Genomic DNA, 144,179 nt, shown 5'->3' on the forward strand with positions numbered 1-144,179 from the left:
ACTTAGTACACATTTAACATACTTCTCCTAACTAGCTTCTGTATCAAATTTTAGTGACCTCGACGTATCTGACATGGACATGGATATTGACGACAAAGACTGGGCGGCCGAAATGGACGTCAAGCCCAAACTCAGGGGGCGCCCTGCCGGCAGGATTTTGAAGAAGCCGATTCACATCAAACCTCACGACGACGTCAAGCCGTCCAGCCAGGAGCTGCAGAAGAAGCTCGCCTCATCGAGTTTGACAATCAAGAAGGTCAACAATCATCTGAGCAAGCCCATCAAGATTGGCGGCAAGAAGGGCAAGGCGTTGGGGTCGGGGTCAGATCCTATACTGAGCAGGTTCCAGACTGTTAGCATTAAGATTACGGGCACCGTGGAGAATAAAAAAGGACCCAAGAAAAAAAAAGAGATGCTTCCTTGCACCGAATGCACTGCCTCCTTCAGTTCTAAAGGTAAATACTATTTATGTATATTTTTAAATGATTATTAGTTGCCTAAAGTTGTCCGCTTACGTAGTGTAATGGTTAGTGTGTTTAGCTATGGTGCTGGAGGTCCTGAGTTCGATTCCCAGGGGAGGGTCAAATAAATATAAGGGATTTTTTCACTCTAATGTTAATAATTCAATATAACCCTGGATTGGTACCTGAAGTGGAGGGCTGATCACCTGAACAGAAGATTCTAGCTTAGCACATTATGTAGATAAGTATTCATGTTTTCATTTTGTTTTAGCCCGCCTGGATTATCATATGTTGAAGCACGCAGGGTCTAATTCTCCCTTCATCTGTGAGATTTGCGGAGCCTCATATAAACACAAGAAAGCTTGCGACATACATGTCGGCATGCATAAAGGTAACAACTCTAATAGATGTGTAATATTTATACAAACCGATATCCAAAATACCATTAAATAGATATTTAATTTTTCTTTAATATTTGTATGTTTTTTTATGTAGGTATTAGTCCGTGGAAATGTTCCATTTGCGATAAAATATTCCCTTCCAAAGGAGCCCTCTCCAGGCATGAGGCGATACACACTGGCACTCCCAATTACCAGGTAATATGCTTTCTATAATATTTAAATATTTATTTAATTTAGCGGCCTCTATCACACTATCTTAGAAAAATTCACTAATCATTGACAGGAAATTCTGTTGACATCTCATCATATATGTATGAAGAAGATGTTCTCCTCGACAGGTGAAAATACAAACTGTTATTTATTGTTTTTAGTACTGTATTTTCACGCTTAAAAGCGTCTTTAACATACTGTTGGTAGAGAGCGGGAGACACTTATAAGCATTTTATTTTCTTACTTTTGGTAGAGTGCGAGAGACGCCTGCAAACATTGTACAGATGGGAATTGGGTGTGCGGTTACTTGTGAATAGTATACTGAGGGTCAGGTGACAGACTGTCTGAGTATAATAAGGGTCGGGGTTGATGAAAAAACCGCCCGACAACAATTTGTCAAGCAATGTTTAATCAATGGCTGTTGATAATATTATCAGGCGAAATTTCGCCCATCGGTCTTTGGACATTAATCCAACAGTTTTTTTTCAATTTTCATCAAATTATGTTTTGTTCAAATCCATGATTCAAATCATCAATCAAAATATTTAAATGATCATGTTATTCCACAAAGTTAATGGCCGAATCAATAAATAATTTAATAATCGTTATTCTTGATCTGACCTTGAATAGGGACCCTAATTAGTCAGAGAGTGTAATTTTTCTTTTTATTAAAAAAAAATTACTTAGTAAATACCACTATTTCTTTAAATCTATTGACACATGTTTTGATGCATTCCGCATCATTTCAAGTAAAACTTGAATTAAAAATGGATAGATTTTACCACAAAGTTACTGCCAACCTAACGAAATTTAAAAAAAATTACTATACCTTTACTATATAATGTATGGTTGTATGTTTGCAGTGTGACCTGTGCGGCAAGTCGTTCATCCACACGTCCTCGTTCAAGATGCACAAGCTCAGCCACTCGGGGGTGAAGCCGCACTCGTGCAGCAAGTGCGGGCTGGCGCTCATGACGCGCTCGCACCTCAAGCGCCACCAGCGCGTGCACAGTGGCGAGAAGCGGCACGAGTGCTCCACGTGCGGCAAGAAGTTCTCTGAGAGGTAACTACCCACTCGGAGGGATATCATTCTATACCACAAGGCAACTTTCTCCTTTTAAGGCCCAATATACTACAGTCGCAACATGTATAACATTCACCATTCTAGCCACTCTTGCCAAACACACTACCCAAATTTCAAAAGTTATCCTTTTAATTGACATCTTTCACATATCGCTCACTCCTTTCAAGAACGTCATAAATCAAAATACTTGATTTTTCAGGAGAACGTTTTTAAAGTTTAAGAATATAATACAATGTATTAAAAATAAATATCAAGCCACTTACTGAACTTTTTACTGTGCAACAGATCTTTTTAGGTAAAATCTGAAGTTTTTTTCTCCATTTGAAAAATATTTAGTTTTTTGAAAAAAATAATTAAACAATGCCTTTTCTTCAAAATGCAAAAACAACACTTTCTGCCCTGTAGCGGTTAAATATTAAGTTAAAAATATGCCGCTTTTGCTGGGATATAGTACATTTTCTGGACATTCCGAAAATACGCACAACTGAAAACTTACAAATTTTGATTTATGACGTTCTTGAAAGGAGTGAGCGATATATGTCCATATATTTTATAAATTCTTCTTTGGTCGAGTTAAGTAAATATTTTTTTTATTTAAAGACTTTCATGAAATACATGTAAGTTTCTTCCTGAATTATTATACACACTAGAAGATGCCTGAAAATGTGGTGTTTATAAATACATGTATGATATCAGTAATCACTTAACCCTTACCAGTCCAATGTTGAATCTCATTTGGCATAAAAAAAAAATTCTCGTAGGTCCCACGTCGTTAATATAATTTTTTTATTTTCATTTGACATTTTTTAAAAATTTTATCATTTGACATTTTTTCATCACTAGTATTGTTAAGTTAAAATTCAAGTTCACTTTTTTCACTCGTATCTTTCAACAGTATGTGAAGCAAAGGACAATTTTTGCCCATTGCATTGCGTAACTGTCTACCTGGATTTTTATTTTATTTTTGAGAATAGAATGGGTTAAACCAGCCTATTACAGGTTTTAAGGCCATTAACCTCTAAGCTGCTCGATTTCTAGTGTTAAACTTTCCGTCCCGTGCTGGATTGTTTTACATTACAATATTTTTGACAAAAAAAGCATATTTATGCCTATTTTTTGTAGTGAGACTTTCAGAAATCATTCAGAAATCCACCATAGATGTTCACAGTACACAATTCACTTTACTTATTATGTTTTTATAGTGTATTTACACAAAATTATTAACATTTACGGACTCGCGGCCGAAAATTTGGTGGCTGTATAGAAGACGCGGCTGTCGTATTGTCCATTCGTTGCGTGTGCGCAGTTTTTTTTAAATGCGTTATATTAAAAAATAAATGTAAATTAAAATAAAATTTAGAAAAATATTTTAAATTCAATTTTATATAAAAAAACAGACATGATCAATATTTCGAAATTGTGTGAAAATCTTCAAAGCAGGGATAAGAACAAAAATGCATTTTGCATGTGGGACATATAAATTATATGACTTTATTCCTTTTCTCCCGTATTGGTTATGGTCGCTTTCACCATTTTTGTTTGCAGAATCGTTGTTTCTTATAAAAAAATATTATTTTCTTCATTGTCGTATAAATTTTAACCAGGAAGAGATATATTTATGACGATAAAAGTTACAACAAATAAAAATGCTTCCAGTATTCAAAGCATCGCACGATAATAAACAACAAAAAAATAGTACAAAATTATCACAAAACACCGTGTTACACAATCTCTTGTTAATTAATTATAATACCCTTCTCTTTCCACACAGTTAATAAATATAATAATTATGAAAATAATTAATGATAATTTAGATCGCCGAAACCGATTGAACAGACTATACGATACTGAGAGCACGCGCCGAGCACGAGCTGACCGGAAGTATTCACGATAAAGTTGACACTAAATTGAAATAATTTTGATATTTTATGACACTAAATCAAAGAGAACTAATTCATCCATGCCTCAAACCAAATTTAAGTGCAAAAAATTATCCATAGGTGCTGACATAAGTATGGAAAGTTGAAAAACGACTATGCATGCGATCCGCAGTCAATGGTACTTTTATAAAAAACGACAATAGATGCGATCCGCAGCTTACGGGTTAAATATCCAGATTTCCGTATTCTTCTATTGTGTTGAGATGTCACCATAGATAGAACCATCCCTACTCCAACTTGCGTCCGCTTAGCACCCTCTAAGAGTGTGGTTTTCAACTCTTCGTCTGTCCAGGTACAACCTGTACGCCCACCAGAAGTCGCATGACCCTGCGGGCGGCGCGGTGCCGCGGCAGGCCAAGAGCCACGACTGCACGGTGTGCGACGCCACCTTCAACCGGCGCTACATCCTGGAGAAGCACATGGAAACGGCGCACCAGCGCATCGCCGACGCGGGCCCCAAGCGCCCGCGCAACACCATGACCAAGCTGCTCAAGCAGCAGGCCCTGCAGCAGCCCACGCACTCCAGCCAGAGCCAGGACTCGCAGAGTGAGTACTACTACCCTATGCAGCGAGAGCGGGATTCACTAATTAATTCAATCAACTCAAATTCACAACAGCCAGGATATACCTTTATAGGTTGTATATCATAGTTGTACAGGAGAATGTGACCAACTAACAAAACGTAAAATGTTCAGGAGGGTCATTTAAGTCACTTTTGCTTGGCAAGAAAAAAAATATTAATGCAGTTAGTCATTTTTAACAAATCAATATATCATACTTCCAAGTTTAGAATCGCTTCGGGATTTTTTTCAGGACAATATTAAACTAGTAAGATATCAAATAGTCAATGATCACGTTTTTGTAAAAAATGCACTTGGTCACTTACTCCTGTACGACTACGATATATATTATAAGAATTATATATATTATAAGAACAGTTATCTGTAGTAAACTGTTCTTTTATGTGATAGTTAATATCTGAAAACAGTTGCTGTGGCGTAGTCGGGTAGACTTTCGTTAGTTAACTTAGTTATCATTAACAATTTTTAACCACTTAACTGACAAATTTTGGCTAGAAAATTTGTGGTGTAAGAAATTTTCAACAAGAAGTCAAAACAAGACTGGCCAATAAAATTCTTCTAACCCTTATCCGCACCCAATGGTGCATAGGGCACTGCATCGTATTGAAACAGTGTTATCTTGATCGTTAAATACACGAAGGAAAGGTGATCAACTGCTCCTGCTTCAGGCACCACTCCAGGGTAATAATAAATAAATATTATACTGAAAAAATCGCAAATATTTATTTTGACCCTCGAACCTAGGACCTCCAGCATGGTAGCCTAGCGCGCCTACCACTACACTATGGAAGCGGCCAATAAAATTATTCTTCTTTTTGTAGATAGGGATCTGTTTCTGCCTCCGCATTTCTCTCTTAGGATGTTGACTCCCAGCTGTCTTTCCATCTTTTCGTAGATCTGCCCGGGGGTCTGCGTCCTTCAGGGTTGCCTTGGAGGGCGATACGTGGAAATTTGTCTTCTGACATTCTGTTTATATGTTCCTTCCAGTATCGCCTTCGTTGTCGTCCCCACCTCACGATATCCTCCGTCTCACACATGGTCCAGATGTCGGTATTTCTTACTCGGTCTCGCAATGTGTTTCCGGTTATGGATCGGAGAGTCTTCATCTCGGAGGTTCGAAGTCGAGATTTTGCTCTGGAAGTATCTGCTCTTGCCTCAATCCCATAAGTGGCTATTGGTCGAACACATGTTTTATATATTTTCATTTTACTTTCTGTTCTCATGTGTTCCTCCACACCGAGTTTCTGAGGCATCCTGATATAACTGAATAAAATTCATCAATAATGTCAAATGGGTCAATATTTGAGTCGGGTAAAGCAGGACTGACGAGTCGGAATATGATTTACCCGACCAGTGCTTAGACTCATCAAGTAGAATACAAACTCTTTGCCTAGTCAGGGAACTGGTTAATGTATTCGGGTTTTCATTAATAATTGTATTTTTTTGTTTTCAGCAAGCGTGATGGACATGATTGATGTTAAAATCATAGTTCCTCCCACCGTCACCCCTCCCATTAACCACAACACCGACAGCACCACCAGTACACTAATAGGTATTTAATAAAACAATACATTAATTGAAATAAAATATACTTAAAACTTATTTATTTTTTGAATTTTTTTTTTAATTAAAAAAGATAAATATTTGTGTTTTTTTTATTATTAAAAAAAACACAAATTTTATCATGGACTCTTAAGTCCGCGATACTAACCACAGGACCACAACCCGACACCGATAAATCCGATTCGAATCTTGAATACATCCAAAAAAAGGGTCTGCTGAATAAAAGCTTTCCCAATCCAACCATAGATGGCTCTAGTGAACTGACATGTACAGACAGTGTCATGAGATTAGTGATATATGTAGGAGTTCCAAATTCTTCTTTATCTATGTTGAGATGTCAAAAATGTAATGAAATGCATTATCTATACTTTTTAAAATTTTATTTCAAAGTAAATCTATTTTAATAAAAATGTTGATGTTCATTTGTACAACGTGATTGCCTTGAAGTTTTGACACAATGTTGCATTTACATGCGTTCGCAAAGGCAAATGAATTTACAGTAAGCAAATGATGGATTCAAAAAGAATTTTTAATTGCGAGTTAAAATAAGGCAATGGTATGGCATGTGTGGAGAATGGAACCATCCAGACTCCCCTCATCGTACTGCATGGCCAACCCCAAGATAGAAGACTCCCGGACAGACCACCAAAGAGTTGAATTGACAGCTGGGAATCAACATCGCAGGAGGCTAATCCCTCTTAAAAACAGGCCACAGGCCTACATCAAGAAGAAGAAGAAGAGCTAAAATCTAGTGGTCAAAATTAATTTCAGTTTGTACAGTATCTTCTCAATACTCCGCTGATAACAGATATTTTTTTCAGGAGAATCTTTTCAACCCTCCGCCGAGGGTTCCAGCACTCCATCGATGCCGCAGCCCCTAATCGCTAAGGAGGAGGCCGTGGAGCCCCCAGTACCTTCCCTTGCCTGGCAGGGGCTGTACCAGCTCGCCAACGACTACCCCCTGCGCATGCACGGGGTGGACTACATGGGCTACCTGGGCCGACAGTGAATACGGCGTCTGTGAATATTCCCAGCTCCCGTCTGTGAATATGCCCAACTCTCGCCTGTGAATATTCCCAACTCTTGTCTGTGTCAGGACCTTTATCCAAATGCCGAAAATTTACCCTCTCTTCAGATAATCTGTAGGTTATTTTTTTATCAATTAAAACAAATATGTATTGTGGTATTTATTCAACTTTTTTAAAGAAATTGAATATTTTAGTGGATCGAGATTTATTTAATGAAAAGTAAAAAGCTTTGTCTCGGAATTTACGTAAAAGCATCTTCTCTGGCACAAGAATATCCACTCGGCCAGCCCATTCTAGGCGTGTGTTTAAGGCAGACACCGCGCTCGAATGGGGGATATTTGCTAATGCTTCAGCATCAAACATTTTTTCACTTTTGCTGTCACATTCTTGTGTTGCTCACCTTATTGTTTCATCGTCATTTTTAAGAAGCGCGGGAGACATTAGTGGGCATTCGGATTACAGAGATGTTCGGATTAGAGGGGGTTCGGATTATAGAGGTCCTGCTGTATTCCCAACTTCCATCTGAAAACAAAGTGAATGTCTTTAGTTCCATCAATAGGGTATTTTTACAAAGTGGGAACCAACTTTTAAATGTACAGAAAATAAAAATGAACTTTTTTAGTGATTGTGATAAGTTTTGAAAAGAGTTTCATTCAAGTTGTCCCTCAGTATTTGAAGAGAAAGCTTTCCTCGTTAAGTCATGAATTGAGAAATTGCAAATATTGAGACTACTCTCGGCTGGTGAATCATCATTCTTTCAAAAAAATTATCTGTTAAGTGAAAAATGGAACTGGTAGAATAGTGGTACAGTTTTGTAAATTTTTGCATTGTCAAAATCAATCTTGTATGATAGATAACTAGCGACAGGAGCGCTCTCAAGAATTCTAAAGAACTTATAGAGATAAACAAACATGCAATACATGATTTTTGGAAATATTTGTACATTACAGTACAAAGCAGTGATAATACCATTCAATGGCACCATGAATCAAATAAATTTGAAATATTGAAATTCAAAGAAATACACCCCAAATTATATCTTAATAAATTAAGTTCTTAATTTTTTTTTGTTGGAAATATTCCATTGTATTTTTTTTTAATTAATTGAAATTACTAATTTCATACACCGCTTTTGTTATTTTGCTAAGAAAAAAATCAATTTAGATTGAAACACCCGTGCATCAATTTTTAGATGGAAAATGAGTGATTTTTTTATTCTTTTATTTCAAAATTTATCTTTTTTTTTGATCCCTTCAATTTTAGTTTAGTGACCTTCTACCATGTAATACTAAAAGCTTGTTAGTTGAAAACTAAAGAGAAATTCACATTTTAAAATAGCTTATTATTTAAAAAAAAAAAAAAAATTCACTAATTTTTCATATTTTTTTATATACTCTTTTAAAATTGCCGTGTATCATATAACATAACATATCATACGAAGCAACGTTTCCAAAATAACTCATATTTTTTGTTATCAAAATAATTAAATGCAATCGAAAATCACTTTTTTCAATATATTTTCCTTTTTTTTCTTGTAGTTTTTATCTAAATTTTGGCAAAGTATTTTTTGAAATTTGAATTAGCGAAAGTTTTGTATGAAAAATCATCGGAAGAACCAGACTTTCGAATTATGGCACCTAATAAACCTTACGGCTTTTCATAAAACTCTTCTCTATAAAAATTACGACGGCCATAAAAACTTATTACTTGGAAAATGTATATCACAATAGCAAGCACCGCAGTTAGTATTGTAGATACCCAACTGTAAAATTGCTGTCATGGGTTCAATTCCTGCCAATTGTAAAATGAATGAAAACAAGAAAAATTTATTTTTAGTTGATCTGGCTTTTGGTCACGTATTTTGTATATACATTATATACTTTATATATTCTTGGATTCATTGAGATTTTTCATACCATTCATCCTTGTGAACCGCCCGAGAGTCTACTACGGCAGCGATAAATCTTTAAGATTAGTGAATGACTTAAGAAAGGGTTTATTTTCCCCCAATGATTGTAAATAAAAACCAATAAAAATACTTATTTCTTTTACAAATTTAAGTATTAGTAAAATCTGTTAGAAGTGCAATAATTACTGAATATATTCTTATCACTTGATTTAGTGTATGAAATAATTTAAAAAGCAATGTCTATAACAATTGATAATAGTATTTTACCAATGTGTGATTGTGTTTACGTAATATGCACATATTGTATTTAGATTATTGAGTTTTGTGGCAGTTCTGTATATGCATATACATATTACGGTTAATTTTTTGGGTTGGGACATTACTTGCATTATTTCTTTTTTGGTTGAAAAAAAAACTTAAATCATTTTAATAATTTTAAAAGGAATCTGTATTTAAAATTATTTCTTCCTGTACCTTGTTAAATTGAGTGTTCACATTACATGTGTAAAGCAGAATTACAGGCGATTTTTAAATGTTTGAAAATTTTATGGTACACACATTTAACCTTTCCGGGAGTATGGACGTAAATGAACGTCGGTGCGAGTTTTCCTCAAAGGAGTATCGATGTTAATGAACGTCAAAGTCTATCTGTCAGTTGGTATGATGTTATTTGTATAGTAATGACATCTGTGGATATTTGTATTTAACTTTGTCATAAAATAAAACCTAGAGATGGTGAGCTTTATTTGTTATTTAAAATATTTTTGCATAATTTCTATCTTCATAATACAATGATGTTATTTTTTTTTTTAAACATATTTGGTGTTTAAAAAAAACCCACTCCCGAGAGAAAGTCGGACATCAATTATTTTACTCCTGGAAAGGTTAACTGTTCAATTATTCCTAAATTTACTGACACCGTTTATATTTTGTACTCACATTTCTTGGTGAAACTACATTTTATATAATTAAAATATTTTATTTGACCAATGACCAGGTTCCGTCGTAACCGACATCTTCAGACCAGTCTGATGATGTTGGTTATGATGAAATCCTGTCACTATTCAAACAAACTATGTGTGGAAAAAACTATTAAGTTGTTATTTGAATATTATTAACACCACATTTAAGTATTAAAAAAAAAACATTCAAGTAAAGTAAGTTTAGTAAATAAAATGATTATTTGAACAGTAGAGCTTGTTAGGTGGAACTACCGAGTATAATCGGGGCCCTCAAACGACAAATTTGAAAGAAAGTTGTCCCACAAGTGTCCAAATAAAAGTAAATTCGAATTTTAAAATGCTGGGTAATGTCAAAACAAAGTAAATTAAAAATAATTCTTATAATTTGTCCGCCTCCGTAGTGTAATGGTCAGCACGCTCGGCTACCGTTCTGGAGGTCCCGGGTTCGATTCCCAAGGGGGGTAAAATAAATAAAAGTGATTTTTTCACTGTAATATTTATTCAATATTACCATGGACTGGTACCTGAAGCGGAGGGCTGATCACCTTTCCTTCATGTGTAAAAATGATCATGATAACACTGCGTTTATATGACACAGTGCCCTATGCACCATTTGGGTGCGGAAAAGGGTTTTATTATTATTATTTATTCCAAGCCTACGAGACCCTTGACTTCCAACTTCATCTCAATACTAAGCACTGAATTTATATCAAAACACTTAAGTAAAAAGGGTAAACCAATAAAACAAAGGTTCTCTGTGATTCTTGATAAAAGAATAACATTTTTCCTCAGAGTTTAATTTGAGAGATTTGTTTGTAAATCTGTAATTTTATTATCGTAACGCAACCATTTATACTATTTTTTTTGCTTAAGATTTTGTTTTGTTGTAAAAATATATTTCTTATATTTTAAATATAATCTGCGTAGATATAGGTTATATAAATTTGGCCTTTCAAATGTAATTTTTAATTATTTATTTACAACAAGATTCCTAAAAAAAAATAATGTATTCTTTAATACGGTATTAATAAATTTGGAATATATCGAGAGAGAAAAATTATCACTACATAATCACGGATTATTCTACTCCAGTCTGTATCTTTTATAGAACCAATGTAAATAATTTCAGCATCATGTAGTACTAAGAGAAAATAATAATTAAACTTATACATACGTAGTTGATTTTTTGCTTATGTTTAGGTAAGATTTTTGACTTCCCTATGAATCAAAAAGTATTTTTGTAGTGAAGAATTATCATAATATGTACGTATTCTTAAATGTAAGTTATTTCTTCCCGAGATTTTTTACACTGTTTCTTTTTTTACCGAAATTGTATTTAACTGAACATTGTATTTATCTGAATTTCCACAATTTTATCTTTCTGTTGTATCATAAATATTTTGTAATGTAGAACCCAATAGTTTTATGATTTGTTGATTAAAAAATATATTATTTTGAAATGAAAATAAGATTTTTAAAAAAGAAATATGGTTTTATTCTTATTTTATGATACCTTCTGTATTTGCAACCTTTAGACACAAACACATTCCCGGTGAAAGAATAAGATATGTACAAGAAAGGTGAATTATCAATTTTAACTATTTGTTTTTTTTATACAAAAGGATAAAATTCAGAAAGGTGTGTTGAGATGGCTTGGGCTTATGAATCAAATGAAGGAAGAAAGAAAAGTAAACCAAATTTGAGGCGAATGTGGATCTTAATAGAAGCGGAGGAAGACCAAGGAAAGCTTGGCATGATTCATTATTTCAAATACTTGAAAGTGGTCAGGTACGGTGTTGGAATAATAGGCTGGTATATATGAGGAGATGCATGAATGTGGAAAGAGCGAAGATTGTTTGCATAGACAGGTTGGTATGGCATTCTATTCTCTTTACCTACACCTGCGGGGAAGCGGCGTGATAGTTGTGCCTGAATTGATGCATAATACGACTCTAGAGTATCTAAAATAGCTGTGTATTCCAGACGAATTGGCTTAAAGTCGATATTAAAAAACCTTCATTCCATACTTTCACCACCTATAAAAACTGCCACATGGATACAGTGATCTTACCAGCTCACAATGCTGTCACTTTGGTTAGTGTGCCGTTGTTATTGCAGGTTTGATGGCATGGAAAGCTTATCCACCAGCAATTCGGAATGGTAAGGTGAGATGACTTTTTTTACAAAAAAACTCATTTGTTCACAAGATTATTTACTTAATTTGTGCCTTAATTGAATCACAGATTTTTTTCATGCATATTAATTAAAAAGCCCTTGAAGTAGCTTTTAAAAGGTTATCAATTTCTATTATTATTACTTCAGTTTAAAAAAAAAACGCAATAACCCTAATCATTCAAATATAGTTATTTTAGCGATGTAGGAGCCCTCTTTCCAAACTTTTTACAGTAATCTACTTTTCGTTCGTCTACTAGCCCATAGAGTCTGCTATTGTAGCGATAAGGAGATAATTATTTGTATATAATCCTATCAGATTATTATTTTTTGCAATTCCGATAACAAAATATTTATTAAGCCAAGTTTATAAAGAATAACGCATTGAAAAAATTACACCTTTGATCTTGTTACATCAATCAAAGTAAGAAAAATGGAATCTCAAATAAAAATACGACCAGCTCACCCCGACGACATGGAAGATGTCATGACAATGATCCAGGTTAGTTTTGGCAAACAATGTTTATTTATAACATAACCAAAGATGTAAAATTGTAAACATTTCTCTTAATATATGTTCAGGAGCTTGCAGACTACGAACAAATGTCAGATGGCCCGAAAATCACAGCTGATGGTACGTTATCACAAAAAACATGTTTTTATTATTTTTTATATTTTTAAATATGTCTTTATTATCATATTTTTATTTTAGTCTTGATTCGTGATGCTTTTCAAACTAAACCGCCATTGTTTCAATGCTATGTTGCCGAAGCTAGCGATGAAACGAATACATGTCTGATAGGGTATGCGATATTTTTCAATACATATTCGACGTGGGAAGGAAAATCTTTGATGTTGGAAGATATTTACATCAAACCGGAGTGTCGTTTGACAGGCGCTGGGAAGAAAATGATTAAAGCGTTGGCCAAGGTAAAATCAACTTAATTCATTACATTTAAAGCATATTTAATGAACAAATATAAATTTTGGATACCACTCTACCCCTCTTTGCTTTTTGCAAGTTGTAAAGATGCCTCTTTTTGAGTTACCTCATTATACGATACCTCGCCTTTCCGTTACGTAACATAACGTAATAGCTTCATTGCATTATTTTTAAATTTTAATTATTGTTTTATTCATGTAGTAATTTATTGAACATTTAGCCAAAAAAAAGCATTTTAATGTACTTTAATATATTTTTTTATTATTCTCGTTTAATACACGCCTCCATCCCTCACTCAATACTTCAAACCTCACTTTATTACCCACTCCTTTACCCCACCTACTCACCTAACTTTGAATATATCTCTGTTTTAAATTTAGTACATATCCATCCCTGAATATGACAAGATGCTCGTCGAAATCACCAACAACAACAAAAATCACTAAAAACAAAAGTGGTTTAAAATAATATACTTAGTAGTTTTTATTTTAAACCACTTAAATATTTTATAACGTTTATAAAATATGCCAAAGCATCAGCAAAGTATCATAAAAAACACTTATATAACTTCATTCATTCTTTTATACTACTACTACTACTACTACTACTTCTCCCGTTCGCATTCGCCAAATATACTTTTTTAGTCATTCTCTCGTTTTTCTTTTATCATTTTGCAAAAGCTTAAGGTTTCAAGTTGTCAGGATATCATTTTTTACTTTTATTTGAGTAGTCCACCTCCGTAGTGTAATGGCCAGCAGGTTCGGCTACCGTACTGGTAGTCCCGGGTTCGATTCCCAGGGGGGGGGCGTCAAATAAATATAAATAATTCTTCACTCTAATATTTATTGAATATTAGAGCGAAAAATTATTTATTTAATATTAACCTGTACTGGTACCTGAAGCGGAGGCCTGATCACATTTCATTCGTTGTTGTGTCAACGATCAAAATAACACTGCGTTTATATGATGCAGTGCCCTATGCACCATAGGGTGCGGATAAGAGTTTGAAGAAGCAATGAACCTTTCCCCTCGTGAGTTATTGTTACCTCCACTAACGACACTTCTGTTGACGTCGCGCGGCTGGGAGACGCATCTCGAGGTAACCGCTAGCGCCGGTTTTGTTAATATTTGTTTGCAACTTTGACAGGTCGCCGTGGAGACAAATTGCTGCCGGCTCGACTTCCACGTGTTGAGGTGGAACAACGCGCGGAAATTCTACGAACTAATCGGCGCCACCAACCTTACCGACACGGAGGAATGGCTGTTTTATCGACTGAGCAAGGACACGCTTTTAAAACTGGCAGAGAAATAATATTTTTGGGTCAATATTAATTTCTATGTTTCTAATTTCAATCCAATACGATAATATAGTAAAACTTTTATAAAATAGAATCCAGTCAGGGATTCAAATGAATGAATGATTGAACTGAAAAATAAATCTTATGGAAAGATATTTGTGTTAGCGATTAGTTATTTTTTCTCTTTTTTTTCATTTAAACATGCTACTTACCTTTTGTTTTTTTTTTATATGCCTATTTACTGTACCTTTTATTGCTTTAAAGTTTACATTTTGCAGTGTTTTTATATTTATAACCTTCTTATTTATTTTTCAGTCTTGTAAACCTTAATCCAAAATTAGTAATGGAAACTATTAATTGGAAATATTTTATGTGTGACTTATGTATAAACTTTGTTTTAAAAAATAAATATGAATAATTATAAATGAACAAAAAATACATATGTATTTTATCCGCCTCAGTAGTGTAATGGTCAGCCTGCTCGGCTACCGTTCTGGAGGTCCCGGGTTCGATTCCCAGGGGGGGTCAAATAAATATAAGTAATTTTTTCACTGTAATATTTATTCAATACTACCCTGGACCGGTACCTGAAGTGGAGGGCTGATCACCTTTCCTTCATGTGTAAACGATCGAGATAACACTGCGTTTATATGAAGCAGTGCCCTCTGCACCATTGGGGTGCGGATAAGGGTTTTATTATTATTATAAATGAACAAAAAAAGTAATACAAATACAAAAATATTTAATAAATAGAATTATGGATACATGTTTTTTACTTTTCCGAGTCTGGAATACAAATACCGGATTGAGCCTTAAATCTTTGAACATGAATACCGGTTTAAATCCTGAATCTTTGAAGATGAATGCCGGATTAAACCCTAAATCTTTGCGCATGAATACCGGAGTTATGGGTTATCATCCGATATTCATGAGAGTTATCTCAGTATATTTTTTTAATGACATTTTACCTTCAGACATAAAAATATTATAAATAATGACAAATTACATTAAAATTTTTAAAAAAAGTCATACAATTGATAATAAACTCACATTTATTATTATCAAGGTACAAAGATACATATCTCAATAGAGACGAAGATCTCTGTGCTAAGTAAATATCTTAACATTTAGGGGGCTTACGAGCTGTCATTTATTAATGATAGGCGTCGTGAGAAAGTTCCTCGTCCATGTTGAGATATTTTTTAACCTTAAGATGGATATCAACACATAATCTTTGCATTCTGTAATTATTGCTTTTTCGCGTGGAAAAGGTTATTTTCTTCCTCTTTTAATGGTGCATGAGCAACCAAAGAAGAATGGTGGACAGTTAAGTGATAAGAACGAAGTGATAGACCATGATCTGGAGGATACATAAAGTTTAAAACAAGATACTCGTATGTGGGCATCTCCCTTATTCTTTTTCTTTCTTCAAACCCTTAAGGAATAAGCTATTAGCCTCGAAACCAATCGATATTATTATAGAGTTATAATCAGATATTAAGTGTTTAAACCTATCAGCGGAAGCTAAACTGGCAGTGCACAACGGAGTCCTGGTTCCAACTCTAATGTATGGAAGTGAAACACGGAGTTGGCAAAAGAAGGATGAAAGTAAACTGAATGCAGTCGAAATGCGATCTCTCAGAAGAATGTGCGACAAAACGATGTATGATAGATGTGCGAATAGTGAAATAAGGAAGGAATGCAAAGCTGAGATAAGCATTATCGATAAAATTAAGAAAGGTGTGTTGAGATGGTTTGGACATGTAGAACGAATGAGTGAGGAAAGAACGGTAAAACAAATTTATTAATTTATTTCAGTCAAAATCAATTATACTTATTTGACTTCCCCCTGGGAATTGAACCCGGGACTTCCAGAACGGTAGCTGAGCGTGCTGACCATTACACTACTGAGGCAGACAACTTATTAACACATTTCAATGAAAATATCATCGATCCACAAAAGTGCGAAGAGCTTATTTTCATCCTTAAATTCAATAACTCTGAAACCAATAAGAATATCGACAAAAAATTGGTGGAAATATTACTAAATAATTAAAAATTAATAATAGATACAAAAAAATGTTTCCATTATTTTATTCGTACTATGAATTGATTGTACAAAAATACACTTTTTTGGTGAAAATTTATTGAATTATTTATTTATTGAATCATGAAAAAAACACTGTGCTTGTGAAAAATTGTTTTTCATTAGTAGAAAACTTATCTAATTTAATATTTTTCCATTAAAAAAAATGCATTTTCGGGATGTAGTCCTTTTTCAAAAAAAAAAGTTTTTGTTTGGAATTGAAATTTCATATAAAATTACTTAAAAAACAATCAAATAAAAATGTCCTACATTAATGTGTAATGATTGACTATTGGACAATATGTCCTAATTCAGTACTCATTTTTTTTTATAAAAATTGATTACTGATTTATGAAGTTACAAAATTCTGAATCAGTGTTGATTTAAATTCTACCATTTATTTGAGAAAATTAAATTTTAGGTCGATTTTGGTCCCATTATCGTATGATTTTTTGTGCTATTTTTATCTTTTTTTTTAATACATAAATGGATGTGTCTATGAACCCTAGCTCTCTGTTTTCTCCGCATGAGTTACAGTCACGATCAAAGTGCGTCAACCTATAACATATATGCGACACATATGTATGATGTATACACACATATGTATATATAATTTAATTTAAACGCTTACAAACTGACGACCAATAGCCGATAGCCATCCACCGTCCTCATGTCGACCAACGGACTCTTTCAGTTCAAAACATATGTGTACAAATATCATAATATAATATAAATAATGTCATCACCGTACAGGCAAAAGTGACTAAGTCCAAAAATAGCAGTTTTAACCTTTTCCACTCTGACCATTTTTTCTCATAACTGATCAGCTACTCTGATCAAAAAATGTTTTTCTACCGTTATTCTAAAAAGACGTTTTTCTACCATTAAAATAAATATTTTGATTCCCTAATTTTGGGACACTCTGTCTGGCAATTCATATGACCATGTTAATTAAGATCTAAATTTTTTTTTGGTAGAATATACTTGGGTGATAGAGAAATCAGTGATGAAAGTTATACCTACGCCGGGCCAGACATTGTGGCCCACGGAGCTGCCTACTAGAATCATACGGGCCAGAATGTCTGGCCTACAGAAAGGTAAGATTTAAGGAAATGGAAGCGGTACAAGAGGAGCAATGGCTAAAATACTTGGAGAATAAATATTATTTATATTTTTAATATTCTCAATACTATTAATATTTCAAGTTGTAGTGATTAATTATCCTGACGAAGAGACGGGTACGTCTCGAAACCGGGAGACATAAAAATAGTTATATACTGATATAACTAACATTTTTGTAAAAAAATATAAAAGTACACACGTGTTCAAGCTTTAATCCCTCGTTCAGTATTAAATTTTATTTAACATTTAATTTTACAAATCACGGAGATATGCAATTTATTTTCTACATTAAAAGCATTGTTTACTTTGTGGTATGGTAATAAAACACTCTCCTTATCATTCTTATCATTAAAAAATAAAACTGGTCTTTGTTTAGAAAAACTATAAAAATTAGAAACAAGTAAAGCAATCAATAAATAATTACCCATTATTAGTAACCAACTACGAGTACATTTAACTTCGTTTCCACTTTTATAAATATTCCCATTGTGATTAATTTGTCTTCTTTCTCTCTTTCAAAATTTTATTTTTATACAATTGTCAATATTTATTTTAATGACCTGATGATGGAATGATTTTCCGAAATCGGCAGTCACGAATAAGTGTTTATAAAAGTGGTATTACACAAAGTGAATAATGAATGATAAGGAGAGATATGCAATAAGCAATATCACTATTTTACTTATAACAAAAGTATAAGTCAGAAAGCCTCGGTAAAAATCAAGTTTTTTGCACTTATTGTACTTTTCCTGAACGGATACAGTATTTACATGATTATAAACCCTGGTATTAGTAGCACAAGTCAATGTGTGGGTGTTGTTGACTCTACCAACTGTACGTTAAGTTATAGTTAAATTTATAGTTCGGTCAGAGAGTCAGTAAGTTCAAGGGCGGCTCGTGTTATGACGAAATTCACACACTCACCCTAAATGGCGCACACGTCACTGAATTTGATTTTGGCAACCTTATATATTTAATCGATATTTATATTGTCCGCCTGCGTAGTGTAATGGTTGGCGTGTTTAGCTACCACGCTGGAGATACCGGATTCGATTCCCAGAGTGGGGTGGTCAAATAAATACATCGCTCACTCCTTTCAAGAACGTCATAAATCAAAAATCGGTAATTTTCAGTTGTGCAAGTTTTCGGAATGCTCAGAAAATGTACTATATCCCAGCAAAAGAGGCATATTTTTTACTTAATATTTACCCGCTACAGGGCAGAAAGTGTTGTTTTTGCATTTTGAAGAAAAAGTATTGTTTAATTATTGTTTAAATAAACTAAATATTTTTTGAATGGAGAAAAAACCTTCAGGTTTTACCTAAAAAGATCTGTTGCACAGTAAAAAGTTCTTGATATTTATTTTTAATACATTGTATTACATTTTTAAACTTTAAAAACGTTCTCCTGAGAAATCAAAATTTTTTGATTTATGACGTTCTTGAAAGGAGTGAGCGACATGTGATCTTTTCAATCAAAATTTAAAAATTGAAAATTTCCCAGTATGCAAAATAATTCAATAAGGATCTTTCATACTAATGTATGAAATAAAAGGGTCTTAGCCAAATAAAAACTTTCTCAAATCACCCATAGATACTGCCGTAAACGCATACTAAAAAGATTTATATGATATTAGCATGAGTTCCAATAAAAGTAGTGCCTAAGTATGGTTGTCAATCATGGATAGAATGGTGAATATTACACGTGAGCGAATGATCACTTAACCAACCTATGACAGGTCATAAGCTCTGCAAATACCCAGACTTCAATATTCATCTTATCTTTTGTATGTTGAGATTTCAAAGTGAAAATCTTAGTAAAAATTTTATAATTAAATATAAAAAATAAAATTAAATAACTTGTATAAGACCTGTTTTTTGTTAATTAATGTAAACACGATTAGTTTCGAGAACTACAGATGTTCTCATCAACAAGTGGAAACATAAACCGTTTTTTTTAAATATTTTATTTAAATCATCATCGTATTCCACCAAGGTAATAATATTAAAGGAAATAAATTGGAATTATTTATAAAGCGCCATTTTCGTAAAATATGACTTCAAGTTAATGCCAAACCAATAAATAATTTATATGATTTTGAGTGTGTCCAAATTCATTCTCACAAATCTAGATAATCTTCAATTAAAAGATTTGAAAAAAAAACTTTTTTCACTCACCATATGTTTCAAATTTGAACAATGTACATAGAAGTTCCAAGAATTTGAGTAGTGTGGTTGTCAATAATGGGTAGAAATGGTAAATGCTTAAACCAGCCTATGACGGTCGCATGCCCCGTAAATGCCCAGACTTCCATTTTCTTCTTCATATATGTTGAGATGTCAAAAAGGAACACACAATTTTTTTTTACCACTTGATTTTATTTTATTATAACGACTTGTTTCGGAAGCTATGCTTCCATCTTCAGGTCTAAATATACACTTATATTTATACCTAAAGATGGAAGCACAGTTTCCGAAACTTCAAACCCTCAACTGCACTTAATGGTGCATATGGCACTGCATCATATAAACGCAGTCTTATCTTGATCATGACCACATGAAGGAAAGCTAATCAGCCCTCCGCTTCAGGTTAGAGTGAAAAAATTACTTATATTTATTTAACCCCCCCCTGGCAATCGAACCTAGGACCTCCAGTACGGTAGCCGAGCATGCCGACCATTATACTACGGAGGCTGACTAGTCCGAAACTAGTCGTTATAATAAAATAAACTCAAGTGGTAAAAAAAAGTGTTTTTCTTTTTCAATATCATCATGTCTTACCACAAAGTGAATGCCGAAACAGTAAATAATTTGTTTATACCAATAAACCTATCTATGTAGGTACTTATTGACTAAATAAAAATTTTGATTCAAATAAATAAGTATATAAACCCGCGTTAGACGCACCGCCTCTGTCGGCTTCCGCGATAAGAGCGCTCGACCGGGCTGTTTTCAGTGTTGATAAGACCGTTGTTTCGTAGGCAGTACGATCCATAGACTAGGAAAACTCAGGCTCCGCCATTTTGTATTCACTTTTGACATTCACCCCTCCGAATTCAAAATCCAATCACTCGCCCGCGCGCCTTGTCACCCACCACTCCCGACCAATCGAAATCGAAATTCGTAAAATAAAAACGTTATTTTGATTTTCCCGCTTTCCGCCATCTTGTTTTCCGCGAGCGACGAGCGTCCCCCGTGAGAGTCTCCACCAGTATACGCGTTTGTTCGTATCGGCGTTGTGCAGTAGATAAAATTGATAAGCATTATCATAAAGTTCATTGTGTTTTAAAAAATTAGCCGTACGTTATTCTGAAACTGCCACGCTGAAGATGGCGGCTTGATAAGAAACATTTTGTAAATAACTACCGGATATTGTGTATGAAACAGATCAAATGGCGCGAATCGCCTTGTCAAACATCGATTCACGTAACAGCTTCTAGAAATTAAACTAAAAACTTTTACACTTTTTTTTAAATTGCGCAATTTATTTCTTGTTTTGTTTTATATCTATATACATCGTTTTAACAGCAACTTCGCATAATAAATATATAAACATCGGCATAATAATAAAACGGATCCCGATTTAATACAAATTAACTTATCCACACATATTAATAATTAATTTAAGTGATTCTCAAAAGCTCGTTCAAGAATATGGCGACTGTGAAACATGACTACCACTATGGTAAGTTTTTTTTCTTCAAAATATTGTTTGTTTAATTATTTATTAAAATTACTTTATTCACTGAACTTTAGGAAAAGCACTGTTCATAATGATATCATATATGTATTTGTACAACTTTATATCAAATCGTCGCTTTCCTGAGAAATTATCGTAACTGGCGTGTGTATAGATTTATGTAACGTGGGTATACTGGTAAAAAACGTTAACCCTAAAATCCCTGTTATTTAAAGCCTTTAGCCTGAATAAAATCCCCGGTAATAAATACTGCATCATTGAGTCGATATTGCATTTTTGGAATTTACGTTTTTTGCCTGTACACCCACGATATATTATATGATATTATACCTGCCGTACTTTACTATTGTTTACGCAAAAATAGTCATTATCTACAGTTACCTCCGTACTAACTGCAGAACATGAACATATTGGTTTAACTACTGCAGTTAAAAGGTCAATAGAACAATACATAAAACCCGACTCGAATCTTTGCATTTGCTACTGTATTATAAAAATATGTTATCTATGTAACGAATTGTTGTTCAGGGCTGAGTTGCTGGCGCTAGGTCATGTGGTCGCTCCCTAATGCGCTGTATGGACCAAATGAAGAAGATTAAATTCAATTCAATTTTATTATTTGTTTGACATCTCAACACAGATAAAGAAGAATATGGAAGTGTGGACATTACGGGGGTTACGACCGTCATAGGCTGGTTTGAGTGAACACTTTACACACGTGTAACATTCACCAATTCTACCTATGATTGACAACCACACTTCTCAATTTGGAACTTCTATATATACATATATTTCAAATTCGAAACATTGTGCCTGAATCACTAGAATTTCACTAGAGACATCTATTGTGATTAATTGATATTATAATCAAAATATGTATATATGACAAACTTACATTTAAGGCGTATATAGATACGAGTGTGAATAACACAAACCACAACGTAAGTAAAAAGACGCCTATTAAAGTTGTAGACAGATTTACCCTAAATTAGTGCATAGGACTTCGCAGTATGATAAATGATGCGAGATAGTTAGACGTTCTGCGAGCCTTAGTTGTTGATCAAGTTCACTCTGGCAAATGTGAAATATGAAAAAGGTATCAAAATACCCAAAGAAACACCTATAACCTCCAAAAAAGAGTCTATACATTCTCATTAAAAGCTTTCCGTCGCATTCCCGTGTCCGATAAGCTCTAGGCTTGCTGTCAGACTCACACATGTAAGCAAAATTTTAGGAGCTTTGTTATATTTCTAAGCCAAGATAGTCGCTTCCATCTCAGACAGATTTAACACTCCATCCTCCCTTGCATCATGGTCTAGAGATGGAGAGAATAATGTTCTTTGTTTTTTTTAAATATATCCCTGGTACAGATTTATGGCATTTTATGGTTCGTTGGATTTTCAATCCTTGTAGAGTATTTTTACCATAGCTTCATTTGTGTTAAATCCTTCCATGATATTTTGAGAATTGTCCATACATCCACGTTTCAAACCACCAGAGTGTTTTTGCCTAGAATTTTTACTCATGAAATTTTAGTAACTAATTTTAAATCCACTCATGAGTAGGTATATGCTATAAAACTTATAAATTTGAAACCTAAGTAGGGCCATGATAAGGGGTGTTGCATAAGATTTACCTAGATTTCAGAGTTACCTGGACGTTAGGTAATTTTAAAAAAAAGTCGCAGAAGCGTACCACACTTAGGATTAAAGATTCCAAAAGCATTGAAGTAATAATAAATGAGAATGCAATAATTTTCATGTTTAATGTCATACATTCTTAAAATTTAATATAAAACACTGGTTTTGTACCACTTGAGTTATATTTATTTTATTTTAACGACTAGTTTCGGAAGCTACAGATGCTTCCATCTTCTGATCTAAATATAAACTAAAGCATAAATAATTATCTCTACTTTAAGTGAAAACAATTGTTTTCTTTACAATTTCATCATGTCTTACCACAAAGTGAATGCCAAAACAATAAATAAAATATTATTCCGTCTTTATGATTTTTCCAATGTATTCATGTTTTACATATACTTAAGTATGTATATGTATTTTTAACCTTTCGTGCAAAAATAATTACGCTCATTTATGAACGTACGTATGTAGGCCAAACAAAGGCTGTTAAATTTCCTTTCGTATGCAACTAATGGTATGTTGCAAACGTTTCTTATTACCGATTTTTATTTACGACTTTTTAACGCATCGTGAAGCATTCGATGTCTCGCGAAATAACAATTAACTTAACTAGCTATACCCGGCTACGCATTGCTGTGTCTCAGTCAGGATAAAGTAAAAGAAATAAAATGAAAAGCACATATTTCTCTCATATGTTTAATTTCACAATCTTGAGAAGCATCAAAAATCATAAGGTTCTCCAATATGAAACAACATTGCGATCAAAAAGATTGAAGGTGCTACGTTACAGCAGCTGTCAAGAAACACGCTGTATGCCATAAATGTTTATTATTGTGTGTGCTGTTGTTACGTTCGACAGATCATAATAATAAAGAATAAAAATATTTTTTAATTTAAGTTTTACTTAGTTTCGATTTGCACGTGTTTCGATGCATTCCGCAGGTTTTCAGAATAAATGGGATTTACTTAGGATAAAATTAAATTAAAAATGGATAGATTTTACTACAAAGTGACTGCCGAATCAATTAATGAAGTTATTTTTAAAAGGAAAAAAACACATGGAAACGATTTTTCATAATTATTATTTATTCTATTAAACAGAGAATTTTCACATTATTAATTAAAATTATTTTATTTATTGTTTCGGCATTAACTTTGTGGTAAGACATATTACAATGATTAAAGCAAACACTTAGTTTTTTACCACTTGAGTTTTATTATAGACTACACGTTTCAGAAGTTAAAGGCCAAATTATGAATTATCTTGAAAATTTAGAAATACAAAAAAACCTGAATTCTATGTAATAATAATTTATAAACTTGAGAAATATGCGTATGGATATATATACGTATATATATATATATATATATATATATATATATATATATATATATATATATATATATATATATATAATATATATATATATATATATATATATATATATATATATATATATATATATATATATATATATATTATATATATATATATATATATATATATATATATATATATATATATATATATATATATATATATATATATATATATATATATATATATATATATATATATATATATATATATATATATATATATATATATATATATATATATATATATATATATATATATATATATATATATATATATATATATATATATATATATATATATATATATATATATATATATATATATATATATATATATATATATTTACATATATTGTTTAGCATGGCAATAAAGGCAGGCATGCAGTGTACGGGTAATAACTCTATGCTTCACATACGAGTTATAATTTATTATTAATACGTGCTCAAGATTATAGTGCAATTGCCACGAATGGCAAATAGTGGAAAACTATATTTAAAAACTAAAGGCACTAGGAAAACTATTATGTTTGTTAAAACAAGCTCATTTAATAACATGAATGTCGAAGGTAATCACACCCAGTGGCGTGCACGGAGTTTTTAATCAGGGTAGACAGTAGGGTTGGGTAAGGATAAGGGATAGTAGGCACTGGTCGGGCAGGCACTGCTTTACTGCCTATATAGAATGCACGCCTCTGCCAATACCTAAGCAAGTATAGCCAGCTGATGACATTATACATAGTTGTACAGATGTTATTTTTTATCAGTGTTTTGTAATGCTTGTCAATGTTCCTAGTATTGAGATGATGTTTTTTCACAACATTTTGAGTGTGTCCAAATGCCTGTTCACAAATCTGGATTACCTCAAATCAGTAGGTATATTTTACGTTATTTTTTTGACATCTCGACATACTATAGAAGGAGAAGAATGTGGAAGTCTGGGCAGCTATATGGTTTCATAGGCCATGTAACTGACCAGACTTAAGAAAAATACGAAGAAGAAGTGTTATTGAAGACGCACCTTGCATCTTGCGCCAACAAACATTCCCCACGTGTGACGAAACTCTCGTTGGAGGCATTTCGCTTATCACAGCCGACGCGGGCGATACCGGCTAAGGTATGATAGTGGATATATCAGCTGAGCAGCGATTAGCGACTCTATATAGCCAAGATAACAATACCGTGCCATACAATCAGCGGACCGATAGTGGAATCGACGATTTCCGCACCAGTTTTGAAGGAGACGTCAACTTAGCTGGTCGACGGCTGTGCCAGCAATTTGAAGACGGTCCTGGAAGACCACGATTCGTTTTGGTTCTTCCTGTGAACAGATCGCTCCAAACGCGATAAAGTGACGTCAGTTTAGTGGGAAATGGTGGCGAGTGTAAGAGATGACCCTGAGTCATTTAACTACAGTGCTAAGTATTGGTGAGATGTAAAGAAGCTTTTTACTAAGCAGAAACTCTTATATTAGTATTTGAGGTCCGAATCCTAATATAAGAGTTTTTGCTTAGTAAAAAGCTTCTTTACATCTCACCAATAGATGTCTCTAGTGAAGTTCTAGTGATTCAAGAACAAGGTTTCTACAGTGCTAAGTCCCTACAACTCAGTTCCGGTGACCCAATACTTCGTAGATCTTTCTGTATTTTACGAGAAAAACCCCTATCGTGTTTGTTACGACGCTACACGCAGGCGCCGTATTGTAGTTGAGTAGACGCTCGACCGCGACGCCAGCGTCGCGGTTCGATTGCCGCCAATACAAAGTATCAAGAAAGATTTATATTAAATTGTTCTGGGTGTTTGCGATGTATTTTTCACATATAGCTTCCCTATCCTTACAATCCTGCAGGCAAGCTTCTAAAAATTAAGGTTATTCTTAACAAAAAACAGTAAATATGAAACCAACTTCGGATTTTCATACTCTTCTTACAAAGATCCTAGTATTTTGTGCAATGTTAATGCTACCTACCCACAAAACCACTGCTAATCAGTTTTGCGATCAACATTACTTGTTTATACCAATGAAAAACTTAAAGAATGATTTTTTAAAGTAAATACAAGCTGAAAATGTGTTACTAACCTCAGGACGATGAAGAATATCTGATATCTTGGGCACGTGCTAAGGAAGCAAATAGTACCGCTTTTTCAATATATTATTTTGAGGACGATTGAAGAAAGAATGAAAAAACCAAGGAGGGAGATGAATCGTGGCTTAGAAATATCAAATGAGGACAGGGACAGTAAGAATAAAAGATTTGCTCGCTCATGATAAGAGATTGGAATTGTATAGAGAGCTGACGACAAACTCCATCACTGGAATAAGAATAAAAAAATAAGGTGGATAAAAAATATTGTCAATCAGCCCTTCTGTTATCAATAACAAATTGATTGAACGCCTATAATTAAGTAATATACTCCAAATAGAGGTCTTCAGCAATAACGAAAATAATTAGATCATGAAATATTTATTTTATTTATTGTTTCGGCATTAACTTTGTGGTAAGACATGTTACAATGATTAAAGAAAACACTTGTTTTTTACCACTTGAGTTTTATTATAGACTACATGTTTCAGAAGTTAAACTTCCATCATTCAGGTCTGTATAATAACATGTATATTAGCCAAATGTGTCAACCACAACATAATGAAAACGGACAAAATTTGTATATTATTATACAGACCTGAATGATGGAAGTTTAACTTCTGAAACATGTAGTCCATAATAAAACTCAAGTGGTAAAAAACAAGTGTTTTCTTTAATCAATGAAATATTTACAAAATTATTGTGAATCTGATTTTAAAATATCCCTTTAGACTGATTTAATGAAACAATTAAACGCACATTCAAGAATTGTATGAAAAAATTAAGCCAAAATGTATTGATTGTTGCGTTGTATTCAGAGGCAATCAAAAAAATCACCGAAGAACTAAAATGATGGCGTTTCTCATGTATGTGATTATAATCCAGGATTCGGACCTCATATACTGATATGAGAGTTTTTGCTCAATAAAAAGCTTATTTTCAACCCACCAATATATGTCTCTAATGAAGTTTTAATGATTCAAGAATAATGTTTCAAAAATTGGTTCATATATATAGAACTTCCAAGAATTTGAGTAGTGTGGTTGTCAACAATGGGTAGAATTGGTGAATGTTACACGTGTGTAAAGTGATCACTTAAACCAGCCTATGACGGTCGTCAGCCCCGTAAATGCCCAGACTTCCATATTCTTCTTCACCTTTGAAGAGATGTCAAAAAATAATATGAAAATGATGAAAATATTATTGTGAAACATCATGTGTTTAGCATCAAATCGATATGTGTCAAAGTTAATTGAGCGTGTTTGTAAAGGAATACAAAGTTTATCATAACATCCACACAAACTATGTACCAGTAAATAATTGTGGTTTAGTGTCACAAGTCACAAGTCAGCTGATAAGGAAAAAGAGAATCATCCGATTTCGGTTTCTATGGCAGAAACCAATAACTCTTATTTTTTCGATGCTTTTAAAGTGTAAGTATTATATTTCAATTATTAATCTGATGACATATCGCTCACTCCTTTCAAGAACGTCATAAATGAAAAAACTTGGTTTTTCAGGAGAACGTTTTTAAAGTTTAAAAATATAATACAATGTATTAAAAATAAATATCAAGCCACTTATTGAACTTTTCACCGTGCAACAGATGTTTTTAGGTAAAACCTGAAGGTTTTTTCTCCATTTGAAAAATATTTAGTATGTTAAAAAAATTTATTAAACAATACCTTTTCTTCAAAATGCAAAATGAATACTTTCTGCCCTGTAGCGGGTAAATATTAAGTTAAAAATATGCCTCTTTTGCTGGGATAAAGTACATTTTCTGGACATTCCGAAAACATGCACTACTCAAAATTGACGATTTTTGATTTATGACGTTCTTGAAAGGAGTGAGCGATATGTCGTTTTATATATTTTTATTTATCATGTTATTTTGTATATAAATATATAAACTAAGACGGGTAGGAATACCTTTCCCGTCTAAAGTGTGTTAATATATTCATGAAACAGATATTTTGGTCAGGCTGTGTGGTGAACCCTATACAGATGATTTCCTGTTTGAAATTGTTGTTTAATTTGAAATATAGCTATTGTAGCTATGAAACTTCAATGAAATATCTACTAACTAACCATCTTCACTTCTTCGGGGGTAGGCTAAGTGAATAGAAAACCACACAACTCTATCTTTGCAAATAATACTTCGCCTCTTCCACGTTCATACATCTTCACATACATACATAGTCCTTCAAACCCTTATCGGCACCCCAATGGTGCAAAGGGCACTGCATCATATAAACGCAGTGTTATCTTGACCGTTTACACATGAAGGAAAGGTGATCAGCCGCCCGCTTCAGGTACCAGTCCAGGGTAATATTGAATAAATATTAGAGTGAAAAAATCACATATATTTATGATACCCCCCCCCCTAGGAATCGAACCCGGGACCTCCAGAACTATAGCCGAGTGTACTGACCATTACTCTACGGAGGCGGACCCATACATACCCGCCGATTATTCCGACTCCTGACCTGACCGCTTTAAGTATAGGTAATATTTAATCAGCCCTGCTCCTCTTTCTAACTATATTAGAAATAAGGAAAGAATGCTAGTCTAAAATAAGTATTATCGAAAAAATTAAGAAATTGAACTGGCTTTGGCACGTGGAACGAATGAGTGTGGAAAGGACGGTAAAAAATATTTATATAGCGTACGTAGTTGGAAATTTAAAGGTGGAGACTGACCTCCAAATTTCGTCGTAACGTAACACGTTACGATGCGAGCATTCGTATAGTCAGTACAGCGAGCCGAGCGCTCCATCCATAGTTTCGGATGCTCGCTGATGCTCGCCGCGAGCGATGTTACGACGTTATGTTACGACGAAATGCTCCAGTCAGTCTCCACCTTAAAATATATAAATTTATGAATATGAAAAAGAAGTACATTCTTAGACTATGTTTTGTGATTTTCATAGCACGTTTCGCGATTTAAATAGCTTTTGTGGTTTTATTTCAAACGCATTATATTCAAATATTTTCCTTAGTTTTGCGGTCGGCAGCAAAAGCGAACAAATAATACTGTGAGTTATTTATTTAAATAAATAAATTTATTCTTACATAAAGAGTAATGGTGTTTTCGGCATTTTGTGGTTATAAAGTATATGCACATGTTTTATGCCTCAAAACTACAAAGATTGATTATAATCGTACTACAGAAGTATATAAAAAAATAAAAACTGCCAAAAAAAATTACCGATTGTTAAAGATATTTCAATATACAGAAAACCCCCCTGTAACGCTGAGATAGGTACCGCGTTATCGGAGGGGACGTTATAGGGAAGGTAATGTTTTTAAATTGTATTTTAAGTTTAAATGACTCATTAGACATTTCCACCAGCTAGAATACAATTTAAAACAATTTAAAACATTAACCCCTTATAAAAAATCCCTATCTATCTCAACGTTGTAGGGGATTTACTGTAGGTACACTAGCTGTACATGACCACGCGTTGATATGGCTTAGTCTATCAAATGTAAAAAATGGAAGGCACACATTTTCATTATGCTTAATTTGTGATTCAATGAAATTATTTAAAAACATGAATGCTGTCCGCCACGAGTGATGTCTAGTATTATTTGATTCAAATAAAACAAAATGTTTTTTAATAAAAAATCTGCGAATCGAAATTTATGCTTAGTGCTTAAAATTTCTTAACAATTGTAGAATTCTACGTCATATTGATATCTCAACATAGATGATGAAGAATGTGGAAGTCTGGGATTTACAGGGCTTACGACCTGTCATAGGCGTCGTGATTGACAACCACAATACTTAATTTTCCCAAGTTCTATTTATCCTTAAATTGACATCTACTTCCACGTGCATCTCGGCACCATCTATTGTTGACATGAGAAAAACGTTTTATTTAGCAGAGACCTTCATGAAATATGTGTGCCTGCCTATTTTAGATACAAGGAGACTTCATTAGTTCTGAGATATCAATATAAATAACTTTTAACTGAACAAATCCAGATTAGTGAACAAAGATTGGAACACACTCAAAATAATGTGAATTCTACGTCAGCTTAGGATGAAAACTCCCTTTTCTCTTCTAGTAAATTAGTATGAAACTATATGCACAACGATAATATTCACAAAGGCGTTTTTTAATCGATGAAATCATCACATATGTGCACGACCTCAATATATATATAGTAATTATCGATGTGTTTTATAATAAAACCAGTGTGCTGTTTGTACAGGGTGACGCAAAATTAACCACCCTACCGGAAGATGTTATAATTTGCAATTGGCGAAGTACGTCAAATCGTATTTGACATTTGTAAACTAGACAGCTGCAGTATACAAACAAATTCAGAGTGCCACAAAATTAATCATTAAGTTTTGTTTTTAAATATCTTTATTAATGAATTAAAAAAAATGTATGATAGATGTTCGAATAGTGAAATAAGGAAAGAATGCAAAGCTGAGATAAGCATTATCGATAAAATTAAGAAAGGTGTGTTGGGATGGTTTGGACATGTAGAACGAATGAGTGAGGAAAGAACGGTAAAAATGAGGCGAATGTAACTGGAAAAAGGAGCAGAGTGAGACCGAGAAAAACTTGGCATGATCAGGTATGCCAAATACTTGAAGTGGTCGGGTTAGGAGAATAAATAACTGTCGGATATGTATGAGGAGATGCATGAACGTGGAAGAGGCGAAGAATGTTTGCAAAGACAGAGTGGTGTGGCGTTCTATTCTCGTGATGGTTAGTCAGTTAGTAAGTTTAAAAATGATTTTGAGTGATGGTAATCTTTATTTGGACCTTTACAACTTTGTTTGTTAAGTAAAAAAGATGGTATCCGTCAAGTGGCTGCCGCCAGTGTCAATATACATTTATGCCCGTTTTACCAATAAATTCGTATACTACAGCTGTCTAGTTTATAAATGTCGAATATGATTGACGTATGACGTCATTTGCTAAAATTATAACATCTTCCTATAGGGTGATTATTTTTGCGCCACCCTGTAAATTGGTGCATTATTAACAAAGCGTTCGTTTTAATGGATGCAGTTCTAAGTATTTCGACCCGAGATAAGAATTATTATGGATCAGTTTGTTGATCTAAAATCAAAGACTTTATGATTGAAGAAGAAAGGATCTCTGAGCAAAAATAAACACGTAGGTTTATTAAATTTATCACCATGAGTCATGTCATCTCTGTGGACTACAGATTCATACGTCAATTATGTACTTACTAAATTACTTTAACCTAAAATAATTTTGCACACTAACTGCAACAGACCTCCATTTGTATGGCTCATGGAAAAGAAGAAAAAAATGAAAGGCACACATTTCTAAAATGTTACAAATCTATGAAACAGCAATGCAATCTAGAACATTGAAAATTGTGTGATTGTCAATCATAGGTGGAATTGATGAATGTTACACGTGTCTAAAGTAATCACTTGACCTAGCCTATGACAGTCGTAAGCCCTGTAAAAGCCCAGACTTCCATATTTATCTTCATCTATGTTGAGATGTCAAAAGTTCATTTAGTTGTGCGAGTAATTATCATTTTCCTTCCTTTGCTTTCAGATGTTTCTAATAAGTTTGTTATGCGAGTGTTTTTGCCTAGAATTTTCACTCATGAATTACATGAAATTATAGTAACTTCAAACATAAAGAGTAAATCCACTTACGATTAGGCAAAGGCTATGAAACTTATAAAGGTGAAGCCTGAGTAGGGACATGATAAGCGGTGTTACATAAGCCGTAGCTAGATTTCAGAGCCATTTGGACGTTAGGTAATTAAAAAAAAAGTTTGTTATACCATTCACTCTTTTTTAAAACCTCTTAATTTGTCATTTTTTTCATTATTTCCTTCTTGCTACCATAGAGAACTAAACTGCATACATAGGTTCTAATCAATTTCTTTTTGACTTTTTTTGTTATTTGGACAGTGAAAAGTGATATTGTATTTTCCCATGAAATGCCTGTTTGGCCTTACCACTTATAAGGAAGATACTTAAATACTGTACTTGTTTAGGTACTTAGTTATGTGAGAGAGCGAAATGTGAGCTCTTCGAGTCCTCGCATGACAACGATGATGTCACCGTTAGATGTATATATAGGTATATATAAAGGGTGATTTTTTAGTAGCTATCGGTTTTTTTTTCAAAAATACACATAAAATTCAGAAAAATGCATGAAATCTTTATTTGAATCGATAGTACGGTCCATATAATTAAATGTTTGAAGATTATTTCATTCAAATGTTGACCGCGGCTGCGCCTTAAATGGTCCACCCGCTTATTCCAATTTTGGTATACACTTTCCAACATTTCGGCCGGTATGTGACGAATAAATCTTCAATGTTGTCTTCCAATGCCTACCCCTGCGGGGAAGCGGCGTGATGGTTAGTTAGTTAGTTATTCGGAGGAATAACTAACTAATGTTTGTTACACCCACGCATTCGGAGGAAGCGTGGGTGTAACAGACATTAATAGTAACGTAGAGAAAAGGCAATTGGGATGGTATGGGCACCATAAGACGCAGGAAATCTGAACAAATTACCATGGATCTTCTATGAACATCTAGAGGAATACCAAAAAAAATATGGATGCTGCAGAAAGATAACATGGTTCGAGAGCATGGCCTAGGTGACGTTGTCCATGACAAAATGACCTACAACCTGAGGATGAGGAGAGCTTACAAAACGGTCTATAAAAACGATGAGTTGGGATGGAGTCAAGAAGAAGATACAAAAAGATATTACATTATGTTATATGCTCGTCACAATTCCCAGACTGGACGGAGTTTATGGATATGAATTGTACTCTGTCTGCCTCGTGGACTGTGAAATATGAACGTACATAATTATTTAGTAGGATCATGTGACTTCTTCGTTTGTTTATACAACGCCTGAACAATGACGAGTGCTTTATTTTCCTTTTAGATGTGGGACCGCAAAAGTTGGCTGAGAACTGTTTTTAAAAAAACCATCAACCATTTGTTCTTATTGCTCTAGTTATTGCCCTATTAGCTGGTAAAAAATGCTGACGCAGGTGTTCCGAATAAAATCTCACCAACATAAAAATAATACGCTTAATATTTCGTAGACATTATGACGCGCCAAGTCTTCAAGGACTCGGGGTCAGTTATGACATATGACTCACGTGTGAAGGAATTTACACGCGTGAACTTACGAGAGTAGGTACGGTATTTTCACATTTTTATCCTTGCAAATAAATAAATCGCAGAAATCGGCAGTAGATGTTGTTATGAAAATCTGTTAAAAATTAGTTTTTGAGTTTAATAATGTAAACACGACTAGTTTTGAGAACTAGAGATGTTCTCAAAAACAACTGTAGTTTTCCAACCGACAAGAGTTTGCGAAACAAATTAATAACAATTAAATCGGTATTAATGTTATTGAAACCGGTAAATAAACTATGGATTTAAATATAAAAATTAAACACTTGTATAAGACCACTTTATTGAGTTAATTAATGTTAACACAGCTAATTTCGAGAACTAGAGATGTTCTCATCAACAACTGTAGTTTTCAAAAGTTTAGCAAACGAATTCACCACAAGAATATCGGTATATTTTATAAACATCGGTAAATAAATTAGGGATTTATATATTTTTAAATATGTATATACATTTGTGTAAGACCATTTTTTTTAAATATATGAATGTTAACACGTCTAGTATCAATTTCCAGCCATATGGGAAGAAAAGGGGCGGATTATCAGAAAATACAGAAAAATACGATTCACAATAAAATAAACAATTTCTTTACTCAAAAATTACTCTATATATTGTTTTATTAAAATTAAACACTTGAATATTTCATTATTATCCATGTTTCCTTTTACAAAAAATCTTGTTCCTTAACCCCCCTAATATTTATTAACCTATATATGCACCTAAATATATATTTGTTCGTTAGTTTTAATTTGTACCAGAAGATGAAAACATCTGTCGTTTTCGAAACTAGTCGTAAATATAAATAAAACTCATTAAAGTGGTATATTCAAGTGTTTAATTTTAATTAAATAATCATGTCATTCCACAAAGTTAATGCCGAATCAATAAATAAACTATATATTGTCCACTACACTAAAAAACACTCCTAAAAACCTCACAAAAGCTATTGAAAAAATAAAATAAAATAATATATTTAGTTAAAAATTTATGGTAGACCATATTTAAAAAAAAAATACTTGATAAAAGCAGACTGTATAGATGCATGGGTAGTTTTGCTATTTCTTTATCAAAATAAAATATATTTTTAACGCCTTTAAATAGGAATTTGTTCTTGATTTCTCGAACTGGGTGTATTCTGATGATTTTTCTTCACCTGCTAGTTACCTATTCCTTCTTTCTTTGTTTATGCACGATTAGCTCCGTAGCTAGGTCACCTGAACAATGCCAGAGTGGCAGGTTCAGTTCCTATGGTAAGTCGAGATGTTTATTAGAAGTAGGTTGTTTGTTTTACAATCATTTGCTCGAGTTCCGTATTGTTGAGAACTTTATGGCTGTTTCTACGCAACTGTTCAATAGTGACCTGTTATAATAAAGTGCTGTGACTTGAGCACAATAAAGAGCTAGAAGTTGGTAACAGTAATAACTATTATAATCGTTTTTCCTTCGAGTCGTAAATAATAATCGTAACATTATTCAAAATTTAATAAACATGAAATATAATCATTCAATTTAATTTAAAAAAATATAAATATGGAGAAATAAATACATGCTGAAAGAGAGCACACCGCGAGAACCAAAAACCTTCTTAGGACATCCAAAATGAAGACTCTACGACCCATTGCATGCCTAACACTTCGCGACAGAGTTAGAAACTCTGAAATAAAAAAATGTAGATTGAAGAAATGAAGATATTCTTATTTATTGTTTCGGCATTAACTTTGTGGTAAGACATATTACAATGATTAAAGAAAACACTTCGTTTTTTACCACTTGAGTTTTATTATAGACTACATGTTTCAGAAGTTAAACTTCCATCATTCAGGTCTGTACAATAACTAAAATATAAAATATAAAATTGTTCTATAAATAAGGAGAGGGGAAAGTAAGGGGAAGGGGTTAGTCAAGGGACGGAGTTTGAAAACAAATATCCCTCCCATATCCAACTTGCATATTATACAAATAATAATTTACATAAAATCCTCGATAACTCAAAATCTAAAATTGATTTATTACAAAAAAGTGGTGTTTATGAAATTTCGTGTCGAGATTGTGATAAAAAATATATTGGCCAAACTGCGAGAAATTTAAAGATTAGAATTAAAGAACATCATAGCGGTCTTGTTAGTAATTATTTTTCGGAATTTGCAAATCACATAATAGATACTAATCACTCATTTCACTCTCATAAATTAAAATTATTACACCTTGTTCCATATAAAGGCCAAATTATGAATTATTTTGAAAATTTAGAAATCCAAAAATACCTGAATTCTAATAATAATTTATTAAATAATATATTGTTTCAAAATTCTTCACCATTGCTTTCCATTTTTCCTTTGTTTTCAAACTCCGTCCCTTGACTAACCCCTTCCCCTTACTTTCCCCTCTCCTTATTTATAGAACAATTTTATATTTTACATTTTAGTTATTATACAGACCTGAATGATGGTTTAACTGTTTAACTTCTGAAACATGTAGTCTATAATAAAACTCAAGTGGTAAAAAACGAAGTGTTTTCTTAGATCATTGAAGATATTCTTCATTTAAAACTATGTTTTAATTTTTAGTTATTGATTTTTCTTGTATTTGGTGAGACGCTTACAATGTTACAATATAAACCAAGGTCAGGTGCAGTTTCAAAAACGCATTTGTTTGCTTAATAATTTCCACTACCTACATTTATCTTTTTTTCCGAAACTCTATCACAGTGAAGCGCCATTGAGGGTATTTGTTTTACGAAAATGGCGCTGTAAAAGTATGTTTTTCCAAAAGAGTTATTTGCGGTTGTAACATCGACCTTCGAATTGAACAATAACATGCGACCGAAGAATTTCTCGTTACCGTAAGGACGCGCTCCAGTTTATAATGCCTACCCATTACCCATGGACGAGTACGCATGCCGACTCAAGTGATGTAAGTCCGGTAATGCATCCTATTATCGTTCCTCACAGTATATTTACTATGTGTACTCTCACGTTGGTGCTAGAGATGCGACTAATGGGTAATTTTTCTCGGTTTCGATTATATTTTTCCATTAATTGATTCGGCAGTCATTTTGTGGTGAAATCTATCCATTTTTAATTAATGTTTTACTTAGTAAAGGACCCAACTCTAAAATTTAGAATTAGCTTCACATACGGTGTTTGCAAATGATGCGTATTCCATCGAAACACGTGTCATAGTATATTTTAAGAAATAGTGGTATTTACTAAGTAAAGCATTAATAAAAAATACATTTTTCCTGTTTAAGTTTTTGCTATGAAATTCTCAAATACATAAGGAAATTTTGAGTTTGTCAAAATACTTGTTCACATATCTGGATTATCTCCAATTATAGCAGTTATATATTAGGAGTTAGAAATATGTAATACTTGAGTAATCAAGTGGTAAAAATTAAGTGTTTTTCTTTTACAATTTCATCATGTCTTACCACAAAGTGAATGCCGAAACCAATTATAATAATGAGTTTGGATAATTTATGTAACGCCATTTTCATAAATTAAAATAAATTCCCAAACAAATATGAATAATAAATAAACTATATAAGAAAAAAATCCTCAATGGGGCTTTACTGTAGTTCTCCAATTCAATCATAGTGAAGAGACTTTGAGATAGTATTTAACGACAATGACGATATCTAAATTATCCAAACCTATTATTATTATATGATATAATTTATCCGTCATGTTTCCATTTCGATTCTTACATGATTCTGATAATATAGGCTAATTAGCTCCATTATTAAAAAAATGAACACTTGTGTAATACAACTTAATGAGTTTTATTTCATTACACACGTATACTAGACTATTTAACTCATTATTTTTATGAGGCTCGATACTAATAATACCACGATAATAGGATCGATCACTCTACTTAAATATATAGTGCATTATATTGGTTTCGTACATGTGTGCTGGATTCTGTGATTGGTCACACACACATACACATTCGAAGTGTATAAACAATAATATGTATTAAGCTGATAAGAAAACCACGGCGAAATTTACTGAGGTTAACAACGTTTTACTAAAACCACGTTAAGTTATTTCTAGTCAATAGTGTTATAAACCTTTATTCATTTATATCAATGTTTTTACGATTAATAAATACATATTGAAGAATATTTAAAAAAAAAAATAATATACAACATTTTGACCCAGTCCAAATAGTTTTTCATAATCTGGATTATCTCCAATCAGGAGTTATTTTTTATATCATATTTTGACATCTCAACAAAGATGAAGATAGATATAGAAGTCTAGGCATTTACGAGGCTTACGACAGTCATAGGTTGGTTTAAGTGATTACACGTATGCAAAGTGATCACTTAAACCATCCTATGACGGTTGTGTAACCCCCGTAAATACTCACACTCCCATATTTTTCTTCATCTATGTCGAGATGTCAAAAAATGATCTAAAATTTATTAATAAAGTAATTTATGTAATAAACCGAATTTTTCAAATGTTTTTTTTTTCAATTACATTTTTGTTTCCTTATCCGCAATCAATGCTGCATAGAGCACTTGTTGTCATGATCGTTAAATTCACGAAAGAAAGGTGTTCAGCCCTGCGTTTCTGTTACCAGTCCAGGGTAATATCAAATTAAATGTATTAATGACAATATTTATTTTAAACCCTCTGAGAATTGAACATGTGTAAATAGGGAATATTCTCATTTTTTTGTCATTTTAATGCTTTTCAATGTTTTTTTCTTGCCAAATAGATAGATCCATTTGATACAAGCCCCACCATTAAAACAAATTCTTCATCGCTGATTTCAATACATGCATTATTTTCAGTAAAGTATTCTTGTTCCATGTCCAAAACATTTTTATACAAAAAAAAGTCCACGATAAGAGTGTGAGTAGGTGCTTTACATTCCTGTAGCCCAGATAATGTGGACTTTGGTACTTTGTAAACGGTTCTTATCAACCTAGGGGTTGTCAGTTCGCTTCCTGTCGACTGTTTCGTTGTCCAATGTTACCATTGTATAATTTGTTGGACTGTAAAATTAAAGCATTGTCACAGGCGAAGAGCCGCAATCGTAAAACTACTTATAATTATGCTAACACAACCAATTATAGTCAGAGTTTAAAAGTTGTTATATTTATAAGTTTATAAATTTATACCTACATATACATATATTTACACCCAAATTATATATTTATAAATATGTTTTTATATAAATATGCTTATATAATATATATATATATATATATATATATATATATATATATATATATATATATATATATATATATATATATATATATATATATATATATATATATATATGTATATGAATATATATTTATATATAAATATATATATATACACACACAAATTTTGATTTGTTTTAATCACTTTTGAGTATTTCAAATTTATTTAATTTCAAATCGCTTTTTTTTCAAATAGTTAAAGTTATTTACGATCAAGGTTTACATTTGCAATAAATATATACATATTTTGGTACTGAATATAAATATATGTATTAAATGTAGGTAAAAAAAGGGAAAATCACAAAATTAATTATTAAAATGTCTACATTGATTGATTCGGCAGTCACAGTGGTAATATCTGTCAATTTTAACTTTACTTGGGTTTCAATGCATTCCGCATTATTTTCGAACAGTGTTTGAGAATGATGCGGAATTCATTGAAGTACATATCAAAATAGATTTAAATAAATATCGGTATTTACCAAGTATTTTTTTTAATGACTTGAAATATTGATGACATATCGCTCACTCCTTTCAACAACGTCATAAATCAAAAATCGTCAATTTTCAGTTGTGCATGTTTTCGGAATGCTCTGAAAATGTACTTTATCCTAGCAAAAGCGGCATATTTTTAACTTAATATTTACCCGCTACAGGGCAGAAAGTGTTGTTTTTGCATTTTGAAGAAAACGTATTGTTTAATTATTTTTTTTAACTATACTTAATATTTTTTAAATGGAGAAAAAACCTTCAGGTTTAACCTAAAAAGATCTGTTGCACAGTAAAAAGTTCAATAAGTGGCTTGATATTTATTTTTAATAAATTTCATTATATTCATAAACTTTAAAAACGATCTCCTGAAAAATCAAGTTTTTTGAAATATGACGTTGTTGAAAGGAGTGAGCGATATATAATATTGTTTTATATCTCAAGGGTCATAAATTCTGGATGCTGTCTTCCATATTATCTTCCTATAAAAAATAGATACTTTGCCTTTGTTGAAACAAATATACTATATACCTAGATATGCCTTCCTTAAAGTGTAAATCCAGTGTTTGATAGAATAAATAAAAATTGTGAAAAGTAATATTCAATGTTTTTTTATACCTATAAATAATGTATTGAAAAAAGTTTCACTCTAAAATGACTACTTAAGTCGTTAAAATGGGTCGGCAAAAAATTGTACACGTAACAAAACACTTATAACGGCGCCTAAATCCCATAAAATATGTTAAATGCGCTTTAAAATCTAAAAATCCACACCGAAACGGCACTTTTACATGATAAAAATAATATAATAAATCAAATCCTGAAGGTGTTGATGAATTTAGTGGGATGATATCTGGAGTATTGAAAATCATCCCTTGTTTATGGTCCCGTGTTAATGGCTTATTTATGGTCTAGTTTTTATTGTTGAGAAGATAAAATGTGATTTTAAAGGGTCCTTAGGTTGTCATAATAATCGATAAACACCCTATAACTCATTGGGAATCTTTGATAAAGTAATAGATTGCACATAAAATCGCTGTAAGCGTTCTTATCCGTCAATGGATAAGTACTAAAATTTATTCAAGTTTTAAATATACAAAATAATGGATTTTTATTCAGATTTGGACGTAGCTTTCCATATCGCTCACTCCTTTCAAGAACGTCATAAATCAAAAATCGTCAGTTTTCAGTTACGCATGTTTTCGGAATATCTAGAAAATGTACTATATCCCAGCAAAAGCGGCATATTTTTGGATTAATATTGTATTTACCCGCTACAGGGCACTAAGTGTTGTTTTTGCATTTTGAAGAAAAGATTTTAGAAGATAAGGTATAAGAAGAAGTATTGTTTAATTGTTTTTTTAAAATATAATAAAAAAAAAATCAAATGGAGAAAAAACCTTCAGGTTTTACCCAAAAAGATCTGTTTCACAGTAGAAAGTTCAATAAGTGGTTTGATATTTATTTTTAATACATTGTTTTATATTTTTAAACTTAAAAACGTTCTCCTGAAAAATCAAGTTTTTTTTATTTATGACGTCCTTGAAAGAAGTGAGCGATATATGTTTACTCGTATATATTTGTAAGGTAGGTCTTTAATTATACATTTGCCTTTTTATTTGTAGAATTCCATTTTAATTTATTTATTAAATATTAAAATCAAACACTTAGTAGACTGTAAAAACTGGACTTTTGTCCATGTTCCCACTGTTAAGAAATAATAATAAAAATTAAATAAACAAATAAAAATAAGAAACAGCCTCTTCAACCTTCATCGTCCCAAGGACCCAGCTCTAAAATTTGGAATAAGCTTCACATACAAATGATTCGGAATGCATCTAAACACGTGTCACAGTAGATTTTAAGAAATAGTGGTATTTAATAAGTAAAACTTAAATAAAAATTTAAATATCATGCCAAATCTAGTTCTTGATAGTGAAATATACTGCTATACACTATTATTGATAATAATTTCTATTTTCTTTCTTAATCTTTCTCTCGTTATCCATTCGCTCCACATATGTGCACATGTATAAACCACCTTAATGAACTTTTCTCTATCTCTTCAATTATCCCTAGTTCAGCTATCCCTAGTTTAATTCCTTTCTAATATTATTTTTTTTATTCCGTCTTACAAAGTTTTTCCACACATTCATCTGGGGGTACGTATAATAATACACGCATGACATATGTTTCTATATACACTTACATTCTTTCAAATTTCAAAAGATGCTCAAAATATTAAAATAATTCATATACTTTTGTTTTTAGGTAAAGAGCTCATTTACTGGTATAAAATTTATATTCTGTTTATTAAAAAAAAACATACTTAATTTGTACTCATTGACTTCATAGGATGACTGCTGGTGTGTATGTCTATGTAAGAGTGTGTGTATTCAATTATGTATTGCATAGATTCGATACTGAAAAAAATAAGAAAATATCTCATAATATTTTTTTAAACAATAGCGGTTTATTACATTACCACGCCAAATACGCGTGAATATTATCTGCAAAATGTATTTTTCTAAATGTGAACAATATTTAATAATAAAAAAATATGATAAAAAGTTTTGAGATTGACTCGAAACTGACCCCCACAATAATTCATAATGATAAAACATAATGATAGTGAAAATATACCTTAAAACATTCTGGACAATCATTCATTTAATATGCGAGATAATTGCTTGGAAACAGTCTCTTGCAATAACAAAAAATATAATTTAATAGTAGGCATGTAATATGATAAGCATTATCAATAAATTTAAGAAAGGTGTGTTGGGATGGTTGGGGTATCTGATTTGAATGAGTTAAGAAAGCACAGTAAAAAAAAGATGAGAAAAATTTAGTTTTTATTTCAATAATATTTATAAGTTGCCTGTCCGCCTCCGTAGTGTAATGGTCAGCACGCTCGGCTACCGTACTGGGAGGTCCTGAGCTCGATTCCCAGGGGGGATCAAATAAATATAAGTAATTTTTTCACTCTTATATTTATTCAATATTACCTTGGACTGGTACCGGAGGGCTGATCACCTTTCCTTCATGTGTTAACGATCAAGATAACACTGCGTTTATATGATGCAGTGCCCTATGCACCATTGGGGTGCGGATAAGGGTTTGAATAAAATGAATGCCTGAGAAAATTCTCATTGCGTATTATGTACAAGGATTTATAGCATATTTAGTTTATATCTTTAAAATGATAAATATGTACCATATAGTAAATAATAAATTAATATGTATGGTTGATCCTTAAAAACAATACAATACAATAGATACCATGGATTCAATATCTTATATCAATCAAGATTTATTACATAGTTCATTTACTTGTTTAGGACAATGTTATTAGAAATATGAGCAGAGGAAGATTTAGGACAATTTGGCATGATCAAGTTTGTCATATCCTTGAAAGTGGTCAAATTAGGTGTGTATGACGAGATGCATAAATGTTGAAGAGGCGAACATTGTTCGTCAAGACAGATTGGAGTGACATTCTAATCTCTCTGCCTACCCCTACGGATAAGCGGCGTACCGTTAGTTGGATAGATAGTAATGTAATATTGTTTATCAATTTTAGTGATTTTTCAGTCTAATATTAATTTATTTTTTAATTTATTTTTAAAAAAACATTTTCAAAATTTAATAAACCATGATAATGACAAGGTTTTTGTCGAAACCGGTAGGTTAAAAAGTGTACAAATAATAAAAAAGTGGTTACAACAAAGATGTTTAATTTTATAAAGTTTATAAAATGTGCCACAAAGTATCTACGAAAACGTTCAAGAAACTATTGGTAAAGTTTATTTTAGAGTACTTAACGTAAGCTTCTTACTTAATGTAATTTTTTCTCCTCAATACTTAAAAAAGCACTCTCTTTTTATGTCAAAGTTTTGATTTTACTGAAAGACTAAGCACCATACGTAAAAGTGACATTCGCACATACGTTATCTCGAAAATAATATTATTCTAATATGAAAGAAACCAAATATCTGCGCATATATAGTAAGTGGTTTTGTTAAAATAATGATTTTTCCATTGGTTTAATATGTCGACCACAATACGCGCGGTATTTGAACAATGAGTTTAATATTTAGAAGTCTACATTGTGGTACCTATCGGCTATCAGTATTGCTGTACTCCTGATAGTGTTATCTTTCGTTTTTGTGCGTTATCTAACGAAGAGCACATGGCTCTTATGATTAAATTATACTTTCGCCTCCTGCGCTCCTAATACCATATGACAGAAATACTTTTAAAAAATGAAAATTAATAATATTTAAAAAAAAAACGAAATTCATATTCAATTCGTTAAAAAACACTTTACTGCCAAATGGTGCATAGGGCACTATATAAAAAATATAGAATGTTAATTTGTTTATTTATTATATGAAGCCAAGGGAAAATAACTTACCATATCATTTATCGTTGACTTTAAGTAATACCACTTTAAAATACACTTACCTATGACCAATTAAATTTAACTACAAGTAACTTCTTATTTTAAGGGAGTTGATTTAAAATCTTTATTTTAGATCAACTCCCTTAAAAAATCAATTAGCATAGAATTTTGGCGACAATTTGAACGTCTAGATCTAAAATAAACTCCATTTTAAAAATCTAATCACCATAGTATTTTGGCGACACTTTGAACGTCCAAACCTGAAACAAACTCTTTATTTAATATTCCAATTAGCTTAGTATTTTGGCGAAAATTTTAACGTCTTGAATCTAGACTCCATTTCAAAAAATAACTCAAATTGTATCTCTTGTTTCGGCATTTACTTTGTGGTAAGACATGTTGAAATTATTAAGGAAAACACTTGTTTTTTTACCACTTGAAGCTAAGCTTCCATCTTCAGGTGTAAATGTTTACATTTAGACCTGAATATGGAAGCTTAGCTTTCGAAACTAGTCGTCATAAAATAAATTCAAGTGGTAAAAAAAAACAAGTGTTTTCTTTAATAATTTAAACTCAAATTCTTTTAAATATTTTAAGTATCATGGTGTTTTGGTGATAATTTAAAAGTCTACATGTAAAATTAACACATTTTAAAAAAATATTTTAGTCAGCATTAAACATTTTTTTCTATTTTTTATTGCTGATTTCATTATACCATACTGCTGTGCAAATATGTATTGAATTATTATTTTTATTAATAATATTAATGTTTCTTTTGTTTTATATTTATTTTGTTATCAGCTTCCAGCACTGTTGTCCCAAGTCCAACAATGAGCTTACTTTGTTGACAGAACAAAATAAAATACTTAAATATAAAATTGAGTTGACATTTTGTCCTTCGTATCACCCATTAGAGCCGAAGATGTATAAATAATAATATAATCAGTCTTATAAACATTTACGCAAGACAACCAATAGAATATAAATATAATATTTGAAATATTACACATATTTACTGGAACGTACCTACCTAATAACTAATAATTTGAAGTTATTACGAAAATTGGTTTTCTGAGACGAATCTTAGATATAAGAAAGTAAAACTTCGTCAGGAACAAGGACGCGAGAAGAAATCTACAGCCCATTATGTTAGAGGTCCTAAAATCTAAATAGGATAAGATGGACATTGCTTGGAGACATCCTGAGAATGCAGTCTGAGAGAATTCATACCTCATGTTTCTTCGTTGAAGAAGTTTGAAGATGTTGGGTTTGAACCCAGCCGATTTTGGCACTTCAGAAAACCATTGTCAACCTTCAATCGAATTTTTAATTTAAATTAGACTTATCAAATACCACTTTCTCTTAAAATCTATAGTGCCCGCCTCCACAATGTAATGGTCAGCTCGCTCGGCTACCGTTCTGGAGGCCCCGGGTTCGATTCCCAGGGAAAAGTCAAATAAATATAAGACGTTTTCTCACTCTAATATTTATTTAATATTACCCTGGATTGGTACCTGAAGCGGAGGGCTGAACACCTTTTTCTTCATGTGTTAACGATCAATATAACACTTCGTTTATATGATGCACTGCCCTATGAACCATTGGGGTGCGGATAATGCTTTGAATGAATGAATTTCTTAAAATTTATTGCGACACATCATTTTCAAGCACTGAAACAAGTGTCATAATAGGTTTTGGAAAACAGTGATATTTTTTGACACATATTACCGCAAAGTGACTGCCAAATCCATTAATGAAATCATTCATCAACTTTACTCTGTGGAACATCAGAACTGACCTGGAAAAAAGAAGAAAAAAAAGAAGAGGAGATGGCACGATACAGGGCGCGCTAGATACGACTTGTGATGTGACGCCGACATAGAAAGAAGAAGAAGATGATATCAAATAAACGAAGGAAATTATTTTGTTTTAAGCACATAGCTACATAAATACGTTCAGTCATAAATGTCGTTAGTTACATGTCTGACCTCCAATACTGACCTCAGTAGCTGATCTTGGGGTCACCACTTTTTTCAAAATCCTTATCAGTCAAACTCTCTGTTCGACTAATATATAATGTTTTCAAACGGACAAGACGTTATATGTATTGTTTTGAATCAATGGTAAATATGTTTGGGAAATATTATTATTTCCTAAAATATATAAGATGTGTCATTCGCGGCAGTAGCTATGGTTGATTTTAGTAAGCTTTTTATTAAGTATATAAAAACCCTTATTTTATGTATGAGAATAGGAGTTATTTTTGTATTATTTTTTGACATCTCAAAACAGATGAAGAAAAATATAGAAGTCTGAGCATTTACGGGTTTTACGACCATCATTGTCCTGGTTCAAGTGATCACTTGTAACATTCACCAATTCTACCCGTGATTGACAACCACACTACTTAAATTCTTGGAATTTATATGCAAGTCTGGGTATTTATGGACCTCACATAAAAATGAAAGAGTTTCTGCTCAATAAAAAGCTTCTATCATCACACCATAGATATCTCGAGTGAAATTCTTGAGAATTCAAGCACTATGTTTCGTATTTGAACAATATACACTAAGACCTCACTTTGCGTCGTAAATACGTTCCAAAATATCGACACGCAAATTGAAATTTTCAAAACGGGAAATTACCTTTTAGAAAATTTATAAATGATTCTCTGAATAATAATAACAATAAACAACGCAATTCGAAAAAACAACGACGCATAGCAGAAATGAGTGTTAATTCAGTAACGACGCAACTTTGAAAAAAAGCGAAGTGAAACGACGCAAAGCGAGGTCTGAGTGTATGTTGTTCAAATACGAAACATAGTACTTGAATTCTCTAGAATTTTACTAGAGATCTAGATGGTATGATGATAGAAGCTTTTTATTGATCTGAAACTCTTTCATTTTTATGTGAGGTCCAAAAATGCCTAGACTTCTATATTTTTCTTCATCTACATATGTTGATTTGTTAAAAAATAAAATAAGTACTTTGAACCTAAATTCCAGTCGCAATAACTAAACCATGAAAAATATGCAAGTACATATCGCTCACTCTTTTCAAGAACGTCATAAATCAAAAACCGTAAATTTTCAGTTGTGCATGTTTTCGGAATGCCCAGAAAATGTACAATATCCCAGCAAATGAGGCATATTTTAAACTTAATATTTACCCGCTACAGTGCAGAAAGTATTGTTTTTGCATTCTGAAGAAAGGGTATTATTTAATTATTTTTTGATTTATGCTAAATATTTTTCAAATGGAGAAAAAACCTTCAGGTTATACCCAAAAAGATCTGTTGCACAGTAAAAAGTTCAATAAGTGGCTTGATATTTATTTTTAAAACATTGTATTATATTTTTAAACTTTAAAAACGTTCTCCTGGAAAATCAAGTTTTTTTTATTTATGACGTTCTTGAAAGGAGTGAGCGATATGTGTTATGTATTTTGATGTATAAATTCTGAGAATAAGGATCAGCGAGGACCACACATGAGACCCATTGAAATGGATTGAATGGGCGTAATTCAATATTGTTTTATACAACAAAGTATCAAAATGGAGTCTACAACGTAACACGCATTTGAAAAACTCCGGCCAGATCAACATATGTCATTTGATAACACATTGTGTTCATTTAAAAAAAATGGTAACATCAATCACTCAATAAAATTACGGAGAATTGTAATTTATACCTACTAATTAATTCATTAACAAGGAGTTGACGGTAGAAAAAAATTATATATAAGTACTTCGTTGAAATGTCCCTAAGATGGACATCTCTGCAGTCTACCTTTCTCAATAAATCTGGATGACTAAAATGATAAGTGCATATTAGTATCATAATTTTAAATAAACGTTTGAGTGAGCTGAAAAATCTGAAAACTGAAATATTTTCTTGGAACCGTCTTTGAAAATATTTACACCTACACATGTCGCTCACTCCTTTCAAGAACGTCATAAATCATAAAACTTGATTTTTCAGGAGAACGTTTTTTATTAAAAATAAATATGAAGTCCCTTATTGAACTTTTTATTTGGTAACAGATCTTTTTAGGTTAAACCTGAAGGTTTTTTCTCCATTTGAAAAATAAGTAGTTTATTTCAAAAAAATAATTAAACAATACAGTTTCTTCAAAATGCAAAAACAACACTTGCTGCCCTGTAGCGGGTAAATATTTAGTTAAAAATATGCCTCTTTTGCTGGGATATAGTTCATTTTCTGGGCATCCCGAAAACATGCCCAACTGAAAATTGTCAATTTTTGATTTATGACGTTCTTTTGATTTATGAAAGAAGTGAGCGATGTATGTTTATTATATAAAGGTTGTCTCAGATTGTTTTTCGTTTTTGATACTTAAAATCAATTACTATTAAATTAAAGAGTAGGTCTTTAATTTTATTTTTTTATTTATTTACAATAACCTTAGTTAGATTGTTTGTTAGTAAATACTATATTAATGGGGCTTTTCTGGTTATTCCTTAAAAAAAATGGATTATGAATATTTACAACATTTTAAGTGTGTCCAAATACTTAACATATCTGGATTATCTCCGATTAGTAGTATTTTATTTTTTTTATTATTTTTTGACATTTGAACACGAGTATAAAGTGAACACTTAAATCAACCTATGACGGTCGTAAGCCCCGTAAAAGCCCAGTCTTCCATATTCTTCATCTATGTTGTGTTACATAGTCGATTCCGACACTACCATATTTGAACACATTCAAGCGATCTGGCATATATTTTGAATGACGTGTTGAAAAATAAATATATTTGTATATTATTACAATATTTTCGGAGGTCAAAAAAATCATTTGGCCGGAATGATTTATGTTGACAATACATCCAAACCAACCCTTAGCTGTCGTCAAACAATGGAAAGTAACTACCGTTAATTTTATCATATGCCAAAATAAACAGATTTTGAGTACACTCAGCGGGTGGCAGGGCTAAGAGTCATATCTCAACTAGAATGCGTTTGTCTACACCCATTTCAAGTTAAAACAAACAATTAATAGTCAGATATGAGTACATACACAATATATAAATACGTGTTTGTCATAGCTTAAATGTTTTGTAATAATAACTATTGTATTCATAGCTGTCAAAATCCCGACTCGACCATGAGAAACCTTGTATTTTTCAAATGCTTTCAAATCAATGTATTTTTTCACTAATTGGCAGTCACTTTGTGATCGTATCTATCAATTTTGAATGCAAGTTTTACTCGGAAAATACCACTATTTCTTAAAATCTATTTTGGCACGTGTTTCGAAACTAACGTTTTCAATGTTAGTTTTGTGGGAACATAGACAATAATTGTGAGGAATTTGGGAGAAAATTATTAATAATTTATGTTTTGTCAGTATACAAATTTTTATGTATTTCTAAACTACCTTTTGCATGTGACTGAGAATAATAATTTGAGTATGTGTGGTTAGTTTCTTATAATCTGAAAAATAATTACTAGTAAGTCCACGCCGATGTTCTTTGATTTGTCGCATTTCAGTCAATAGCTAATTTTTTTTACGCAAACTTCACTTCTGCTAATACCTGAATATTTTTTCTCGTTAGTTTTTGTAATCACTACCTGGAACATAAAAACATCTGGAGTTTTCGAAACTAGTCGTGTGAAATGAAATAAAACTCAATTAGTTTTCTAATACAAGTGTTTATTTCTTTAATAATTAACATGTATATTATTTATTGATTCGGCATTAACTTTGTGGAATGACATGATTATTTTAATTAAATTAAACACTTGAATAATCCACTGAATTGAGTTTTATTTTTATTTACGACTAGTTTTGAAAACGACAATTGTTTTCATCTTCTGGTACAAATCAAAACTGTTTTAATTTGTACCAGAAAATGAAAACAAGTGTCGTTTTCGAAACTAGTCGTAAATAAAAATAAAACTCAATTCAGTGGATTATTCAAGTGTTTAATTTAATTAAAATTAACATGTAATCCCAAAGTAAATGTCAAGTTAATAAATAATAAATATTGGCGTAATATGCTCTTCGACGTTGTTAAGATTCACCCCAGTATTTTTCCTAGGTCCCTACTTAAGTTGAACAAGCAACGTTTATATTAGGTGAGCACTTTGGTTAGCGGCAATCTTTTACGCCTTTAATTTCCAGTAAGGGTTATAACGACTAACCGATACTTAAGGATTAGAGGGGGTGCTTGAGATTAGTTAAACCCAATAAACAATGTTTATCGTGAGAAAACGAATAATAATATATATTTTACCATCGAGGATCATCGTAAACAACTCTACGAAATTAGTTTCGGGAGCTGAACGCAATTATATTTATGAATATAGGCATTTTATTTATTGTTTCGGCATTAACTTTGTGGTAAGAAATGTTACAATGATTAAAGAAAACACTTATTTTTTACCACTTGAGTTTTATTAAAGACTACATGTTTCAGAAGTTAAACTTCCATCATTCAGATCTATCTAATAACTGAGTTATTATACAGACCTGAATGATGGAAGTTTAACTTCTGAAACATGTAGCCTTTAATAAAACTCAAGTGGTAAAAAACAAGTGTTTTCTTTAATCATGAATATTGACCATTTAAAAAAGTTAAAATGTATTAAAATATCTAAAAATCAATCTTTGTCTACCTTCATAGTATAGTGGTTATAACATATGGCTACCATACTCGAGGTCTCAGGTTCAATTTGCATGAAAATTGAAATACATTCATACTTGGCATGATCAAGTATTTGAAATACTTAAGTGTCGATAGGTCACGAGTTATAATAATTGGCAGATATGTGTGAACGAAGAGATACATGAATGTGGAAGAGATTTAATTTGAAAGATAATCGCAGTCTACACTATCTGAGTGCTATCTAAAATATCTTCTTCTTCTTCCGTGCTTCATACCAACATATCATCATTGTAGACTGCTGGGGTCAGCTCTCCTCGTTCTCAGGTTGTAGGTCCTTCTGTCATGGACACCGTCACCTAGGCCATATCATCGCATCATGTTATATTTCTGCAGCATCCATGAATTCTTAAGTCTTTTTTTAGATGTCTTTTGAGGAAGATCCATGGTGAATGCATGGTTGACAGTTTGTGGCCTAAAACATCTGTAGTTAAGGTATTTAAAAATCTATTTTATACTCCTTGTTGGTGAATATCTGATAACTTTTAAGAAACATCTGAGATATCACTATCTATCACTAGAATCCTTACTGTCCATAAAACCTCATCCCTTAGCTTTTCCCTCTACCTCTTTCTCTAAACTACCTTCATCCTTTGCCTTCCTTATTATTATTAATTTGAATCTTAATAAATATTCAATAAAATATAAAGTAACTCAATTAACACATCGATATTTGTTTTTTTAAATGTTCAAGCGGTTTGATTGCAAACAGCTATACAGGGTATCAAACGTTTTGACCAATATCACTAGTCTGTTTTTGGTTGGAAGGAAGATATGCTTTTTAGCAATAAGCCCGCCAATGTACAATTTTTTTTCTGTACATGAAATTTAAATTAAATATCAAACGTACTCATTCATGTACAGTCGTTGTGCCGATGATATAAATAACGTGAATGAACGGTAATGTCATATAATCGCGGTTGCTACGTCACGAAAAGGGCGTACCCTTATCACCGTAACTGTTAAGCTTTTACGAATAGTTTATCACTTTATTATCTAGAGGGTATAAAGATAATTTTATCTGCATTTCAGGAGACTGCCTGTCTCTGGATCTCGTGCGATAAAGTGTTATCTTGGCTTGCTACAGAGTGCGCAGTCGGCAGGATATCTACAGTCAAAATAATGACTAGTGGTTGTGATTGCTGACTTATCACCGTTTTGTTTTATCACCAACGACTCTTTGCACAAGTAATCTGCCTACAAATGACCTAGAGAGATTAACAGCCGTATTCACAGATGTGTCTCGTGGCTTGAACTTAGCATTGGGTAGTCGGATAATCCGGAGATCGAAAACCGAGATTTTTTTTCAGAAAACCATTTTTTATACACCTTTCGAAATGAACCCATACATCCTAACAATGTGTGACAAATAATACCAACTCTGTTTCTTGTATTTTTTCCGCGTAAAAGATTTATCTTTATTCTAACCAACCGACTTATTCATCGTCACTCTGCTTCCCGTAGGGGTATGCAGACAAAATAGAATGCCACACCAATCATATGCACTCTTTAATAATACTAAGAAATTTATTTTTATCACAATTTACATTTACAACAAAGCTTTGAATAATCTGGATTGTTAATTTGGAATCCAATGGTCCCGCGGTTAATGTCGCGAACTCTGAAGCCAGAGTTTCAGGGTTCTAACCCACTCTGCCACAATTTGATACCTATTTCTAATAATGAGCCGCTTAGGCTCACAGAAATAGTATGAAATAGAAATATTTGTGTAAATAGTAAAAAGGCAAATATTTTTCTTTTTCAATTAATTAAATATTACGCCCAAATATTTCATTTCACCCACTTTTTCCAGTTTCACCATATAAATGATAAATTCTTTTTGAAAACATTTGGAATATTTTCAGTTTCTCTCTCGATTATAAAAAAAAAACATGTATTTTTAAATACACATTTTGATCCATCCAGACTAATTATTTGAATAAGTGCTTATAATGTTAATTAATTTTAGAACATGTTTCATGCATTGTCATGTTAGTAACTGGGACCTTTGACTTCTTATCAATTCTTATCTCCAGTATACATATACACGCTTGTATAGAATTGAAATTAATAATATATATTCACACATACATATAAACGTGTGTATTAATTGTCAGGAGTGGATTTGTAAAAGCCAGCAAAAGAAATTAATTAATTAATAACCCTATGAAGTTATACTTTATAATATGTCGAATTGACTTTTAAGAACTCCTTTTTTTAATGAATTATTTTGTCAGCTGTTTCGCCTTGCAAATACATTGTCAAATAGTATTGAAAAAGCCTTTTTTATTAGTTACAATTTTGTAAAATGACATTTAAATCTTGTTTTTTTTTAACATCTCATAATATTTATAAAAAAATATGTGCAGCATTATTTTTTTTTAATTACTCTATATAAATACCTATTAATTTTATAATCAAAAAATATAAATAATATCTGATAATTTACGCAACACCATTTTTTTAAATAAAAATCAAAGGCTGTGATAAAATTGAGGTAAAGAAAAAACACCCACCGCTTATATACGTAATATTCTCAACTTACAAAGTCCTGACATTTAGGCCTATTTGTATATTATGAATACCTTTGTAAAATATCCAACCTAAATTTTATATAATGGTCTTGCTTTTTTCTTGACTCGCACTTTTTATTTCGAGAAATAAAAAGACTTTGTGTTTTGATTCACTCACATTTTTATTAACCAACTAGTTTCGGCAACAACCTGTTGCCCTCTTCAGAGTTCAATTTATGACTAAACAAATATATAAAAAAGAAACAGTGTACAAGTTGTTGGGTTTCAAAACCCAACAACTTATACACTGTTTCTTTTATATATATATATATATATATATATATATATATATATATATATATATATATATATATATATATATATATATATATATATATATATATATATATATATATATATATATATATATATAAATATACATATATATATGTTTAGTCATAAATTAAACCCTGAAGAGGGCAACAGGTTGTTGCCGAATCTAGTTGGTTAGTAAAAATGTGAGTGGATCAAAGCACAATTTTTTTTTATTTCTCGAAATAATATATCAATATGATCCACAAAGTTAATGCTTTTAATATTCAAAACATAATAAAAACACTTTCAAAGGATTAGGCTCCTAAATCACTTAAAGGTAAACTAGTATACTCGTTTAATAGAATCTTAATGTTGTTATTGTAAAAGGGAAAATCCCCTATCCAAATTCCTAGAAGTTTTCAAGAGCGAATTTTGTCTCCTTGATAGGGATTCAGTATGACGCATAGAAAAACAAACATTTTTCTGCATCATGGTCCTTATTATTAAAGGTCATGACCATCCTCTCTCCTTGTCCTTAAAACAGTTTTTGTAGTTAGTTATCCTCTTCTCTCGCCAGCCTTGATTTGATCAATCCATCTCGTAGTCGATCCCATTCTTCTACTACCTTCGACCCCTCCATGACCATAAGCTTTTCAAAGCTTTCACCGTTTCTTCTAGCGATGTGTCCAAAAAACTGAAGCACTCGTTTCAAACAGATGAAGGAAATCTGTCATCTACATTTTGCTCTTTCAAAATGAATATGTTTGTCTTTTTCAACACCATATTTCGAAGACATCGATTCATTGGCTTTCATAATCTCCATTGTCCGAGTTCAAGTGACTTCCATTTAAAAAAAAACAATATTTTCCCCTTAAAAGTAACTTAACGAATAATTTCAATGAAGTCATTATACGTTTTGATATTTTTTCCAAGATGTTAATTGATTTATTAAAATTACTTAGTGTATGGACTATTCAAATTATTTACAACTTTTTTAAAAAATTTTTTTTTTCAAATTATTGGCGGATGTGATATCGTTATCGCCAGTACGCCCCTGTCACGTACTAAATTAGTACATGTTATTAGTTTGTTCAGAGTTAATTATGTTCGTACACTCGTACTAGTAAATGTTCTTGATTGTGTTATTATTAATGTATATACCTACGTACCAACTATCATATACATATATGTAAATACTACTACTACTACTACTACTACCATCACGCAGTTTCTCCGCAGGGGTAGGCAGACAGGATGGAACGCCACATTCTTCTGTCCTGACATATACTCCTCGCCTCCTTCACAACCATACATAGTTCTAGTCATACATACCCTCCGATTACTCAGACTTTTGACACCACCAGATTTTAGGTTTTGATTGATCTGTTCGTGGCAGGTCTTTTTCGGCCGTCCTCGTTCTGTTTTCCCGCTCACATATCATATATTTTGTTAGTCATTCTCATGTTATCCATTCGCTCCACATAATTGTCGTTTTATTATATAAAATGCAGTTCCACCAACAAATGTTAGTACAAAACATAACCACTGTTTTTTTTGTAAAATTTTCTTGTGAAATGTATTCCCCGACAGGACAGAGGTCAAAAACAAACATGTCAATATACGACTTTGATTTATTGTTGTCTATGTGTGTTTAGAAACATTCTATGGTCTATTTCCCTAACAACATACCACACCATGAAATATAAATTATGATTTATGGTTTTACGTGACACGTTTCTGTTTTGATATGTCGTTACCGACATCATCAGACTGGTAGGAGGCTAGATAAAATTCTATGGTTGGTGTACCTTAAAATACACAAATTCTACTACTAAAATTCTAAGGGTATACCTTAAAATACACAAAGTCAATACGCGACCGGCTGCGCGAGAAGCGACACGTGTTGTCCGGGCACAATATTTGTATAGAATAGACATTAGAATTTGGCAAATATTTTTTTAAATTACTCATATCCATGTATTTATGTAACAAAATATTTTTTCAGTACAAAAACGGTGTTTCAAGCAAAAAATGCAATTACGTTTAGTATTCTTCTAACCTTTATCCGCACTCAACGGTGCATAGGGAACTGCATCGTATTGACGCAGTCTTTATCTTGATCGTTATTTACATTAAGGCAAGGTGATCACTCCTGCGCTCCAGGGACCATACCTTAAATGTTAACTAACTAACTAACCATCACGCTGCTTCACTGCAGGGGTAGGCAGAGAGAATAGAACGTCAAACCACCCTGTCTTTGCAAATATACGTTCATGCATCTCTTCATACATACCCGCCGATTATTTCGACCGCCTTAGGAATTTTACCTGGGTGTAAAGAATCTCGCCCTAATATGGTTTAAAATATTTTTTATTATAAAAAGTCTATTTCTGGCACGTGTGTACAATAAATAATATCTATATATTCTAGCTTTAATCCCTTGTGCAGTATTAAGGCAATAAATTTAACAAATTAGGGAGATATGCAATGTGCTTTGATGCAATAAATATCGCAGAAACATCTCGTGATATGGATATTGTGACAGAGGTGTCTAACATAAATACCGACTGATTATTTGGGGGCGTTTTGAAACTTAGCACCGTTAGAAAAAAACGGTGAAGATACAACGAGGATTAAGTTTCACAGTTAGGTTAAGAGAAATATGCAAATTTATGTATTAAATTCTAAATTAAACACTGATTTTTTGAGTCTACAAAGATAGTAGACTCAAAAATATGAGTTATGTATTGGACTCCATTGTGTACTGCCAGATTAGCTATCGCTGATAAGTTTTTATGGCCAAATTGAAACTAGATATTTTTATTTAATTTTTAATTCAAGTTTTACTTGGTAAAAACCACTATTTCTTAAAATCTATTGTGACACGTGTTTAGATGCATTTTGCATCACTTTCAAAAACCGTATGTGAAGCTAATTAAAAATTTTACAGTTGTGTTCTTGGGAGGTTGAAAGTTGAAGAGGGGGTAGGAGCTGCTCCTTATTTTAGGACGAAGTGCGAAGATTATTTGCAATGACAGAGTGTTGTTACATTCTATTCTCTCTGCCTACCTCTGTAAGAAGCGCCGTGGTGGATAGTTAGTTATTTTTTATTAAAATATAAATATGATTAAAAACTTTTTAAGTTAAGGTTCAATGAAAAACTAAATAATTATTTGGTATGAATAAAAAATCCTAAAACATTGGTATTTGATAATAATATCTTTTCTGGCGTATCTCATGTGTGTGATTGTAATCCAGGATTCGGACCTCACATACTAATAAAAGAGTTTCTGCTCAATAAAAAGCTTCTTTTCATCTCACCAATAGATTTCTCTAGTGAAGTTCTAGTGATTCAAGAATAATGTTTCAAAATTGGTTCAAATATATATAGCACTTCCAAGAATTTGAGTAGTGTGGTTATCAATAATGGGTTGAATTGGTGCATGTTAAATGTGTGTAAAGTGATCACTTTACACACAGCCAATGACGGTCGTCAGCCCCGTAAATGCCCAGAAATCCATATTCTTCTTCATCTTTGATGAGATGTCAAAAAATAATATAATGTCTTTATCTACTTTCGATAAAGGTTGAATTTTATTATTCTATTTATTACTATTTTATTGTAATGAATTTCATTAATTATATTAAAATTAAATTGTTAAAATCAGAATATTAAATTCAAATATAATATTTTATTATCGATGGGAAACTATTATGAATAAAGTATCAGTGACATTAGTTCTGCCTCGATTCGTACATTTCACATTTCTTGTCAGATTCTATGGGGCGTATCCACAAGGGATGATAATTTCACGCTACCAAGAAGCGGGGGGTTGAACACAACTGAGCAGATAAATAAAAACAGGTTGACAATTTAATCTTTGGTATTGCAAACATATTTATATTTTCGTATCTACCCTTTCAGTCGTATTGGTTAAAGAGATGTCTATTATACTTATTATGGTTTGTTCAATAATGGAGTGTCATTTAAAAGCATCAAAATAAAACACTAAAAAAACTTTTTAATAACTACAATAATGTTATTTATATATTAGATATATATTATGTATAGATTTGGTATTTAATTTGTAGAACTTCATTTTAATTTAAATATGAAATGTTAAATCAATCAAGTTAAGGCAGCAGCAGGCACTCGATGGTTGGAGCTACGAAGAAGAATATTATTTAAAACTTTTCCATATTCCCTTTATACTGCCTATAATTAAAATAAGCTTTCTCTCATGGTTTTTAAGGCATGTATTTATATAAGTTTATATTGTGAAATGTGTGTTTTCAATTTTATATCTTTTCCATTCGACCAGACGACCCACAGCGACGCGTGGCCGGATACAGATAGTCATCAAAAAAATAAAATGCAACATTATCTAATTTAATTCATATGTCAACAGGTCTGGGACCTCGTTTATCACCCAAAAAAAAATATTATGTCTTATTATCTCAATAGACCGGTGCAAAAATAACAAATAAAATGAATATATATATTACAGTTATAAGAATAACAGTCTTGTTATCACAGCAAGTGAGTCGACAAGTATGCCATATGTGTAGGGAGTTCATATTAACAGAGGTATTTGTGATAGCCCTAGTATTATACATTATCGCTAGAGTACCTATAGTAAAATTAAATAATACTAGAATTGTAACGCTTCCACGTGGTGTAAAGATAAACCTATCAGAACTTCCATTCATAATACCACCTTATCCTAACCACCTTATTGCACTACTTTATCACGTCTTGCTGTGACCACGAATTGAGCGATTAAAATATTTATTTATCGTGTGATAAAACTGAATACAGTAACGTTTGTTTTTATTGTTTCTGTATCTTAAGAAATGATTTATATACATATACAACTGATACAAGGGGGCAAACTTAAATATGGACAAAAGGCGAAATAAAGGAATGAGTAAATGATCAAGATTATATACAGTGGAACCTCTCATAACGAGCATAATTCGTTCTATCATCTTACTCGTTGTGCGAAACATTTTTCCCATAGAAATCTAAGTAAAGCACGATTTTTTTAAATTAATGTTTTACTTAGTAAAACCACTACTAGGATTAGTACCACTATTTCTTAAAAATCTACTGTGATACGTGTTTCGATGCATTCCGCATAGTTTTCAAACATCGTATGTGAATTTATTTATTGATTTGGCGTTTAATTTGTAGAACTCCATTTTAATTTATGTATTAATTATAAATCAAACACAGATTTTTTGAGTCTACTAAGTCCATTTTATCTTCATATTCTTTAGACAATGCCCTAACAAGGCGAAACAATTGTCACAATTAATTTTTATGTGTTTTTGTTAATAAAATACAACTTGGTAGACTCAAAAAATCTGTGTTTGATTTATAATTATGTAATACATAAATCGTATGTGAAGCTAATTCTAAATTTTAGAGTTGGGTCCTTGCGACGTTGAAGGTTGAAGAGGGGGTAGTAGCTGTTTCTTATTTTTATAATTTTTTTTTCTTCTTATCAGTGGGAACATAGATAAAAGAGGGTATTTACTAAGTAAAACATTAATAAAAAATGGATAGAGTTTACCACAAAGTGACGGCCGAATCAATTAATCAAATAAAATACGATCGTCTAGCTGTCCGTGGGATTCGGAGCAAGCGCCTCAAACACCACATTTTGAATGTGTCAATTTTTCTCCTCTCTGCTACTTTTACTGTCCATGTTTCAGCGGCATAGAGGAGTGGACCAAACTCTTGACAAGCTTTATCTTGGTGTAACACCCTGGTCTTAACAGATTTTGTCTAGCTTAGATATGGCAGTTTTGGCAATGGCGATACGATGTCTGCTATCTTTTTGCATGTTCCTTCATTGCTAATTTGAGATCCATGGAACAGAAATTCATTTAAAAATATTATTTTTTCATAATACTTTAGTAAAAGCTAAAATTTCACAGGATTTTTTAATGCAGATATTGCACAAACAGACGGATTCGGACTATCATGGTTTTTTCATTAAAATATCCATCAATATTTTTTTTAAATCATAACGATTTTTTATTGTTTAATACAATATATTAAAACTTTGATAGTGGATTCTTTACATAAATATAATTATGTTTAATATATATTTTTTTAAATGCCTAACAACCGTTATCGGCGCTCGGCGTCGCAATACTTGTATTTAAACTTTTCATCGACAGATGCCATTGGAATGAAATTTATTTATATGTTTTCTGCGATAAAGTGTGTATTACTCACTCTCTAATTATTGTTTTTATCTCACGAGAGTAAAAGTCATACGAACTGATGATTTTTTATTTAAATTATAAAAAAATATGACACTAAAAGTTATGTTATCAATGTTGCGCCGGCTGGATAGGTACTAATTAAATATTTTTTCAAACTAATTAAAAATTTACTAAATTTTGAGTGTGTCCAAATACTTGTTCATAAATTATTTTTTGACAAAAAAAACATTTTCTCATCCCACCATAAATGGCTGTTGTGAACTCACGCATACTGTGTTACGAGTTCGATCAATATATTAAGTATTGCGGTTGTAAATCATGGGTACATTTGGTAAATGTTACGCGCGTGTAAAGTGATCACTCAACCAAGCCTATGACGTACATTAACCCTGTAAATGCGCAGACATCCATATTTTTCTTCATCCATGTATGTTGAAATGTTTATAAAGAAATAAATCGATTGGTCCTATGCGGTACCCTGTGCACCATCGGGTGCCGATAGGGATCAAAATAATAAAATAAAATAAAAAAATAAAAATCGTGATTTGTGGATTCAAGACTATTCACAGAATGACGACTTGAAAACTAAAAAATTATCTCGGGGATCGTTCTGAGAATTTACCCGCTCGACAACTTCTTAAGAAGCCACGTGGTAAAACTTTTCAAGTGTTTACCACCCCTAATAACTTCTTGCGAAAATCTTCCTTGAGCAAGGAACAAGGGATGAAACACTGTCACTTCACAGATGTTTTATAAAAACATTAATATTTTTAGATAATTGAAATATATACTAGTACCACTAACTTTGATAGGCTCCTACTTGAGACTTGAGACTTCAACATATAAAATATCGGATACTAAAGATAAAGAAAATAAATCATTCTGGTGTTAATAAATTAAATTGTTTTAATTGTCCATCCTTTTACATAGGAAAAAAATCGCGTAAATTCAATATGAGAGTAAAAGAACAACATCGAAGGCGCCTTAATGATAATAATTTTTCGGAATTTGTTAATCACCTATTTGTGATGACCATCATTTTAATAAATCAATGGTTATAGAAATTTTACATGTAAATACAACTGGTCTTACTACTACTACTACTATTATCACGCCATTTCCCCCCAGGGATAGCCAGAGAGGATGGAACGCCACACTCTTTTATCCTGACATACACTCCTAGCTTCCTTCACATCCATACATCTAGCCATACATGCCTTCTGATTACGCAGGCTATTGACACCACCAGATTTTAGGATCTGATTGATCTGATTGTGCCAAGTCTTTTCGGCTGTCCTCGTTATGTTCACATTCGTCATATATTCCCGATGAGTAATTTCCATTGAATATTTTATTTATTATTTTTATTATTAAAAAGGAATAACCCGCAAAGCGTCTATTTTAGATGCTTACATATATGTAACTTATGTATGTAATATTTTGAAAATAAATAAATAAATATACTTTCTTAGTCATTCTCTCGTTATCAATTCGCTCCACATGTCCATACCACCTTAAAGACCTATTCTTAATAAAATATTTTCAATTATCCAAATTCAATATACATATCGCTCACTCCTTTCAAGAACGTCATAAATCAAAAATCGTCAATTTTTAGTTGTACGTGTTTTCGGAATGCCCAGAAAATGTACTATATCCCAGCAAAAGAGGCATATTTTAAACTTAATATTTACCCGCTACAGGGCAGAAAATGTTGTTTTTGCATTTTGAAGAAAATGTATTGTTTAATTTTTTTTTTTAAATACACTAAATAATTTTCAAATGGAGAAAAAACCTTCAGGTTTTACCTTAAAAGATCTGTTGCACAGTAAAAAGTTCAGTAAGTGGCTTGATATTTATTTTTAATACATTGTATTATATTTTCAAACTTTAAAAACGTTCTCCTGAAAAATCAAGTATTTTGATTTATGACGATCTTGAAAGGAGTGGGCGATATATCGACAGTGTGCAAAGGGGTATATCTGTCTCAGACTAAAATTTACAGGAGAGCAAAAACAAACTTGAAATTAAATAACTCATTCGTTTTATGTATTTTTAAAAAATATACATATTTTATTTAAACTAAATATGTTTTGCCATTACAGCCATATCCTTTTCCCAGACTATGGAATACACTATTTTAGACATTTGATGGAACAAACTTAGAAAATGAATAATTTGACAGATATACCCCTTTGCCTTTATACTACCAATATATGTGTGACTTATTTTAATTTCTAGGCAATTCAACATTTAAAATATTTTACAAAAAAGAGACTTATTTCTAATTTCTCTCGTATAAAACAAATTATGTATACATCTATTAAACCATTATATGTACTTATTAATGCTTAACATTTTTGCAGAAGATGAGTACCACTACAGCGGGCGGTCCCCCGAGGGGGGCGCAGCGCCCGCCAGGCCCTGGTCCCCGTCTGAGTCCCCCACCCTCACCCCCCTGTACCCGCCGCACGCCCTGTCCCTCGCCGCTCTGGACTACCACCCAGCCGCGAACCAGTGTCCCTCGCCTGACGACAGGTACGTCTACCTCTTAACCAAATTTCAAAACACCCTTTCACGAATCTGAGCATTTTCTAACGTGAGCCGATGGAATGCTTTCGGTCTTAAAATGTTAAAAATGAGTAATTAAAATTATAATTTCGGATAATGTATTTATCGTTGGGTAATATATCCAATATTAAACAAGGTTCATTTGGTTAAATTCTACGTTTATTTATGTATATGTTAATACGTGACGCGTTTCGTCTTCTTAGGACATTATCAAACACTCTGAGAGTAACCGATGGAATGCTTTCGATCTCAAAATGTGAAAAAAGAATAGTTAAAATTATAATTTCGTATAGTGTATTTATCGTTGGGTAATATATCCAAAATTAAACAAGGTTTATTTGGTTGAATTCTACATTTATTTATGTATATGTTAATACGTGACGCGTTTCGTCTTTTTAGAACATTAGCGAACAAATGTGTTTAATTTTCACCCTCACCGTTTCTAACTACTGGTGGTAGAGCAATCCACGCCATCGGTCCTGCAACAGCAAAAGCACGTTCGCCAAATTTAGTGCTATGGTTGCGAGGTGGTAAAATCCCTTTGCCCATAGCAATTTTTGTAACCGATCGAAAGGATGCTTTTATTTATAAGTTTGCTCAACTTTAGGGTTAATCATTTTAAGAATTTTATTGACTTCTCAACACAGATGAAGAAGTTTACTTAAACAACAACCGAAAATTAAGCAGCCCTCAGACGATATTTTGTAAAAATGCGAGAGTAAAAATTCCAATTACTGTACAATTCGAGCATTCGTATAACAAAAATTGAGACACATTTTTTTTTAAATTGATTGCAGATTTCGTATGTATAATATTTTGAATCTTAGGTGTAAATTTCTGTATTATCTGAAATGTCAAAGAGAGAAGGAAAAAATAAATACGGCAAAGAATGAAGGTAAATAACACGTTCGTCTTATCAGAACGAAAGTATAAATTTAATAAAATATAAATCCAAGATTTTCGACATTATTTGAAGGTCAAACGTCTACATGTATTGTCGAGAGACATCACGAATGTGCACAGCATGTCGATTTTTAACATTTTTAATTAAAAATTGCTTATCTATTGTAAAACAAAAATAATAAATTAAAAATCACGCATGCAGCTTGAAGCTTTTATCACGTTCGCTAAGCGAAAAAAATAAACAACGAAATTATTTTTTTTATTACCTTTTTGACATTGAGGATTCCAGAGCACTTATCAGAAAATATTACAAATATTTTTTTTCTTCTGAATTAAAGATATAAAGATATATAATATTTTTAATTAGTCATTTCTTTATGTGGAGTTATCAAAGCTGCGTTAAAAATATATTTACTTTATTAGATAACAAGCTGTAACCGATCATTCGTTGCAGTGGCACAGTCTGGTTAAATGGAAAAGAAGGAAAATAGAAAACATACGTTTTTAAGATAAGTTCATATTTTTATTTTAGATTTTTCTTTAGTAAAAGAGTAATCTTTTTTTTAAATTTTTATTATTTAAATAAATATTTTAATTTCATACTATTTCTGTAAGCGTAAGCGATTCATTATTAGAAACAAGTCATCAAATTGTGGTAGAGTGGGCTCGAACCAAGAAGACTTCGAAATTGATATTCTTTAAAATAAAGCAATTAGAATAGTAGGTACTAACTAAGAAAAATAAATAAAAAAAATGGAGAAAAAACACATAAGAACTCAATTGGTTATCTACAAAAAAGAGACTATTAAATAATAAAGTAGTTTTAAATAATTTAAAAAAACATGAACATGCTTATACTTACTTATAACCCTTATCCACACCCAAAGGTGCATAGGGCACTGCATCGAATTGACGCAGTGTTATCTTGATCATTACTTACATGAAGGCAAGGTGATCAATCTTGCGCTTCAGGAACCAGTCCAGGGTAATATTAAATAAATATGACATAGTAAAATAAATAATATTTATTTTCACCTCCTCTGGGAATTGAACCCGGGACCTCCAGCACGGTAGCTAAACACGCTGACTATTACACCACGGAGGCGGACAAGAAACATGTTAGGTACTAGAAATAAAGAAAATAGCAACTGTCATTAAAAAAACAGTGGCAAAATTGTATTATGTATAACTTTTTAAGTTTTTTAATGACATTTTTGCTGAAACTGCATTTTATAGAATAAAATAACAACTAAGTATGTAATTTTTTCCACATGAATTTTATTTGACCAACAACCGGGCTTCGTCGTTACCGTCGTCATCAGACTGGTCTGATGACGACGGTTGCTGGTCAAATAAAACTTATGTGGAAAAATTACATAGTTGTTATTTTATTATATTATGTATAAAGGTTTAAAAAGGTATAATGAGATGCCTGAATGCTTGAAGAATGAAGAGTCTAAAAAAAAATAAAAAATAAATGTTTTTATGCTGAAAGATCTTCTTTCAGCTAAACATATTTGATGTAAATTAAGCGTAAATAATAGTTTGCGTTACATGTAATATAAGCTAACTAAAGAAATAAATAAAAACACCATGTGTGTCTAAACGGTTATGTTAGATCGGGCGTGGAACCCCATGGCGCCTGTCATCTGCCCAAAATTAAAAATGGTCAAATGTCACGCCAAAAGTGTCATTTCGACTCGAGCGCCATACTGTCTAATCCTGCCTCCAAACTTGACATTTTCCAAAGAAACGTCAGATCCAAGACGTAAACAATATCATATTGTTTTTCTTGCATCTTATTTTAATAGCTGAAAGGAGGACATTTGCCATTTTGACTGACAGTCGCTTTCATATTAAGGAAATATTTTTTTGTAATGTTTTTCGCTGTTGTGTGTGCAAATATTTTAAGACATTGATCGATTTTGTCGATTCTCGGATTACACCGCTACATGCCTGCCAATCTTCTTAAATTTTTTTTCTTCTTCTTTTTCTTCTTCTTCTGTCCTCCACTGCTGGATATATGCCATTTTTCGTACCTTTCCATTTCCCTCGAACGGTTATTGCTACTCAATAACTCCAAGCAGTTCCAATCGATAGACCTAACTAACTAAACATCACGCCGCTTCCCCGCAGGGGTAGCCAGAGAAGATAGAACCCCACACCAATGCGTCTTATCATACATATAATAATAATAATAAAACCCTTATCCGCACCCCAATTGGTACATAGGCCTGAAAGGCTTTTACATGTCGCTCACTCTTTTCAACAACGTCATATTTCAAAAATCGTCAATTTTCAGTTGTACATATTTTCGGAATATCCATAAAATGTACCTACTATATCTCAACAAAAGCGGCATATTTTAAACTTAATATTTACCCGCTACAGGGCAGAAAGCGTTGTTTTTGCATTTTGAAAAAAAGGTATTTTGTAATTATTTTTTTTAATATCATATCATTTTTTTAATATTAATTAAGAAAAAACATTCAGGTTTTATTTAAAAAGATCTGTTGCACAGTAAAAAGTTCAAAAAGTGGCTTGATATTTATTTCTAATACATTTTATTATATTTTTAAACTTTAAAAACGATCTCCTGAAAAATCCAATTTTTTGATATTCTTATGACGTTGTTGAAAGGAGCGATATGAAAAGCGCTTTTTACAATTTCATCATGTGCTACCACAAATAAATAAAATGTGTTTTTAAATTATGAAAACTATTTTTAAGATTGAATTTAAAAACAAGTTTTGTACGTAAGCTTGTATGTGACATACTGTGTGTGTCCTACATTAATTTTTCAAAATTCCAAGAAACTCTCCATCGTTTGTTATTATTTTTAATGTTTCAGACGATACTTATTCTTAAGATCAGAAAGTAATATCAATTCAAATCATTCTGATAGCCTCTTTAATACTGCATATTGTATGTGGTCACATTACCAATAAGAGAGCACCATATGTCCCTAAATACAACTTGCATCCTACGAATTTGAGAGTTTTTGCTCGCGTCAAATTTCAATTCAGACGCATGTTTGGATTGTTATTTTTCATTCAACAGTCTGGGTTTACATATGAGATTTAGCAAAATATAAACACATGCGACCACCTGGGAACGCTGTGTCGTCACCGACAAGGCGAAAGACGCGTATGTACCATATGAGCTACAAAAAATGCCATTGCAAATATAAAACTAAGCATTTAATGTGGGTACTCGAATGAAATGTGTCGGCATTGTATTTCAAGTGCTCATTTTTGACATAAAAAATATTCGAGTTATTTAACGCCTGTACGTCAAATGAAGATAATAACGACAAGATTTTTACACGTATTTTGAGATCTGTTATTGCTAACTAGCTAACTAACCATCCCGCCGCTTTCCGCAGGGGTAGGCATAGAGAATCGAACGCCACACCACTATATCTTTGCCAACATTCTTCGCCTCCTCCACATTCATGCATCTCCTCGTACATCCCCGATGATTATTACTCCTGACCCGGCCGCTATCAAGTATTCGACATACCTGATTGTGCCAAGTTTATTGCTCTCTGACTAAAACGGTTCATCTTCAGGACCAATAACCAAATAACTAAACAACTACATTTAAGGATACGTTTTTATCATCTTCAATTAAATATCTGCTTCTTCTTCTTCCTCTTGAGTTAGGACTATGTCCTGTCATTTTCTGGTCCGCTCCTGGGACGTGGAAGACCAGCTATCTCTCCATCGTTTAGGTGGTCTTCCTGGGGGTCTGCTGCCTCTTATGCTGCTGCCCGCTGTTATCCTCACCACTCGATCCGAACTCGCTCTTCCCACATGATTTAAATATGATTCAATTAATGCAGATTGAAAATTAATTTTTATATTTTCTATAATTTCAATTGACTATTGTAACTCCTTTCTCTCTCTCTCTCTCTCTCTCTCTCTCTCTCTATCTCCTCTCATTATTTTGTTATTATTACCTTGTATCTTGTTTTTAAGAACCAAAATCACTCAAACGAATGGAACCTATAAAATAAAATAAAAAAATACTTGCTATATTTATGGTTCAGTACGCTTTGAAGTCGCTTTTCACTCCCATTTTTGTTTGACTGTTACAATAAGCGCAGGACTATCAATCACCTTGCCTTCGTGCAATTAACGATCAAAATAACATTGCATCTAACTAACTAATTAACTAATTATCACGCCGCTTCCCCACGGGGGTAGGCAGAGAGAATAGAACGCCACACCACTCTATCTTTGCAGACATTCTTCGCCTCTTCCACGTTCATGCATATCCTCATACATACCCGCCGATTGTTGCGGATCCTAACCTGACCACTTTCAAGTATTTTTTTTTGCAACATTGCATCGATACGATTAAATGGCCTATGCACCATTGAAAGAAAAAGATTTATTTATTTCTTACAAAAATTTGCCTACACTAAATGCTAAGTTCATTTGATCAATAAATCAAATATCCAAATAAATTAGAGAAAAAACGCCGAATTAGGGACTCGTTGGTTCGCAAATATCGTATCCCAAATTTGTGACTTATTTTCCTAAACAAATATTTGTCAGAGGATATGATACGAGTGTATTGTCGAAAGTTTTAACACAAACTATCCTATCCAAACATCGAACTGTTGTTTCCGTATTAAAGAGGTTTGATGTTGAGAAATATATATGTAGAAATTCGAATGTCAAAATGAATAAATTGTTAGGTAAAATATCCAAAAAACACGATTATTGGATTGAGTTCTACTTTTATTTGCATATACGATATGTGACGCGTTTCGTCTTTTTGAGACATTATCAAACACATTATCAAACACACAAAATAAGTCACAAACCAGTGTTTGATAATGTCTTAATAAGACGAAACGCGTCACATATTAACACATATCACTCACTCTTTTCAAGAACGTCATAAATTAAAAAAAAAATGATTATTATTTTTCAGGAGAACGTTTTTATAGTTCAAAAATAAAATACAATGTATTAAAAATAAATATCAAGCCACTTATTGAACTTTTTACTGTGCAACAGATCTTTTTAGGTACAACCGGAAGGTTTTTTCTCCATTTGAAAAATATTTAATAAATTTAAAAAAATAATTAAACAATACCATTTCTTCAAAATGCAAAAACAACACTTTTTGCCCTGTAGCGGGTAAATATTAAGTTAAAAATATGCCTCTTTTGCTGGGATATAGTACATATTCTGGGCATTCCGAATACACGCACAACTGAAAATTGACAATTTTTGATTTATGACGTTCTTGAAAGGAGTGAGCGATATATGTAAATAAAAGTAGAATTCAATCCAATAACCGTGTATTTTGGACATTTTACTAAACAATTTAAAAATGAAATTCTACCAATTGTCTACAGTTACAATAAATAAAATGAATGAACCTCAATAGATTTTTTTGCTAAAATAATTCATTTTGAACTTTACAAAGACTGTATTGCAGTACTACAAAAAGTGTTCTTAACTGTACGTATAAACATATCTTCATCTGTCTGAGACTGCCTGGAGATAGGATTTGTACACAGTAAAGACTCAATGCTGCCTAATCAGATTATTTTACATACTGGGAGACACCTGAAAACATTATTGAAATTTTTCATTCAGCTTATAATTTGACCAGATTGTCTTATTCACAACATTTTCGTGTGTCCAAATCCTTGTTCACAAATCTGGGTTTCACTCCTTAGGAGTTATTTTTACATTTTGTCATCTAAACATGGATTGATACACGTCTCACGCTTTGATCGACTACAACAACTGCCATGAAGAAAGTAATATTACCAGGTCGCCACCAGTAGCTAATTTGGTGAGTGTGCCTTTGCTATTGCGAAGCCGATGGCGTGGAATACTCTTCAACCAGCAATTAGAAATATTGATAGTGAGATGAAATTTAAAAATAAACTAAAAACACATGTGTTTCAAAATCATTTCCATCTTCATTAATCTAATTCATTCACAGTGAAGCGCCTTTGAAGTAGTATTTTACGAAAATGGCACTTAATCAGTTATCCATTTTTTTATTAAATATTATTACAGGGCTTATGTCCTGTCATAAGTGAGTTCATTCTTACGTTACTCAAACGTTGTTTGAAAACGATGCGAAATGCATCGAAACACGTTTCACAGTAGATTTTAAGAAATATTGGTACATATTTACATAGTTAAACGTTAATTAAAAATAGTTAATTCTATATTTTTGTTTTGATTCCCAGAAGAACGAAGAAAAAAATGCTTCTTAGTTCCCCCTATGGTGACATTTTAAATTTATTCGTTAACCGCAAACAAATACACTTATTTATAAATAGGTACCCTAGTACCTACTTAGGTAATAATACTTGTTGACAACGGAAGAAGGTATGATGGCGGAAATGTTCGAACACAGTGCGCGTGCGCCAAGTCCGAAATTCTGGTTATTATTTTTTCTTTGTGTTTAGTTCAAACATTTGAATGTCGTATTGGGGACCACTTCGCGGAGGTGTTTGCCAAAGATTGTCAAACTTTTTTTTATGAAATGAATTTTGTAATTAAATTCTTTTAATTCCAAATTTAATTTCATTAAAATTGCCACTCAGCATGGATGAAGAAGAATGTGGAAGTCTGGGCGTTTACAGGGCCTACAGCCGTCATAGGCTGGTTAAAGTGATCACTTGAACCAGCCTATGACGGTTGTAATTGCCACATGTTTTTACATCTCAGCATAGATGAAGAAGAATATGAAAGCCTGGGCATTTACGGGGTTTACGACCGTCATAGGCTGGTTTAAGTGATTAATTTACACACGTGTAACATTCATCTTACCAATATATGTTTCTAGTGAAATTCTAGTGATTCGAGCACTATGTTTCAAGATTGAACCATATATAAATATAGAAGTTCCAAGAATTTGAGTAGTGTGGTAGAATCATGGGTAGAATTTGTAAATGTTACACGTGTGTAAAGTGATCACTTAAACCAGTCTATGACGGTCGTAAGCCTCGTAAATGCCCAGACTTCTATTTAAAAGTGGGCCGTTAAAGACAAATGGGTCTAAAAACTTGCATTTTGAATTGCGCATAACTTTACGGACAGCGCAACCAATTTCTTAGAGCGCCGCGCGCCGGCCGAATACTGATGTATATAATGACTTACTAAAACAACGCTACCTATTTATAACAACGTAAAGTGCAACTTTTGCCTTTATGTGCTTTTTAAGTAAAGTATCTTACATATCGCAACATTTAATTAGACTGCCTTTATTACTAAATTACGAAATGACAGCTGGTAAAGCGAAAAAAATGGCTTCTCCGAAAACTTTGAGCTCTGGTTGAGGGCCAAAAGAAGTATCGAATATTTTTTATATATATTTTTCGTAATGTGCAATCCAAAATGCAACTTTTTAGACGGCTTTCGTTGTTGAATTAGCAAAGAAAACGTCATCGGCCCACCCTATTCTATATTCTCCTACATATAGATGTACATAGGTTGAGAGGTTAAAAATAATAATTTATTACGTGATGTACATACAAACATCTAACGACACTACAATTGAGAATCACTTTGGTTTGGCAGAATTACGAGTCTATTCCGTATATTTCTCGGTCTCTTGATCAAATATCCTAAGCTGGCTCTAATAGCTCTACAAACACAATGCCTCCACATCCGATACACTATTTTTGTTCCCAACACTAGGGTCATGATTTACAGCATCCACTATTCACTATTGACACTACTTATTAACACTTTTTTCATCGTGAATCGTGCAAATAAAGTCCTTATTTAAACGAACATTTCACGGTGTAAAAAATTAACCCCTTAAATCTTTCCATTTCCATACGTTCTGACCATATCAAATAAAGCTTAGAGTGCGTCGAAGAGGTACTAGGCAAAAATCTGTATTCCCAGTATTTGCACATAATGCACATTTATATGTAAATATATATATATTTATATTTTTATATTAATATATATTTATAAATATATATATATATATATATATATATATATATATATATATATATATATATATATATATATATATATATATATATATATATATATATAATTATTTATTTATATATATATATATATATATATATATATATATATATATATATATATATATATATATATATATATATATATATATAAATATTGATATATATATATACATATAAATATAAAAAAATATATATATATATATATATATATATATATATATATATATATATATATAAATAAATATATATATATATATATATATATATATATATATATATATATAAATATATATATATAAATATATATATATATATATATATATATATATATATATATATATATATATATATACATATTTCAATATTAAGGTTATGATTTCGTCATAGCTATGTGTAATAAATGTGACGTCAGTAAATGTCTGACTGAGGTATTATTTAATTATAAAAAAGCATGGTTCGCAATTTGATACAGAGCGGCTGGTTGAAGTCAATACCCTTATTCATTCATACGCTACGATTCATACTAGGAAATGTTTATTATAAAACAATCCGTTGAGTTTATATGATATATTTTGATATTACGTCCGGCACGTTTGCTCTTGAATTTTGCTCATGTGCGGTCTTTCTCTTCTCTTATTTCTTACTAGGTACATTCTCCCCAATTTTTTTCACTATCCTTTCCTTACTCATTCGTTCACACGATCCTTCTTTCACTCAAACAACGATTTTACATTGTTTTGTTGCGCATTAGTATGAGAGATCGCGAGATTGTTATCATGTTATACTTATATCATTGTTAATCAAGGCTTGAATTGGTGAATGTTACACGTGTGTAAAGTGATCAATTTAACCAGTCTATGACGGTCGTTAATGCCCAGACTCAAAACTTAAATTCTTCAACATCTATGTTGAGATGTCAAAAATAATGTAAAAATATAATTTACCTATGATTAAAATGTAACCTCGCACGTGATAATATGACAGATGATATTATTTTAAGTTTTTTATTATTATTTTGAATCAGCACTTCGTGATTAATTTATGAATCAAACCAGTGACGTCCGTAAAATCATACCCATTCATCATTTTTTAACATAGATACGAGTACTTAAATTATTTCCAACCTGACTCAACTAACGCCAGGTTTAGAGATCCAAGGTCGCTCGATGGATCGTGCTTTTTGACGCAAACTATCGGCCAATTCGTGATCTAATCTCTGCCAACATGTGCTTTTGATCTGGGCCAAGTTCCAATCGCTTCGAACCACAGTGTCATTGTTTTCTGGTTGTAGCGTTCGCGTACAACGCAGACGTGATGTTTGGGAAAATATCGCACTGTAGTACCTACAAGATTTCAAGGTGAACGGTGATGAATGATTTAATTCCTGGTTTTTAATTTCAACCAAGTACTTTATGACATATATTACATACATTATGGATAGAAAACAATTTCTCGAAAGACATCTAGATGAAGGCCCAAAAATTCATGAATGCTACACAAAGATAACATATATTTAGTTATTCGGCATTAACTTTGTGGAATGACATGTTGATTATTAAAAAAGAATTAAACACTTGTTTAATACCACTTGATGAGTTTTATTTCATTACACAATACTAGTTTCGACTAGTTTCGAAAACCCCAGATGTTTTCATATACAGCTGAAAAGTAAAAATTGTCTAACTTTTCACCTGTAGATGAAAACATCGTTAGTTTTCGAAACTAGTCGTGTGTCATGAAATAAAATAAAGTACGTGGTTTATAAGGGTGTTTGATTTTTTTTAGAAAGATAACATGATTCTAAGGCATGACCAAGGTGAGGCGTTGTATATGTTAGAAAGACCTACAACCTAAGGATGAGGAAAGCTGACCCCAACAGTCTATAAAGATGATAAGGTGGGATAGAGCCAGGAAGAAGAAGAAGAATAGAAAACAATATATATTAATAAAAATGTAAATGTTAGTTTTTTTCAAAATTTTTAATCATCCAAAGGTATTTCAAAGATTGCTTTGAATTTTTGACATGACCTTGCATTCGAATTTTAACTTCTTCTGTTAATATTTTTCTTCTTCAGCCTTCTGTCCTCCACTGCTGAATATTGGCCTCTTCCATTTCTTTCAGTCGGTTGCTGCTTGCAGCCAATTTTTACCTCCCACGGCGGTTATGTCGTCGGACCATATTTTTTGAGGTCTTCCGACGCTTCTCTTACTGTCCAAAGGTCTCCATGTTAACATTTTAGGGGTCCATCTTGTGGGGTCTTATCTTGCAACATGTCCTGCCCATTGCCACTTGAGCCTTGCTACGCGATCCATGATATCCGCTATTTTGGTTCTGATCATATTTCCTCATTTCTTCAGCGTGTTTTTCTCTATCGGTACATAAATAAAAATATAAATTTACAACATTTTGAGTGTGTCCAAATAATTGTTCACGAAATCTGGAATATTTCCAATTACAGGAGTTATTTTGACATTATTTTTTGACATCTCATCAAAGATGAAGATACTCCTGTAATTGGAGATAATCCAGATTTTGTGAACAAGTATAAGTATTTGGACACATTAAAAATGTTGTAAATAAATTATCTGGTTAAATTATAAGCTTAAATAATAAAAATTAAAATGACATTTTCTAGCGTTTCTCATGTGTGTGATTATAATCCAGGATTCGGACCTCACATACTAATAAAAGAGTTTCTGCTCAGTAAAAAGCTTATTTTTATCTCACCGATGGATGTCTCTAGTGAAGTTCTAGTGATTCAAGAATAATGTTTCACAATTGGTTCATATATAAAGAACTTCCAAGAATTTGAGTAGTGTGGTTGTCAATAATGGATAGAATTTGTGAATGTTACACGTGTGGAAAGTGATAACTTAAACCAGCCTATAACAGTCGTCAGCCCCGTAAATGCCCAGACTTCCATATTCTTCTTCATTTTTGATGAGATGTCAAAAAATAATATAAAAATATCAATCTTCATTTGTTCAAAATCATGAACCCAAAGTAAATAATTCATCGATCGATTTGCTTTTTTTTTACAAAACACTGCATTCGAATTCGTGAATGTTTTTATAAGGCATTGTTTGTTTTCTTTATAAAAACGTGCTTTTGAAGTAAGAAAATGTCTCTACCTAATTTATTTTGATCGACAATATATTCACAACCATTCTTCATTATTATTTCATTTCTCTTCCTGATTCGTCACGACATTACTAAAAACTATTGAGCTCTCTTTTGCGATGACAATGCGCATCATTTTTTACACACGTCATTATTATGCAATTCGATAAATGATCAAATTATATTTATCATCCTATTTCGAAAAACGCACATCAGCAAATTATGACGGTGAATCACTTTATGACTATTAGCTCACACAATAGAGGTATGTTTTTACCCCATAATATATGTAAACATATATTTAAATTAAAAGTTTAATAAATAAACTATAGCCTTAATATTCAAGTTTATTTTATATAATAATATCCATATTGGCCAAAAAGATAGTATTATTTTAAAACATCATTAAATTTTCAAAAAACATTTTTTTAAATGAACCGATTTACCCTATGAAAATGATCCTAGAAGCCGATTCTCCAATTTGTAAGAAAATTCATTAAAAAAACATTTATTTGAAATTTTTCCTGAAATATGAAATAATACATAAGTACTTATGTTTTTAATAAATTTTAAAAAAAAGGATATTGTTTTTTTAATTCAAAATTTGTAGTAAGTAGGTTAAAAAGTTACTAGACAACTTATTCCAATTTTATCTAATGTTTATTTATTAATGTCCATCTAATATCAATCATATCTATTGCAAAAAAAGTTGTTTGGCACAAAAAAACTAATTAATTCGTAATATTATTATATTAGAAACTCACATAGATCTTTTACATGTAAATATATTATATTGTACATTTTAATGACTCAATGAAATGTTTTCTTATTTACAAAAACAAAAATACCAATATCGATATACCAATCTAACTATTAATACATACTAATAGATATATGTATTAAAGAAAAATAATCCCTCAATTACGTTTTGCACCCTTTTATCATTGTTTTTTTCTACTATCTACTTATAGTATACAAATGCACGCTGAGAAAAACAAAGTCATAAAAATGTACTTAATAGATAAATATAAGTTCTTATTCTCGTTTTATTGATCGCCATACTGGCTAGGTTTTCACGCAGTATAATAAGAATTTGCACCCGAATTGAAATTAAGATGTAAAGTAAGTTTAAAGAGCCATCAAAATGGTTTAAAATAAAAAAAAAACTTCATATATTTTAACCACTTTTTGTGGTTTAAGACGATTGAATGCAGCATATGCAATACAAAAACGTTGGCACTAAGAACCCCGAAGGGTAAATATACCAGATAACAGTCGGCGATAACCGACTGTCATCTGTTAGCATTTATTTACCCTGGACTGGCAAATGAATCACAGGACATATCACCTTGTTTTCATATAAATACCTATTTAGATCACAGTGCATCAATCAAATGCAGTGCTCTGTACATCCTTTAGTACAAAAAAGTTAAAACAAGAAATCAATTGACCATTTATTACCATGTTTTGGTTGCGTCGCGGGATTTTCAATAGTTTGTAACATATTGTTTTTGACATCTCATCAAAGATGAAGAATAATATTGAAGTCTGGACATTTACGGGGCTGATGACCGTTTGTAACATGTTTTTAACAGTTGGAATTAATTTTAAATAGTTATAAACAACAACAAAAATGCAACAGATAAATAGCTCGACTTATCATTTTAATATTTATTCTCTTGTTGTTAATTGCGCAACTATTTTAAAATAGCTAAATTCGGTAAGACTTGCGATATGTTTAAAAAATAAATAAGTATATTTTATTTCGTTTAACCGATATACTTGGTTTAGAATCAGTACATAAACCCTGAGAATGACAAGATTCTTGTCGAAACCGGTTGGAAAAAGTGTTCCAATAAAAAGTGGTTAAAACAAAGTTGTTTTATTTTATAAATTATATATTACTATCCATATATTTTTCGTTCACCAGAGCTTTAAGTAACATATTTTGTCGAAAGGAAAAATGAAATATGCTACTTGATAACAAGTAAATATTATAATATTTAAGCCTTATCATACTCTATTAACTTGTTTACAATCCATTGTAAAATTGTGAATCATTTCACATCTTTTACAATTTGCTAAATCCTTTGACAAACAATGATTTCCTCACTTTTGCATTGCCACTTTATTTATTTGTTTGCCTTTCAACTTGGACTTTATACTTTTAGACACTTTTGTACCTACGATCTTCAACGTTAGGGGTGATTTTATCCCAAAAGAGAAAGTATAGGTGTACATATTTTTACAACCTTTTACTGTAATTTATTGTAATATAAGTAAGCAACCCTTAGCAAGTACAAACTTGACACTGAAACCTATTTTGCTAAAATTACCTCAAATTCATCGTTGCAAAAACCAGTGCAGTAGATACCAAGTCGCTTTATGAATATTTTTTTTTTAATTATAAAAAAACAATGCAATGCAAAAAACTCGAAAATATGTTAATAAATGTTAATAAAACAACAGCAAAATTGTACACTTTACTGATAAAATTGTTTTAGTGGAAACTGAAAAATAATACATTCCCACATGATAAAGAATTACTTGAAAAGGTTAATACTATGTATGTATATCATGGGTGTACTGGCAAAAAACGTTAACTCGAAAATATGCAATTCTAACTTAATGATTCATATAATAGAGTTTCCAAAGTTCTGTAAACTGAAAAAATGTAGTAAGTAGTTTGAAATACCATATTTATGTGGTTTTAAAAGTAAATTCGGTTATGTTTAAAAGCGGGTATTTTATATCCGCCTCCGTAGTGTAATGGTCAGCACCCTCTTCTACCGTTTTGGAGGACCCGGGTTCGATTCCCAGGTGGGGTCAAATAAATATAAGTGATATTTTCACCCTAATATTTATTTAATACTACCCTGGACTGGTACCCAAAGCGGAGGGCTGATCACATTTCCTTCGTGTGTTATCGATCAAGATAACACTGCGTTTGTATAATGCAGTGCCCTATGCACCATTGGGGTGCGGATAAGGGGTTTTGAATTATTTTTAATACTTAATAATTTTAAGCGAACTCAATAGTGTATAACCTAACTCAAGATTACGTTAATATTAATATTATGTTTGCATGAGATGCCATATCTACTCGACAAATATAGATGGCTTGGACATATTGAACGAATGAGTGAAGGAAGAACTGTTAAACAAATTCATGAAGCGAAAAAAGTTAGAATAAGAAGCAGAGAAAGACCGAGAAAAACTTGGCATGATCAAGTATTTCAAATACTTGGATGTGGTCAGGTCAGAATTCGGAATAATCGGCGGTTATGTATGTTTGTATGTATCCATGAACATTGAAGAGGTGAAGATTGTTTGCAGATTGGTGTGGGGTTGTATTCTCTCTGCCTACCTCTGCAGTGCAAGGATGCGATGGTTAGTCTTAGTTTAAAATTTAAAAAAAAAAATAGTTTACAATAATGGATTTTCAAATAAGCACCAACAGACGATTATTTTGACGAGACGCTACTGCAAAAAAAAAAAATTAAAAATAACATTGATTATTATCTATTTTAGGATTCCTCGAATTCAGAATCCTAAACGCGTACATGAATGAACTACTTAGCGGTAACGAGGTTTTAATTATTTTGTTTTTCTCACCGTCGAAAGGGGATGTTTTGTAGCAAGTTGGTACAAGGGATGCTAATAGGTAGGAACACCATTAATGATCCAGCAGACGGTTTCAAAACATCATTGATTTTCTTAGAAAATTATAAGTACCGACCTACCTAACTAGCTACCGATATTTAATTTCGTGTCAACAACAAAACAATTTAGATAGTCTCATAGCTGATGCAAATTTTATCTTTGAAGAGAATTAAATATTTTTTTCGTGATTTATGGTATTTAGTAACATCAAAAAAATTGTAATCCCGTAGATTACTTTAAAGGTAATTGCTGTAGATTTCAATATGTTGTTTTTGTCTGCCTCCGTGGCGTAATGGTCAGCGTGTTTAGCTACTGGAGGTCCCGGGTTCGATTCCCAGGGCGGGTGAAAATTAATATTAGTGATTTTACACTGTAATATTTATTTAATATTACCCTGGACTGGTTCCTGAAGCGCAAAAGTCATCACCTTGCCTTCATGTAATGATCAAGATAACACTGCGTCAATTCGATGCAGTGCCCTATGCACCATTGGGTGCGGATAAGGGTTATAAGTAAGTAAGTATATTGATGTAGATTTCAATATGTTATGCCGTATTTATTTTAATGAATCACAATTTTTAGGAGAGTTTTATACATTTTTATTATACCTTTCTTGGTTTTATGTAGCTACCTAAGGATTTTAGACTTAAAAATACCTTGTAAATAATCCTCTACTTCATTCGTTCATTTGCACTCAATGGTGCATTAAAAAACAAGTTAAATGTAATTTGTTTGAATATATTTAATAATGCATAGATTTTTTTACCTGAATGGCAGTGCCACTTGTTGAGCGTAACAGCAATACTTAACATTTATTATGGCGGACAGCGTGCTTCATGACAGATGCCGTCACTTTATTAGTGTTTTAATTGCATTGCTGCTCCATATATTAAAAATAAATATCTTCATTGCTTCATAAGCATTTGAAATGAAACTAGATCTTTCTATTTTTTTTTATGTCCAGGCTGAGCCACAGTAATGTGTGGCCGGGTTCAGCCAGTATATACACGTGGAAATAAAATTATCGTTGTAGGAATTATGATATTATTTAATGAATCAAATGTTTTTTTGTCCGAATTATAACTAAATAAGTCAGATAATGTAATTTTACGATCAATATAACACTGTTTCGATGCGATTCAGAAAATTGAGATGGAGTTATCGGTTAAAATAATAAGATACCTTTCTCTGCTTTATTTATTTGTTTATTTTTTGGATTATTATTTGTTTGTTTTTTTTGTCCGCCTCCGTAGTGTAATGGTCAGCACGCTCGGCTACCGTTCTAAATGTCCCGGGTTCGATTCCCAAGGGGGGTAAAATAAATATAAGTGATTTTTTCACTGTAATTTTTATTCAATATTAACATGGACTGGTACCTGAAGCGGAGGGCTGATCACCTTTCCTTCATGTGTAAACGATCAAGACAACACTGCGTTTATATGACACAGTGCCCTATGCACCATTGGGGTGCGGATAAGGGTTTTAATTATTATTATTTTTTGGAAAACCAACAGAATATTTATAAAAATAACAAAATATAATTAAAAAAATTACATTGCCAATACAGGTTTTCACTTAAAAATAGTCTGTCGTGTAAATAAGTATTACTATATAATATTATAGCTTACATTTCTTAATTAAATATTATGTGTTTTCATTAATAATTTTAAAATATGTTCCTCATAATTTATGTTCCTATTTTTTTTAATGAACACGTTAAACAGTGGCTTAAAGTCATTAATGCATTTTATAACATCCCTGATCCCCTACAAGTAAGTAGATAGGTACCTAGGTACTCGGAGGTAAGGGCTAAGTGCACACGTGCGCGCTCACTGTAGCGCATCACCAGTGGCACGTGCGATTATCCACAGGTCAGACAAGTAGGTACCACCCAAAATGTGGTCATCTGTAACGCTCGTCATGCTTTCGGAATACTTGAAACGTTTTTCGTGTCATTTTTAATATTTTTCTTTAGGATCCTAGACATTCTGCGGGTTCATATGAAACAACCTTTTAAGAAATTACTCCTAATGGATGATAGAGAAACATGGAACTGGCAATTTTTTTTAATTACCTAACGTCCAAGTGACTCTGAAATCTAGCTACGGCTTATGCAACACCGTTTATCATGTCCCTACTCAGGCTTCAACATTATAAGTTTCATAGCCTATGCCTATATGTGAGTGGATTTACTCTTTATGTTTAAAGTTACTTTAATTTCATGTAATTCATGAGTGAAAATTCTAGGCAAAAACACTCATTGGAACTGGCAAAGAAAGCAGAGTGAACGTCGTTGAAATGCGCTGTTTCAGACTAATGTTTGGAAAATCATTGTACAACTAACTAACTAACCTATCATGTCGCTTCTCCGCAGGGGTAGGCAGAGAGAATAGAACGCCATACCACCCTGTCTTTGCTAACATTCTTCGCTTCTTCCATATTCATGTATCTCATAATACACCCACCGATTATTGCGACTCATAACCTGACCGCTTTTAAGTATTTGACTAACCTGATTGTGCCAAGTTTTCCTCGGTTTTCCTCTGCTTCTTTTTCCAACTACATTTGTCTCGTTAACTTGTTTTACCGTTCTTCTCACTCATACGTTCCACATGTACGAACCATCTCAACACACCTTGCCTATTTGATGGATAATGCTCTTATCTCAGCCTTGCATTGTTTCCTTTTTTACCATTCGAACATTTATCATATCATTGTATAACATTTTATGAAAATCATTGTATGACAGAATTAAAAAACGAAGAAATTAGAAAGAAATGTAAGGCTGAATGTAGGATTAATTGAAAAGATCAAGACGAGTTCTCTGAGGTGGTATGGACATGTGGAGCGAATGGATAGCGAGAGAATGACTAAATAAGTTTATGCAGCGATTATGAGCGGAAGAACAGAACGAGGACGGCCGAAAAAGACTTCGGCACGATCAGATGAATCAGAACCTAAAATTTGGTGGTGTCGAAAGTCTGCGTAATCGGAGGGCATGTATGACTTGATGTATGGATGTGAAGGAGGCGAGGAGTGTATGTTAGGACAGAAGAGTGTGGTGTTCCAACCTCTCTGCCTACCCCTGCGGCGAAACGGCATGATGGTAGGTTTAAACTAATAGTGTATGGGAACATCGCACCTAAATAATTAGCTCAAATAGGTTGATTCAAGTGTAATTTCGATTCAGTGGTTATCAGAAATCAAACTAAACAACAGCAAAAAACTAACTAACCATTACGCTGCTCCCCCGCAGGGGTAGACAGAGAGAATAGAACGCCACACCGATCTGTCTTGGCAAACAATCTTCGCCTCTTCCGCATTCATGCTTCGCCATACATACCCGCCGACTATTTCAACTCCTGATCTAACCACGCCCAAGTATTTGCAATATCTACTTGATAATGTCAACTTTTACCCGGTCTTCCTCCGCTTCTATTTCCAAACTACATTCGCGTCATAAATTTGCTTTACATGCCCAAATCATCTCCACACACCTTTTTTAGTTTTGTCGATAATGCTTATTTCAATTATGGATTTTTTCATTTTATGTATCACCATTCATTTGAAAATTAATACGAATTAGTTATCTATTTTTTTCGTCCTTTCTAAAAATTATTCTTGTCTCTGGTTTTATGCTTGTTCAAAAAACTTGCAAAAATAATGCATTTAAAATAAAAAGTACCTATTCAATTTTTATTATTCAAAAACATAATGACTGGGCGTTCCGTTCACGAGGCTAACCCTTTCGTGATTGGTTAGATGTTCCCGCTAAAAAGAGGAGTGGCGCGCGCATCGAAAGATCTTCAAATGCAACAAAAATACAGTGATCAAAATACCACACTTAGTAACAAGGTTGAGCTATTTACAGGTGTAAATATAAGAGCAACGCAGTTTTGGTTTGAGCGTTTTTGTTCGTGTGCATATTTTGTATGCACTTGCTAGAGGAGTGGGGAGGGGACAGCCGCCCGGAGTCGGCTAACTGAAAAACTTGAAAATGGAATCAGTCCAGCGGTTGCTGTCGCAGGCGATTGACGCGTCTAGTATCGATTAGCTTTGCTATTTGAAACTTCGTTACATTGTATTGTTTTCGTGATTTTTGATAAAATTGTTCGCGGTTAAGATTGAGTTCAAGTTGAAAGGAGTCGAGAGATTTCGTCCGATGTATTTGTCAGACGAATTCGGTTACCAGCGGCAGGAAGACAGGTTTGAATATTTATATTTTTTGTTTTTATATCTTCTGTCAAATTATTATTAACGTTGGTTATATTATTGTTAACTTTTTCCATACTTTTTTCGTTTTTAAGAAGACGTTGATTAGGTAATTTGTTTGGAAGGTAGCTACAGGGTGTCAAGTTTAAAAAAAAAAAATTAAAGTTTTTTTTCATTAGTTACATTATCGTTTCACGTTATTTCGTAAATAATTACTTTTTTTCTAAAGTAAAATTTCTAAATTAATTTGTGTTTTTTTATACACAAATATTTTAATTTCCTTCTATTTTTGTGACCATATACGACTCATTATTAACTAACTAACCATCACTCCTCATATTCGCAGGGGTAGGCAGAGAGAATGGAACGCCACACACTGTGTTTTTGCCACACACTAGCATTTTGTATATTTTAAAGCATTGATTAAAATAATCTTAAAATGATTTATTTTACTGTTTTAATTTATTTAGGATTATCAACTAAAAGTTGAATTTTAAAATATCATTTCATCGTATTTAATTTTCAATTAATATAAATCATTGATAATAGTTAATTTCAAAATTATGTATGCCTACATGTTTTTAATGACCAGAACGTAGTTATTCTTTTAATTTTTTATCCGTGTATTGACGTATTTTCGAAATTCTTTTTTTCCATATCTATATAATTTAGATATTATTTTAATAAAAATATTGACATATTTTTTTAAAATTCTAAAGCAGTTATTTCAAAAATAAACTTAGTTACATTTTTTACAACTCCTTTTAAGTATGTTAAAAAAAATGTATTGTGTTTTACGTAGTATAAAACATATAAACGCAGAATTCGCAGAAATGGCAAAATTAAAATTAAAGTAAAAATCCAAGACCTTACATTTTGTGGTAACCCTGTTATTTATCCGACAGTGCGTCACATTGAAGCCTGCGTTACATTAGGTGCTTTAATTATATTATGTATATAGTACGTAAATATATGTTACATACAGTATATAGTAAGCACCCATGTATTGTATATATAATATTAAAGCCAGTGACATATTATGTACCTAATTGACGATGCAATTAAAAGTTTGTTGAACTCCAAAGAGACACCAGAAACTAATGTTAAACCAATGCATTCATGCTACCCTGGTTCTCCTTAATTACATAACTATTCAAATAACGTCATAACTACGAGTTGATCACTCTTTTTTTCTTTTAAAATTTCTTCTTCTACAGCTTTAAGAAGAGTCAATAATGCATAGGGCACTGTATCGGCCAATAAAATGTTATCAATGTAATGTTTTATATAATAAAACAAAAACTTACACATCTAGTTTTTTCGTTTCCACTTTTATTTTATTTGACAGAGTTTCGTCGTTATCGGTAAAAGGAGTATTGGATTGAGGAAAACTTGGCATGATCAGGTGTGTCAGATACTTGAAAACGGTCGGGTCAGGCGTCGCAATAATACGACGACGAGTATGTATGTACAGTGAGATGCGCGAATGTGGAAGAAGTGAAGAAGCTTTGCAATGACAGAGTGGTATGTCGTTCTATTCTCTCTGCCCACCCTTGCGGCGTAGTGGCGTAGTGGTTAGTTAACTAGTTAGTAAGAGTATACTAAATCGATTTCTATATCACGTTTTGTGGTTCGGATGTTTTATAAATTCGTAAAGGATAGGATTGTCAAGTGTAAGATGAAAGAAAGTGAAGGAAAAATAGAAAGGAATCTAGTTTATTTTCACTGCTAGAATAAAAGATCGCTTAGCTTAGTGACAGAGCAATAAATAAAATTTTCTAATATTCCTGGCAATTAATTTATGAATTAATTTGACCTTTTTTCCAAAATAAATAATTAGGCTCTACGGATAATGAACCCAAGACCACATTCATTGCAGTCAATTGCTCAAACCAATACGCAATTCTAATATAGGTTATTGTTTACTGTTCACCTATACCTTGGGGCAATGAGTCAAGCGAGTTACAACTAATATTTGAAAACTTGAAAATAATGATTGTTTAATTGCCATCGTGTTTCAAATGAGTTAAGTCATAATATTAAACTCGAAAATAAGTAGCTCAGTTTGGTAATTATGAGAGAATATGACAAATTGTTATATGTATTTAACAGTGTGATTCTTTTATGAAATATCCTACCTACGTTTGTGTCATTGACTCGTATTCGATTGAAAATAAAATGTCCGCCGTATTTCATGTGTAGGTACTTGAAGCCGTGAAATATAATACTTATGTTATGCAATTGGTAAGAAATATAAGCTAGATTCGCCCTAGGTGTACATTTCAGATGTTGAAGAATACCGGGATAAATTAAAATACGACGTAATTTTTTCATGTAATAGATTACATCATCTTTCCCATATCGCTCACTCCTTTCAAGAACGTCAAAAATCAAAAATCGTCAATTTTCAGTTCTGCCTGTTTTCGGAATGCCCAGAAAATGTACTATATCCCAGCAAATGAGGCATATTTTTAACTTAATATTTACCCGCTACAGGGCAGAAAGTGTTGTTTTTGCATTTTGAAGAAAATTAATTGTTTTATTATTTTTTTTAAGTATACTATGTTTTCCAAATGGAAAAAAACCTTCAGATTTTACCAAAAAAGTGGCATATACGGTATTGTATCAACATTATCGTCGCGAAACAGTAAAATATTTCAATTTCTTATCAGCGTTATTCCCATAGAGATAAAGATTATCCGATTCAAATTTTTGACGAAATTTTTCATAAGATATACACAAATATTTCAATTTAATTCTTTTTTAAGGTGGACCTAAGCGACTTGTCTTTGATAATAAAAATCAAGTTGTATAGTTGAACCTAAAACCTAAAAAGCCCTAATAATATTAATAAATTTTGGTAATTTATGGAGCGTCATATTTGTAAAATACTACCTCAAAGGCACTTCAGCAAAAAAAATGCTTTTTTGGTATTTTTCTAAAGATCATCTAAATACCACTTTTTCTAACTACTGGTGGATGAGCATTCCATGTCATCTGTCCAGCGACAGCAAAGGTACGCTCGCTAAATTTGGTGTTGTTGTAGCCTATCGAAGCGTGAGACGTCTATCAACCAATTCATCTGAAATACACAGCTCTTTTAGATACTCTGGAGATTTATTATGTTTTGATTTATACATGCGTAGACAGAGTTTATACTCAACAATTCGGGAAAGTGTAACCAATTTAGTTGGTGAAGTAGTGAAGGGATGCGACTTAATTTAACCCAAAAAACCAATCGTTATGTTTTTTTGTTTTGTTTTTTCACCACATTTTTTTCACTTTTCTTTGGTCTAACAAATGTACATTTTAAGGTATAACATAAAAAAATGCTTATTGTATTTTTTCTGACTTACCTCTATTTTCTTTACGACAACGTATATGAGGAGCGTTATACGTGTATATTAACAGGTTTTGCACGAACGTGTTTTATGGAGGTATAAAGAGTAGTCAAGTATGCAATTTTCACGAAATAACGTTGCATTTCCCTTGTCACTCAAAAACCATGCGGGTATTCGCTGATAAGGCTTTAAATACTCACTTACATTAATTTATGCATCTAGGCGATTTAAACCTTCTCAAAATGTGGTCCGCAGCGAAAAACAAAAATTACCTAAGTAAGCACTTCGAAAAGGTTTCATATCACCTTTTTACTATTAGTTTTGTTGAGAACTTTGACAATTACACATACAAATCCAAAACTGTAGGTCATAAATTCAAATTAACATTTTACAATACATATAGATTTTTTAAACCAATGTGGACCCACCGGGAATCGAACCCGTGATTGGTTCTACGATAGCGATATTTACCAATCACTAAGTGTATTTTGGGGTTGAAATTCATACAAATAAACTCAAAGTATGATTTTTTATAAGTTTTAATTAGTAAATACCACTATTTCTTGAAATATAATAATATATTGTGACACGTATTTTAATCATTTAAACTATAAACTGGTATTTTTATTATAAGTTTATTTAGTAAATACCACACTTTCTTAAAATCTATTGTGAACACATCATTTCACACAATTTTCAAACACCGTTTGTGAAGCTAAGTCTTAAATATGGTGGTATTTACTAAGTTAAACTCAAATTCAAATTGGATAGATATTTACTACCACAAAGTGACTACCGAATCGATTAATCAAAATTTAATAAAAATTACTGCTCTACGTATGAAAATAAACATATTAATTGATTCATTTGGGGAAAAAATCTAATCCATTTAAACAACTACAAAAAAATAATATATTATTAGATTAAAACCAATATTTTTAGCTTTTCCACTTTATTTTTATTTGACCAGCGACCGGGTTTCGTCGTTACAGACATCATCAGAAACCCAGTCGCTGGTCAAATAAAAATAAAGTGGAAAAGCTAAAAATATTGGTTTTAATCTAATAATATATTAAAAATGCAATTCCATCACGAAGTGTCAGTGGATAATATAAATCTATAAAAAAAAAATATAATTTATGTTTTAATTGGTAAATACCAATATTTCTTACGTTCTATTGAGACAAGTGTTTCAATGCATTCCGCATCATTTTCATTTTGAATTTCAAAAGTCTAAAAATAGAGATGAACTATGCATCGTTTTTTTTTTCATATGGCGCCTATGTTTCTTTTCCCTTCGTTACCATACATCCCGAAATTGTCTCACATAGAAAACAATAGGAATATATCAATGGCGTTTATCTTACTGTCCCATCTCGTAAATTACTCCAGTCAATAAAGAAATATTTAGAAAAACGAAGAATATTTACCTGTTATTTGTGTGTAGTATTCTTTCGACGTCGTGATCGTAAATCTTTATTCTTTCTTTCATATTTCCATTATTTGTCTACTTTCATATTTCATTCATAAATTAATGAAATATTACAATTTTCACCGTATTACATTTATGTATTAACCTACAATCAATTGTAATTTTGCAAAAGGTCATGTGTTTTTTTTCACAAATGAAAGTAATATATTTAGAATATTAATTTTAATATAACCATGAATTAATTTCCATCATATTCAAACCCTCCTTTGCACCCGATGGTGCATAGGGCACTGCATGATATAAACAGAATAACAGAACATACTTTGAATTTATGGCCTATATGATGGCAATGTTATCTTAATCGTTAACACATGAAGAACAGGTGATCAGCCCTCCGCTGCAGGTTCCAGTCCAGGGTAATATCTAATAAATATTACAGTAAAAATATCACTTATATTTATTTGTCTCCCCTGGAATTGAACCTGGGATCTCCAGTGCGGTAGCCGAGTGTGCTGACCATTACACTGCGGAGACGACAGAACCATGTTTTCTTAATTTTGTATGACTCTTATCCTTTTCGTACTTAATTCTGGCTACGAACGTAGAATGAGATAAAATGATACAATTTCGCTTGAAAAATATAACAACACCTAATAATTTAGGGTTTGATATTGTTTTTGAGAAGACTTACAAAAAAAGTTTTCATTGCTGAATCTTAAATAAATAAAATATAGGCTTAGAATATAGAAGTATATAAGCGAGGTGCGTATGTCAGGACAGAAGAGTGTGTCGTTCCATCCTCTCTGCCAACCCCTGCGGAGAAACGGTATGATGATTGTATGTAGTAGTACCTAGTAGTAGTTTTAGAATAGTGGATAATGATATTAGTTATGGAAAATAAACGAAGTTACTATCCATCTCTTTATCGTTCATCGTTCACTTTGTGTAATACCACTTTAAATTGGTTGTACTATTTAAAGTGGTATTATACAAAGTGAATGATGAATGATAAGTACAGTCTTATGTTACCAAACCACAAAGTCAATGCTTTTAATTTACATTTAAAATTATTTATTGATTCGGCATAAATTTTGTGGAATGACATGTTGATTATTTTTTTAAAAATTAAATACTTGAATATACCACTTTAATGAGTTTTATTTGTAAATACGACTAGTTTCGATGTATCTTCTCGTACAAATTAAAACTAACGAACAAAAAATATATTTAGGGGTATATATAGGTTAATAAATATAGGGAAGGGAGGCGGGGCGTTAAGGAACAAGATTTTTTGTAAAAGGAAACATTGATTAAAAAAAAAAATTGATAATACATTTTAAAAATTACATGTCGTTATTTGTACGCCTTTTTCCAGTTTGTGTGAGCAACTTCAAAAGGTTTCAGTAGAGCATTTTCAGTTGAATTGAGACTTATTATTTTTTTCAGTCCGCAGTCCGTTTACGGAAGATCCGGTGGTAGCGGGTCAGGAAGTGGATATCCTGCAGGGAGCGGAATACACATGCAGTACTTCGACGGAAGTCCAGTGCCAGCCGACATAGGACAACCCATTTGGACTACCACAGGTAAACCATAGCACTCAAAATCTGTAAGACATGAAATTATTACTAATTGAATTTAAATAAAATAATGATTGTCCGGTACAATGATTAATGAAAACACTTCGTTTTTTACCACTTGAGTTTTATTATAGACTACATGTTTCAGAAGTTAAACTTCCATCATTCAGGTCTGTATAATAACAGTTATTATAACAGTTAATAATAGTTACTATACAGACCTGAATGATGGAAGTTTGACTTCTGAAACATGTAGTCTATAATAAAACTCAAGTGGTAAAAAACGAAGTGTTTTCTTTAATCATTGTAACATGTCTTACCACAAAGTTAATGCCGAAACAATAAATAAAATATTGTCCGGTACATTGAATGAAATAATAGAAATGTGTAGATGGGAAATTAAAGTCGAGAATGTGAAATTTGTAGTATGAATTGTAAAGTTACATTATTTTTGACATCAACAAAGATGAAACAGAATATGGAAGTCTGGGCATTTATGGTACAGGGTTTACTTAATCCAGATTTATGAACAAGTATTTGGATACACCAAAAATGTTATTGTAAAGTTAGCTTTAAAATCCTGTTTTGTGATAACCATGAAAGTAACTGTACTGAAAAGAGATCAGCTCTTAGATTTTCAAGACCATATATGTAGGTTGATCATACATGTATGATGAATGTAGCAAGTGTGTTACATTCGTAACAGGTCGTAAGCCCTGCAAATACCCAGACTTCCATATTCTTCTTCATCTATGCTGAAATGTCAAAAACACCGTTTTAATTATTCTTAATATTATCAAAATTTCCTTTTTGGCTAGTCATTTTTACTTTTATATTTTTTACAAAAATGTTAGAAATATTAGTATATAACCACTCACTGAGATTTTTATGTATACCGGTTTTGAGATGTACCCGTCTCTTCGTCAGGACAATCACTACAACAGCAGGCAAACAATACTACCCGTCACCAGCATAGCACTATTCACCCACTCACAACTACAAACTACACCGTTTTTACTTAGCCAAATGACATTAATAATTTATTTTTATTGATTTCTTAAAACGTGTGCATTTCATATAGGTACTCCGCAGTTTTGATTTATTTTGTATATTTTTGGAAACAGGAAGCATGGCAACCCTCTCGGAAGAGTACGCTAGCGGGAGACCGTCTCCGCAGGGGTCCAGCGGAGGCGGCACGCTGCCAGCCTTCTCGCAGAGATTCGGCAACCCGTTCACCCCCCACTCGCGACCGGCGCCGCCGTACACACCCCAGCCGACCTACCCTTCGCAGGTAATAGACATTTTTATTTTTTAAATGAATAATATATTTTTATAATTTATATTTGAAATTTTATATTTTCCATTTTATGAATAAAATATAACTTTGTTTTAGAATCACTATTTAGATTGTATTATAACTTAATTACATTATAATCAGTCTTGATAAATAAGCGGATAGCTTCGAAACCGGTAGACATTATAATTATGTTTTAATAAAATATTTATAGTGATTTTAAAACAATGTTTTCAATATTTAAAGCATTAACTTTGTGGATCACATTGAAATATTATTTAAAATATTTTGTTTTTTGATCCACTTGCATTTTTATTAACAACCAACTAGTTTCGGCAACAACCTGTTGCCATCTTCAGGGTTTATAAATTAAACCCTGAAGAGGGCAACAGGTTGTTGCCGAAAAAAGTTGGTTGTTTATAAAAATGTGAGTGGATAGAAAAAACAAAGTTTTTTTATTTCTCAAAATAATATATTTTAAAACTAAGTTATATTTTTATTACTTACAAAATTTTTTAACTTACTGTAACCCACAAGACTTAGAGTCGCGTGGGGTAACCGTACGTCCAGTGTAAGTGTACGCACTAAAGTTTGCGGCTAGTCCGTACATGGTAGAGATGCGCTGATACAATATTCAGAAGCGCTTTGGGTGGCCTTGAAGCTGGTCGTGTGTACAGGGGACCTTGTGTCGAAAGTTCAAAAATTTCAGGGAAATTAATTTTTTTCGTGGTTTTCTTATTTGTTTTGCCTGTATTATTGATATATGCCATTGTGAAACCGTTCAATGTAAAGCAGGGGGCAAGAGAACTGCACAAACTATAAAAATGGACATTGTACCTACCCGCGATAGTTGAAAGTAAATTACCCCTAACAGGAGCCGTACGCAATGCATACACTTTACACTACGATGTGCGTATACTAACCCCTCATATAGGACAAGTGGACACATTCGACACATACTTAAACTTTTTATATAACTTTTTTGTTTATAAGAAACGATTTATTTTAATAATTAAAAAAAATCAGAATTCCGAGAACAGTGTTTTTTTAGTTTACCCTACGCGACTGTATGTTTTTTTTTTATATGCCGAGTTCCTATATTCTATTTTTAATTTAAATTTCGCAAGGTAAAAATTTATTGCATGTCGTATTTCGATCCATTAAGCATCATATGTGAAGCTGAGTCAAGATGAATAATAGTAGTAAAATGAAAAAAAATTGTGTAGATGGTTTCGTAAATTTGCACGTTTTCTATGGATGGAAAGATTGATAAAGATTGAAAGGACAAAGGTCAGGAGATACTCTTATTGAAAAGAAATCGAGTTAACGAACCAAAAAAAAAACAATGAACAGATATAGCAAAACATAAATAAACAAAAATAACAAAAGAAAAAAACAAGGCAATCAAATCACTATTTGATAATAAAATGAAAATAAAAATCGATAATATTGTCATTTGTGATTTTATTATTGTATTGAATAAATAATAAAGAGGCTATTTTTTATATTTTTTCAATTAAAAATAAATTTCACTGTATCTTTTACACTGTTTATCAATTTTTTATAGCGTTATAATTGATTCCTCGAGGGATTTTGACTCATAAGCCGGGTCTAAGAGTACGGGTATACAACCCAATGCCCTAACCATTTCTTACATAAATTCTTCTTTTTCTAACCCTTATTCGCACCCATGGTGCATCGTATAGACGCAGTATTATCTTTATCGTTAATTCCATGAAGGCATGTTGATCAGTCCTACGCTACTAGAATCAGTCCAGGGTGATATTAAATAAATATCAGTGAAAATTACCTTATTATTTATATTAAAATCAATTCAAGTCACGTATTTATTTTGACCCCTCCCCTTGAGAATCGAACCCGGGATCTCTAACCCTGTATCCAATGCGGTTACTACTGCACTACACAGGAGAACAAATATCCATCATAATACACATAATTTATATGAAAATATATATCAATATAGAGCACGATACAAAACACACACAAACACATACATACATACATCCTGACATACACTTCATATCCATACATCTTGTCAAACATACATACCATCCTATTATCTAGATTTTTGACGTTACACATATCGCTCACTCCTTTCAACAACGTCAAATATCAAAAATCGTAAATTTTCATTTGTGCGTTTTTTCGGAATGCCCAGAAAACGTACTATATCCTAGCAAAATCGGCATATTTTTAACTTATTTACCCTCTACAGGGCAGAAAGAAGAAAATGTATTGTTTTAATATTTTTTTTACATATTTTAAATATTTTTCGAATGGTGAAAAAACATTCAGGTTTTAACTAAAAAGATCTGTTGTACGGTAAAAAGTTCAATAAGGGGCTTGATATTTGTTTTTAATACATTTTATTTTACTCTTAAACTTTAAAAACGATCTTCTGAAAAATCAAGTTTTTTTATAAATGACGTTGTTGAAAGGAGTGAGGGATATATATATTTAAAAAATCAGACTGTCTGATTAACTAAGCTAAATCTATGTTGGAAGTTGGGAAAGATATTTTGTTCCATAAAATACATCATAATGTAACTATGAAATTATTCCACAAGTACATACTATTTTAGTTTTACCTAGTATCTATACATTCACCATTTCCTTTCCATATTGCAGTTTTTTCCATCACCCTGAGTTCCTTCTTTAGCGCAGGCTGTGTCGGGTTGTGGTCCCTTGGTTAGTGTCGCAGACTCGTAAGTCAGTTTCATGGTTCGAACCCACTCTACCACAAGTTGATATCTATTTCTAATAGTGAGCCTTTTAGGCCCACACAAATAATATGAAATTGAAATATTTGTGTAAATAATAAAAACATAAATATTTCTCTTTAAATAAAATCACCTTCTTTTGCGGTGCCCTAAGCACCATTTGGGTCATAGAATAAGAATAATGTGTTTTTTCCTGTTTCCTTCCTAGGCTGAGTTGTGGAGCTATGCGGAGTCCGGCATCTCGTACGATTCCAGAAGCCAGTCGGTCAACCCGGCGTCCGGAAACGGAAGTAGGTCGAGGAACGCCTCGGGAATGTCGGCAGCGGCATCTCTATCAGCCAGTAAGTGTCTTCATATTATTTTAACTTGTCAATATCTTTCAGGCGTTTCCCAGTATGTAAAAATTACCCGAGGTCCGGATCTTGCATACATAGAAATAAAAAGGGTCTCTGCTAAATATAAGCTTTTTTAATTCAATATATGTAGATAAGGCTGTTGTGAACTTATATGTACTGCGTCACGAGATTAAGAGGGAACTAGCAAACATCCAATTCATTAAGCGATCAGCCGCGCGAGGGTCAGACTTGTCTCCACGCACATTTTTTTAAAAAAGAATATATTTATTTTCTTTTTACTCCTTACATTCAAATAATTCTTCTTTTTTTACCATATATTTATTTCGAAGAAAAACTTATTTTTTTCAATATAAAAAGGGTGTTTTGACTAAAAATTCAAATACATTAAATTACCTGGGTTTAAAGAAATTTATTAGCAACATTTTGAGTGTGTCCAAATACTTTTTCACAAAACTCTGGATTATCTCCAATTACAGGAGTTATTTTCATATTATTTTGTCTTATGATCAAGTGTTTGGACACACTCGAAATGTGAATAAATTATCTGGTCAAATTATAAGCTTAAATAATAAAAATGAAAATGATATTTTCTGGCTTTTCTCATGTGTGTGATTATAATCCAGGATTCGGACCTCACATGCTAATAAAAGAGTTTCTGCTCAATAAAAAGCTTCTTTTCATCTCACCAATAGATGTCTCTAGTGAAGTTCCAGTGATTCAAGAACAATGTTTTAAAATTGGTTCATATATATATAGAACCTCCAAGAATTTGAGTAGTGTGGTTGTCAATAATGGGTAGAATTGGTGAATGGTACACGTGTGTAGAGTGATCTCTTAAACCAGCTTATGACGGTCGTCAGCCCCGTAAATGCCCAGACTTCCAAATTTTTTCATCTTTGATGAGATGTCAAAAAAATTATATGCATTTTTATTTGGTAAGATCTTATTTTGTTGACTTTATTTTGGTGTTATAATATTTAGATGTTAATGGTTAATTTTGATATTGCTTCTAACATATAAAAAAGTTAGTTAAAAATATTAGTTTACCTCGATTGATCTCTAGGGTCTGGGACCACACCATTAATTTGTAGAGTAATTCAATATTACAATTTTGAGCAACGCCCATAATTCTTTCAACACTGATCCCCTACGACATCTGGTTACTTTTAGAACCGTAATTTGTCGTGAATTTCATGCGAATACGACAGGATTTAAAGTGAAAAAAAAAACATTTGAAGATCTAAAAAATTAGGAATTTTTAATGTAATTTTTACTTGATACCACTTACCTTAAAATCTATTGTGGCACGTGTTTCGATGCATTTCGCATCATTTTCAAACACCGTATGTGAAGCTTTATCTAAATTTTAGAATTAAATTTTGTATCCTTGGAACGTTGAAGGATTTATTTTTCAAAACATATTACATACATACATAAGTCATATATTTAATATTCCCGATGAGTTATTTCTATTTCTCATTTTGGGACATGGGATTAAGGTTAACAAGACTGGAACACAAATAATAAAGTTACATTTTTTTTAAATAACCAAAACTAATGCATGGCAAATTATAAAAACAATAAACAGGTATAATAAATAGTATGAAAAGGGGGTAGAAGCTGTTACTTATTTTAATTAATTAAATTTTAAAAATATCAGTGGGAATATAGATATATATTTATATATATATTGTTTTATTGTTATATATGGGTTTATTATTATCTATATTAATTAACCAAGTAAAACTTTAATTAAAAATAGATAGGTATTACCACAAAGTAACGTTTGGCTCAATTAATGAAAGAATATCGAATTCTGGCTATTTTCATGGCTTGCGACCCGTCTAGCTGATCCCTTTAAAAATCATTTATTTAGCAGAGACGTTTTTATTTTAAATGTATGCAAGAACTAACCGAATTTTTCTTCATTCTGAGAGACGCCTGAAAATATAATATTAAATTTTCATGAAGCATGCATTATAATTTGGCCAGTTATTTTATGTACAGCATTTTGGGTGTGTGAACAATGATTTTGACACACTCAAAATGTCGTGAAAGCTTATTTTATATTTAAATATTTTTTATGTAACAAAAAACGCTGGATTAGAGAGAAACAAAAAATATTTTCAGATCATATAAAAAAAGGTTGTGACTTCAGTTGGCGCGACCGTTGTCCGTGTTATTTGAGACTTGGGCCGTTTGTCAATTGCCTAACTAATGATAGGCGTTACTCTCGAGGGACAATCTCAAATTTACACCAGTAGAAAGCCAATTATAGTAAAACAAATTACATTAAATTTATTTTTATACCGCAGCTAAGAAATTTTTTTAATGAAATCATCCAGTATAATAATAAAAATAATACGTAGTTCATTTAAATTGTATGTCTCTGAAGTGTAGTGGTTAGCCAAATATTGCTATTACTACTACTACTGCTACCTTCACGCCGTTTACATCATCAAGGCAGAGAGGGTGGAACGCCACACTCTTCTGTCCTGACATTCACTCCTCGCTTCCTTCACATCCATACATCTAGCCATACATGCCCTCTGATTACGCTGACTTTTGACAATACCAGATTGATATTATCGTGCCAAGTATTTTTCGGCCGTCCACTCTTTTAGGGCATAATGAAAAATTGACTTTAGATATAATATAATTTTAATATCAATCCGTGGTGATATTGCTTTTATCAAATATATAAATGCATTCACTACATTTTTGATTTAGGTACTAACAAATCCGGTATCAATTTCTTTAATTAGTTTATACCTAAGTAATTTTTTCATTACGTCCTAAATGACATTGTCTCCAGCGGTCGGTATTTTTTCATATTCAACACCCAGAGGTCATTTAATGAACACGAAACCATTATTATCTCTTATCTACTTTGGGGTCAATTGTTTTTTTTTTAAATCATTCAAACGGTTACTAAATGAGTATATATATTTATATGATATCACAATGTCAATGCGTATCTTTCGATGTAATTTTTTTTAAATTGAGATCAAATATATAAATTGTAGTTGCAAACATACAGAAAATCGCTTCTAGGGGCGTTAGCTTCACATTTCATAACATGACGACGAAATGTGTAGGGTGGTTTTATGGTTAAACAATGGTTTTGAATATATTATTAGATATAAACCAATATTTTTAGCTTTTCCACTTTATTTTTATTTGACCAGCGACCGGGTTTCGTCGTTACCGACATCATCAGACTGGTGGGAGGCTATGCAAATTGTTATGTTATATATAAAAGAAGGCAGGAGTTGATAACCATGATTTGATATAATTTTATTGAGAAATTAATTTAATTTGAGTGAATTTAAGTATTGTATGATATTAAAAATATTTTTTTTAAAGTTTTTTTTTGTATTGAGAGCACGATTTTATATAAAGTTATAATAGATTTGAATTTTTTGTTAATGAATTTATATTATTATATAAAATCTTATATAAAATAAAATATTATATAAAATCGATTATAAAAATGATTTAATATTTTAGCACTAGTAAATCTAAGACTTCTTTGTTTACTGCCAGTACACAACGGAGTCCTGGTTCTAACACTGGTTAGTATTAATAACATTTTAGTATAATTTTACATAAAATATTGTCATAAATACTTACTCAAGGGCGCTCACGCAGACTTGAATTGTGATATGAAAATTATAATCATTGATTTAAAAAATATTTAAAAAAACGTCGTCAATCATCTGAGGTTCTCTTTAAATTCATTCATTGTTTTCACACAAAAAAGGCCAAATATTTGCACAAACTAATAATCTGCGATAAATCCTTTTACGCCCACTTAGAGTGTCCTTTTTCTGTCGTTTTTTTTACCTCAGCTGTCAAGCCATTAAGACACGTGTTTGCCTTTGACAGCTCCCGATATATCTTCCTAATTTAGATGACAACTTCTCTTCCGCACAAAGCAATGTCTCTCTTGTGGTCGCATTCCTATCGAATTACGTGTGGTCAGTTCAATACATATTGAAAGAAAAAAACTATTCGTTTATTGCTGCACAATCTCGTCCCCTTGAGAAATATGCGTATGGATATATATACGTATATATATATATATATATATATATATATATATATATATATATATATATATATATATATATATATATATATATATACAGGTACTAGTCCAGGTTAATATAAAATATATATTAAAGTGAAAAATCGAATACGTATATCGTAGTCATACAGGAGAAAGTGACTAAGTGCATTTTTTACAAAAACGTAATCACTGGCTATTTGATATCTTACTAGCTTAATATTGCCCCGAAAAAAATCCCAAAGGATTTTAAACTTGGAAGTATAATATATTGACTTGTTAAAAATGACTATCTGCATTGATGTTCATTTTCTTGCCAAGCAAAAGCGACTGAATTGGCCCTCCTGAACATTTTACTTTTTAGTAGTTGGTCATTTTCTCCTGTACGACTACGATATTATTGTTATAATGTTTTTATTTTCATTTGAAGTTTTACTTGGCAAATAGTAGGTATATACCACTTTTTCTCAAAATCTTTTTTGACAGAAATAGATTTTGAGATATATGTAGTGGTATTTACCAAGTAAAACTTAAATAAAAAATGGATAGATATTACCACGTAATGACTGCCGAATCGATTGATTTTTTTTTACCCCATCTGGGGATTAAACGCAGGGGGGTAGCTAAACGTGTTAACCATCACCCTACGGAGGAGGACAAATTGTAATTATTATGTAAACCCAAAATTTGTTTCATAACTCTCAATATTGTTTCATCTAATTTATAAACACACGCATTACTATTAAAGGTAAATAAATATCTAGGTTTTTTCGAAATAAATACAGCTTAAAATATTTAAAATTTAAATTCATCTTTCAATATTCTCTTTACCTGTTGAAAGTTCAAACCACGTTCTTTTAATCTCCCATAATATTTTGTAGTCATAAATCCTTCGGTCCGGCTCATCTTTTTACCTTTTAAACAGTTTACCGTCTAAGTGAAATTTTGTATCACAAATAGGTAACCAGTTTTGTCAAAATTTTGCTCAAGGCTTTCTTTAAGTCGCATTCATTCCACCGAGATCACCGGAGAGGTCACATGTCTCTTCAACTCCGATTTTTTTGAAGAATGTATATTGAAATAAATATTTTTTTGAATTTACATAGAAAAAATATTTTTTTATTTTTTTTGTAGTCTTTACCTTTAAATGACTCTTTTCTTTTATTTAAAAAAAATCATTACAAAAATTGTGTTTTAAGAAAAGCAAATTACGTAAAATGTTTATGTATTAATTTTAAATCAAACACAGATATTTTGAGTCTACCAGTAGACTTAAAAAATCTGTGTTTGATTTAAAATTAAAATGATGTTCTACAAATTAAACGCCAAATCAATAAATACGTAAAATATTACCTGGATTTAGAGAAAGTTAAGTTGCGACTTACGAATACTGGGCCTTAATGCACAAACCAATAAAAAATGTAAATACATATATTCATACGTTCTTCCCAAATTTAATGATCCGTTTTTTAAACATTACAAAAAAACACAATACACTTCTAAATTTTCGTATAAAACACCAAATTCCTCACAGTTCATTGTTTTTTCCTCGTGAAATAATTACCCCGAGTGCTGAATTGTGTCAAATGGCCGTAAAATTTGTCAAAAGTGACAGCGCTTCAAATCGGGAGACGACGACAGGTATATTTTTCTCGTCTATGGGGCCTACCTTGTCCGTGGTGTAATGTGGGGATTACTGCAAAGTGGCGCCACGGCGTTTATGGGCCGCCCCGGCTTACGAATCTAGCGCCTGTCAACTCGCATCTCAGGGGTTCTCATTTACGACATTAGTTTAGCTTAAATGTGCCGTTTTAAAATGAGAACGTAAGCAGAGAAGATAAAAAAATAAAGGCTAGGACAAACTCATTCGTTTCGGGTTGTGGTCCCGTGGTTAGTGTCGCGGAGTCTTAAGTCAGAGTTTCTCGGTTCGAACCCACTCTACAACCATTTGATACCTATTTCTAATAATGAGCCGCTTAGGCTCACAGAAATAGTATGAAATTGAAATATTTGTGTAAATAATAAAAAAACACATATATTTCTCTTTAATATAAAAATAAAATAAAACCCTTATCCGCACCCCAATGGTGCATAGGGCACTGCGTCATATAAACGCAGTGTTATCTCGATCGTTTTACACATGAAGGAAAGGTGATCAGTCCTCCGCTTCAGGTACCAGTCCAGGGTAATATTGAATAAATATTACAGTGAAAAAATCACTTATATTTATTTTACCCCCCTTGGGAATCGAACCCGGGACCTACAGAACGGTAGCAGAGCATGCTGACCATTACACTGCGGAGGCGGACGAATATATATTTCTCGTAGATGCCATTCGTAGATCGCAAACTATTGACATATGTAGTAGCTGTGCGGAATAGTTATTTATTGTTAAATGTCTCTTATATTCATTCCAAATAAACCAAACATAAGTGCCATGTAACCGGTTCCTATTTTTAATAAAAAAATAATTAAATTTCTCGTTTTTAATTGCGTAGTCAGTCAGGCGAATGTTTAGTTACTAAGGGTTAAAAACATTAAAAAAAATTGGTTAAGGCCCCAGTATTCGTCAAGTCGTAACTTAATTTTCTCTAAATCCAGGCAACATTTTAAGTAATTGATTTGACCGAGAAAAACTTGGCATGATCAGGTATGCCAAATACTTTTAAGCTATCAGGTTGGAAGTCAAAATAATCGGCGAGTATGTATGAGGAGATGCATAGACGTGGAAGGGTCGAAGAATGTTTGCAAGGACAGAATGGAGTGGCGTTCTATTCTCTCTGCCTACCCCTGCGGAGAAGCGGCTTCATGGTAATTTAGTTCGTTAGTTTAAAAAAAGGAAAGATAAGATGTAAATTAGACGGATACAAGGATTACGACATGTCATCGGCAGGCGCAAGTTGCAATGTGGTGCAATTATTACCGATTATACAATACTTTTCCAGTCCCTTTTAAATCGCTTATTTAAAAAAAGAAAACATTTATTTTATATTTATAATGTTTATGACCTCTGCATTTTGTATATGCTTCTGGAATTTAAAGAATTTGTCCTGTTGTTCCAGAGAGTCCCCTTTTTAACGTTTGATCCAATAAATACATCGATTCTTGACTGTGTGTGGTAAGAGCTAATACTTGTAGAAGTATTTGTTCTAATTACATATTCACTATAGACTAACATAGATCTTTTACCGTGAAAGCTGTACTTACTTACGAACGATACTACTACCAATACCATCACGCCATTTCTCCGTAGGGGCAGGCAGAGATGATAAAATGCCACACTCTTCTATCCTGACATACACTCCTCGCTTCCTTCACATCCATACATCTAGTCATACATGCCCCCCCTATTACGCAGACTTTTGACACAACCAGATTTTAGGTTCCGATTAATCTTATCGTGCCAAGTCTTTTTCGGCCGTTCTCGTTATGTTCGCACACATTCGCCATATAACGTTCTTAGTCATTCTCTCGTAATCCATTCGCTCCACATATCCATAACTCCTTAAAGAGCTCTTCTTAATATTTTCAATTATCCCTAGTTCAGCCTTACATTCCTTTTTATTAACTTCGTTTTTAATTCTGTCATATGATGATTTACCACATACTCGTCTGAGGGAGCGCATTTCAACTGTGAATGGTTTATATTTAAAATATGTTAAAAAATATGAAGAAAAAAATATGATCCTGATTCACATACCACTGACGTGTTTGTTTGAAATATGATTATTTTAATGTACTTATGCGTAAAATTGTAAGAATTCAACATACATTTCATGAAGGTGTCTGCTAAAAAACTTACTCATTTCAACAATAGATATCGCCGAATAAATGAAGCAGCACATGTGTAGAATGGTAAGTGTTACACGTGTGTAAAGTCACCACTTAAACCAGCCAATGACGAGCCGTTAGCCCTTAAAATCCCAGACTTCCAAATTCTTCTTCGCATGTGTAGAAATATCATCAAAAAACTTTGAATAAAAAATGTTATTTACTGAAATCTTCATTATGATTCGAGCAAGAGCAAAAATTCAAATGAACTAACTATCTGTGACAGCGAGTTTTATATAAAGTTCAACTCAATTTTGTATTTTCACACTTTTAACAAATTTACAAACTTCCAATACTATGTAAGGTGTACCAGTGTTTTAAAAAGCTATAAAATTTTCAAATAGTACGAGTATATTGGAAAATATTTCATAAGTCTCCTTCCTACACAAAGTAATTATGCATATAGCATTAACCTTTTTCAATTAATTTTTTATCATGTGGGAATGTATTATTTTTCAGTTTACACTAAAACAATTTTATCAGTAAAGTGTACAATTTTACAGTTCTTTTATTAACATTTGTTACCAATTTAACAGTTTTTGCTGAGCAAAACGCGATCGCTCTACATATACGTACTCCGCTCGTACATTGCAGGCAGGAAGACGGTTTGCGCAGTAAACATGTTTCCTTATCAGCTCTCCATGCCGCGCACACTTCCTTTCCGCTATATAAAACGGAATATTAACTATTTTAATGCATACTTAGGTACTTACCCATTTACTGAGCATAAAATAAACCCATTCACAATTGTACATACAACAACAATTTTATTTTTTCAATTTTTTGTGTATTCAATATATCGCTCACTCCTTTCAAGAACGCTATAAATAAAAAAAACTTGATTTTTCAGGAGAACGTTTTTAAAGTTTAAAAATATAATACAATGTATTAAAAATAAATATCAAGCCACTTATTGAACTTTTTACTGTGCAACAGATCTTTTTAGGTAAAACCTGAAGGTCTCCATTTGAAAAATATTAAGTACGTTTAAAAAAATGATTAAACAATACATTTTTTCAAAATGCAAAAACAACACTTTCTTCGCTGTAGCGGGTAAATATTAAGTTAAAAATATGCCTCTTTTGCTGGGATAAAGTACATTATCTGGGCATTCCGAAAACATGCACAACTGAAAATTGACGATTTTTGATTTATGACGTTCTTGAAAGGAGTGAGCGATATGTAGTTACAAGAGTTTATATAATCTTATTCATTTTCTAGACATTTCCACTTTACAATCTTAAAATAAACTATGCTGTTATATCCAATAAAAAGACTAAGCTCTTGTGCTTGGAGAGGGACTCACACTTTATTATTAATTGTTGATGTTTGTGGGTTTATGTAAAAACAACTCCTACGTGGGAAAACCCCGGATTTGTGAACAAGCACACAATAGGACTTATATTATATATTAAATGTTAAAATCAAACACTGACTTTTAAAGTCTACTGAATTGTATTTTATTGTTAAAAACGCACGAAAATAAAATTTGTGACAATTGTTTCGCCTTGTTATAGCATTTTCAAAGTCAAGGCGAAACAATTGTCGCAAATTAAATTTTTATGCGTTTTGAGGAATAAAATACAATTAAGTAGAATCTAAAAATCCGTGACACTCAAAATTTTGCGAATATAATTAAGCCATTTAGATGAAAAAAAATTATGTAATTATTTACTTTAGAAAGCTTTTGATTCGGTAATCTTTTTTGGTTGTTCGAAGACGTCTCTCACTATTAATACGTCCACCTATGTGAGAAAATTCTTTACAGCAATAAACAAGGATCCCTTTTCTTTGCAATGTTCCCTAAAAGGTTTCCTATTTAAACCGGAAGGATGGCAAAAGGGATTGTCGTTTTTTGCCGCCCAAACGTAGCGCCACTCACGGCTCTTTATGAGATATGATCTCTGTTGTTTATGGCACCCATTGTCGCCAAAGTAGGTATACCCTGTCTGGATTCATTCATAAAATATTAACGGCTACCCTCGTTTCAATGCAAGCGACAACGCAAGCCATCAGTAGAAATAATTTTAGAAAATATGCTTAATTTTAACTAACTGTCACGCAGCTTCCCGCAGGGGTAGGCGGAGAGAATCGCCCCATACCAATCTGTCTTTGCAAACATTCTTCGCCTCCTTCACAATCATGTACCTCCTCATACATAACCGCCAATAATTTCGATTTCTAACAAAACCACTTTCAAGTATTTTCATTAATTGATTCGGCAGTCACTTTGTGGTAAAAGCTTTCCATTTTTAATTGATGTATTACTTAGTAAATACCACTTTTTCTTAAAATCTACTGTGACACGTGTTTCGATGCATTCCGCATCATTTTAACCACTTTCAAGTATTTGACATACTTGATTTTTTTTTTTAAGTTTTCCTCTGTTTTCCTCTGCTCCTTTTTCGAACTACATTTACCTCATAAATTTGTTTAGCCTTTCTTTTCTAATCCATTAGTTCCAAATGTCCAAACCATCTTGTCAGACCTTTCTTAGTTTCATTCTAATTTATTATTTCTTAATTTTACTAACAATAGTACAGTTATTTGAGTATCACGAACGAATCGAATGTAAAAAGCGATTACATTGAGTTTAGGTACTATTGGATTTTAGAATTTATTTACTACATTATACTTATCCATTTTAAGGTCAGGGGTCGAAGTAATCAGCGGGTATGTATGAGGAGATGCATGTGAAAGAGGCGAAGAATGTTTGTAAAGACAAATTAGTATGAAGTTCTTTTCTCTCTGTCTACCCCTGCGGAAGCAGCGTGATGGTTTTTTGGTTAGTTAGTTAGTATAAAGTTTATTTTAAAGTCATAGACTGGTTTAAGTGGTCACTTTTTATACGTGTATCATTCACCGTAAACATGTAAACCAGCCTATGATGGCCGTAAGCCCTATAAATACCCAGACCAGACCACATTCTTCTTCATTCTTCGACCCAGACCCCATTCTTCTTCATGTATGTTGAGATTTCGAAAAAGAACTATAGGTACATGTTCATATTAAGTTGAGACACCTATAATATAGAATAAATGGTTTTATTGTTGAATACTTTTGTATTATACATTTTTGTGTAGATCGGATTTTCTGTGTTGTTATAGTTTACTTATTGTTTCGGCATTAACTTTGTGGTATGACATGTTACAATGATTAAAGAAAACACTTGTTTTTTATCACTTGAGTTTTATTAAAGACTACATGTTTCAGAAGTTAAACTTCCATCATTCAGGTCATGTTATTATACAGACCTGAATGATGGAAGTTTAACTTCTGAAACATGTTGTCTTTAATAAAACTCAAGAGGTAAAAAACAAGTGTTTTCTTTAATCATTGTTATAGTTTACAGTATCATTAGACTGAACCACAGCAACGCGTGGTCAGGTACGGCTAGTCTTAGATAAATGGTTTTGATGTTAAATACCTTTGTATATTTTTGTTTAGATCGGATTTTCGGTTTTAAAGTTAAAGTATCATTAGACTGAACCACAGCAATGCGTGGTCAGGTACGGCTTGTCTTAAATAAATGGTTTTATTGTTGAATATCTTCCAAAGGATTTTAAACTTGACTTGAAATATTGACTTGGTAAAAATGACTAACTGCATTGATGTTTATTTGGTTGCCAAAATCTGTGAGGAGTGTATGTCAGGACAGAAGAGTGTAGCGTTCCATCCTCTCTACCTACCCCTGCAGGTAAACGGCGTGATGGTAGTAGTAATAGTAGTAGTAGTTGTTGCCAAGCAAAAGTGACTTAAATGGCCCTCCTGAACATCTTTCGTTTTGTTAGTTGGTCACTTTCTCCTGTACGACTACGATATACGAAATGTGTTGCCAAATGCCGTTGTGTCTGCAGTCGACGTGACGGAGTACTACAGCGAGGGGCGCGAGTGCGTCAACTGCGGCGCCATCCACACGCCGCTGTGGAGGAGGGACGGCACGGGGCACTACCTGTGCAACGCGTGCGGCCTCTACCACAAGATGAACGGCATGAACCGGCCCCTGGTCAAGCAGCCGCGCCGGCTGGTACGTGTGAGGCACCCGGCGGCGCGCGCCCCGCAACCCGCAGATGTACGCGGCCACACTCTAGCCCACTCTAGCCCGCTCTAGCCCACTCTGGCCCCGCTCGACCGCGCGATCGCCGGCACCACTCTGTAGCATTCTGACGCACTGGTGATCTTCCATCGCCTTGCGAGCTTCTCGACACCCCGCATGCGCCATACTCCAACCCCCTGTTATCTTCCTGAGAGTCCTCTTCATCCATCGTGTCATATTCCTGACCTATAGTCTGTATCTGGCATCACCTCGATATCCTGCTTGCATCATACTCCAACCCCCTGTTATCTTCCTAATAGTCCACTTCATTCATTGTTTCATATTTCTGACCTGTAGAGTATGTATCTGGCATCACCTGACGAGCTTCTCGATAACCCACATGCGCCACACTCCAACCCCCTGTTATCTTCCTGAGAGTCCTCTTCATCCATCGTGTCATATTCCTGACCTATAGAGTCTCTATCTGTAGTCTGTATCTATCACCTGACGAGCTTCTCGACACCCCGCATGCGCCATACTCCAACCCCTTGTTATCTTCCTAAGAGTCCTCTTCATCCATCGTGTCATATTCCTGACCTATGGTCTGTATCTGGCATCACCTCGATATCCTGCTTGCATCATACTCCATCGCTCTGTTATCTTCCTAGGAGTCCTCTTTATCCATTATATCATATTCCTGATGACGTTATATGTCATTATTGATGGTTTTTCATCTTCCATCATCTGATGAGTTTCTTGATATCCTGCATGCGTTATAACGCTATAGCTCCACCCCTACTTTATCTTCATTTTTCTCCTCAGTCCTAGTGATCCGTTGTGTCTATATATAGAGTCATATTCCTGACAAAGTTTCATCCATCTTTATAGCCTGTACCTGGCATTATTGATGGTTTTTCATCTCCCATCACCTGACGAGTTTCTACATACCCTGCATACGCCATAGTTCATTCCTCTTTTATATTTTCCTAGACGTCTTTTCTTGAGTCTTCGTCATTCATATGTTTATGGTTTTTCATCTTCCAGACATTTTCCTTATGTCTCCATCATCCGTTTTCTCATAATTTCCATTTCCGTTTTCTCACATTCTCATTCTTTTGAATTCAGCCATTTTCCGAAATACCTCGCTTAAGTTTTAATAAATCTCCCTTTTATTTTTTATTTTAAACCCTGCTTCCCATACTCTTTCTCCTTTTATTCCACTTTATTAAACCATTTTGCCATTCCATCAAAACCTGATGGTTTGTCACCATCCGTCAATGATCCTCCCTTATCAAACATTGCTCTTTTTTTTTAAATCTTTTTATCACACTAACTGTCCTAAATTTTCCCCAATTTCCTGATAATAATTTGCATTAAATGTTATTAATTCATCCTTCAATTCCAGCCACATTCCAGTTGGAAGAATCCACTCCATCCACTCACTCCTGGTGATATTCTTCGACATTTGTATATCGATTCCACTTATCGCTTTTTCCATAATTACCACAAAACTTTTACAACCCATTCCTTTCTTTTCGAAGATTTCAAACATTTTCTGGTGATTTTCTCTGAACTCTGTGTTTTCCCAGATCAAATATCATTATAAAAAGTTGCATTCACTATCAGCTTTTCGATTTGCTTGGCTTGATACGCACAGCTTTCAGAGAAGACCAGAAAATTTGACGGTCTGTAGTTTTCCATGTTCTTTATATTAAATGTTTTTGTTGTAGGGGGTGACTTATGTACATTCGGAAAGCGGAGTTCTTCCCCAGAGATCTGTGGGGACCGAGGGAGATATCAGTCATTGGGTTCACTTAACAACGCCATCAGCGACGTACAATGCTAATCTAACTTACCATCAAATAAAAGTCTCCAGCCTCGCTACAGAACTCCGACTATATTTTGTTCAATGTTGTGTTAATTTCAGGTGAAACATCTCGAGTGTCTCTGCGCTCATTTTGTGTTTTGCTATTCGCGTCGGTTACGAATTCTCCGCCGAAATGTACATACGTCACCTCCGCTAAAAACGCTGGAAAACCACAGTAGTCTTGTAGAAATCCTCCACCCATCCCAGGCGACCCAGAATGCTGCCAGTATATCGCGCCGGTCGACCGAGCCACCGGGTGTAAAGTGTAAACGAGGCAGGGTGTAGAATCCCGGTGTAATCGCAGATAGAGCCGAGTGCCTCGCGCGTGCGCCTTACCGAATACTTTGTCTCTCGTGTCCTCTCTCTTCTCTGCCTGTCTCTCTTTTGCCTATCTCACGAATGGGTGTGTTTGCAGTGGCAGCCGAGCAGGGGGTCACGGGTGGGACGGATTTCTACAAAAGCTACTATGGCTATAACGGTGTGACGACGGCGCGGCCCGATATTACCGCGCTCTCGGCTTCCGGCATGGAGGAAACCAAATCCAGTAGGAGATCGGTAGGTGCCACCCTTTACTATCCCGTATGGTCCAGTGCCTAGGATGCCTGGCTTTCTTCACTTCATTTCTTGAATGTTTTCCGCAGAGACTTTGTGGCACATTTTATAAAATTAATTAACTTTGTTTTCACCACTTTTTTTTATTTTTTATTTTTTTGACAAGGTATTGTCAAAACCGGTAGGTTAAATTGTACAAATCAAAAAAAGTTGTGAAAACAAAGTTAATTAAATTTATAAAGTTTTCTTTACTTCACCCTCAGCCGGCATTGCAGGCCACTCTATACCTCCACAGTCCCAAACACCAAGTTCCCAAATATTCAAGACCACACTTGTGGAGGTCCTCACCAAAAAGTCACATTTCCAATATTGCACTAAAAATCATTTAAATGCAAATCTGTTCTGTTTACTGTGTTCTATCGAAATCTTAATTAAAGTTGCGACAAAACATAACCGATTCCGTGTTAAATCAATATGAAATCATTAAATCGCACCAAAACATAAAAATTTTACAAGCAAGAATTCCTGCTAACTTAAAATCATTTATAATGGAAATGTAACAGTTCGGTGTAGTAAATTCTTTACATCATAAATTCAAATCATTTCATTAACATGTTTATTTTCAAATCTAGTTTTTTTTTCACATAAAACATGTTTACATATTCAAGACAGCTATTTATCATAAAATAAGGTCTAAGTAATAAAATTCAGTAATGAAAATTATTTATCAAATTTTGTATTATATAATACATAGTCATTAATTCCTGGTAATTTTCAAATCATGCAACCATGGACAATGCAGTGAATGCAGGTAAGTAATTTTTTCAACCTACTTGGTCGTGTTTCCTTGAAGTGTTTACATAACCTCTATTCAAAGCTTTTTCTCTTCTTTGAATAAAGGTACCAAGATACCACCTTCTGCTTTGAAATTGCTTTCTATCAGTAAGCCAGCTAATGCACTACTTCACGATTGTACTTCATTGAAGTAATTACCCAATCAAATCACAAAATTTGAAAAATCGGTTAACCCTAGAATTTTCACTTACGAGACATTCGTAAAATTTACGACGGACATCCAATCTGTGGGGAGCACTGAGGCAACACATGTCAAGAATGTAGTGACAACTAAACCCCAACCTAAACTCCATACCGAGGAATATTTTTTTTATTCATTTAATTTACTTTGTTATATTGTAATTTGCTTCATTTATAAAAATAAGAAAAATAATTGTTAAACGAACTTCCTCTCTACACACAAGTATCTACTTTATTACAGAGATATATATCGCTCACTCCTTTCAAGAACGTCATAAATAAAAAATCGTCAATTTCCAGTTGTGCATGTTTTCGAAATGCCCAGAAAATGTGCTATATCCCAGCAAAAGAGGCATATTTTTAACTTAATATTTACCCGCTACAGGGGAGAAAGTGTTGTTTTTGCATTTGAAGAAAAGGTATTGTTTATTTTTTTTAAACATACTAAATATTTTTCAAATGAAGAAAAAACCTTTTGCACAGTAAAAAGTTCAATAAGTGGCTTGATGTTTATTTTTAATACATTGTATTGTATTTTTAAACTTTAAAAACGTTCTCCTGAAAAATAAAGTTTTTTTTATTTATGACGTTCTTGAAAGGAGTGAGCGATATGTAAACGTTATATTTTCAATATTTTGTATATTTACCAACTATTTTGTATATTTAAATATATATTTGGTAAAAAAATATAATTTCAATAAAAAAATAATAATAAAAATGAGCATGTATCTCTTTTTACCGATATCTAATATTCGTATTTTACATAAAGTTTTCCAAAAAAAAATGTTCCACTTTAAATTAAATGTTTTTAGTAAACGTTTTCGATAAAATGTGAGTAATCAATCGTCTTATATTTTACGATAGTCCCGTTTTAAGGCACATTTCAAAGTCCTGTGATCAGATTTACGAACTATTATTAAGTTACAACATTTTGAGTATGTCCAAATACTTGTTCACAAGTCTGGATTATCTCCAATTACAGGAGTTATTTTTCATATTATTTGTTGACATCTCATCATCTAGTGAAGTTCTAGTGATTCAAGAACAATATTTCTATATTGGTTCATATATATAGATCTTCCAAGAATTTTAGTAGTGTGGTTGTTAATAATGGGTGGAATCGGTGAATGTTTCACGTAAAGTGGTCACTTAAACCAACCCATGAGGGTCGTCAGCCTCGTAATGCCCAGACTTCTTTTTTATTTATTTATTTATTTGTGGTTCACAAACAATGAAAAACATATTACAATAAACGAAATACAGTGCAATACAAATAGTTTTTTTTTCATCAATTAGATGAGAACACAACAAGCTTACAGAAACAATAAAGGGCAGGTTAAACACATATATATAAAGAATAAAAATTCGGTTTTAAAAAAGGGTAATAACAATTAAAAGTAATGAAGTAAGAAAAATAAAAATAAAAATTAGAAGTAAAAATTAAAAGTGAAATTAAACTATGCCACATAAGGTACAAATTTCAAGACTCCACCAGATTGGTGAAATCAATTTGAAATTATATAAAAATTGTATAAAGAAATTATATGAAATTATTATATATATTCTTCCATATTCTTCTTCATCTTTGATGAGATGTCAGAAAATTATATTATTAAGTTATTTCAACAGTGAAATAGTGCTTTAGCTCGTTTTCTCACCCCTTCTTTAAATGTATGAAAAGTAACTTAATTTCAACTGTCTCTAACAAATAAAATCTTCCCTCAGCATGCATCTCGTAGAGCCGGTCTCAACTGTACAAACTGCTGCACAAGCACAACGTCTCTGTGGAGAAGAAACTCCAATGGAGAACCTGTGTGCAACGCTTGTGGACTATACTACAAACTGCACGGAGTCAACAGACCTCTGGCGATGAAGAAGGATTCCATCCAGGTAATTTTTCCATACCCTCTAGAACTATTCCACTACAATTATGGGATTTAACGTTTTTTTGTTCACTGATTGACTGTAAATTTGATAGTTCCTGGTGGGACACGAGTTTAAGTCTAGGAGTAATTGAAGTTACGTTCAAAAATACTGCAATGAGGAAAAATTAAAGCAAACAGTACTGTAGGGAAATTGACAAGTGAAAAAACCTGCGCGAACTTTACACTTACTACTTTTCACTATCACTAATATGTACTTAAATATAACACTATTTTTTAATTGCTGGAAGAAAATGCATTCTTAAGGACATATTATAATACATGCCAAATAAGTTATTTGTCTCAACATTAATCTTATCTTAAATATTTGATCTTAACCTAAGCTAGAAGAAATATGACTCGAGGATTTCATGTTATATTCCAGGATATCTGAATATTCAGATACTAACATTCTTCCAGAATTCTATTAACATTTTCAGATACACCATTCCGTCTGGATTCCATATTTTTTTTAAATATATCATTCCATCAAAATCTTTAGGGTACAAAATACGATATTCAGTCAACCTCATGATTCCCTATCATGGTATTTTTATTATCTAATAGGTACCCTTTTATTAAATTGTTCGAAAAGTATTTTGTTTTTGAAGAAAATATTTTTTTTACTTGGTTTGGTCTACATACTTCCAAATTACTCTATTTTCAACTCCATGCTGCATTCAATTAGTCATGTTGTTATTTTTGTCAAATTTTGATAATACTTCAATAAGTTGTTGCTTCAGTAATAGTTGTATTTGAATAGTTCTTAGAACAATGTGTGTCAACATATATATTATCAATTGATATGACGCCAACTTTACCTATGGAATAACATAACTGTTTAAATATAAAAATAAAACTCTTGTATAAGAGCACTTTTTTATTTTGTTCTTATAAATATGACAAGTTTTGGGAACCACAGATGCTATAATCAACGGGTGAAATAAAAATATTGTATTATGTTTAAGTTTCTATTCAAATTTAACATAATTTTATAATATCTCTTCTGAATTCACTAGATTTATTATTTAATTCTTAGCGTCATTGTATTTCAATTATGAATTGCAAAAGTTAAAAAAAAAAATTGTAATATATTTTTCTGGTATTTTCAGACGAGAAAACGGAAACCTAAGGGTAGTTCGAAAGCTGAGAGCACCAGGGCTTCATCCACTATTCAGCCAAATAATCCCCCTATTGCGATCAAAACGGAAGCTACAGGTTAGTTTAAAAAATATATTATTATTAAGTGCATATTTAACTCTTATCATATTTACCATAAGTATTACATAAGTTTTTTGGTTGCATTTTTGTGAGTCTGTCTGCCTCCGTAGTGTAATGGTCAGCACGCTCGGCTACCGTTCTGGAGGACCCGGGTTCGATTCCCAGGGGGGGTCAAATAAATATAAGGGTTTTTTTTAACTGTAATATTTATTAAATATGACCCTGGACTGGTACCTGAAGCGGAAGGCTGATCACCTTTCCTTCATGTGTATACGATCAAGAAACACTGCGTTTATATGAACCAGTGCCCTATGCACCATTAGGGTGCGGATGAGGTTTTTATTATTATTAAGTACATATTTAACTCTTATCATCTTTACCATAAGTATTGTATAAGTTTTTCGGTTGTATTTTTGTGAGTAGTTCAAAGATGGAAATTGAATTCTCTGAATCACGTTTGACTCTTTTTTGGTTTGATGATTGCTCCCAGTGTTGTATTAACACCATGTCTAAAATCTAATTTATACGCCATAGTTTACGCTTTCTGGATCTGTTTTTTATTTACTTTCGATATTTATTTGAGGTTGAAATTATTTATTTTTTTAATATTACTACTAACGATCAATGCATTGGAAGTTAACATCTAAAGAATCTTTAAAAATGTAAAACAGATTTAAAACTCTTGTCGTTGGGAGTAATACAAACAAATAAAGGCATGACTTACGATGCACATCTCATTTTTTATTTTAATATATGTAACCATCAACGAATAAATTTCAATCAACTGCTAATTACCTATTTGCATTTTACATATTCATTTTGTGATCGTCAGATGAAATATAAAATATCAATTATTCAAAATTTAACATAATTTTTTAAAGTCCATAGAATATAGAGGTTACTTAAAATAATATTATAATACATATATAAATTAGCCAACTATCAAAGTTGGCTAATTTATATATGTAGCTCCACATTATGGTAGTATCTATCAAATTTTAAATTAAGTTTTACTTGGTACATCTCACTATTGCTTAAGGTCTATTGTTATACGTATTTCGATGCATCCTGCATCATTTTCAAACACCGTATTTTAAAATGTTTGAAAACACGGTGTTTAAAAATGATGCGGATTTACCAAGTAACACTTAAAATAAAAATATTAATTTCTCGTTTCTCGTGTGGATCGTTTTTGGACTAATTTTATTAACTTTTACTAATTTGATTATGTTTCAGTTGCTGACGCATACACCGAGCTACGCAGTCTCCAATCGCACATCGACGGTGGATATCCTTTATACAACTCTTCCCGCGTGTACTCCAACATATCTCCTCCCCGCACGGCCCAGTACTACGAAGCCCAGGAGCTCGAACGCGAGACCCACCACTCCAACCAGACCCCTTCCCCGCAATCCCACCAGCACTGCCACAGCGTGTCCCCCCAGGACACACCGAACCACCTGGATCTGTCCAACAGCGGTATAACGACCACGCTAGAAGGTACACCACACATTGTCCACATCTCTCAACTCCTGTCCAACAGACAGCACTTGCAGAGCCCGAATCATCTCGGTCTGACCAGTCTGCATTCTGATCATCACGTCATCTTGAACAACAACGTGATCACGAAGGAAGAACTGAATTCCATCCACAACAACGGAACTGGCGGTGTACTGCATCACCACCATCATGTCTTGGTGATGAACAACAATCATCATCAGTTGCACGATGATGTAGAGCACCACAGCATGTTGGCAGCTGATGAACTCGCTGATGAAATCGAAGACCAGAGAAGGGAAGAACATCATCATTTGATGAATCATTCCTCCGATAGTTCTCCTGGCGAAATCGGAATGGAGAGGCCAACAGTCGTTTCTATGAGCAGTTAATTCTATTATTTAGGCCTTCCATGTACAAAATGAGAATTTAACGGAACATCTTTTTCATTTTCCTGGTTCCAAACATTTCTCCAGGATATTTTTTCTTCTCTTCTATCTCTTGAGATTCATGTCATGGAGCATGTAATTTTTGTGGGTTCTTGTTTGATTGAAAAGATTGCTTGTTTATTTTGTATATTAAAAACAAGCATTGATAATTTTGTGGTATGGTAATAAAACACTCTCCTTATCATTCATCGTTCACTTTTTTAAAGTGGTATTGCAAAAAGTGAGCGATGAATGATAAAGAGAGTGTTAGATTGCTTGTTCTTTGATTATGTTTTTTTTTTAATAAGTTACTTGGTAGCTCTAAGTAAGCGACTGCTCGGCTGTCCAAAATTAAAACACAGTAAGGTACATTTTTTTTGTATTAGGTTTTTTTTTGCATTTTTGGACTAAGTAGAGTCTACTTAGTCCATAAATGCAAAAAAAAACCTAATACAAAAAAAGTCCCTTACTGTGTTTTAAATTTGGACAGCCGTGCTGTTTAGGAGAGACTAATCTAAAATGACCCTTGCCAGACTACGTGGATATTCATTATTACGGGATGTTGTTGTCACCACTATGTCAACGACATACCCACATTCCTTAATCAGTAATAGTAATAATTTCATTGATTGATTTGGCAGTCACTTTGCTGTAAAATCTATCTATTTCAAGTTTTACTCGACAAATACCGCTATTTCTTAAAACTATTATGACACTTTTTTCGATGCATCCCGCTTCATTTTTAAATAATGTAAATATTATTGTAAAATGATGTGGAATGCATCGAAACACGTGTCACAATAGATTTTAAGAAGCAGTGGTATTTTTAAAGTAAAACTTGAATTAAAATTGTAATGTAATCAATTATCCACCACGTTGTAGAAGCAGTCTTATTTTTTTTAAATGGTCAGAATTTGAACAAATTTAAAATAATTTTAATTAATTTCTGTGCATTTAATTTTTTTTCATCATTAAGCATTCATTTCATTTCACTTATTTTAGTCATATATTTTTTTGTCATTTCTCTTAAGGCCTCACTCGCAATAATACAATTCAGTAAGCGTCAGGTTGCGCTGAGAGAAGGTCGTCACTTCACACCCGATTTTTTTAAAACATATATTGGAGTTTTATTTTGTTTTTTAGATTATATGTTGAAAAAATAATGTTTTTTTTTCAACTTATCGAATGCCATTATTTCGGTTGTTAAAAATAATGTTAGGATCATAAAACCAAAGGATCTGTATAAAATTACCCATACTAAAATATAAGTTTCGTTTTATCCTCACGTTTTTTGTCCGCCTCCGTAGTGTAATGGTCAGCATGCTCGGAGTTCCCGGGTTCGATTCCCAAGGGGGGTTTAATAAATATAAGTGATTTTTCACTCTAATATTTATTCAATATTACCCTGGACTGGTACCTTAAGTGGAGGGCTGATCACCTTTCCTTCATGTGTAATCGATCGAGATAACACTGCGTTTATATGAAGCAGTGCCCTATGCACCATTGGGGTGCGGTAAGGGATTTATTATTATTATTTATCCTCACACTAAGAGAATTTTTTTGTTGTTGTTTAAATAATAAATTGTTGTAGTTTTTGTTCATACTTTATAACTTTTGCAGATAAAACACAAATATGTACAAATTTTTGAACATAATATTAACAGAATAGATTTGATAAACTTCTCATAAAGTAACATAAATAATATTAATTATTGTTTCCTAATATTGTCTATGGTAGGCGACCAACAAAAATAGTTAAGATAAATTTTTCTCATTATCAATAAAAACTATTGTAATTTATCTAAAAATTCGCTTTGTACAGTGAATTTTACGCTCGATGGAGAGTACTTTAGACTTTTTGCGTTAATTTTTATATCTTATATTTAGAAATATAAATGTGGAAGAAGTGAAGGATGTTTACAAAGAGTAATGGTATGGCGTTCTATTATCTTTGCCTACTCTTGATGGTTAGTTAGTTTTTTAGTTATATAATTTTAAATGAACCAAAACAAAATATTACCAAACATGTAAATATTATATTTTAAATGATAAATACTTTTAATATGAATTTTTATAAAATGGCTGTTTTTATAAAATGAATATTTATAAAAAACAGGCATTCTATAATAATGCTAATTTTATAAAATGAAATTTTATAAATTTTCTAAATTAAAGTCGTAAATATACCAAATTATAGATCGACGTTCATTTTCTTAGAATTAAAAAAAGATATTTGGTTTTTTTCAGAGCGCTGTATATAAAACACCATTTTTACTTTGTTTAATATAATTTTTATGATATTTGTTGATTTTTTTTTAAATAAATGCTTAAATGACAATAAAAAATAAGTTACCTGCTATTATTAAAATTGTAAATAAATATGACTGTTGAATTATAAAAATAATTAATCATATTTTAAATATTATAAAATAGTTTGTATTTTTTTTTAATTGGCGGCTAGACACCAAATATTGTGTAAATATTATATTACAAGACATTATAGTTAAAAAAAGGGAAAATGTTTTTCTTGAATTTCAGTAGTGCTTAATAAATGTTATGTATAAATTTAAACGATATTTAAAATATAATAATCTTTTTAAATAACCTGAAGTAATGTGTATTGCATTTTTTTAAATAGGGTTGAAAAATGTTTCACTAGGCAGAAATCCTTAAGGCCTTACTCGCAATAATACAATTTCTTAAACTTCCGGCTGCGCTGACAGTCGGACACCAGTTCGGAACAAAAGAATATTATTATATATGTATATTAACAAAATCATAATTATTAAATTTGAATAATTTATATTGCTCCATTTTTGTAAAATATTGCCTCAAGGGATCCCACGAGTTTGTTTATAGAATATATTTTAAAAATGTATTTTTATAATTTTTTTGCTCTCCTTACCTCTCAATCCATAACTCTTTTTTTTTAAAACCATCTATTTATTTAGACAAAAAATTCTTTCAATACAAAAATGAAAAAAGATAATTACGTTAAATGCTTCCTGGGTTTAAAGAAAATTAATTTGCGATTCACTGTGGATTAGGCCTTAAGGGTTTTGGTGACATTTTTACCAAATTGTTCATGGTCCATACAAAACTTATTGAGGGAGTCAAAACTTAGTTTATTCATAGATTACCCCATTGGATACTTCATATGATCACGTAAAATCCTTTATTGGCTTCACTCCTTATATTTAAAATACCTTTATTTGTAAGTGATTTTTCATGTCGTAAATAAAAAAACTCATATACAGAATACGTTATTTGATATTTATTATAAAAACGATCGCATTTTACTTTTTTTCAAGGAACTTTCATTTTAATAACCCTCTTTTATAGATTTTGTAGGTACTAGAAAAGAATATATCGGATTTTTTAGCAATTTTTCTTTTGACATTTTAAAAGTTAACTCATAGAAATATAATTATAACTTTGCTTGCCATTTAAGGATGCATATAATTTTAAATTTACTTTGGATTTTTTTCTTAAAATTAACCTTGTTGATCTTTTTTTAACAAATGCTTTAATGACAAATTTTTTATTGATTTGGCGTTTAATTTGTAAAATTTGTAGAATCTTTTATTTTATGTATTTATTATTATATCAAACACAGATTTATTGAGTCTGCTAACTTAGTAGACTCAAAAAAATCGGTGTTTATTTAATAATTAATACACAAAAGATAAATTATAACTTGATATTATTTTGATTAATTGCTACGTAAAAAAATCGTATAAAACGTATAAAAATTCGCTCAAAAAACGTAATTTTGTGTTGTTGTTGAATGTACAAGCATATTTTTCTAATTAAAAAAAAAAACGAATACCAATATTTTTAATATATCGCTCACTCCTTTCAAAAACGTCATATTAAAAAAAATCAGGAGATCGTATTTATATTTTAAGAATATCATAAAATGAATTAAAAATAAATATCAAGCCACTTATTTTATTTATTGTTTCGGCATTAACTTTGTGGTAAGACATGTTACAATGATTAAAGAAAATTTAAATTTTATTTCTCAAATCAAGCCACTTATTGAACTTTCTACTGTGAGACAGATCTTTTTAGGTAAAACTTGAATGTTTTTTCTCCATTTAAAAAAAAATTAGTATTTTTAAAAAATAATTAAACAATATCTTTTCTTCAAAATGCAAAAACGTAACTTTTTGCCCTATAGCGGGTAAATATTATGTTAAAAATATGACGCTTTTGCTGGGATGTAGTACATTTTCTAGCCATTCCGAAAACATGCACAACTAAAAATTGCCGATATTCGAAGGAGTGAGCGATATGTATTATATATAAGTATACTCAATGTTGCACTCTTAGTTTAAAATGATAATAAGTTAAAATTGGGTATTCTGTCTGAATCATCATCTGAATGGTATCCATCTCCTGTAACTTATATTTCTAAAACAGAAATTACGCCACTGCTGCGCCAAATGAGCGATATGTAATTTTCTTATATCCATGAATCCATTATAAAAAAAATATTTTATGAGTGCGTTATATATGTAGGTACTTTTTAAATATATATTTTATATATATCGATATTTTTGACTTATGATATTCGCTGTCTAGAGTTTAGTGTGTAGGGTGACCAAAGTTACATTGAAATATGTACAAAAAATAACTTTGCCATTTTTATTTTTAAGATTTTTTAGAGTAATCAATACGAAAAATATCATGCATATGCTTTTTGTTATCACTCCATTACTTGTTCATGCATTCCAGTGTAAATATCTTCATATATTCTTTAATTAATAATAGTTATGTAAGAATAAAAAAAAAACTTTTTGCTGAATCGCATGTGTTTAATGTACTTTTTATCAAATATATAATTAAAAACATATTACCAATCTTTTATTTCATTTTTGTATTTATCGCTCCTTATATGTTTAATCATTCGAAATATCTCATGAAATGCTTCTTAAATCATTGTTTTTTATATTGATATCTCAACATAGATGAAGAAGAAAATGGTATTGAGTATTTCGTCCAACTTCGTAGTGTATTGGTCAGATCGCTCGGGTACCGTAATGGAGGTCTCGGGTTCGACTCCCAGGGGGAGGGTCATTGTGTACGGAACGAGGGCGGTCGAAAAAGACTTGGCACGATCATATCAATCAGAACCTAAATTCTGGTGGTGTCAAAAGTCTGCTTAATCGGAGGGCATGTATGACTAGATGTATGGATGTGAAGGAGGCGAGGAGTGTATGTCAGGACAGAAGAGTGAGGCGTTCCATCTTTTCTGCCTACCCCTGCGGGGAAACGGCGTGATGGTAGTAGTAGTAATTGGGAAAAGAAGCAGAGGAAGACCGAGAAAAACATGGGACGATCAGGTATGCCAAATACTTGAAAGTGGTCAGATCAGGAGTCGTAATAATCGGCGGGTATGTATGAGGAGATGCATGGAAGGGGCGAAGAATGTTTGCAAAGAAAGAGTGGTGTGGCGTTCTATTCTCTCTGCCTACCCCTGCGGAGAAGCGGCGTGATGGTTAGTTAGTTAGTTTTTTTATAAAATTAATGAAACACAATTTTATTAAATATAAAAATACACTAATGAATAATTTTTAATATTATTCCATAGAGAACGCATCTTCAGGGAAGGATACGTACTTTTTTCGTTATTTATTCACCTTGTCTTCAGTAGGGAAGTATACGAACGCCATTTGTTTCTGAAGAAGACAAGGTACTCGTCGAAATCGGTTGTAATAATAGCACCAAAAATAAAAGTGGTTTAAAACAAATTTTGTGTTTTATTTTAGCGTCCATACATTAATAATCTCAGAAGTGGTCTTATACATAATATACAAGTGTTTTATTAACATATGTTAAATAAATTAAGTTAGGTGTGTAAAATTGTTTCATCAATTGATTCGGCAGTCACTTTGTGGTAAATCTATCCCATTTTTAATTATTTTTTTACTTATTTAATACCACTATTTCTTAAAATCTACTGTGACACGTGTTTCGATGCATTCCGCATAATATTCCGCATACGTGGTGATTGAAAATGATACGGAATGCATCGAAACACGTGTCACAATAGATTTTAATAAATAGTGGTATTTACTAAGTAAAACATTGATTAAAAATGTGTAGAATTGTGTTTGATTTTTCCTACTCAGTATGACTCAATTTGGAAAACTAATTGAAAATTGAAGGATTGAATTCTGATATCTGATTGGTGGTCAGGAATTCTAGTCAGCCAACCAGATTACGGCTAGAAGATGTGTAATCATGATGGCTGCCGCGCACGCGTACATGATTAATAGATAGTTGTCAATGTGCGCGTGTGATGGATTAACCGCACACACTCTCAGTAACAGTATATCCTCGTATGTGTGTGCGAAATAGGGGAAAAGCGGGTGACATTGCATATTTATTTTATTGCAATATATAAAGACAAGTGAATTATATGATATATGATATAAATATAAAACTAACTACCTAAAGGGGTGGGCAGAAAGAATTGAGTGCCACACCACTCTATCTTTGAAAACATTCTTCGCCTCTTCCACGTTCATGCATCTCCTCATACGTACCTGCCTATTATTCCGACTCATGACCCCGCCGCTATCAAGTATTAGACATACCCGATGGTGCCAAGTTTTCCTCGGTCTTCCTCTGCTTCGCATCTCTACATTCGGCTCATAAATTTGTTTTACCGGTTTTTCTCCATGTCCAAACCATCTCAACACACCTTTCTTAATTTTGGATGTTATGCTTTTTTCAGCTTTGCTTTATTTTCTTATTTCGCTATTCAAAAACCATTCATATTTGTTTGAGGGATCGCATTTCTTAAATATGAGTATAATTTCAGATTAAACACATAACATAAATATAAATATGAATTAAATGTGCCAATAATCGGAAGGTACCAATAATATCAATGTATTACCAATATAAATGTCCATTTTCTTTTGGTTTACCCTTTTATACACCCACCTCCAACTTCTTTGTTCCTATAATTTTCATCTTCTTTTTCAAACTCTCTTTCGCACCCCAGTGGTGCATAGGGTACTTCATCATATAAACGCAGGGTTATCTTGATCGTTAACACACGAAGGCAGGGTGATCAGCCCTCCACTCTAGGTAGGGTAATAATCAACAAATATAATAATGAAGAGTGAAAAAATCTACTACTACTACCGTTTTTAGTCAAAAGAAAAACTGTAAATTACATTATATAATTTAATTATCGATGCAAACGGGAATAAACGATGATATAAGATTAATAAAAATATAACTTTTTTTTGTTTTTATAATGTTGAATTATAAATTACTGATTTTCTGATATATTTATAAAATAATGATTGAATGTTTTGTTATCAAGATGAGAGAAATATAAGATTATTTTTTAAAAGGTTAATTCACGTTTTTAATCTTTATAAAATGATATTAATACACAAAAACATTCAATAAAAAATATGGTATGATGTCAACATTTCTTTAATCTGATATTTTTTATTTTTGTTTTCCAGATAAGGATTTTTTCTTATCACTTAAATTTTTTTAACAATCACTTTATTTTTAACAAAATATAATAACCTAAATTTGGACGCTCTCGAAAAATTGTGAATAAAAATAACTGATCAAAAAATAAATAAAAATTTAAAATGATAATTTAAAAAGTAAAATATTTCAAGAAGCATCTTACAAACATTTCATGAAGGTTTCTGATAGTAAAAATTTATATATTTATTTTAATCATAGTTGATGTCCATTTATAGATTAGGTCTTTAATTTGTATTTTATTGTTTAAAACAGATAAAAATAAAAATTGTGACAGTTGTTTCGCCTTGTTATGGCATTTTCAAACCAATGTCTTGTTTGCAAACTTATGAAAAAACTGTCAACACACAAGGCGAAACAATTTTCACAAATTTTGTTTTTTTTTGTGTTTTCAACAATAAAAAACAACTTAGTAGACTCGAAAAATCAGTGTTCGATTTAAAGATTTCATATAAATAAATGGTAGATGTCGCCGAAGAAAAAGCACACACAAGATCTTTTGAATTGAAGCATAAATATAACTTTCGAAATATGAGTAGTGTGTTTGTCAATCATGGGATGAATGGTGAATATTTTTTTTTATAACCCTTATCCGCACCTAATGGTACATAGGGCACTGCATCAAATTGACGCAGTGTTATCTTGATCATTACTTACATGAAGGCAAGGTGATCACTCTTGCGCTTCAGGAACCAGTCCAGGGTTATATTAATAAATATTGCAGTGTTAAATCACTAATATTTATTTTCACCTCCCCCCCTGGGAATCAAACCCGGAACCTCCAGCACGGTAGCTAAACACGCTGACCGTTACACCACGGAGGCGGACAGTGAATATTATGGTGAATATTACACATAAATAAATGGATCACTTCAAAACCAGCCTATTACAGATATTAAACCCCGTAAATACCAAGATTTCCGTATTCTTCTTCATGAATGTATGTTTGTTGAAATATTAGTAAAAATTGAAATAAATATGTAACGTAAATTCGTATTTGTTTTCAAATTTTGTCACTCTTAAGGAATATCTGCAACTTAATTAAACACCGTTGAACTATTTTATTTATTGTTTCGGCATTCACTTTGTAGTGAAACATGGTGAAATTTTAAATGAGAACACATATTTTCACCACTTGAGTTATGTTTATTTTATAATTAAAATTTAACTTTGTTTTAAAATTTATTAAAATTTAATTATAATGTCTACCGGTTTCGAAGCTAACCGCTTCTTTTTCATCGCTTAGAAACCGGTGGACATTACAATAAGGTTATCATAAAATATTTATAGTGATTTTAATACAGAGTTAAATTTTAATTATAAAATGGAAAATCACTAAGTTATTGCTTCAAATATAAATAATCTATTTATTTTTTTAACGTATTTTCAGGTGTACAATTTAAATTTCAAAGCAACAGATTTACAATTCATTATAATAAAATAAAGACAACTCAAGTGGTAAAAAACTAATGTTTTCATTTACAATTTCACCATAAAAACTAAATGAGAATTTTTTTTTGACATCTCATCAAAGATGAAGAAGAATTCGGAAGTCTGGGCAAGTACGGGGCTGACGACCGTCATAGGCTGGTTTAAGTTATCACTTTACACACGTGTAACATTCACCAATTCTACCCATTATTGATAACCACACTACTCAAATTCCTGGAAGTTTTATATATTATATATATGAACCAATTTTGAAACATTGTTCTTGAATCACTAGAACTTCACTGGAGACATCTGTTGGTGAGATGAAAAGAAGCTTTTTATTGAGCAGAAACTCTTTTATTAAAACGTATCCATATTTGTGAACAAGTATTTGGACACACTAAAATGTTGTAAATAAACGAGAATACCTTATTATAATTAAGGATGGGTATTTTTCGCTCGAAGAGCGAGTTCTTACTGACTTATTAAGTAATATGGCGTTGAATATCATTCTTTTATCGTATTTAAGAGTTCAACAAGGGTATCTTTATAAAAAAGATATGATAATGTGTACCCCGTATCAAACGCATGAATTTCCGAAAAAAATCATAGATAAAATACCGCGATCCAACAACTTCCACAACGATAAAAATATTTTTGTTTACCTTCACGGTTTATATGATCTCAGTTTTAAGAAATTGTTTAAAGTAAGCAAATAGCATAAAATAAGCAAAATTATAGTAATGACTTGAATTTTAAATAAAAATATGAAATTAAGCTAAGGTATTGTAAAAATGCTTTTAAATTGAATAAAATAGTCAGTTTACTTACAGAATAAACCGATAATATAAATAATATGCGTTTTTTAGATGTAAAGTTCAATTATGAAATTAACCTTTAATCGTATTTATAAATGACAAAAGATCAAATTTTATTTAAGTTCTATAAAAATCTAGTTACAACGTTGCATTAATGTCATTGTTAAACTCAGTTTATTTCAAAATGAATTACGAAAACAAATAACATCCGTATGACCCTTGCAACATTTGTATAATTTGTCGAAATTTGAGCAACGCGGTTGTAAATCATAGGAACGGTGAACGTTACAGAGCGTATAAAATGATTACTTTAACCAGCAGGTCACAGGTTATATGCAGGTTATGAATGTCCAGACTGTCATATTATCATTTTAAAACAAATTTTCATACATGTTATGCTGAGATATCAATTTAAAAATTTAAAAAAATTAAGGTAGCACACTTATATATTTTCAAATTGTTTCTGCCTACCCATTCGGAGAAGCAGTTTAATTGATGAGTTAGTTTGATCGATAAATGGTAAATGTGTCCCCTTTTAGAGACAAAATAAAGTCTTCATGCATTCGTGGAAGCCTGAGTGTAAAATACAATACATCAATAGTAAGGTAGAGGACAAGACAATTGAGATGGTATGGGCACATAGGACGCAGATCATATTGTAAACGAGGCAATCGCCATGGATCTTCCTCGAAAGACATCTAGAGCACTAACATAATACCTTTTGACATTCTACCAAGCTTATGAGATTACAAATACAATGCTTACAATAATGTTTGAAACGACTCACAGCAACACCATACCGATTTTTGACAAAGAAATTCATAATCATAATACACGAGAACATAACAAAATACATGTGGAGCCGATAAACACTACTAAATTTGGAGTAAGGTCCTTTAATTATATTGCCAATACCCAAATTAACCAGCTGCCTGACATACATAAAATAAAACCCATTCGGGAATCCAAAATAAATGATCTGAGAAGGTACTTTATGAAAAGATATATATGTTGTGATTAGTCATATTTTCTTATTTGTTTTTTACCTTATGTTTTTTATATTTTCTCATTTGTTTATATTTTCTCATTTGTTTATTTTAAATATGCTTTTTACCTTATTTTTTCTCATTTATTTATTTTAAATATGCTTCTTATGCCTATTTATTATACTTGTTTTTGTTTTTATATTTTGCAATGTATTAGTATTAGTTTTGGTTATTTAAAAAAAATGTTACTTTATTATTTGTGTTCCAGTCTTGTTAACCTTAATCACTTATCCCAAAATGAGAAATAGAAATTACTCATCGAGAATATTATATGTATATATGATTTATGTATGTAATATGTTTTGAAATAAATAAATACATAAATAAAAAATAACTATGGACAATTTATACACCCCCATTTTCGTAAAATACTACCTCAGGGGCGCTTGGATGCAGCAGAAAGAAAACATGATTCGAAGGCATGGCCTAGGTGACGTTGCCCGTGACAGAAGGACCTACAACTTGATAAACAGACAAAGACGATAAGTTGGGATAAAACTAGTACGCATAAGATACAGGGTAAAGGGTTTCAATTTATAAAATATATACATTGAGAGCTATTTTGAAAATCATGGCAACGAACGTTTTTTCCCTCGCAGTATTTGAGAATTATTAATAGGTACCAACACTGACGATTCGGTCATGTACGTCTGAGGAAACTGTTCCCTTATCATAAGTAAACAGCGCTTCACTGATAAACTGAGTAAACATCATATAGGCATGGAGTAACTACGATATAAAACATGAGGGGAGAAAAACTGAAACGTCTGGTAAACAACTATATATGGTACACTACGTTTCGTCACCGCTTTCAAAGTATACCCAGGGCTTTATAAAAACCTACAAAATATTATAAAATACACACGTGAATATGAAGACCTCTGCACACAAACGAGTCCGTGAAGATAGGTTGTTTGTTAAAAAAATGTGAACGCAGATGTTTTTTGCCCAAATGAAAATAAAAATTTTGATGTAGAATTTTTGTTTTGACTTTTTTTACCTTATATCTAAGAAGCCAACTAGCAAACTATCTTGCCGGTAGGCAGAGAGAAAAGAACGCCACACGACCCAGTATTTGCAAACATTTCAAGCCTCTTCTATATTCATTCATCTTTTTATGCATTGACAACGGTTGAAAGCGCGTTGCAGAAGCCTAGGCGAGGACCTATCCGACATCGGATCCGTGGTAGTTCATAAGGAACTGTACGAGAGGTGGTATCATGCTTGATAAAAATAGTGAAGGACATTGGTACCATAAACCAAGCTAGGACACAAAATGTTAAACCCTCTTCTAGTAGAACGGAAGGTCTGCTGACGACAGTCTATAGTCCGGCTTCTTCTGAAGAGTTGTACGTAGTATTCTCCCAGCAATGAGCAAATGCTGAGAAGTTCCTAACTGGTTCACTCTAGATTATCCCTCCTGTTCCCAACACAGATTAAAATAAAGCATTTTGTTTGAGTTAGATGAAACAAAATCCACTTTTTGATCCTTGTACATAATAAGTTAGGTGAATAATAAAGCAAATTTCGAATATATTCGGCATATTTTCATATATAACTAACTAACTAACTAACCATCACGCCGCTTCCCCGCAGGGGTAGGCAGAGAGAATAGAGCGCCACACCACTCTGTCCTTGCAAACATTCTTCGCCTCTTCCACGTTCATGCATCTCCTCATACATACCCGCCGATTGTTACGACTCCTAACCTGACCACTTTCATATACATTTTCATATATATTTTACAAATATCACTTCCATACATTATGTGACTCCATATATAGAATATAGCAACATTACAGTTTAAAAAAATGTTATGCCAAAAATACAATCACGATAGTATGTTGTTCACACATATTTATGTGTGTACATAAGGAATTTTCAACAATTGATTATAAATAATTCAAGAGCTAATAATTTTTATATTTATTCAATTAGAAATTTTATTTTACGTTTGTTTGATAAATACAACTAATTATTTATCTAACATATTTGTCACGTGTTTCGATGCACTCAACGACGTCATTATCAAACACGGTATGTGCTGAATGTATCGTATATTTAATAACAATAATAATAATAAATATGACCAATTTATATAGCTCCGTTTACATTTTGTAATGTAGGTATATTTTGTATTTTTCTTTTCTCTCAATCAACATATATTTAAATATATGTTGATAGTTACACAACGCAATCAATGTTAACTCTCCCTTCCCGGTGTTGTATACCTTGTACACATTGCTTCTAATAACCATCAATATCTCTATAAATGTAGTAAATAGAAAGCCAACATTTGTGGTTTTCCTCCATAACATATTTACGCATTGATTTAAAAAATATATTAATAATAATTAGAATTTATCGGGTACATCGGAGGTATTTTGTGAACATCGGAAACAAATTCGCGTAAAAACAGCGCGAGAAGAGTGTGCGAAAACCGTGACACTATATTCGCATCTCACTCTTGCATACTTGCACTGCGCAAGCGTGAGGAGCTCAAAGCTCATGTTCTCTGGATAGCGGCTAACGGGCTAGCGGCAGTAGCTCATGGACAAGAGTGGACCTATTCTTATTCCGTGAGCGTTGCCAGATGGTTTTTTAATGTTTTCAGCAAATAAATCTAAATTATTATAATTTTTTACTCCATTTATAATTAATTAAGAGTTTTAGCTATGAATGTCCTTATTTTCCATTTTAAAATCGCTAATATTTTATTTCGTAGTGATTGCCAACGACACGCGTTATAATTTTAGCATCGGGAGGGAAAGTTTAACACATGCAGGAATCCAACTCCCCATCCGAGAATCTATACCAAGAATATATAAGAATATATGTTTTGAATTTGAAGTAATCATATTTTATTTTTCCAATTAAGGGTTCGGTGAAAGTGCATATAAAACTGGTAGGATTCGGTTCCTCCTACACAATTAAGAACCGCTGCACGAGACACTAATATATTGTATTTTAAACTAATGTTTTACTTAGTCAATACCACTGTTTCTTAAAATCTACTTTGACACATCGCTCACTCCTTTCAAGAACGTCATAAATCAAAAAACTTAATTTTTCAGGAGAACGTTTTTAAAGTTTAAAAATATAACACAATGAATTAAAAATAAATATCAAGCCACTAATTGAACTTTTTACTGTGCAACAGATCTTTTTAGGTAAAACCTGAAGGTTTTTTCTCCATTTGAAAAATCATTAATATATCTTTTTTAAATTAAACAATAACTTTCTGCCCTGTAGCGGGTAAATATTAAGTTAAAAATTTGCGTCTTTTGCTGGGATATAGTACATTTTATGGGCATTCCGAAAACAAGCACAACTGAAAATTGACGATTTTGGATTTATGACGTTCTTGAAAGGAGTGAGCGATATGTTTCCATACATTCCGCATCATTTTCAAACACCGTAGGAACGCAACAAAGTAAAACAAAATTAAAAATGGATAGATTTTACCACAAAGTGACTGCCGAATCAATTAATGAAATTAATATATTGTGGTTTATTTATTAGTGATATTTAAGTAATCACTAAATTCAGAAATGGATAGAAATTACCACGAAGTGACTAGCGAATTCATAAATATGTTTATAAATTAATTTGTCCACCTCCGTAGTGTAATGGTCAGCACGCTCGACTACCGTACTGGAGGTCCCGGGTTCGATTCCCAGGGGGGGGTCAAATAAATAAAAGTGATTTTTTCATTATTATATTTATTCAATATAACCCTGGACTGGTACCTGAAACGGAGGGCTGATCACCTTTCCTTCATTTGTAAACGATCAAGATAACACTGCGTTTATATGACGCAGTGCCCTATGCATCATTGGGTGCGGATAAGGGTTTTTTTTTAAATATAAATTATGTATTTCTGAGAAGGTAGATTAGTATCTAACATACACGATTGAATTTTTTTGTCGTTTTGTTTGACTATCAATAATTTAATCTTTAATAATTTTGATCAATTTATCACCCAAAATAATAACGCGATAATATACGTTCTAATTAACTTACAACCTGAGGATTTACCAAGTGATAACAAGACGAAGAAAAAATGGCTGATAAGGATATTAAGTTTTACATGCAATACAAGATAACGAAAAAATATGAAACGAAGCAATTAGTTGAGTACATACTTATAAATAAACGCGTCAGAACAAAATATGGCTTGTGTTATTTTTTGAAAACTCTACATAGATGAAGTCTGGGTGTTTACGGGGCTGACGACCGTCATAGGCTGGTTTTAGTGAACATTTTACACACGTGTAACATTGACTAATCGATAAAACAAGTAAATTGTAAATTGCAAAGCGTTCTTTATGTGATTTTTCTTAGACATACAATTTATCAAAGGAACTTTGAGGATTTCATATATATATATATATATATATATATATATATATATATATATATATATATATATATATATATATATATATATATATATATATATATATATATATATATATATATATATATATATATATATATATATATATATATATATATATATATATATATATATATATATATATATATATATATATATATATATATATATATACATATATATATATATATATATATATATATATATATATATATATATATATATATATATATATATATATATATATATATATATATATATATATATATATATATATATATATATATATATATATATATATATATATATATATATATATATATATATATATATATATATATATATATATATATTTACATAGAAGTTCCAAGAATTTGAGTAGTGTGTTGTCAATCATGGGTAGAATTGGTGTATGTTACAAGTGTGTAAAGCTTATGACTTTAATCAGCCAATGACGGTCTTAAGCCCCGTAAATGCCCAGACTTCCATGTTCTTCTTCACCTATGTTAAGATGTCAAAAAAATCCATTTTTAATCTGAGTTTTACTTAGTAAATACAACAATATCTTAAAATCCATTATGACATGTGTTTCGATGCTTTCTGCATCATTTTCAAACACCGTATTTTTCTATATTCTTCTTCATCCATGATGAAATGTCAAATGTTGATTTTATTTTTCCAAATTTAGTGTAGTGAAAACCACATTGTTGAATTGCAATTTAGCATTGTAATCTTCCATATTCTTTTTCGTCTTCGATGTCAAAAAATAATAAAAGATTTATGATTACGAATAAACTAAAATTTTAAGTATGCGTAAACTTTTTTCCTGAATTTTATCATTCGAAGATTTGTGATAAAGATGTTTACCTACTGATGGTTACGCAATGTAATCTACGTGTACAGGTAACATTTAACGTGAGTATTTAGATTTTATCTCGTTACTGAGGATATGAGATCCGAATAAGGTGGATCTTGTATTTAGATTACTGGACATAATTCTAGAGAGATTTATTGTATTTTTTTTTAATTTAACGCTTGTATTATGCCACTCAATGAGTTTATTTCCTATTATGTTTCAAAATCTAACAGATGTTTTCATCTACAGGTGAAAAGTAAAACTAATTTTATTTTTTCTCTTTACCTGTAGATGAAAACATCTATTAGTTTTCGAAACTAGTTTGTTTGATGAAATAAAACTCATTGAAGTGTCATAATACAAGTGTTTAATTTTTAAAAAATCTACATGTCATTCCACAAAGTTATTATGACCGAATCAATAAATAATATAGATCTAATATTCACGACATTTTGAGTGTGTCCGAATACTTATTCACAAATCTGGATTATCTCCCTTTAAGAGTCATTTTTTTACATTCATGATATCTCAACATAGATAAATAAGAATGTAGAAGTCTGGACATTTACAGGCTTACGACCTGTCATAGGTTGGTTAAGTGATCACTTTACACTCATGCAATATTACCAATTCTACCCGTGATTGGCAATCACAATACATTTTTTTGGGGGCTCAGATATATTGATCAATCTCGTGACCCAGTACGTGTGAGTTCACAACAGCCATCTGTGTTAGAATGACTACAGCTTTTATTAAGCAAAGACTCTGTTTATTTATATGCAAGGTCCAAATCCTGTATTATATTCACATACGCCTGTAAACATGATTTTAAATTGTTTTTGCTGCTTATAATTATACGAGTTATTTTTTACATTTTAATTGTGTGAAAATACATGTTCACAAATCATCTGAACATAGGTGATGAAGAATATCAAACATTCAGAAAATCTCTTCTTGCGTTAGCTTCATACTTCTTATGACAACAAAATGTCCAGGGTGCCTCGTGGTTAAATATCAATGATATCAACCATTAATTAGAGAGTACTAAGTGACACAGTAAAGACCGGAAGACCGAGAAAGAAGCAAAGGAAGACAGAGAAAAGAAGCAGATGAAGACCGAGAAAAACATGGCACGATAAGGAATGCCAAATACTTGAAAGTAATCATGTTAGGAGCCGTAACAATCGGCGTGTACATATATATGAGTAGATATATGAATATGGAAGATGCGTAGATTGTTTTGGCGTTTTATTATCTCTGCCTACCCCTACGGTAAGCGGTGTGATGTTTAGTTAGTTAAAAACTTGATAATGCAATGGAAAACTAAACGATTTATTATTATATCGATGAAGAAAAAAATTATAAATCAATTTTTAAAAAAAAACAGACGCGTGAAGCGGAAACCTAGCTGATAGAATCAAGGATAATTCTAATTATCTACATACATAGATAAAAAACGAAGATATGCGAGCGCTAACTACACTGGATCAGAGATAAGTGGAACATGGCAACGCTGCAAAAACACAAGCGCAGTAAATTAGAGCAGTAATCCATTACTGTACCATCAATGTATCAAGGAGTGGCATCCCAGAAAGTGACGACATAACACTCCACATGATTCACTTCCTACGTTCTTTTACCGGAACTTGCAAACGCACATAAACCCACGCGTTGAGTACACACCAAAAAGTTTCCCGATTCAAACAACTGCTCTAACACCAACTTAACACTTAAACTCGGATACACTTAACTGGACGTTGATATAAAGTTGACATCTTTAAACCACTCAAGCTGACTAAAAATATCATCTGAAGATCAATGCTTCGATTTTGATCAGAACGGTTGAAAAACTGAAGATTTGTGATTTGTCACACAGGAAAAGAACACCAGTTACAGTTGAAACTACCGCGTTTTCTCGCCGTTTTCACTGATTTTAGATCAAATCGATTCGGAAATGATTGGAAAAACCAGTAAAAGAGCACCAAATAACTCAGAGACAGACTATGGAGTGGGTTTTGTATATCAGAAGAGTGTTATTATCTTAATTTATCTTAACAGTTAACACTGTTTGTCGACCAGATACCGGTATCTCAATTTGCATTAGATATTGTTGACAATAAACTAGTAGATATGTGAAGAAAAGCCTGCACAGCGTGCAATCGGGAGTGGAATTTTAGACCTCCAACACGTTGGAGGTCCTTATCGTGTCCTTCCAGGAGATTAGGAAGGTCAAAAGGAAAGATAAATCTCAGGATAACTGTATCAGAAAGGTTGAATACTATCAGTGGGGTTCCTAAATACCACACCACTATCTGTTCCTAATCATTCTGTCAACCGTAAAATGAAATTTAATCTAATTAAACACGATACGACGAACATGTGGCTGCCTACATGAGAATGACTTAATTATTTTCAATTTGATAATATTAACAACATTTTGAGTGTGTCCAAACAATTGTTCACAAAATCTGGATTATCTCCAATTACAGGAGTTATTTTCATATTATTTTTTAAATAATAAAAATGAAAAAGATATTTTTTAGCGTTTCTCATGTGTCTGATTATAAAACAGCATTCGGACCTCACATACTAATAAAAGAGTTTCTGCTCAATAAAAAGCTTCTTTTCATCTCACCAATATGAATCAGATGTCTATAGTGAAGTTCTAGTGATTTAAGAAAAATGTTCAAAAATTGGTATAATTGGAAGTTCATGTATATATAGAACTTCCAAGAATTTGAGTAGTGTGGTTGTCAATAATGGTTAGAATTGGTGAATGTTACACGTGTGTAAAGTGATCACTTAAACAATCCTATGACGGTCGTCAGCCCCGTAAATGCCCAGACTTCCATATTCTTCTTCATATTTGATGAGATGTCAAAAAATAATACAAAATAAAGTCTTCTGAAGCCTGCGTGTAACAAAAATCAATAGTAAGGTAGAAGAAAGGCAATTGAGATGGTATGGGCACATAAGACGCAGAGAACCTGATCATATTGTAAATCCGACGATCGCCATGGATCTTCCTCAAAAGATATCTAGAGGAAGACCAACAAATTCATGGATCCTACAGAAAGATAACATGATTCGAAAACATGTCCAAGGTGACGTTATATATAATAGCAGGACCAACCTGAGGGCGAGGAGAGCTGACTTCAACATTCTACAAAGATGATAGGCTGGGATGGAGCCAGGAAGAAGAAGAGAAGCCAGTGTCAGTGGCCAGCATATTGAATACTCATATTATCATCTTCAGTACGATGTTCCTGTAGGATATGTGCTAAATACTTGCAATGAAGCCTTTTTAAAAAGAGTAAATATGACATAACATATTTTGACATTTGGCATGTACATTTGAAGACTTAAAATAATAGTTTAACATATCGCTCACTCCTTTCAACAACGTCATATATAAAAAATCGTCAATTTTCAGTTGTGTATGTTTTCGTAATGCTCAGAAAATGTACTATATCCCAGCAAAAGAGGCATGTTTTTAACTTAATATTTACCCGCTATAAGGCAGAAAGTGTTGTTTTTGCATTTTGAAGAAAAGGTATTGTTTAATATTTTTTTTACATATAAGTACTAAATATTTTTCAAATGGAGAAAAAACCTTCAGGTTTTACCTAAAAAGATCAGTTGCACAGTAAAAAGTTCAGTAAGTGGCTTGATATTTATTTTTTATACATTGTATTATATTTTTAAACTTTAAAAGCGTTCTCCTGAAAAATCTAGTTTTTTTGATTTATGACGGTCTTGAAAGGAGTGAACGAAATGTATATATTTTTTTAATGCCCATAATATGAAGGTACCTACATCCTATGGTGTACTCGATTTAATCCAGCAACACATGTTTGCGTATCATAGTCATCAATCTCATATTTATACAATTTCGGAAGTGATTCAGTCCCATACTCTTACACGTGTGTTCCTATATGTAACGTAATATTATATTACTTTTACTAGGGTATTGGTGATTTAGGTAACTATTGACAGATACATCTACACGTAGCCTAATAATACCGTTATCAGAATAATTGCTTAGCACTTATCACGTCGTTCATGACACATTCTGTAGCAGTGGGCATACAAGGGTAAGGCCAGAAACTCGATCATGATTGAATCGATAAGTTTCATCAAAATTTAAGTAATTTTTTTTCAAAACATATTATACATATATATAAGTCATACACTCCTTTCAAGAAACTCACGAATAAAAATCTGACTCTCATGAATAAAGAGCTGACTTCAACAGTCTACAAAGATGATAAGCTGGGATGGAGCCAGGAAGAAGAAGACAAGCCTAGGCCAGTGGCCAGCATATTGTATACTCATATTCTCATCTTAAGTACGATGTTCCTGTAGGATATGTGCTAAATACTTGCAATGAAGCCTTTTTATAAAGAGTAAATATGGCATAACATATTTTGACATTTGGCAGGTACATTTGAAGAGTTAAAAATAATAGTTTAACATATCGCTCACTCCTTTCAACAACGTCATATATCAAAAATTGACAATTTTCAGTTTTGCATGTTTTCGGAATGCCCAGAAAATGTACTATATCCAAGAAAAAGCGGCATATTTTTAACTTGATATTTACCCGCTACAGGGCAGAGAGTGTTGTTTTTGCATTTTGAAGAAAAGATTGTTTAATATATTTTTTTAAATATACTAAGCATTTTTCAAATGGAGAAAAAACCTTCAGATTTTACCTAAAAAGATCTGTTGCACAGTAAAAAGTTCAATAAGCGGCTTGATATTTATTTTTATAATATTACATTTTATTTTTAAACTTTAAAAACGTTCGCCTAAAAAATCAAGTTTTTTGATTGACGTTCTTGAAAGGAGTGAGCGAAATATCATATTCCCGATGAGTAATTTCTATTTCTCATTTTGGGACATGGGATTAAGTTTTATAAGACTGGATGGAATAATAAAGTTACAAAAAAGATTTTTTTAATAACTAAAACTAATACATGGCAAAATATAAAAAAAACAATAAGCAGGTATAATAAATAGGCATAAGAAGCATATTAAAAAGAAATAAATGAGAAAAACTTAAGGTAAGAAGCCTATTTAAAATAAACAAATGAGAAAATATAAAAAATGAGAAAATATAACAAATGAGAAAATATAAAAAACATAAGGTAAAAACAAAATAAGAAAATATGAGTAATCACTACATATATATCTTTCCATGAAGTATTTTTTCAGATCATTTATTTTGGATCTTCGAATGGGTTCTATTTTATATTTGTCAGGCAGCTGGTTAATTTGGATATAGGTAGATAATATATTGTATGAACCTTACTCCAAACTTGGTTGAGGTTATCGGCTCCACATGTATTTAATTATGTCCTCATGTATTATAATGAAGAATTTCTCCGTTGAAAATTGGTTAAGTGTTGTTTTTGATATTATATTTGGAAGGACATTTTCGCGTGCTACGAAATCCGTGACGTAACAGCTGTTGCGCGTAATTCACAAAAATCCACACAATATATTTTTTTTGAATAACCTAACGTCCAAGTGACTCTGAAATCTAGCTACGGCTTATGCAACACCGCTTATCATGACCCTACTCAGGCTTCAACTTTTTAAGTTTTATGGCCTATGCCTACTCGTGAGTGGATTTACTCTTTTTGTTTAAAGTTACCACTATTTCATGTAATTCATATGTAAAAATTCTAGGCAAAAACACTCGCTAAAAAAATCCACACAATCGTGCACATCAGGACATACGCACCACTTTTGTTGGAGGAGCTAACAGTCTATGTATTAGTACCTACTCTGAACATAAGGCGAGGGGGGAAGCAAGGTATAACGATTATGACGTCATATTTTATATTAGCCAACTACAAAGCACGCTCGGCTACCGTTCCGGAAGTGCCGGGTTCGATTCCCAGGGGGGGTCGAATAAACAATAAGTGATTTTTTCACTCTAATATTTATTCAATATTACCCTGAACCTGAAGCGGAAGGCTGATCACCTTTCCTTCATATGTTAACGATCAAGATAACACTGCGTTTCTATGATGCAGTGCCCCATGCACCATTGGGGTCCGGATAAGGGTTTGAAAAAGGAGACAAAGCTTTAAAAATTGAAAAAAAAAAGAAAGCTCGTTTTTAAAAAATTGTGAAGAACATTTAATTTAAATAGTCAATAAGTTCAGTATTTTGTTTTACTGTGAGATAAGTCATAATATATTACTTATTTTTTTTATAATATTAGTATATAACTACTCACAGAGATTTTTTTGCCTGCCGAGGTTTCAAAATGTAGCCGTCTCTTCGTCAGGACAATCACTAAAACAGCATTCAAACAATACTACACGTCACTACCACAGCACGGACCACACACTTAAAACTACATAAAATGTTGATCAAATGCGGTTTTGGTCACAAGCGTTTTTTAAATATTTATAAACTTGAGAATATTCAAATGTATTGTTTTAAGGTACCTTGGAACACTAAAGAATGAAAATTTAATTCTTTATATCGGATAGGAAATTCATCTTCAGGTAACTACGATTTAAACATTCAAGAAGTTCAGAATTTTATTCTACTGTACGGTAAATAATAATGTAGACTAAGACACAATCAAAATGTTGTAAATAAATTAACTGGTCAATTTATAAGTGTAAAAAAATGAAAATGGTATTTTCTAGCGTTTCTCGAGTATATGAATATAATCCAGCATTTGGACCTCACATACAAATGAAAGAGTTTCTGCTTAACAAAAAGCTTGCCTGATCCCACCATAGATGTTTCTCGAGATGTGTATCGAGTTCAAGAACTGTGTATCGAGTTTAATCAATATATCTAGAAGTTCCAAGAATTTGAACAGTATGGTTGTCAATCATGGGTAAAGTTGGTGAATGTTACACGTGTGTAAAGTGATAATTTAAAACCAGCCTATGACGGTCGTAAGCCCTGTAAATGCCCAGACTTCTTCTTCATCTATGTTGAGATGTCAAAAAATAATGCAATGTACATAGAACAAAATAAAAACTATATGATTTTTATTTTATTCTTTAAAATGCAATGCTTTCTACCAAGAAATTTTAGTACGAAACTGTGTGACAATTGTGTTTGGTAGCCTTTTCTCTTAAGCTTGGCTGGCATTTTTAAGTCACAAAGGATTTAATTAATTAATATTTAATTACGTGTTAAATAAAAAATTTAAATGCTATATTTTCCATATTATTTTTTGACATCTCATCAAAGATGAAGAAGAATATGGAAGTCTGGGCATTGACGGGGCTGACGACCGTCATAGGCTGGTTTAAGTGATCACTTTGTACACGTGTAACATTTACCAATTCTACCCTTTATTGACAACCACACTACTCAAATTCTTGGAAGTTCTATATATATGAACCAATTTAGAAACCTTGTTCTTGAATCACTTGAACTTCATTAGAGGTGAGATGACATCTATTGGTGAGATGAAAATAAGCTTTTTATTGAGCAGAAACTCTTTTATTAGTATGTGAGGTCCGAATCCTAGATTATAATCACATACATGAGAAACGCCAGAAAATATAACTTTCTTTTTGATTATTTTAGCTTATCATTTCACCAATTAATATATTTACTACATTTTGAGTGTGTCCAAATAGCTGTTCACAAAAATAATATAAAAAATAACTCCTTTAATTGGAGATAATCCAGATTTGTGAACAAGTATTTGGACACACATTAAAAATGTTGTAAATGGTGTATTTTATAATTTCCTGGAAATTGAGGAATTGTGTAATATAATAGACTTACTTGGGCTGTATTATTTTCTTATCACGAGTCATTTTGCCGTTATCAATTTGCTTTTAATCACATTAACTGATAAAACATCGATCACTTGATTGATATTTGTATTCTGAGACATAAAAAATTTATTTAAGACGTTTTCAAAAAAGTAATTTAAAAATGTTGTTAGTAAATTATCTTGTCATACTCGTATTAAATGCTAAAATAATAATATGAAAACGATATTTTCTGGCGTAAAAATTCTAGTGATCCTAGTAGAATGTTTCAAAATTTGATCAAATAATATATTTAGAACTTCCAAGAATTTGAGTTTCAATCATGGGTAGATTTGGTAAATGTTACATGTGTGCAAAATGATCACTTAAGACAGCCTAGGACGGTCGTCAGCCCCGTAAATGCCTAGACTTCCATATTCTTCTTCATCTTTGTTGAGATGTCAAAAAATCATGTAAAAATTGGATATGCATTTTATAGGCAATTGATATATTTCAGGGCGTAGTCAGTGGGTGAAGATCGAAAATAATGGAAAAATGGAAAGCAAAGGTGAAGAATTTTGAATTAATATGTTTTTATTATGTTTTGACATCTCATCAAAGATGAAGAAGAATATGGATGTCTGGGCATTTACGGGACTGACGACCGTCATAGGCTAGTTTAACTGATCACTTTACTCACGTGTAACATTCACCAATTCAACCCATTATCTACAACCAATAATATGTTTAATTATATGTAACCATTATTGACAACCAATTATATGTTTAATTATATGGGTCAGGAGTCGTAATAATCGTCGGGTATGTATGAGGAGATGTATGAATGTAGAAGAGTGGAATGAGAGTGGAATGAGTGATTTGTATCTATTATGTGATTTGCAAATTCCGAAAAATAATTACTAACAAGACCGCGTCGATGTTCTTTAATTTTTATCATTAAATTTCTCGCGGTTAGGCCGAGTACATATTTTCTATCACAATCCCCACACGATATTTCATAAATACCACTTTTTTACAATTTATCTTTTTATGAATTTTGATTTAGATTTATCGAGGATGTAACTTCAATTATTATTTATATAATATGTAGGTTGGATATGGGAGGGAAAGATTTTCGAGATATTTTCAGTTATTTAGAGTTGTAAAAAACAAGTGTTTTTCTTTTACAATTTTCATGATATTTTTTTAACTTATTTATATCAATTGTTTAGATATATATACTAACAATTTTATAATATTTCGGACTGCGATCAACAGAATAGTTATTCGGTATTGTGAAACATAAATTAGAATGCTAAAATATGAAAATTTTAAAAAGTGGCACTCCAAAAACTAATGTAAGGCGTAGATGTTCGGGAAAAAATGAAAATATCTCGAAAGCGAAGACAATTTTACTGAGGTGATATTTTCATTTTTTGGTGGTCATAAGCTGGCCTAACACCCCCCTAAAAGGAATACGTTGGATTATGGGACACCCTGTATATATATATATATATATATATATATATATATATATATATATATATATATATATATATATATATATATATATATATATATATATATATATATATATATATATATATATATATATATATATATATATATATATATATATATATATATATATATATATATATATATATATATATATATATATATATATATATATATATATATATATATATATATATATATATATATATATATATATATATATATATATATATATATATATATAACCATCTTTTTGAAGGTATAACTAACATGAAAATCAAACATATTTATTAAATTAGGGTAGGCAATGCAAAAAATAATCAGAAAACTTTTCAGTTCTTCGGTTACTCTTCTCTTCTTTGGTCCAACGTCTTTACTATTTGACGCCATTATATGCGTCTTGAAATTTTCACGATAGTGAAATATTTCCATACATGGGATATGATATGAACTACGCATGATGGAATGTTCTTTTGGTGGTTTTATGTGCACTTAAAGAAAAAATATGTGAAATGCTCCGCGGGCCGCGGAATGGCTACCCTTGTTCCAGAACGAATAGTCATTTTTCTAGAATAGAGTTTTCCACTCCCACTTGACTGCTACGAAAACCTTAATTTACTATTACTTTGACGAACGTACATATATATATCATGAACATCCTAACGTGTATGCTTGTATACGTACGTATATGCACGTGTTCTAATATGATCGCTGTGTGTGTGTGCCGTCTACCTCAGTCGTACCTTTAAAGCCTCGCGATATGGACGTGTGTTCAGTACCGTATATATCACATATGTACATACCTAAATTTATACAGTCATAACTAACTACTGGTGACCGATACCTACCTATATCTGTAAATATAATTTTGATTATTTTTTTAAATTTGTTTACCAGATGTGTTTTTAGGACAGTTTTAATGTGAAGTTGGAAGAGACAAATTAAGTGTAAATACGATTATTTATTTATTGGTGAGATTATTACTATTTATTTAAGTGTATATAGGATATTTTATTTATTAGTTACATTATTATTATTAATTTAAGAGTAAATACGATAATTTATTAGTTAGATTTTGCTATTAATTTAAATGGAAATACGATTATTTATTTATGGGCAAAATTTATTGCATTTATTAAATCCCCATAACACCAAAGGTTTTTTTTTGCTAAAAAATAGGTACCGGAATATCTCGGCTGTCCAAATTTAAAACACAGTTAGGGACATTTTTTTGAAGTAGGTTTTTTTTGCATTTTTGGACTAAGTAGAGTCTACTTAGTCCATAAATGCAAAAAAAACCTACCACAAAAAAATGTCCCTTACTGTGTTTTAAATTTGGACAGCCGATCTCCGTTTCACAGTTTTTTATTGTTTTCTATTAAAGACATTTCGTAACATTCCAGACTAACTTCAGTAACTGCGTTTACACAAATTTTACATAGTTTACAATTAACAGTCCTCAGCTTTTATATGGTTATCAAAAAGCAATGATGCAATTTTAAATTATTATAATGGCAATAGTAAGCAATTACTATTTTTTGAAGTTTCTTACGTATTTTTGTATTAAATAGGTTATGCTATTTAATCATGGGATAACACGCTTGAATAACGTTTAAAAATTATTTTACTGTATTAGAAAATCAGTGCTCATTTTGTAATACTGTGAAAAATGTAGGAATAATTCATAGATGACATTTTCCAGGTAATCAACTCATTATTCATCATCTATTGTAGGCAAATTTGAAGTGAATTTTCTTTGTCATACTGAAACTCGCATCTTGTACTGTATCGTGTGAAGAAAATTCACTTTTAAATTTGCTCACAACCTATAATACGACGAAAAGGATCGATTAACTGACTAATCACTCACTCCTTTCATCAACGTCATATATCAAAAATCGTCAATTTTCTGTTGCGCATGTTTTCAGAATGGCCAGAAAATGTACTATATCCCAGCAAAAGCGTCATTTTTTAACTTAATATTTACCCGCTACAGGGCAAAAAGGTTGTTTTTACATTTTGAAGAAAAGGTATTTTTAATATACTAAATATTTTTCAAATGGAGAAAAAACATTCAGGATTTACCTAAAAAGATCTGTTGCACAGTAAAAAGCTCAATAAGTGGCTTGATATGTATTTATGTATTAATTTTAAATCAAACACAGATTTTTTGAGTCTACTAAGTTATATTTTATTAACAAAAAACACATAAAAAATTATATTGTGACAATTGTTTCGCCTTGTTAGGGCATTATCAAACAAATGTCCACATTCGTTTGATAATGCCCTAACAAGGCGAAACAATTGTCAAAATATAATTTTTTATGTGTTTTTTGTTAATAAAATACAACTTAGTAGACTCAAAAAATCTGTGTTTGATTTAAAATTAATACATAAATTAAAATGGAGTTCTACAAATTAAACGCCAAATCAATAAATAAATTGATATGTATTTTTAAAACATTTTATTATGTTTTCAAACTTTGAAAACGATATCTTTAAAAATCAAGTTTTTTGATAAATGACGTTATTGAGAGGAGTGAGTGATATATGTTCAATGGATCATTCTCATGATGTGTTATGTGACTATTCGCTAATAAATTAATATGAAAATTCACAAGAGTATCGGTAAAATTTTACGTAACCAGGTGTGTTATGGGGCGTATCCCTTTATGTATCTGCTTTATAGAGCTGTAATAGCTGTAGTGTGGATTCGTTTTGTGATCGTTACTTACTTACGAAAACAACGTTTTTACGAGGGCGAATTTTGCAAAAGAAAATGATGAATGAAAATAATGATAATATCGGCTGTTATAAATACAAGACTTACATATTTTTTTAAAATATACTAAATATTTTTCAAACGGAGAAAAAACCGTTTTACCTAAAAAGATATGTTGCACAGTAAAAAGTTCAATAAGTGGCTTGATATTTATTTTTATTACATTTGATAATATTTTTTAACTTTAAAAACGATTTACTGAAAAAGCAAGTTTTTTGATATATGACGTTGTTAAAAGGAGTGAGCGTAATGTCCTTGAATTCTTGCTAAATTTCTTAGAGTATTCGTAAATAAACACTGATTTTGTTAAAACAATTTAATAATTTCAGAACTTTTTACTATTATTATTATTATTTTGTTGAATGAATAAAATTACTTACGTCCAAGTGACTCTGAAATCTAGCTACGGCTTATGCAACACCGCTTTTCATGACCTTACTCAGTCTTCAACTTTTTAAGTTTTATAGCCTATGCGTCGTGAGTGGATGAAGGTAGGTACTCTATGTTTAAAGTTACCATAATTTCATGTCATTTTTGTAAAATCGGAAACTGTGTAAAAAACATATAGCACATGTCTGAATTTATTATGCCATGAGTCATTATCACGTCTAAATGCTGCAGCCTCAGTTACCAGTTATCAGAAAATGTGCAAAAAATATATATAATTATTTTCCTATAAGTACATAAATTATATAATAGCATGACTTTTTCTTTTAAATGATACCACCATCTTGATTCTTTCTCATCTTTGATGAGATGTCAAAAAATATATATATAAATGACTCCTGTAATTGGAGATAACCCAGATTTTGTGAACAAGTATTTAGACACATTCAAAATGTTGTAGTGCTTTCTTTAATAATTTCATAATGTCTTACCACAAAGTAAATGCCGAAACAATAAAAAAATATGCCTTATTTAATTTAAAAAAAAATTAATAATAAATACTAATTCACCAGTTCGTCAGTATGAAATCAAATTCTCACACTTAAAAAAAGCATCCCGTTTAATTTGCTTTCTTTGTTGCTTCCTTTTTTCCAGAATCTTAGCATAAGAACGTATGGCAACTGTGACGCTTCTTGTAACATTCGCGCTTAGATTAAAATCCACATTTACCTCACAGAGATCATATCGCTCACTCCTTTCAAGAACGTCATAAATCAAAAATCGATAATTTTCAATTGTGCATGTTTGCGGAATGACCACAAAACGTACTATATCCCAGAAAAGAGGCATATTTTTAACTTAATATTTACCCGCTACAGGGCAGAAAGTGTTGTTTTTGCATTTTGAAGAAAATATGTTGTTTAATTATTTTTTAATATCCTTAATATTTTTCAAATGGAGAAAAAACCTCCAGATTTCACCAAAAAATATGTGTTGCACAGTAAAACGTTCAATAAGCGGCTTTATATTTATTTTTAATACATTGTATTATATTTTTAAACTTTAAAAACGTTTTCCTGAATAATCAAGTTTTTTTATTTATGACGTTCTTGAAAGGAGTGGATGATATGTTAACCCTTTCATAGAAAAAAGGATTCGAGTTAAGTTCGCCGTGTTTATGATTTTCCCATAATTTCTTCCTCCTCTTCTTCTTCTTCGGGATTTTCTGATTAAGGGTGATCTAATTCTTCCATCATATCTTCTAATTCTTAATTAGAGAGTGGTTTGTCATGCGCGTCAAACAGTTGGGTCACATCTTGATATCCAAATTCAAGTGTAAGGGGGCTTGTGCTCAAGGAATTTTACCGTCCGACAGCCTGGTTATGAAAAATAAAAGCGACTACGACAGTTTACGACAGTTCGTGATCGAATTTACGCGCAACGTATTCACCCATCGATCCGAAAAAGATGCATAAAACACAAGCCAATCCAAGCCAATCTTCGTTTTAAAACGCTAACTGACGTGCCGGACGGTAAAATTCTGTGTTATTCCGTGTAGTAGACAAACGCTCTAATTGTGAATCGATGTAAATCGAACCGGCCTCTATATTTATCATATTGATAAAATACAATTCAGTATTTTGTCAATATGATAAATGTCATATATTTAAACCCATATATGGTAGTATCTGTAGCTTCTGAAACAGAGATCAAGGCAATTATTCCAACTGGGCAACAAATTAATATACGCTGGATATACCTGTATATAGGAAAATGAAACAATAGGGCATTATCACTCGGGAGGAATATTTAATTTAACATACTAAACCTATAAAGGATTGTGTAAGACTCGGTTTGTGTTTATCACAGGTGATATAATCAATACTTTCATTCATCATTTTCTTTTGCGAAATTTGCCTTCGTAAAATGTTGTTTTCGTAAGTTGGTAGCGAATGACACTGTTATTATTACAGCTCTATAAAGCAGATACATAAAGGGATACGCCCCATAACACACCCGATGACGTAACACTTGATGACGTATAGCGGTGTCCGTTTTTCGTTTTATTCAAATATCTAAAGTTTAAACCTTTATATCTCCCTCACTTCTCTACAGATTTAAATAAGAATGTTACCGACAGTCTTGTGATTTTTCATATTAATTTATTAGCCAATAAATAATACATCATGAGAATGATCCATTCATGGTTACGTTGTTCGACGATAATTATTACTAATATATAATGTTAAACATATTAGATGAACATGTTGACTCATTGATAAGTGCATTGAGAGAATAGTAGAATGGATGGCTCAAAACAAATTGACATCAAACCAAAACGGAACATCTTTGGATAGCCACACCTACACGACAGAATTTGATTGATAACATGACACCACCCAATTCA

The 144,179-nt window shown here is 32.0% G+C and overlaps 4 protein-coding genes across 7 annotated transcripts in view; all 4 read left to right on the forward strand.

Annotated features, from left to right (window-relative positions):
* LOC148303100 (uncharacterized) overlaps positions 1 to 7,877 on the forward strand; it is a 12,857-nt gene extending 4,980 nt beyond the window's left edge. The window contains exons 3-9 of the mRNA XM_088270425.1: positions 55 to 455; positions 733 to 852; positions 957 to 1,057; positions 1,936 to 2,135; positions 4,389 to 4,642; positions 6,131 to 6,229; positions 7,062 to 7,877. Of these exons, the coding sequence (XP_088126551.1) occupies positions 55 to 455; positions 733 to 852; positions 957 to 1,057; positions 1,936 to 2,135; positions 4,389 to 4,642; positions 6,131 to 6,229; positions 7,062 to 7,249 (1,363 nt within the window). The 3' untranslated portion in view covers positions 7,250 to 7,877. The remainder of the gene's footprint in view (positions 1 to 54; positions 456 to 732; positions 853 to 956; positions 1,058 to 1,935; positions 2,136 to 4,388; positions 4,643 to 6,130; positions 6,230 to 7,061) is intronic.
* A 4,674-nt stretch (positions 7,878 to 12,551) lies between these two features.
* Positions 12,552 to 15,291, forward strand: LOC148303101 (thialysine N-epsilon-acetyltransferase-like). The gene is made up of 4 exons (XM_088270430.1): positions 12,552 to 12,813; positions 12,894 to 12,945; positions 13,024 to 13,241; positions 14,402 to 15,291. The coding sequence occupies exons 1-4, from the start codon at positions 12,745 to 12,747 to the stop codon at positions 14,564 to 14,566; spliced, it is 504 nt and encodes a 167-aa protein (XP_088126556.1). The 5' UTR covers positions 12,552 to 12,744; the 3' UTR covers positions 14,567 to 15,291.
* Positions 15,292 to 20,701: 5,410 nt separating this feature from the next.
* LOC148303102 (uncharacterized) lies at positions 20,702 to 118,124 on the forward strand. Of its 4 annotated transcripts, none has more exons than XM_088270426.1 (9): positions 20,702 to 21,444; positions 61,974 to 62,145; positions 88,287 to 88,423; positions 89,542 to 89,708; positions 92,661 to 92,793; positions 104,566 to 104,780; positions 109,924 to 110,088; positions 111,233 to 111,338; positions 112,578 to 118,124. In XM_088270426.1, exons 1-9 carry the CDS (start codon positions 21,414 to 21,416, stop codon positions 113,228 to 113,230), a joined length of 1,779 nt encoding a protein of 592 aa, XP_088126552.1. In that variant the 5' UTR covers positions 20,702 to 21,413; the 3' UTR covers positions 113,231 to 118,124. The 4 variants fall into 4 exon arrangements, with proteins under 4 accessions (XP_088126552.1, XP_088126553.1, XP_088126554.1 ...); XM_088270427.1 differs by having other exon boundaries at positions 104,566 to 104,735; XM_088270428.1 differs by lacking the exon at positions 104,566 to 104,780 and adding an exon at positions 107,027 to 107,166.
* Positions 118,125 to 139,340: 21,216 nt separating this feature from the next.
* Positions 139,341 to 144,179, forward strand: part of LOC148303103 (uncharacterized) — a gene marked incomplete at its 3' end in the record, with an annotated part of 17,873 nt that continues 13,034 nt past the window's right edge. The window contains exon 1 of the mRNA XM_088270450.1: positions 139,341 to 139,574. The remainder of the gene's footprint in view (positions 139,575 to 144,179) is intronic.

Source organism: Brachycentrus maculatus, unplaced genomic scaffold, assembly GCF_059751285.1.
Source record: "Brachycentrus maculatus isolate JH-2025_06_01 unplaced genomic scaffold, ASM5975128v1 h1tg000386l, whole genome shotgun sequence".
Classification (NCBI taxonomy): domain Eukaryota; kingdom Metazoa; phylum Arthropoda; class Insecta; order Trichoptera; family Brachycentridae; genus Brachycentrus; species Brachycentrus maculatus.

Excerpts from the sequence above, each read along its gene's own strand:
- LOC148303101 (XM_088270430.1), top strand. The coding sequence starts at position 12,745 with ATGGAATCTCAAATAAAAATACGACCAGCTCACCCCGACGACATGGAA. Across the intron at positions 12,814-12,893 it reads ATGTCATGACAATGATCCAG|GAGCTTGCAGACTACGAACA; the intron begins GTTAGTTTTGGC and ends ATATATGTTCAG. Across the intron at positions 12,946-13,023 it reads CCCGAAAATCACAGCTGATG|TCTTGATTCGTGATGCTTTT; the intron begins GTACGTTATCAC and ends TTTTTATTTTAG.
- LOC148303102 (XM_088270426.1), top strand. The coding sequence starts at position 21,414 with ATGGCGACTGTGAAACATGACTACCACTATG. Across the intron at positions 89,709-92,660 it reads AGCCGACCTACCCTTCGCAG|GCTGAGTTGTGGAGCTATGC; the intron begins GTAATAGACATT and ends TTTCCTTCCTAG. Across the intron at positions 110,089-111,232 it reads TGAAGAAGGATTCCATCCAG|ACGAGAAAACGGAAACCTAA; the intron begins GTAATTTTTCCA and ends TGGTATTTTCAG.